At 39.8% G+C, this 144,179-nt stretch overlaps 1 protein-coding gene across 1 annotated transcript; it reads left to right on the forward strand.

Moving 5' to 3' along the window:
* The first annotated feature begins 54,621 nt into the window (after window positions 1-54,621).
* SPTLC3 (serine palmitoyltransferase long chain base subunit 3) lies at window positions 54,622-110,540 on the forward strand. The gene is made up of 11 exons (XM_026064175.1): window positions 54,622-54,807; window positions 56,358-56,512; window positions 57,476-57,624; window positions 68,743-68,867; window positions 69,644-69,737; window positions 81,587-81,692; window positions 89,129-89,348; window positions 91,540-91,666; window positions 106,438-106,573; window positions 107,566-107,695; window positions 110,077-110,540. Exons 1-11 carry the CDS (start codon window positions 54,682-54,684, stop codon window positions 110,188-110,190), a joined length of 1,482 nt encoding a protein of 493 aa, XP_025919960.1. The 5' UTR covers window positions 54,622-54,681; the 3' UTR covers window positions 110,191-110,540.
* Window positions 110,541-144,179: the final 33,639 nt, after the last annotated feature.

The raw sequence follows: 144,179 nt of genomic DNA on the forward strand, positions 1-144,179 counted from the left end.
ATGGGAGTCTTTCTATGGAATTTAGTGGCTTTGGACTAAAGTTTAAGACCAAAAAGTTTTCAAACCAGTGTATATACCTAAAAGGAGGAGTTTGATAGAGGCTAAGAAGTTTGTTTCTTTCTCTTTTAATTTTAGATATTCCTGGTGCTATGTTTTATAAAAGCTCAACTGGCAGGAGGAAGTATGTGCCAAACATCCACATTTAACTCAACATTAAAATGTGATGCTTCCTAGTTTCTACACTGAATTCCATCTATGCCAGATGATTCATTTAGTGGAATTTGTTATAAACAATTACTTGGCTGTAATGCCTTAATACTGAGATCTCTACAAACACTATCATGTGAATGTTCAGAAAAAATATTTTTATAAATATCTATGATTCCTATGAAGATTGCTTCCCTTTTTTAGGGATCAAACAGATTCCTGTGGCACCCAGCATGTGACTGCTTTTTAGATTTTCTAATTTTTTCTGAGAATACAAACTCTGAGCTTTGATTTTATTGAGGGGGAATGGCTCTCATTGTCCATTGCATCTTCAGCTGCTATTTGAAGTCATTCCTGCAGACTAGGTTAGTTTTTGTAGCAAGATTTGGTGAACGCAATTGTTTCAGCTAAATGCAGCTCTTTGTATCATTTTTAATGAAAATGGAAGCAATATGTGGTAGGGAGATTTATTGCCAGAATATTGAATACGAAGCTGAGATGGAGCGCAGAAGTGACAGTGGTCTCGTGTCAGTATTCAAGCCTGTCAGTGCTGGTGATTTTGTGAGTATGATGGCACTGAATGCTCCAAAAAGATGTGTATGTCTTGACAGCACCAGGAACACTTCAGGACAGGAGGTCGGATTAGCTCTCTGTTACACCTTCAGGACCTCTCTGCCTATTCAAGGTAGCTCATGTAGAAATGATTAGAAAGTACAATATGCCAGGCGCTTCTGTTGTAAGACCATCATTGAGCCTCACCCTCTGCAGCTCTAATGGGGGGGCCTGTTGTTTCCTCAGCTCTGCCTCGCTCTCTGATACAGTGAACTAGGAGGGCATAGAGCCCATCAGTCCTCAGCCATTCAAGTTAAGCACAGAGGATAAAGCCTCACTTTTTAAATTATATCTTGTGTCACCCAAGTCAACAAATACAACTCTGCACATGTAGAGGGAGCAGACGGCACTTTCACGCAGCAATTTTTCAGAGAGGAACCACGAGAAATAGGTTGGTGACGAGACAGCAAATCCCAGAATGCTCCGGTCTACGTTAATGCAAATAACTTTTCCTGTCGGTCATTACCATACAGTGCACAGGACTTCTGTAAACTACTTAGTACTCCGGGTACAGCCAAATAGCATGTGGAGAAATTAAATTATACTTGGCAATTCCCTATGTGTTTTTCTCTGCCGCATCTTACTACTGCAAGCTGAGAAAAAAAACACCACTAGCTGATCTTGAAAACTTGGAGGCGCATTGCTGAAAAAGGCACAGAAAATTTTAATGGTATGCCCTGTGTTCCACTTCTCTCATTTAACTATTGTGAGATAGGATTCTTTGGGACTGACTTAAAATAGAAGTGGTTTCTTTTCTGCAATCTTTGATAGTTACTCAAGAGATCTTTGGTTTGCCAGCTTCTTGCTGCAGCATGGGAGGAGCCTAAGGACTTATTTCTTTCATTCTCAAAGCCCCATATCAGTTTTGGTTGTTCATTAGGCTCTCTTCACTAGATCTAGGCATTTTCTTATTAAAGAGTAAGTTTTCCACTTGAGAGGCTCAAAGTTGCTTCTAATAAGAGGCCCAGATAAATCTTTAGAAATTCTTATCATTTGGTGCCTCAGGGACAAACCCTTGGGAGAAAATCTTGCTAGACTTTTTTTTTTTTTTTTTTGGCAGTCACGTTGTACCAATTGTAATATTACCAATAGTAATCAGGTCTTTTAGGTGCTGTATTGTGAACACACTGTATTGTGAACACAGCAGCCATAACAACTCTGACATTGGGGTTTTTTTCATGTTTCAAATATTTTCTATCCTATAATCAGAAAAATATGTTTATTTATAAAAAGAGTAAGGTGGGCATGTGTTTTAATCTTTCTGGTGAAGATTTGGAAACTTTTTGAATAGCTGAAAGATAGAAGCACAGACTTGCCTTTGGAAATAACTTCTTCTGCAAGCACTCGCTCAGCTTGTACACATTTTCACCTGGCCTTCAAAAGAAAATGAAACTGAAAAACAAAAACAGTCCCAAGACCCCTTTATTAATCATTTAGTTTCCATCCTGAAAGAGCAATTTTCTTGTCATGAGAACATTGTTTCAGTTAGAGCACTTGAGCTCCTAAGGAAGCACAGACAGTAGGATTGTGTATTATACACATTCACAGCCATTGGAGGTCAGTACAGAATCACTCATTTGAGCATTTTTTAATGCATTTTATTCCTCCAGTTTTATAACAGTTGTTTGATACAGATGAAACTCAGCCTGCATGTCTGTGACATCTTATTACAAAAGAAGATTCCTGGGTACTGTAAAAAGCTAACAAACAGAAAACAAACAAACACTTGTGCTAATATCTTGATGCTATACAGCATGTCAGAAAAACTTCTACTTCAGGTTTGTTCTAGTTATGGGAGCATGATTCAGCAATTGCTAAAGGCCTGGAAGGGTGAAATACCTGCATCCAAGAGCTTTTCCAGATTTTGGTTAAAAAAGCTGAAGTGAAGAGCCCTCTAAAAAATCTAAATCATCTTTAATTATTTTATAATGCATAAATTAGTTAATATATAATTTATCTAAATACAATTATATATTTGTAATCACTAGTTAAAGAGAATGAGGTTTTGAAGCCTACATTATGTGGATTTGTAACTGATTTTACATTACACCATAATTATTTCAATAAATATGCTCTGTACTATTAAAAGGAATGGAGCATAACAAAACTCTGAGGGCCAGAAGACTCAGGAAGTTCAGGATTTATTTTAATAAAACACTGCTTAATTCTGTATCCTTCTGCATCTGTTTCACTATAAAATTTATCCTTAGAGGAACATGAATATAGTTTTATTTGGCTATAGTGTGGGAGAGTGAATGAAAGACAATGAGCCTAGTGGTTTAAGTCCCCACTGCAGATGAATTGTGAGACTCTGCTGTGAATCTGGCAGAGAAGGAATTTGAACCTCTGTCTCCCACAAGCCTGCACTGTTAAAATGGGCTATCAATTATAGGATCTTCTCTCTCTAGAGCCAAATTAAAAAGAGAATAGGGGGTTGTAGTGTTTGTTTAGAAAAATTTTGGTTTTGACCCAAGATATATACTGAAACGCAGAAAAATTCTCTGAAATATGATTTTAGTTCCCTTGACAGCAGAAATAGTGATGTGAACTGCATCTTATCTACAACAAAAGCTACAAAAAGAAAATTGAAGTGTAAAAGGTCAGTTGAAAATTAAGAATGCAATATATTGACTTGGTCTTATTGGAGAAAATATACTGAAACTCATTTCTAAGAGCACGTGAAATATTGCAAAATGTTGCATATCCAGAATTGCCAAGGCTGCAGATTCAATATGGATCTCACAGTATTGATTATTTATCTTGAAACCTAGTTCTCACAGCCATTTATCATCTGAAAATCTCAGCATTCATTAAGAGAACATGTTGTTGCCTTTGTGCTTTTAGAGGAATGCATGAAAATACAAAAAACTACTGACTCAAGCATTCCTCTGTTGTCAGAAAGCAGGGGAAAAAAAGGCAGAAAGATAAGCCATGAGATTATCAATAAAATTGTGACAGTTGGCAATACTGAGTATGGGAAGAGAATCCTCTCATAATATCTAGCTTAAATGTGAATCCAGTAAATAGAGGATACTTAGGAGTACCAGGTTTCAACTGTCTAGGAAACCTTCACAGTGCTGTGGAATTATTTAGGAAATCCCAGCGTCTGACAAAACAAATTATCCATCAGGGACAAACATTATCATATCTGAACCCTGGAGGTCTGAACAAAGACTAAACAAGGCAGTATCCTGACTTCTGTTGCTACATCAGCAAGTGACAATCCAAAAGGCTTTGTTTTTCACTGGTGTTAACTCCGTAATAATTAGCTATTTCATGCCATTACGAGATAGCAAAACAGCTTTAATTTACTGAAGGCGATGATCAGGGAGAGAGGCACACTTTTAGGTTATAGGAAGGTCATGACAAAGCTGGAAAGAAGACTTATTAGAATGCAACCTACAGCTTGATTTAGTAACCATGATTTGAAGTAGGAGAAGATGTAGAGAAATGCTACAAGAACAATCAGAAAATTGGATGTGACTGGTGAAACTCCTACAGGATTGGTCTCAGGTCAAGTCATGTTAAAATATTTCATAATGCAGTTAGTACCTGAAATATTAGGAGTGTTCTGATAACATCCTCTGACAGACAAGGTTAGGATTTATGATCAATATCCAAAGTGTTTTAGGTGCCTCACAAGTCTTCCCTTTTACCCAGAAAGAGTTGAAGAAATAAATAAGGGTAAGGTGAAAGTCAGCAGTACAAAGTGAAGGCCTTGCATTTGAGATTAAGGAAATAAAATAAAATTCAATCTGCTGTGACAAAGGAGTTCATCAGTTAGAAGCTAATGAGCAGGAGAAGCATATAGTAGCTGATCATAAGATGAACAGGAGTCACAAGTATGGTACAGTACTAAACAAAAGCAAATGCAGACCCAGAATACAATCTAAAAACTATTTTGATCAGAATTTGTGTCTTTGTACAAGGCTTTGGCCTTCATCTGGGATACCATGATACATTTCAAATACTTATATAAAAGGAAGATGAATTGTACCTCAAACAAGTGCTGAAAAAAGCAATAAGGCTAATCTAGGGACCAAGCTTCTGTCTAATTAGGAGAGACTGGCTCTCAAAAATAATGAATTAGAAGGCTTATGATTACTGCCTGTAAGTACATCAATAAGGAAAACTAAAGTGTGTGAAAAAAATAATTTAAACCAAGATCGAAGTTAGCTCAAGAAACAATGGGCTTAAGCAGTCCCTGAATACAAAGAGGCTGAAAATTAGACAAAAGTTTTTGACCATTGGAAAAGTCCAGTCTGGAACGATCTTATAGCACTCAACGTACAAGCGAAAAAAAAGAGTTATATCTTTAAGATGGGACTTAAACTTTACAAAGGGGATATTTTTAGCTTTAAATCCACATAACGGGTCTATTTGTTTGCTTGACCTACTTCATCTGTGGGGTTAGAGAGAGTCGCTATTTTATTCTCTTTAGGTGCCTGAGACTCAAATAGGTCCATTTCATCCAACACACTTCCCCACAGCACATAAGTACCTACTATGTTACGTTATCCATTCCCGTTCACCAGATCTGCCTGTATATGTGTTCATTACAACTATTTCAGATAGGTTATGTTTGTACTAGTATATAAAACAAGGCAAGATCTCACAAATATTTCTTCCCTAGCACTGACCCAGGAGCCGAGCAAAGTGGCAAGGGAAGGGCGAGTAACTTCTCTTTCTGTTATCCATCTCTTTCTACCTTCTGTACTCTTCTCTCTCCATTGCAGCCCAGCAAATTCGTCATCACATGTGCTACTACATTGATATCAGTCGAACTGGTCATGTCTATAAAGCTACACAGAGTTGGAAAAGCTTGCCACATCTTGCAAACAGCTATTCTCAGCCTTACCGTTATGCTGTGAGCAGTTCTATCAATTTGAATAGAAATACTCAAAGAAAGAAAGCTAGGTATATAGGTAACTGCAGGATGGCTGGGGTGTTGGAATAAGAGCTTTGTCTGGTATTCTGGGAGTGACTATCATTTGATAAAATGACTTAATGCAAAAGCTAGTTTGCATTATCAAAAGGTCATGATAGTGAATAATAGTTGAATTCTTGTAGAGTCCCTTGACAATTCTAATTGAGTGTATATATATCAGAGGAAATATGTGGGTGATTTGCTTGCTGTTTTATACTATATGAAATCTGGGATTTATCTCTGAAGTTAAAATATTGCCCTAAGCACCATGCAGAGGGCAGGGTTGCTGTGAAACTTTTCACGCTTGAAGTCAGAGTGAACGTTCAACTTTCTTGTCAAGTTTCAGTAACATAGTGAATTAAGCTAGTGAAAGTACAAGCAACCTTACACAAGACCCAGTTAGATGCTGGTCCGAGTCTTTAAAAGTGTAAATCTGAGTTTGGACAGAATGTCTAGAGTCAACGGGGCTCTGTGGAGGCATATGCATCAACCTAGGATGGGGCCATAACTCACTGCATCATTATCACAGGACTTTTTTTTTTTCCTCTCTAGGTTTTGTTTTTACATGGAACTACTGATTTGTACTTGAGTGTGTCATTGTCTTAAACATCAGAATATGAACTTGTGTAATCTTGAACTAATTGCTAAGTATTACATTTTCCATTGTCAAAGTATCCTAGTTAAGTCTGAGAGCTTTTCAGAGATCCTTTAGTCAAACCCCAAAAAACACTGAGAGCACCAGGTTGTGCACTAGGAGAGCATCAAGCTGAGTAAAATTATATTAATTTTGAACCTAATGATTCAAGGTTAGTATCTCTCCTGGCCTCAGAAATCTATTAATAAAGGATGTAATCTTTGCTCTGATTTAAAATGGTTAAGAACAGTATTAGTATTCTGAAATTCTTACATGATGTGTAATAGCACATACTCTACTAACACCATTGATGTAAATGGGTCAGTTCATAGGGTGATAGAAAGTGGCCTCCAGAAGCATGTGTTTCTGCCAAATCTAGTTAAGGACTGCCTTAAAGCACATGTGAAAGAGGCAATTGTCTAGGGTAGCAGGCAGCTAAGGCAGCAAAATGGCTGTGGCTCAGCTGTCTCCCTTACCGGGGCTAACAATCTTGGAAGCCAAATTGGCTGCTAGACATGACAAGGGAAAAGTTGGGGTTTGGAGCATGGCAGTTTCTGTGTGAATCAAAGAAGGGGTAAGGCTTACTTTGCTGTTTCACAGAACTGGGATAGTAAACCTCTTTCCCCAGAACTTCTCCCACCGGTTCTCCATCCCTGTTCTACCCCTTTCCTCTTTCAAACTTCTTTCAACAAAAGTCTATCCTTCCCCACCCTCAGCCCTCTCTTTCTCTGCTGAGTGTTCAGTTTTGCCTATCCCAGTGAGAAGTCTTGAGTCATCTCTATTTTTAGCATGTGTTTCTCTAGCAAAGGAAAGGAAGAGAAGGGAATGATATGCAAAGAAACTGCATTAATGCTGCATTAAGTCTACGACATCAGCTGCTCTTTGCCAGCATAGTGAACAGCAGGTAAGGAAAAGAACCGTTTAAGCTAAAAGACTCTTTTAGATGTCTGTTAGCTTTAGTAAAAACACTGGGACTGAAGGATGTACACCAGTCACAGAGCAAGTTGTGGCTGATCACTCAATAGCTTGAAATTTTAGCAGCCCTGAAAAACCATCACAAGGTCCCCTACTCTGGGTTACAATCTCATGTATAGAAAAGGATGCTTGAAAATCCATTCCAAGTGGGAAGCTACTAAAGATAGCTGGAACGGCTACCTCCCAGGCTAAGGGACGAATGGCTGTAGCTGGAGAGTGGAATGAGGCCTGGTTAAAAGTACACTGAGGCCCATTTAGTCTAGCCTTTCTCCAGTGATGTAAAACATGCTGTCGCAGCACATCACAGTGTAAACCCCAAGCTGCTTTCTTTGACACAGGGATTTGTTTCAAAAGGGAACGATGAACAGGAGAACCACAGAGGCTGGAAAAAGCAATCTTTGAGTTCAGTTCTTTTCTGAGATCTGTCAATATACCTTGCAATATAGTACAATCAGAGGTTACATGGAATATAAGACTGAATGAACCCCACAGGAAAGCAGCTTTCATTTTTCAGTGTCTTTGTATGACAGATGAAAGAATCCGACCAAGCTGGCATCCTGTAAGAATATGAGTGGATGTGATGAACAATCTCGTGACTGAAACTAATGTCATGACTGAAACTTGCTGCTTTAGGAATCCTTCACATGATTTTATTCTCTCTAATTTATGTACCAGCTGTGAGATGATTCTCAGAGTCCTGTTTTCTGAAACATGGCAGTGCTTCTGTAATACTGGAGGGTGTTAAGCTTCCTAGGAACTTCTGTAACAAATGCAGAAAGTTTCAGACTTGTACACTAAATCTTAAATACAAATAACCGCAAGTGCAGAACAAAACCATTTTCTTTTATTGACACAATGATATAACGCAATTATATATAAGGCTTAAACAAACTTCTGAAACCATGTATCTCAGAACTGCGGATTTTAAAAATCCTTCTGTTAATATTGCAGTGTTGGCCTAGCTGCATTTGGAACCAATTTCTAGGAAAAATTTTTAAATTCTCACTCAGCCTCTCAGCCTCCAGTCTGACCACCTGTATCTGTTCAGAGTTCAGTTGACTTCAGAGGGGCATGACATGAAGAAAGAATTACAACTAAGTCTGATTAAAATAGCAAAGCCATAGATGAGTAAAACTCAAAAATATCAAAATAAATTTTGCCTAAATGAAAAGAGAAAAATTTGGACCTGGAAAACCTTTTGAAAATTTACAGGAACTAGGTGAAGTGAACAATAATTTGGTTTCTTCCACCTGTTTGACAGTTTAACTGTTTGACGGTTCCAAATAAAAATAGCTAATGTCAACAGTAGTAAAGTATCATGAGGCTGCTGAATGAAAAATTCTTAGTTCACATGAAGCATCTCTTTACCATGATAAATGTTAATAAACACAGATTTTTGTCTTTCCTAACCTGTATTTCCCTGAGAGATGGGATGGACAGAATTGAAATAAGGAATAGAAAAACTATAGGCAATGGCAGCAGGAAATGAGACTAAAGTTAACCCATGTAAGGAGTCACCTTTAACACAATAATCTAATCCTGTGTCACTTCTTGCAATGATTTGTTCACTGGCAATGGGGAAAGCAAATAATCTACTGTATCGTGTCACTAAGTTTAGTAACACTAATAAAAAGGTATTGGAGCATAACTACTACTTGAGTGAGTGGTTTCATTGACTTCACTGGGTCTACTCACATGAAGCGTTTCATTGAGTGAGTAAGAATTGCAACATGTAGCCATTTGTTGTTAGACTAAAAAATATATTTCAGGTATTTCACAATGCTTTTCTTTTTTCTTAACTAGGTACCATTACTAGTCCTCCTCTGAGCCAGTATAAAACTCATACTTTGAGAAGCATTGAACAATTACATTACATGAACAGTGAAAAATAACCTTTAAGCTTTGTGTGAAATCACTTCCTAATTTCCTGTACAGAGATTGAAATTTCATCATTAAACATAGGTTAAACCTGTGTCTTTTGCTTCAGGTTTTTAACTAATTTTGAGGAGATTCGTCTTTCCAGTCAGGTGTCAGCCATTTTAATGTTCTAGATGTATGTAGCTAGGTATGACTTGTCTTAACTGATGTGTTGATGACAGAGAAGGAACAGATGGCACAGAGCTGTGCCTGCTCCATTCATCTTGTCAAAGACTGGAAACAGTGACAGTTACCATATTGGCTCATTCTAAATTATGGGGACCAGCAAACAAACTAGCCTGACTGGTGGGAGGTGTCAGAAAGGGAGACTAGAATCTGCCTTGGAGAACTATAGAGGTTATGCACTCTGGATCCTATCACTGGTTAAAGAAGTCAGTAGAGAAAGGGCCCAGGTCAGAGGTATTGCCTCCATACTGTGCTTGCAAAGTTCTTTCATCCATTTGACTGATACTTTAGGGTCAAATATTATGTAAGAATATCTTACTGGCATAGTATTTGTAAGTGAAAGAAGCTAGAAATGAAGGGTATACTAGGTCTCCTTGTGCTTAATACTGTATTTTCTGCAGCAGGTTCTTGGTTGCTGTACTATTATTCTTTTTGTTTAGGTCTGTTTTTCTGTATTACTGTTGGTTTTGTCTGAGAAGAAATGAGATTCTAGTCAGATATTCTTTTCTTTCTGTACCATGAGATAGAGACAGAACTGTATCAGCCACACAATTTATAAAGAATCTTAATCCTTGCAAGGAGATTAAAGTGTCAGGTGCCACAAAAAGGCTTGGGGTTGGGTATAGATTCCTAACCAAATGGTGTACAATAAGTCAAAAATCACAACAGATTCCAAACATTATGAGCAAGCACTCACAGCCAATTGTCATCTGGATATACCCAGAGGACAAATCATGGTAAAAGAACTTAAGGAAACCAAGGTAGCAGTATATATATATATGTAAAATGGTTAGGAGCATATATACATATGCTTATGGCTCCTAACCATTTTCGTGCCTTATTGTTGTACATCATGCAAGAACAAGTAGGTGCATGATTTCTAATTAAAGAAAAGCAGATTTTATTCTAAATGAAAGGAAACTATCATCAGGACCTTTTCTACCTGGGGCTGTGGTACAGCTTGTTATAGACCACCAAATACAAGCTTTCAGTATGAGTTAGTCTTTATGAATTTTCTTCTGTGTCTTGGCAAACAGGTTGTTTTTCACAATGATGTACTGGAAAATTAAAAAAAAACAGTAAAATCACTTGCTTCATAAATAAAAAGTGAATAAAATTAACTATTTGTTTTTCCAGGTTGGAAAGTGAGACGTGGATAAACTCTAGATTGCCCACATTACAAGTGGATAAACTGTTTACCTGTTTTATGCTTCACTACATTATTAGTGTTGAGGTCATCTGCCAGAAGACTCCTTGCATAGTGAATGAAAGAAAGTAAACTTTTAATTCTTGTGCTTCTGAGGACTCTGCCTCTTGTCATTGCCTTTACAGGGATACTAGGCTCATAACTTAAGCACCACTTAATATGCCTGCAGTTAAGTACATGAATAGTCCCCAAAATAGGAAAGGTCAACCTTTTACCCAGCAATGTCATTTCTGGTACTTTTTCCCCACATGTAGAGTAGCTTGTTTTGTATTTCCTTTTATTACCTGAGTCAACTTCCATAAGTGCCTCTGAAAGGATCTTAGAAAAATGTTTATACCAATTGCTTTCTGCACTCAAGGGTTAGCAGAATTCTTTGACACTAAAAAGTCAGAAGAATTCCCTCTCACCTGCAAATGCTACAATAATATTTTAAGACTATTGCAGCAGCCCCTGTATTTCTAACTGTGGTGATTTGGGATTGTTAGAACTTAACTTTCCGTAAATAAGAGATGTTAGGAGAATCCCAGCTTTCAGTAACAACAAAAGATTTAGCTTTCATGGTTTTGGATTACTACAATATGACCCAAATGCATCTGAAAATTTCAGAAAGGAAAAGATCAAAAAATCATTATTATTTTCAACTTGTTTTATGATATTTCAATACCTTATGTAGGCATTATCCAATAAATCCTGAAAACCAATGATAAAACACTTTTGTAATCTGCATGAATACCAACAATGGTAAAATTATGCAGGTATATTTCAGAGAAAGCTCAACTGTGACTGAATTTCCAGTAGATCATGCTATGATAATGTCAGACTATTGATACAGAGTACAGGTGCTTTTTAGACTGAAGTCTTATGGTAAAATTTTCAAAAAGGGAAGAAATAAGGATTTAGAGGCCTAATTTCTCAAGAGAAATATCCAAAATCAGTGGCTGCATCTGAACTTTTTAGAGTATATTAAAGATATTATATTTTAATTTTCAGTTTATGGTCACTAAAAAACAAAAGGGATTATGGAAATTATGGTAGTGGTGGGAAGACCTTTCCCTAAAAGGACCTTTCCCTAAGTTTTCTTAGATACAAATTATCCAAACAGACACAGTCCTACAAGATCAGTTCACCTTCAAAAATATCCGTAAACATCAATTCCAAGACAACACCCCAACCTATTAATGCTAACCAAGTTATCCTGAAATACAATGCCTTTCCTTCATAACATAATACACCTGTAAGCATTCTGTGTAACTAGAAGGAGGTTGGATATCTGGAGGCCTCCTGTCATTTTTTTTCTACTCGAACCTTAATCTCCTTTATTTATATATTTGATCTAGTGCAGACTTAGGATATTTAAGGTGTATACTTCTGATTAGAAACATAAAAACAAGGAGTTACTTATTAATTTCGTCTAAACCCCAGGCTGAATAGTATATTTCATCATTAATGACTCTAGAATATAAATCGAAAATTTGAAATGTGAGGTTTCCTTACTATTTCAAGAATGACATTCAAAATGATGTGCACGTGCCAATCCATGAGGCTTAGGCCTGGTTATAGCATGTCATTCCATCATCTTTTACTAGCCTATAATAAATGATCTATGGATTTAATAATCTAAAATGGTTTTCAAAAGTCCAATAAAACTTAGATTACTTGCTGACGCATTCTTGACAAAAGTTATAATTAAAAAAAATTAGAAATTGGAGATGTCTGCCACCACTAGCAATTTATTTACACTGCTGTTACTTCACTGACATGTATTGACTTACAGAAATAATGTATTATTATAGTGCAAGAGTAGAACGAGACTTTAACCCTAATCTAGGAAGGAATTACATCTGAAAATACAAGATGCTGAATTTCTCTTTTTAACAGCGCAGCTACACATTAAAATTTAAAAAGCAAAAATGACAGAAACAAGATGCCAAAGCAAAGATCTTGCCATCCAATAATCTGATGACCTGGCATTCTGACATATAACAGTGTCTTCATAACTCAAGGTACTAAAACAGCTGGACTTCTTTAGTTCATGCATCTCTTTGTAACCACTGCTCTTACTCTTCCCTTACTTAAGGAAGGGAAAAGAAAAACAATACACTGTGATGATAAAGCAATACGGATGAAACTCAGATAAACACTGTAAATGATCAAGTCTCTGCCTGCTTCATGCTGTTTCCCAAGAGCTTTCCTTGGGACATCCATCAAAGAGAGCTGGAGAGAATTAAGGAGCCATGTCAAATATCAAAGGTGACAAGTGTTCTGGACTGCCCAGAGCTGGGTTTTGGGGGGATAACAGATCTTTTTTTTTTCTTTTTAGAGAGAGGGGATCAGATGAGGGAGGGAAGAGAAAGAAAATGCTGACTACTCAAAGAAATGCAGAATCTTCAATTTTCTCTGTGGAAGTGCTCTCTCCATGCACCTGCGTGCAAGTTACTTCCCACAGAATTATCATATTATGCCACTCCTTGATGGATGAGCCTGAAAGCAGGTTAGTAATATCCCACCTCTTTGAAAATAAGCAAATCCTTCTGGACTGTTGCTGTATTAAATAACAGCCAGTATGCAAGACCCATCTGGGAAAAAAAATCATTTATACTCTTTTCCTTCTCAGGCTGGTCTTCTGGAACTGAATATGACAGTTGTATTGAGCACTGCAGCTTTCCGCAGTGAACTGAATTAAATTCTCAGTCTTTTGTAGACCCCTCAAATGTGTGGATCCCTGCATAATGTCTGTAAGCAGCTCTCAGTAGGCTTGCTTTACTTGTATCTTTATCCATGATCTTTAAGAAGTTTTTACACCCCAGGTGAATTTGCTAAAAATGTCTTTTAGGGAAAACCAATACAGTTCAGAAGCCCAGAATCCCATTTTCAGCTGTAAAGCATTAGCAACACCTCTCCTCTATCTATCAACCTCTAGAGGGGCCTCCATCCCCCTTACAGGCAGGTATTGAGCACGAGCATTCAGATTTAGCTGCAGTCTGAGGAGCGGAGGAAGGACCTCTGCCAGCAGAATGACAACCTTTTTGTCCCTTAGAACAGGAGCAACACTGAGGGAGTTGTCTAGACTTGTTTTTACACTTGTAGGAAAAAGGTCAAATAAAAAAGTGCACATCAGTAGGAAAGAAAGAAGTTGCATCCTACTGCAAAGTAGTCATTTGTACATGCTGACAGGAAAAAAATGCATACACACTCTAAACTGTTATTCTTGCTTCCCCCAGAGAGGTTTATTATCACGAACTAATGAGTGACTGTACATGTCAAAGCTGTGTCTGCTAGACAGTTGTGTCTGACAAAAGACTGCACTGTGGCAGCCGTGTGTCTGGCCCTGACAGGCCCTTTCTGCCTGGCTGCACTGCAGCTGGCACCCATGCCCAACTCAGACAAGTCCCCACAAAGTGCCAAGGTTTGCACCACCCCCTCATCCTGGGGAAGGGGCTAAATCAGCAGCGGCTGCAACCCTGAGTTCTTGCCTTTCCCTTGCCTGCCCACCTAACCCTTGGTTTCTGGTTGTGGGGCCCAGACCCTCTGTGTATTAATTCCCCAGGTGTCCTTCTGCACTACAGGCTCCCTGGTTTCTTGCACTACAGGCTCCTTTTGCCTTAGTCTCTAACAAAATTCTTGGTTAGCACTCTGCCAAGCCTTTGCTTCTTGGGTTTCACAGCCCCTAGTCACACTTCCACCAGGCTTTTGGACAAGTCTGGAGAAGCCTTCATCTCCTCACATTCCTGAGGAGATGATGTCCAGAAGTCCTTTCCAATCTCAACTATTCTGTGATCCTGAGCTTGGTTCAGCTTGACTTCAGTTCCTGACTCCAAGCCAGTGCTAGCCCAGCTTTCACAGCTGGATGTGACTTCCTGCACCCCTGTCCACACCTCTGGCTGTGCTCTTCCTGCCAGTGTGTAAACATTTTGCAGTGAATTCATGGAAGATATCTTTTAAGTGATAAAGGACCACTATGTTTGCAGGATCTTCCTGCTCTGCTGATCTCACAGCCATACTTCTGGATTTTCATACAATCCAGCAAGGCTGTAAGGCCCCCAAATTTTCCCTCTGATTGACCTTCCCAGCCACCAGTGTCCGATATAACTTATATCTGTAGGATGCTGTCATTCTACCTCACCCCTGGGAAGCCTGTGTGTGCCCTTCCATCCCCCCCCCCCCCAGCTCCTAGACTGTGGAGATGAGAAAAGGCAGCAGTGCCAGCCTCATAGCTCTGAAAATGAGAGCACGATGCAAGTGAGTATGGCAGGCTGCCTTGAACCAGAAGATGGGAGAAAACAGGGCATAAAAGAGAGCTGGCCAAGTTGTAGGGGGCAAAATAGGGGGATTGCTTCCTTCCATCTCCCTACTCACCCACTTGAGCAGCCTTCTGCTCAGCTGCTCCATTTGACTCCAACCCACCCTTGCCCCCTGCCTCATTTTTCCAGCTGCCATTTGCTCTTCCCTCAAAACTGCATGGAGATAACATGTTCCTGCCCTCTCAAAGACATTTTGGGAGAGCATCCCTTGAAGACTGGTGGGGCTGCATCAACTCTGCAGGGCTCTGGAAGAGGGCAGCGCTGCAGCTGATTCAACACAGCCTGCAGGCACTCAGCATCCAGGTTAGGCAAGGCCAGGTGGGAGTGTTGCAATAGCAGAGCCCTGCCTATTGTAGTTGCAGTCTGTTGCAGTGCTGGCTGGGTGCATCCAACTATACCATGGGTCTTTGTTCTGAGATGCTCTAGGCAGAATTGGCATTTTCTGGCCAATAACAAACCATTTTGTATATCCATCAGGGGCCAGTGGTGCAAGGCACTGGAGGATCCATCAACACTTGCATGCAGTCTTTTTTGCCCAGGTGTTCTAGCCTCAGGTAAGCTAGGGTCACATCCTTACCTGTCCTCACAGATGCATTGGCTAGACAGGATTTAAAGCAGCAAACATGAATTCAAGGTTCTTCCATTCAAACATTTAGGAATTGTAGCTTACAGCTAACAGGCAGCTGAGATGAATGGTAGAGTGCTGATAGCCTCTGCTGAATCTGGAAAGATGCCCAAGAAGATGACTGGCCACCTGATACCTGCTAGTTGCTATTGTTTATGTTGCTTTATTGGTATGGTGTCTCCCTATTTGTTCATTTATTTCATTTCAGCCCCACTGGTTGCTTTGTGATGAATCACTAAAATATCTGAGGCAGGAATTGTCTCTGATATCCATATATCCACAGGTAACATACTGGGATCCTAATCAGAGAATAAGCTGCTCACTAATACATAGAACTAATAACATGGGCTTCTGTTGCAAGAGAAGTTATCGGGGAGGGAGACGAAGGTTTCTTAGCTATGTTTTTCACCACTGGGGCAGGTTCTGCAGCTAATTTAAATATTGTTAAAATTGTGTCATTTAAGTAACAATGACAATTAAGCAACCATTTGAGCTTTATTCCCCAGTTCTTTCAGCCCTTATTTGACATTGGTATCTGTTCAGTGAAAATAAGTATAAAGCTAATGGGTGGCCCCATGTAGTTCTATATTGTTTCTTGTGGCATGTAAATTTGCATCTGTCATGAACTCAAGTTATCAAGACCTTACAAGTAGATTGTAAGACCATTTCACAACTATACTGTCACTAACTGTTCTCTGGGATAAGCAGGAATCCTGTGGAAATCTTTCTGGATTATGACACTTAAGAATTCTGGGGATCAGTTCTTGCACTTTCTTGCAACATGTACCTTTTTCTTTGTAGGTGATCCAGTAGCGCTATTACAAATGGGAACCCTTGGGCCACTCTCATGAGAGGCAATGGTCTGACTGAGACAAAAGTCTAACAGAAGGTTGAATGTTTTCACCTCTCTTTCTTGGCTTCCGTCAGCAGTGGGTCAGCCTTTTTCCACATCCTCTGTAATAGTGGTAGTGCATGGCAGAAAAGTTATTTAAAAACTAAGAGACTGCTTAGACAAAGCCCTACTCCTCCTTTTTCTGTTTGCTTTGTTGTTCAGCCTCTGCTAATTAACTATATCTGTTTTACTTCATTTTTGTATCACACTCCTCAGCAATTTATCTCAGAGCACTTTACAACAGGATAGAAATACTTTTATTCTCATTTTAAGAGGTGGATCAGTCAGGACCCAATGGCATAACATGATAATGAAAAAGCAAGGAATACAGACTAGACCCTGGAAATTCATTGGTGGCTTTCCTACAGATTTGTAATAATTGTAGCCACATCTTACAAACTTTACTAACATCCATACAGAGCACAGCGTGTGGTCTGCTAACAGTCTTGGAAATTCACCATCTTCTTGCCAATATGCGAAGATAGACTTTGTTAACTTCTGACCAATATCTGAGTTACTAAAGTGAACGATGTGTATATCTTTGCAGAACTGGGTTCCCCCATTGTATTGTTGTATATTTTAGTTAAATACACACAGTTCTTGCGCAGTCAGCATAGTGAGCTTTTCCTCCCTTTTTCTAGAGTAGGAAGAAAAGAAAGGGCATTGCTGTTAGTGGTTTTGGTGTTCCATAGGGAATAATTATTGGGTCGTCCCTCCAGTGTCCAGGCAGCCTAGATTCTCACATTTTTGAGCAATTAATTGATTTGGATGCAGCTTATAGTAGCTCATAATAGATATGGATATAGAAGCCTGAGTGACAGATGTTTTTGAGTAAGATGAAGTTTTAAAGGGCATAATTCAACATTTTCTTCTCTGGGAGAAATACCACATTCTGTTTACAGATCATCTGTGTTTATTTGGCCACTCTTCACTTCTACAAATCACTTGCTCTGAATGGAATCAAGGCAGGAATTTGACTCAGCCCCTAGTGAGCTCTGGATTTTAGGGCACGGTTAAAAGAAATCCAAAAGGAAAGCCTTTCTCTGAACTTTTTAAAACTGCCCCTTTAAATTTTTGAATGAACAGGGGTTTTATTGATGCTGTTTGTTTGTGATCTTACATATGTTAAAAACACTAAAAACTAAAATTTCTATAGCACATTTACTTCACACTTTTACTCATTTAAAGCCACTGATATTTTAGGAGGCTTAAAATGGATAACAAATATGACTTACAGCCCAGGACTAGAGAGAGAATTTGCATCATCTAATCAGAGATTCTCCTCCCCTATCAGCGTGAATGAGAAAAAGAATAAGTCACGCATGAGAGATGTAAATTATATCACTTTGTGCCCTGGAAGGTGCTCAGTCTGTTGGGAGGTGTACCTGGCAGAGGTGTTAGCTGAGTCACTGGAAGCTGCTAAGGGGAAGAAAGCTACTCTGGTAAGTTTTCTTAACTTCATCAAGACAGGGCCAAGATGATCAGTAACTGGCAGAGCACAAATCATGTTTTGCAGGCATTTTATTTGCTGTGAAAATCTAGGAAATAATTCCAAAGTGAAGAATGCTGCAAATGAGTCTTCCTGAGAGCAGGCTGCCTGGTGCAGGGAGAGGGAGGTCTCTCCTACATCACTTTGTTCTGTTTCTCAGGGCATAGTATGTGCAGGGTGATGTATGTGCAGGAAAGTATTACTGCAAATTCATTCCACCTGCTTCTATGTTGTCCTCACCTCTGTCTTTTCCTCGCAAATATGAACTCCTAGCCCCTTCTCATGACCAATAATTGATCTTATCAGTACATATTCACAATTATTCTATAACTAATTATTCTTATGTGTGCCTTAATGAAGTCTACAAAAGTCTGTGTTTTTTTAAAAAATGAGAAATTCTTGCCTAAGAGACAAAACTTAGGAAAGCTGAGTTCTGATTCTGAAGCTGGTGTAATTATGAAGCAAAATAATTGGAATTTTACTGTTTCTGTGTCATTTTTAGTGAGCTATGGAGATGTTTTCTTGACCAAAGGTACTACTGCCTTACTAATTTAAAGATGTAACTAAAAGGTTTCTTTCCAAAGATATCAAAATCAAACAGCTAGAAATGGGCTTCTTTTTTTTTTCAGTTGTGCTAATCTATAGTTTATCAAAGACCTGGGAATTTTTTTTACAAAGCTTGACTCCTAATGGAAGTCTCTGCAGACCATTAGAGTAGGAAATGAAGAAGTGATACATAGAAGGAAGAATATACAGATATTTCTTTTAAACCCAGTTTAGGTCTCACTTAAGCAGGGAACAGAAGTTTTCCAACAGACTGGAGATACCCCACTTTGCAACTCACTTCAAAGGAGGAAATACACTTTAGCAATTCATTACATGGCTAAGACAAGCTTTCAAAACCAATGAAATGTGTTTCCTTGTACATTTTCACAGTGGCTCATTTAACATTTATTCTCCTGTATTCCTCATACTGCAGCAGTAAGCTACATTTTCTGTATATCACTACATTTCATTGCCAAGATGAGAATTATTTTTTCTAATTAAAACACTTCGAATTTTTTTATTCACACAGCCTTTCATCCTTACTCTTTTCTAAAATGGGTATTATAATGCAGCTTTCCTTTAACCTGTCTCCACACTAATTTTAATTATTTGGGGAGGAAGGGATTCAATTGCATGTGGCCAGAGAGAAAACAGCATACACTTTTATAGTTTGCCACTAAAGTCTAAAACACAAGAACTTGTTCCAGCAAAGACAATAGATGTATTTCTGCAGTCAAGGAACTCTTGTCTTACAAGCAAGTATGTACATAGCCCTGCTTAGTAGTTTCATATTTCATTAAGAGCTTATATCTTTAACCAACTTTATAAAAATCCATTTCTCATTAATTATAATAGCACACTCTTCATCCTATTACTAGCTAAACTGAGTTTAAAGGGACAGTTCACTGTAGTAAACACCTCTGCATGAATCTGAAGGATAGAGTCAAATAAATTGTTTCTAGTTCTAGATAAAGAATTCATTTCAATACTAAAATGCTTTTCCATTTCCTTGCACAATTAATTTTGTATCTGTCATGCTACCTATATAAGAAGAGATAAAGAAAAAAACCCCAAATGTTCTGTTCTACTCAGACACCAAAATACCATTTTTCTTAAGCCTCTATATTCTTAGCAAGATGAATCAGGTAATTTTAAAGATTATTCTGTTTAAATTTTAAAAACATTTTATTCTTGCACTGTAAATGGAGTAACATAGCTCTACATTTAGTATAATCACGAAAAAACAGCACTGTTCCTCACTGGGAGATATTTAGTAGGTAATATATCTTTAAGTGTCTCCGCCTCTGAATCCACCCACTTCTTGATAGCTGCAGCAGTCTTGTTGACTCATAAAAGCAGTGTTCGTACAATAGGCAGCAATGAACAGTATTTTTCAGAGGTTTTAAGTGTACACCCCCTGCTATGTATTTAATATTCTAGCTTGCTGGGGCTGAAGGTGTATGAAAGAAACAGTTTTAAGTTTCCAAGATATTGCAAAAGATAGTTCCTCATCTCATCCTGGAAAATCCTGACAGACCAGTTGGATACCTTTCAGGCCTTAACTCAGAACTTTATCTGCTCGTCCCACTCTCTTTTTTACAGTAGAAAGACCTGAGACACCCTTAAGAACTGAGAATCTGACTAATTTAAACAGATGGCTAATCCCAGCGCTGTCTGCAATGGACATCTACATTATCAGAAACAGAATAACCTCTTAAAAAGTGGAATCTCTAAGAAAAATGGAATTACGAAAGGAATTAAGGTAAGGTTTAATTGTTTACCCTAATTGCCTCAATACTGAAATCAATTAGACAGTTACAACATTACTTACTAAACTAGCTTTATGGAGGTCTTAGTCTTCATTGAACTGGTGGTACAGCATTGGCTTATGTGTTAAGTTTTATCATCTTGGGACCTGATCCTGCACTTCTTCTATCATCCTGAACTCCAGTGAGAGATGTGGGTGCTCGGATAATGTATTGGTGGTCCTGTGGACTAACTAGCCTCTAGTTCATATCAAACACAACAAGCACATGCACTCTGCAAGGTAGCAGTTTCCTTTTAAAGTCTAACCAACAGTGGAGTTGACTCTGCAATGTATGAATCACTAGTGGAAAGCTGTTTTATCAACTTAAAGTGTGTGTTGAGTGGTTTTCAAAGTATGACTTACTGCTGTACGAGTATGACCAAAAAAATGCAAGCAGGAGAAGCTGTCTTTTCCTAATGTTTATATTACTGAAAGGTTGGCTTAATACCTACTTTACTGATGCCTGCTCACCAGCCTTAGCAACTTATCCTCTACGCTGCCAGCATCTGTAGTGCTTAAAATCCAAGTCAGTTTACTTACTGTTTTTTCAAGCTCTTCTCTTTGAAACTAACGCTTCTCATTTATGTGAATGTTTTGTGGAATAGCTGGCATGTAGCACCCCAAAAATGAACCACAAAACCAAAGGTATTCTTTTGACAAAAGAGCTCAAATTTTAAATGTAGACTGCCTGAAATACCTGTTCTGGTTGGGAACACATTATCCACCTTAAAGTGTTCTAATTATGAATTCTGGTATGGCCATTAGTGGAAAGTCTGACTGTGACTAGCAAAAGGCTGGCTTTAAAGCCCAGTGTGAAGGTGAGGAGAATGGAGAGCTTGCTTGTTGAGCCTGAATGCTCACCTGACACCTTAACATCTCTGTCCTGTCCCTGTCGAAAGCTTTAGACAATGAGTGTGGCTAGGCTCCCTGGTTTTACAAACAAACTGCTATCTTTTTCAAATGGGGATCTCATGCACCTAGCACTCTAATGAAGGCACGCCCAGTGTGAAGTTTAATGACTGTCTGGCTTTAGGTGTCTCCCTTGGTTTGGGTGTTTCCTGGTCATTGGCTTGTGTAGGATGAGGAAAGCAAGAAAGCTTGTGCAATGATGGAAAAGGCCTTTCTTGGGATTTGCTCCCAGAAACCTAATCTAACATCTTTTTATTTATTACGTATATCTCCCCATAATTTTATATATTATAGTCATGGCCACTATGATGTCTGAAACATATGCTTTCAGTATGAGCAGCAAATTTCAAGGAGTAAGCCTTGCCATTCAGATATTGTTAACCTGTTGCAAATACGATATTTTGAAAGCAGCAAACTCCAAGAATGGATTAATTTCCTGCTTAATAGAAAAGACATGGCCAGAAAAGAAAAGAATAATATTTCTGAGGGTGAGGAACAAGGAAGTAAAGCCTGGGCTAAAAGTGGGGGGAAGACATGAAAGAAATGTTAGTACATACCCCTGCTAGATTAGCAAATTGCTATGAGTACCATATGGTTGGAGGAGAAGGGGTCTTGCCCTGCCATGTGCCATGGGAGGGAAGCAGTGAATGACTGGTAAATATCACTCCCAGCTGAAGAAGTGGTGAGGAAATGAAGCTTCAGAAATGTTCAGTAGGTTTATCAAAGGCAGATTTGGCAAATCTGTGTTAGTGCTCTGTTCAGAATCACATACCATTTCCCCTCTCTTCCTGCTTCAAATGCAGATTGGGAAAGAAGAAAACAATAACAGACAAGAGTCCTGTATGAAACAGGAATCTCATTCCCGGTAGGAATCTACCCATTCCTGTCTGGTCTGTTTCCCCACCCCATCTGCCTCGCCCTGTTTGGTACTTACGCTTTATCCTATTTTACAGGAATAGATAGTGTTCCTTCATACTTGATCTGTTTACATGGCTTATTGCTGTATGAGTGGAACATCACACAGTCTTTCCATGGGCTTATTATATTCACAGCACCTCGCTGAGGTGCTCTCCCCATTTTACAGCTGGGATCTGAGGCACAGGGAAAATGGCAGCTGGGTGCACAAGGAAGCCTGTGCAGAAACCAGACCCAGGTTTGTCATGATTCCAGTCATCCTCCCTTTCTCCTCTTCTGTTCTTTCTCAGCCTTCCCCCAGTTTTCCCTTACACCCAGCCACACACACACGCACGTGCATACGCACACTTCACTGCCTATTAAGTAAATTAACTCATCATTAAACACCTTACATAGTACAGGAAACATCATGCCGGGATGCTAAGGGGACATGGCTGATGATACTGGCTCTAGCGCTTGAGACCTGTGGCAGTTCTGAAAGTCTTGGGCTTAATTACAACTCTGTTACTTGGCAGGGAAGGTTGGAGAAGGAGGTGTCCTGGTGTGAGAGAGGCAACTGGTGGTGCAGAGGCTGCAGTGAGGGCATGGCACAGTGAAGGTTTCTAAGCCAGGAATATGTAGCAATAGTTACTACACACAACTGACTGGAACATCAGGCTTTGCAGAAATCAGCTCCATAAACCTCTTTTCTAGGGAGCCTGCAGGAAGCACTGGCTTCAGAAATGCTGGCTTTGGAAACTGACTTTGAAAACACTGGCTCAGGAACAACATATTTTGCATCCTAATTATATAAGAACATTTGTACCTGTATGTGCATGGCAGAAAGAGAGAAAACATTCTGATATGGCAAAACCCCAGAACAAAGGATTTTGTTTAATGGATTGAGGAGTGTAATTAGGGATGATCAAATGCAGGGGAGAAGGGACGCTCTCCTTGCTTCTAGCAATCTGTGGCATACTGCTTACAGGAGAGGAGGGCAGGAGAGGAGGTAGCTGGGTGATAAAGAAGCAGAAAGGCATGCTGTCAGAAGAGATGCTGTTGCTTTTTGGGAATAGATATACAGCTTTGGTGGAGTGGGACTGCTGTTTGAATAGCTTCTGTGATTTTAAGTCTGACTCACTGAGTTGTAGTTGGTAATACAGACTCCCATGTAGTAGTGGACACCAGGCCTGAGCACATCCCCATCCTTGCATTCTTTGGAAGTTGGAGCATAGTGAGACGTAAACTTTGGAAGGTGGATCGTGGACCGTCATTTCCATTTCGTGTGTGTTTGTAACATAGACAGATGCTTTATGTTCTTCCAGAGCTGTAGCCTGACATTGTCCTTATCCAAAGCACAGTTCAGTAGTTAACCTATTTAATTATCTAACTGAAGTAGCCAGCAGATTGTGACTTTTTTTCCTGTTTTTTTTTTTTTTTTACTATTTTTGTTTATTGGGTGCCAATTGCAGGAGAAATTATATATCAAAACAATAGGCCTGTTTGTCCAAAGGGAACTTTTTTCCTACAATACCTACACAGCAGTTTTATTTCTTTGATAAATAATTTCCTTGGGTGCCTTACAGAGCCTAAATCTTTTCATCTTCAAAAAAGACAGTATAAAACTAATCCTAAATGCATTTTTTTCTGTACTACACTAATGGCAGTAGCCTGGAAGAAGCTTGCAGAGAATAGACTAAAGAGTTTTCCAGGGCTTTTGAGCTCCTTTTTGAAAGCAGAAAAGATGTAAATTGGAGCCACACAGAGCCCAGCAACATAATATCAAGTCCAGTAACCTCTGCCCCCCCCTTACTTCGGTACCCAGAAGATGTTGTCAGAGCCTTCTGACATTTGGGGCTCTAAAACTCAGAAGCTGATTATATTTACACCCTGTCCTGTGATGTCTGGTCCTCCAAACTGTTCTACTCTGCTATTGATTCAGTCCTGCCAGCAGCCAGTCTCAGGCCTTTCCATGCTTATGGCTCCCCTTCTTCTTTCCTTTCTGCACTACAGTGTCACTTACTCCCCAAAGGAAGATTTTAATGAAATTATTATTTGGAATTTTTTAAAATAAGAGTCATGAGAGGAAAATGCCATTTAACTGTTCTCACAGGAATAATTTTCCTGTATGTTGTAAATGCACCCTGTGATTGCTCTGTGTTCTGTCCTCTCACATATATAGTGCTTACTTCGTGTGCTTTTGCAGTAGTTAGTGTAACTGGGGCATTTTGGATGTAAACTCAATAAAATACTAATGAGTCCTGTGTGGAAAAGTAAGCTAAAATCTGTAATTCGAAGAATAGTGTAAGGCATATTGATAAGAGAAGAGAAAGGAGGGAGGTTTTAAGGCTGATAGGCCACAGCTTTTCCAAATGTTTGCAGCCTCAACCCTGCAACAGTAATGATCTACTAACAGAATCATTTCTTCTGAAATTGCTTCATTTCTATATGTTGCTTTGGGTAAAAACAAAGTGAAAGAGGACTTTATTGGCCCCAGCCTGGCTCATTTGCAGCACCTAAGCCTTTTGGACCTATTCCATTGTGCATGTGTTAGTGGAAAGCGCAATCCCCGTGGTCCCTATGGGTTTCATAGCTGTAGTGATAAATGAAGGATATTGAGAGTTGGCTTCCAGTCTGAGTTCTCTACCAATTACCACAACTTTCACCTCAGCTGCACCATAAACATGACCTCCTTGTACTCATTTCCAGCTTTCTCTTTGGTTTCAAGACCCAGAAATTCGTTGCTGTGCACCAGCATTCTCAGCTATTAATCACAGGCTTCAGATCCACACCCTTCTTTCTGTCATCTACCCTGCTGTGTGATGAGCTCAATGCATTGGAAGCAGGAAATATCAAAGACTTCTTTCAGCAAACTGAGATGCAGCAGATGTTGTAGGCTCACCAAACAGTCAAGGACTCTTGTAGCAATGCTTTAAGTGTGTTGCATGAGACTTTACATACAAGGCTAGAGATCTTTCATATAGCATAATAAGAAAGTTTCTAGCAGGACTGGAGTCACTGGTAACACCTAAATTCAGGTAATTATTTTTTGGAAGCTTTGGCCCTCACAAAGATAGCATGTTTTGATTTGTCTTGGCTTGGGAGGCCTAAGTAACAAGAGGAAAGCAAATGATAGTCAATGGGGCAAAGGAGCTCAATAAGGATGTCTGGTCTGTAAGGACAACCTCATTTAAGCACAAACGTACCCCATCCCCCTACTCATTAAAACAAATAAACATATCAGGAGACTGGCTTAGCTAACCAGGGAACTCCTGATTGACCTCCAGTGCACAAAGGCAGTATACAAGAGGTGGAGACAGGAATTTGGAAACGTTGCATGGGCATGTAGGGTTAGTGTTAGGAAAACCAACTACATTAGTAGTAAATGAATAAACAAAGAAAATGTGACCCATTACTGAACAGGCTGGGTGACAGTGGACATAAATAAGGCTGAGGTACTTGATGCCTTCTTTGCCCTAGTTTTCACCCACAAGATCTCCCAGGTGGGTTCATAACCGCCACCAGATTCAAGGAGCAGAAAAGCTTCCAGTAGTGGAAGAAGACTGAGTTAGGGATCTCTTGAGAAATCTCAACCCATGCAAGTGTCAGGACCAGAAGGAATACATCCAAGGGTGCTGAGAGAGCTGGCTGATGTCATAATGATGTCATTCTCTGTCATCTCTGGCAGGATATCAAGGAAAGTCCCTGATGACTGAAGAAAGGCAAATGTTACACCTGTCTTCAAAAGGTGGATCATTTCTAGCACAGATTGTTTTGGTGATGGGAATAGCAAGCATGGATTTACCAAAGGTAAATCATGTTTGACTGACTGATTGTCTTTTATGAGGAAGTGACTAGATCTGTGAATGGGGGATGTCATCCACCTTCACTTCAGCAATATAAACCTTGTATGCTAGTTGTGACATTACAGTCTAGATGGATGGACTACTATATTGGTTAATAATTGCCTGAATCATCAGGCTCAGAGGGTAATGGTTAATGGTTCATACTTTGCCTGGAGGCTGGTTACAAGTTGAGTTACTTAGGGGTCTGTCCTGGGACATGTCCTGCTTAATATCTATCAATAACCCAGAGAAAGAAACAGAATGCACCTTCACCAAGTGTGCAGACAACACCAAACTGGGGGGGACCAGTCAATATGCTTGAGGACAAGCCCACCATTCAGGAGTGTTCTAGACAGTCTGGGGGAATGGATCAACAGGATCATCATGCAATTCAACAAGTACAAATGCAAAGTCATGCATCTGGAACAGACTAACCCCTGCATTGGTGCAGCCTGGGGACTGACTGACTGGGGAGCAGCCTTACTGAAAAGGCCCTGGGGATCCCGGAGGACAGTTGGCTTAAATTGAACCAGCAGTGCTGAAAGCTAACAGCATCCCGGGCAGTATTAGCAGGAGCATAGCCAGTATAGCGATCCCTCTTTACTTGGCACTTCTTAGATGACAGCTTGAATACAGTATATGGTTTTGGGCCCCTAATACAAGAAAGATGTCAATAAACAAGTGAATCCAGTGGAGAGCCACTGGGATGGTCAGTGGGCTGGAGCACTTGCCCTGTGAGCAGAGGCTGCAGGATCTGGGCTTGTTCTGTTGGAGAAGAGACAATTTTGGAGGGACCTAACAGCAGCCACCCAATATGTTCAGTAAGCAAGGCTCTTTACTGAAGTGCATAGCCAGAGAGTGAGAGACAGTGATCGTAAATCAAGAAAGGTGAGGTTTCATATATGGAAAAAATTTTTTTGAAGATGCGGATAACTAAGCACTGAGACAGGTTACCCAGAGAGACTGTGGGACCTCCATTCTTGGAGGTTTTCAGTAACCAGCTGGGCAAAACCCTGACCACCCTGCTGTAAATTCAATGTTGACCTGTCTTTGAGCAGGGAGTTGGACTAGAGACATTTAAAAGGTCCTTCCAGCCTAAGATAGTCTGTGATTCTATAATGTAAAGAGGCAGCATTTCTCTGGTAAGAATTAGTTGCAATGACTTTAAAAATGGACAGAAGTGATACAGAACTACAGTGGGGCCTCTGTGGGTAATTACCTGGTAAGATAGTTATGCATGTAAGCTATATACGCCATTCAGATTTCTGATGCTGTGTGGGCATAGCATGGAAAATCATCGTTCAGTGCCCGATATCAGAGGAGCTGCCAGCACAAAAATCAGTGAGGAAATCACATTTAGTTTGTCCAGCCCCATCCACAATGCCAGTGGACTTTCATTTTCCATCTTTTAGCAAGTTTCTATCAAATGGAGATTTTTCAGAGGCTGAAGTCTTGGCCAGCTTTGATATTGCTTTCAAAAGAACAGTAGAAGAGTCACCCTTTCTGCAGAATTGCAAGCCATTCCTCCAAAGAATGAATGCATTGAACTTGCTCAGGAAAAACACTATGTGTATTTTTTTAGCCTGGATAAAACAAAAATGTGGTTTTTTTCCCATCCTCATTAATTTAACTAAACTTAAAAAATATCAGCCTGAGGCAGATACTTGGTCTGGATTATGTCAATCAGAAGGGTTAAATCTGTGAAAGCATTTGCAACCTTTACTATGTCTGTGTCTAAAGTGAAGGGTCAGCGAGTGCTTCCAAGCTTCTGGGTTATGTTTTGATACTATTATTAGTAGAAACAGGAGAACAGCATGCAGCATGTGCTTCTCTGGACAGTGACTATGTGCCTTGTTACCTTCATACTGTATAAAATAAAATATTAGTGCTATCTTCCAGATGGTTAGGACACCCAAAAAAACCCACTCCTGTAGAGCCTTTTAGGGGTGTTCTTAGGTTTTGTCTGCAGCTTGGTATATTCTCCCAGAGCTCTTTTCACAGCCCATATGTATTGAATTCCTAGATCAGGACTGTATTTACTCCTTGAGTAAAAGACAACGTTTTTCACAGCCACTTATTTTTGTGCAGTAGAAATAATTAGTAAAAGAGGCCATGAAGTGGCTAGTCTCATTGCCTGCGTGCTTATCCAATGTATAACGTATCTCCAACACGAGAACTAATCAGCCTTTGAAAGTTGTAGGTGGCAGTTTAGCCTTCAGAAGCATGGTAACATGTTTTTTTTTTTTTTTTTAACCTGCTGTGACAACCAGGGATATAGCTGGCTGCATCTCACTGCAGAAGCAAGTTCATGACTGTAATGGACAAAATTATAAGATAATGGTTGTTTAGGGACTGTCTACATCTCTATAAACTGGACTTTAGCCAGAATAATGGTTAACGTCACGCTGCCTCTCACACCCTGCTGTTTGCAAGTGTGCAGCGGTGATTCAAATCCTGTTTTATAGGATATTAGAAAACCATAGCCTTTAGTTTATCATGGTGTGAAGGTGTATTTCTGCTGTCGACAGAAGTAAGAACTCTCTCATGGATTATTAATTTTTAATTTATTTTCAAAGAAAATTAACTTATTTTACTGTAGCTGAGGTTGTGGCATCAAGCAGCAAAAGATGAAATTAAATTTAGCTACAATGACCAATGGCTCAGTCAGAGAATTTCTGATATTCCTGGCAGTTAATTTTTCTGCAGAAAACAATTTTAGAAGTTCTTGTGAGGCCATTCTGTGAGAGAGTTGTCATTGTGGGACAGATATTGAGTTGGGAGGACAAATATTGTCATTTAAAGAGCAGAGTAGAGAATAAAAACCACAAGTGTGGTATGCCAGACCCAAGAGAAGCAGGAGGGTTTTATACTTTAAGATATATTAATTCTGCCAGGTAGCTAGAGTGTTCAGCAAGATGTCTTTAGTACTGAACTGTGAGGTGAAGAGCTGAATTCCCAGGGCAGATGCCATCTGTGTGCACCCATGTCTTCAGCACAAGGTATTGCTTTATGTGTTCTGGCCAGGTGATTCTCTCCCTCCCTTGCTCATACAAAGAGCTCATTTGTCTGTGTTTAACAATGCCAGTTTGAAAGTGGCCGATATCCATGTTAGGTGCAGTATGGGACTGAAGTTACTCCTGCTGGAACTAATCTCTGAGACTCAAAGCATTTTGAATTCTTGGGAGAGCATCCAGTGTAGATGTAAGACAGCAGTGTTCTTCTGATCATCTCAAAATTATTCAGCCATACACTTTCCTTTATTCATGCTTGAGCATGCTTGAGCAGAGGGGTTGGACTAGATGATCTCCAGAGGTCCCTTCCAAACTCAGCGATTCTGTGATTCTGTGATTTGGCCTGGCACAGGCTTTGGCATGTGCTCCATTATTCACCCTCTTCCACGAAACCTATTTTTCCTCTCAGCCTGCCAAGAAGTGAAGGCTTATTCACTCAGTAATATAGAAAGACAAATTTGTGGTGAGGAACTGAAACTCGTAGCCATTTCAGCTGACATCATGCTGCACTCTGCTTCCTCCAGGAACTTCCATTTGAGTTTCTGCTTTCCTGCCTCTCCTGATGATTCATGTGGTCTGAAGAGCTGCCATACATCCTTCTTTGTGACTCACATGTAGCTATCTGAAACTTCAGCCTGGCTGATTTTCTTGCAGTTGCAAAATTGTTAGCCTACAGATGGAAGTGTAGCAGCCATTTGTGTGTTCTTGAGCTTCATGAGGCTATTCTGCAAGAGAGTGCCTTGCTCTGTCCCTGTATTCAATTTCTGGTCTGTTCCTTGTGCTTGCACAAAACAGCATTTGTCTTCTGAAACGAACATTTCTCTCTCTGCGGCCCCCATACATTACACTTTTTGAAAGTCACTGGAGTCAGGAAATCAAACGCAATGTTGTTGGGGGTGTCTGTAGAGTTTGCTCAGCCCACTGCTTAGAAGGGACAGAATACAGATATTTCCATCATCTGCCTGTACAGATCATGGCATGGACTGCAGAGTCCTCTGCAGCATACTGCCACGTGTCAATAACTGTAGTGATTTAGTCAGGGACCTTGGAGGCCAGGAAATATAACTCTAAGAGATAATTGAAAGTAAGTCAGTGTTTGTCAGATTGTACCTTGTCAGCTGCTCCCTGAAAGAATACCAACCCTGTGATTTGATCAGGCACATCTTCTGCTTGGACCACCAGTTGGTCAGTCTCACTGTTAAAACTTCAGGTACTACACGGATATCGTCACTAAACTAGAAAACAATTCACAGGTTCAATTCAAAGCTTTGCTTAAGGGATTTTTGTTACAGTTAAGCTAAACTGAGCCTTACTCAGCATTTCATGGTCCAAGAAAGAATTTAAAAATCAGTGAACTTTCTCAACTTTTTAAGATGGTATGCAAATAAGTTAATCTAATTTCAGCTTTTGAACTTTCAGCAGTCTTTTGACATTAGGCATGCTCAAAGGGAAACTTTTTTTTTTGTATCTGGCACAAAACTGTATGTCTGCATGTCTGTCTATTCTTTATATAAAGCATTGCTCTCCTGTGTTATCACTAAATTTTGTCCTTGCATAACTGTTATAAAAGCAGCATTTCTGCTTGCATGTGTGGGTGGTAAAATTGTTTGGGAGGTTCTGGCAAGTATTAGGGAGTGTTAGTCCCCAAGGGGCAAACTTTGTTGTTTGGTTTGGGGGGGGGGGTTGGGGGGGGGCGGGGGAATATTTTAATCACAAAGGAAACTAGTCTCTTCAAACTGTGTTTTGATCCATCTTCCACCCCTTTTCCTCTCCTTTAATCATAACCACCCCTCACCTATTGGCAGTCATTCTCAGTTTTTTTTCACTTGCTCACAATTATATAAGAACTAACAAACAGTTATATTTTTATAAGCCTTTACATATTGCATTGGTGCATCTCAGTGAATATGTAATGGGTGGTACAAAGTAGATTCTGCTTTGTGTGTACAGTCAGGTTGAGAAATCTAAATGTGCAGGTTGAGAAATGTAAAATTACTTTATAAAATTAACATAGGAAGAATGCCACATGGGTGGAACTTAGGTCTATTAGTCATTTTTGGTTTTAAATAAGTTTCTTAACAGTGTCTCTTCAAGTTGAACTCAGACCTTTGTTTCTAAAATATAATTCATATTCATAATCAAACAGGAATAAGTAAAGATTTCAAAACAAAAATGAGTGTTTGCCAAAGCCTACACCTTTTAAAGATAGAGGTTATCCTTTTTGCTCCTCTGTTTTATTCTGTGACAACTGTGCTGTTTGTTCTTAGAATCTACGCATGTTTTCCTGGGATAGAAAGTTTATCAATTCTGTAACCTCTCTTTACTTTCAGAGAAGAATAAAGTATGTATTAATGCAACTGATAAGTTCATGTACAATAGTATGAAATGTTGGTTAGGCTGTGTGCATTAGTAAGAGTTTGCAAAGCAATTATGAGCTAGCTCATGTCTTGAGACAGGAGCCCTATATTTCAGAAACTCACGAGTAGCTTTGATAAAATTCAGTTTCATCTTAGGTTAAACCTTTTGTACCAGAAGAGGTGTAATTTAAAGCATCCTTGAAAAGGATGCAGCTTACTTCTCAGCATTTCCACCTCTAGATAGACTTTGTAAGAGTGAGGGATGGGACAACAGGAGCCATAAATTGTCTTGTAACTTACAGTGGGAAGCAACAACAGCTCTGCTGTATGCAGAAGAACCAAATCCAAAATCTATCAAATCCAAGCTGGAGTCCCTCAGCTACTCTGATAGCCTCTGGAGCCTGATTTTTTTTTTCAAAGTGAGTTAATTGAATTCACTGGGAGCTGCAGGTATGTGGCTTCTCTGAAAACTGGGCCCTGACAGAGCAGCACTAACCAGTAGGTAGGAATTCATTGGCCTCCTCACGTCTTGTTCACCAGTGACAGAGAAATAAAATTCTGCAAATGATGACTCTGTTTAACCTGAGATATACAGGATCAAGAAGGGCTGCAAGTATTATGTACTTTTCTTGTCTGTCTAATTGTAAGGAAGGGATAGGTGAGCAGGCAGGCTCCAAATTCCTGGCCTTTGGGCAACACTGCTCAGTATAGAAACCTAGCAGAGGCCTTCTTGTTACAGCAGCAGTTTTCAGTGTAAGGTGATGCTTACAAGTTCCTTCCATCTCCCTCCTTGTACAACGTCTTCCCAAGCACGCAGGTTCAGCTGCCCATTTCCAGTAAGCTTCCCTTTGCACTTCATCATTGTCTCAACTCTCCATAGTTTTCTGTTCTGACAAAAGTCTCTTCTCTTTACCTTATTTTGTATAAAAGAAGTCCTGACATCACCTCTTTGAGCTGGGGAGGGAATCAGTGTGACTTTTGCATCAGAGATCCATCTGTCTGGAGGTGATGCAAGCGTGAGTGTCACCAAGACACTTTTGTTGTTAGTAACTAATAAAACAATCAAAGCATTACCAAGCATGACAGATCAAAAATGGAGCTCTGTCAGTTTAATTCTCCTCCCTACCCCCAAAATAATTGATACTTTTGAAAAGGTAGGTATGAACTTCTCTATGCTTTCAACACAGCATGATTAAATCAAACAAAATCATAAGGTATAATACAGCTTTACTAATAAATACTTGTAAAATATTTTAAAACTTTCAGACAAAAGGTACCATTAGTAGTTTTGTATACCTGTTATTTGGTATAACTGGAGACCTTTTTGAAACTTGTTTTGCGATGGGCTGAGAATTAGGTGCTTTTATGCAAGCATATGCTTTAGTTTGATTTTGTCATTATTATTATCACCAGAGATTGCCTTTTTTGTATGTACTTGATGAGAAAAAGAGTGTTGTAATCCTGTGATTTTTGGTATAGGATTCTTAATATTTACAGGAAACAAAATTCAACTCAATGACAAGTTATTCGGATTCTTAAAACATCGGGTTGGCATGCTCATTTTTGTTCCCTGCTGATCATTTTATAGTTGTCAAAAACATGTATTTTATGAAAAAGAAAACTACCTAGTTTCTTATAATGCTATCTTGTGTATGTGCATATTCATGCAACTGTGCTGAAAGTTAATAGTCTCTATTATTTATGGCCTAGTTTCCTATAGAAACAAGACACATTTAGTGATACTATCTGTCTGTCTACTCCTTAACAACTTGTGAACCTGTCAGCCAATTTCAGTCAGACTTGATAAAGGCATATGAAACGCTTTCCTTAAAGTAGGCAGCTGAGCACAGGAGACAGTCCCAGCACATTCCCTGTTGAAAGAGAAGCTGCAGTGTGAACTCATTCCTCATGTACACTGGAGAATCTGTAATAGAAAGGAGGTTTTCTCAAGAAGAAAGTTGCAGTCAGTGTGTCACTGATATCAAAGTCAGTCAACATTAGACACACATAGAAACCCAGAATTTATTATTTCCAGAGTTCATAGAGCTCTGTTTACTTCCACTCTAACACATCTTTCCCTCACATATATTTTATCACTCGTTTCTGTGGAATTTATTTAGGCTGTAAGCTTCCTGAGGTGAAGAGTTCATTTTATGTTCTCTTCTTGTAAAATACTTGGCACCCATGAGAGTAGTATCTAATAAGTCTAAGTTTCTAATAAGTCTTCATTCATAGGGGTTTTCATCAAAGTTTTTCCAGTTTTTGCAAATGTCAGTGGTTTGTTATCAGTAGAGTATAATGCAGTTGACCCGTCCCTTGACCTAATTGCCGCTGATAAGCCAGGATAGAAAAGTATATCTTGTGCTTTTGGTCTCATTTCTCATGGGTTCTCATGGGACATTTCTCCTCTACAGGTGAAACTTGAGTTTAAGTTAAATGTTCTAAAACCATAATTATTGGTTAACATTTTGCGGTAGTTCAATTCTAATTCAGTACATCAGTTCTTCATCTCTAGAGGACTCTGGTCCAAAGGTGAGCTAAATCAAGGTCATCATTGTCATTTGGCTTGTGTTTACCCATTTCACAAAGGCTGCATGATTTCAGTTCACCTCCCGTTGATCAAGCATCCCACTTATGCAGTAATGGCATTCCAGAGGGAGCTATAGTTAGGAGTATCAGCATAAGGACAGAAATGGAATGGGTGCATGCCCTTTACCTTGTGACAGGTAATTTCTGTAGGCTTGGGTTGAAGAATAATGGTTAGGCATCCTAGAGAACTTTGACTACTTCTTCCCTGAGATTTAAGGGATCATGACTAGAAGATTTTTGTTTCAGGAATACGATAAAATAACCTAAGTAGTGTTGAAAGCCTGTTAAAGTGCTTTGCACAAATATACAGTCAAGGCCTCTGCCCTCAAAAGCATAGTCTAAAAGACTAGAAGAAGGGGGGTTGAGGATTCTTTGGGTGTTTTGTTATTGGGGAGGGGAGTTGTCAGGGAAGCTAATAAAAATATCTCAACACCCTGACACTTGTCAGTAAGTAACCCCAATCGGTGACTGACAATGATTTGTCTGCACACTTCACTGTTTACTACTACTACTTCTTTTCCTTTCTTCCAGCTCATACAGCTTTGTGGCTTATGGTTAACATTTCAAGCCTATTTTAGTCAGTTTTGTAGAGTGTGTTGCATTCTTGACAATGCTACATGCCTGATTACCTGTGTGGCCAAATAAAACCAGCCATTTACCACAAGACTCACACAGGATTTGCAATGCAGTTTTTCAGCAGATATATGAGATGGGCATCGATCATGCGTAGATAATCATATCTTCTTGGAATTGGAAGCATATTTACCTATCAGATCATTATGACAGCCAGAGTTACAAAGTCTGATGATAAATCTTCCAGAACAATTTCTGAAAACTTGTAGTAGAAGCAAATGAACTAATATTACTTTCTATGCTATTGGACAAAGAATTTTTTTTCCTGTAATTTCTGCTAGATTCTTGCTTCTTTATTAGCCTCATTTAATCCATGGTTAAAACAAGCAGTCACAAAAGTCACAAGCTTTATCCACTCACATGTTCTGGTAGATCATTGCAAAACTGAAGTTCTTCAAACAAGAGTTTGTGGGGTTTTATCATTCACTGTGTAAGATTTAACAGAGCTCATAAGTAACACTTTTAACAATAGAGTAGGTAAGAACATTGCCAGGGCTTTGAAATATTCTGTTTTGAAAATACAATTAAATCAAAAAAAAAAAAAAAATCAAAAACCCACACATGTGCAAGCCATTGGAAGGAAAGTATTTCCCTAGAGCTGCCAGAAATAGGTCCTCACAGATGAACATGGAGCACTTTTGGAAAAGGAAAATTAATTCTGAAGCTGCATAATATCTAACTTCTCTACCATTGGTTAGTTAGACAGTATATTCAAATTACTCATCAGCTAGATACAAAGCCATATATGTCATAAACCAGGCAGGTTACATTTATAAGTAAATAGTTCAGTTTAGGTACCATTTTCACATCTGTTATGAGACAAGAATACTTCTGAAGAAAGGCGTATCTGCTTGGTACAATTTCTAATTATTCAAGTGGCGATATCATGTGCAAGGAATCAGATGAGGATACACATGAACTTCTGTAGCTCCTTCTCCCTTCACGTCAAGGTGAGCAAAATCTGTATCAGTCAATGGAAGCGACAAAAAGCTCTCTCACAGGTGACAATTGGCCAGTCAGGGTGGAAATATAGGGAGTGAGATAAAGCAGTGGTTGAACTGGAGAGTCTGGATTGCTCGGTTGTCCTGAGGAGTGAGCAGCCCTCAGCAGAGAGGCAGCACTGGGGTGGAGTGAAGTGGAGCTGCCTGAGGGAGCAAAATGCACTGTGAGAACTAGGTCAGGGGAGTGCTGGGCTTGCTGGGGGTGCTGAGGTAGCTGGAGGCTAGAGAGGGAAAGCTGCAAGAGGAGGTGAAAGGTGGATGGGTTGAGACTGTGGCAGGTGATGTCAGCCAGGAGGAAGGCAAGGAACCAAGGGGGAAGGAATGGCACAAGGAGGGGAAGATGTAGGGTGATGAGCAGCTACAATCTCAAAGGGAGGAGGCAACTTTTTCCTTTCTGCCTTTGTAAATACTGAAAAAATAGTACTACTGAACAGGACTGGCTAGGGAATGGCCACAGAAACATGAATCATTTGTAAGCCAGCATGCGTATTGACTAACATGTAATACTCTGAAATGAAATACTTTAGTGTTGACTGAACATTTCCATCAGAACATGAGTAAAAAGAAAAGCAGCCATGCTTGCCATGGCTGCCACTGCTAGCTTTTTACCATGCTTCTGTTGGGAGAATTCTAGGATAACCTATTGATAACTGGTTGCAACACCTTCATTCTGTTCTGTTCATCTAGAGTACTATAATCCATCTTTGCATACAGTCTTCACGAATATACTTTAACTTTACAGTTTGCTTTCCTTTCCAAATCCAAAACTGGCCTGTAGTATTTCTGGGGAAATGTGGTTGCATGTCCAGCATCTCTCTTAAAATACCAGAAGCAGATTTGATGGACACACAGAGCAGTGAGGTTGGAGGGAACATGGATGGATTTTAGGGAATGATGATAGAGCTGCAGTTTTTCATCTAGCAACACAATCCTTCGTATTGTTCCACTGAGATTTGGTGTGGGCTTTAATGTTTATAACACGGGAAAAGATTGCTAAAACCCACCTCTCCTTCACTACAGAGACTGAGGGACATAGATGGCATTTTCAAAATAATTCAGTTCTGCTTTGCAAACTAAGTGACCAGATTTTTGGAATGACTCCCACTTAAAATGAAAATTTCTGAAATTCTGTGGCCTGTGATCCTTTCTCCTGGCAGCTCAGGAATGCCCATGACAAATATATTCCATTCATGGCATGAATTTACCTCCCAGAGGTTACATTCTGTTTTAATGCCAATGATCCACGCAGTGTGAGGCACCTTAGTGAGGATGCTTTAAATATTTGACATTTCCATTCCAATCCAGATATATGTGAAAATTTGAACCTTAAACATAATTACACTTTTATTTTCTTTACCTTTCTGTATATCTTCATTTACCACTGCACTGTTTGACCGTTGTGTTTTCAGTTCTTCAGGTATGGTGTAGGACCCAATCATATTAGTTGGCTGACATGACAAGCAACTTTGGTATACATTGGTAGAGCTTAGCCTACCTTTAGGGCAATGTGTCTATAGTAGCATCCCAGTTTGGAAACTCTTTCACTCTTTGGGATTTTTTTTCTTTCCAAAAAAGCTACTGATCTGTTCAGAGGATAGTGTATTTCACCCACATCATTGGGTTATTGTGATTCTGTGCAAGTGAAGCAGCCATGTTTTTGTTAAAGCAAACCCATAAATAAATTACCTGAACACAGAATTTATATAAGTACTTTGTTCTAGTGTATTTGACATGAAGCCATATAAACTCCCTGCATGCTTTTCTCCATTGCTTATAAAATAGGCATAACTTTTTGTCTGTACCATTCGGAGTCCCTCAGGAAAGCCAATGCCTTTCACTGTACATTTCTATAGCATATCCCACAATGCAGCCCCGGTGGACATGGCTGTACTGAACACTTAGCTTATACTTGGATTCTCTGAACTGTCTTACCTCCTTCCATCCAAATGGAAAAACTGCAGTGTCTCATTTATTTCTCTTTTAGCTTGACTTCAAGCTAGGACCCCTAATGCACTTGGAGGATTAGCCCACAGCCCTGGATAGGGGATAAGAACTACCATCTCTTTCTGTGTGGATGTAGGCAAGACCCAAGTCAGAGCCAGACCATTGCTCTTACTGAGCTGAGGCTGGCTACAGAGCCACCGCCTCTCACAGAGGCAAGTTTACTGCTGAGGTGTCTTGCTTTCACGAAGCTCAGTAGCATGGAGGAGTTGGCAGGCCTGCCAGCTCCTGTACAAACTGTGAGCCAGGAACCCCTGCATGTCAGAAAGGCAAGATCTTGCCTTTAAGCACTGCAGAAATCACCTGCCATCTGGACTGACTTGATGCAAGATAAGGGGTGTATGTTTTCAGCAGAAGAGGCATGTGTGATCTCCTGCCAATCTAGAGTGGAAGCACTGCTGTTTAAAGCTATGAGTGCAGAGATGTAGTTGGAAATGTCAAGATCTCCTATAATGCAAACATTTAAAATAACTAGCTCAAGCTAGTTACATAGTTAAGTCTCTGCAATTGGCAATTACATCTTTCAGGAAACTTTCTTTTTTTAAAAGTTTCTCTTGTGCTGGTGCCCACTGTTGTGCTTCCTGAGTACTGAGCTGTGCTTTCTCTGGAGTTTGCAATGCCTTGACCATATTCCCCCACTGTTAGACACTGGATTCTGCCTTATAGGTCCCTGCTGTTGGGGCAGCTCTAGCTGTTTGTTTCTTCAAGATGTTCCACCTCCCTTCTCATGAACAGACTGTTGCAAAAATAAATGAAGACATAGGGATTGCAAATAGTCTTTTACCATATTTGCAATCTTCCAGCAGCTGCTCTACTGTGTGAGGTTAGCTTTAATCCATGTAGTTATGAAGTATATCTACTTAATGAAAAAAAAAAAGCAAATAACTGTAATATCTGGTATGAATCTGGTCCCAAAAAGGGAGATGAGTTATATATACTCTTGAGTTATGGTGCTTATTCTGCACGTCCCTCTCATCATTCCAGATTTTGTATCAACAGATCTTTTACACACACTGGAGTCATTCCATTAGTCCATAAGGGAGACATCTGGATGAGCACATAAAAATGTTAATTCCGTTTAGGATAATTAAGATTCTAAATGAGAATGAGGGAAGGCAGATCTTTCCCTGTGGAACAGGAAAGAATGTAAAACACAAAAGGATTGTCAGAGTTCCCCAGTATCATTTCAGAATTAACTATAAAGTCTGATATATCTGAATATTTACCTACATGAGTGGCTCCTTACACAGATTGTGTGAGGGAGTAGTTGCGTGAGACACGTGGCAATTATTTTTCCCACTGTAACTGAGGTTGATTCTGTGTCAATTGATTTGTACCATAGGACGCAAAAGTAAGATAATGTTACTTTGCACATGTGGACTTTCCTTAGTAGTAATGATGTTTTTGGATGCTAGATGGTACAACGTGAGTGGATAGTTCACCCTCTCACAGCAATTACTGGATGAACTAAAGTTCTCAGAACAAATTTGAGATCCTTTCCATTGCAGTTCAGAGAGATACTTGCATCTTTCATTGCTAGTTATTTGCCTCGTTGCACAAAAAGGTTCGTAGCGGCAACTATAGAAGAGCATGACCTTGATTATATGTTCGTGTTTCTAACTTCTTCCTTTTTTTGCAGATATGGAAGGGTAGATGTGAAACATGAGGTGTCCTGGAAATGTACATTTTATGGGATTTATTACTAATTTATGCAGAATCATGACAGCTTTCTTATAAACTGATTTATTTGCTTATATAATGCAGTCAGGAGGAAAGGAGTTATTTGTTACAAAGCTGACTTCATCTGCTCATGAGCCACAGTGATAGCAGTAATTTCTTAGAAGTGGACATTTTTAGAAATCTAAGCTTTTAACCCAAGGAAAAAAATCACTGTGTTGAAATACAGGAAGAAAGAATTATTTTTGGAATGCTGCATCAAAACACAATAGCTTTCCTAATTTAAAAGCTTGGATTTCTGCAAATAGTGTTCATCTTCTATCCTTTCCCAAATCACCTTCAAGGAAAGGTTTTTCATCTTCTGTATGAAGTTTTACTTATCATCATGTACACAATTTAAACAACAACTACTTTCTTCCAGAAATATGAGATTATTTGTTTTTCTGGTACTTTAAAATTTTTGTATTTTAACGCAATTGGAAACTGCATTTCTCTCCGAGACAGCAAGCTTCATTCTGGGTTTTGTTGCCAGCACTCATATTTGAGAAATAAGATTGGTGCATAGATACATTCTGTCATTCCTAATTTGAACAAAATGTGTCAGGTAGCTCAGGAATGTGTATGCTGGATCAGAACTTCAGCACATCCCTTCTTTGTGGTCCTGCCTAGTCTTTGCTCTGTATAACTGTATGAAGTGAGGGAGAAGGAAAATTATTATCATCTATCTCAGTGCTTCCCAAATTTAGGAGCACAGGCACAGATGTGTAAACAGAGGTGCCACCCTTTTGTTAGCCAGAATTTTGTTCAATGATTTGTAAAGAGTACCCAACAGATTAAGTCGTCTGAATGTGGACAGTTGACAAGAGTTAGTCATGTCAATTTTAGTTTAGCTTTAAGCAGAAACTCTATATGCCCACTTCCTTCTTCTAGAATCCATAAATCGGAAGAAATCTGTATCTGCTTGCATTTCTATCTATGGTAAATGTGTATCAGCTATTTTCAGCACCTTGTGTCTTTTCTCTTCCACATTTCATGTCATGATGAGGTTTTTGAACTTAAGGTAAAAAGGAAAAATAAGTAACAAGGCTTAAAGTTATTTTGAGATGTCATCTAGTCCATTTCCATAAAACATGACAGCCTTGGTTTTATTCAGGGCTGATTTTACACTAGAATGTCTTGAAGGCTATTCTGGAGCCTGTTACACCATCAGCTGGGCCACTCTGTTTTAGGATTTTGTTATGAAACTGACAGCACTGCTTTCTGGTATCTCCCCCTAGACAATATTAGTCCTGACTATACATGGTATGTTCCTGTGAGATGTTCGTTTATGTTCTACTTAAACACTCCATTGATCTAGCTTAATGTTTAACCACTCTTATCCATAGAAAGTTCTTTCTCATTTCTGGTTTAGATCTCCTTTGCTGTGACTTAAGCGTGTTGCTTCCTGTCAGAGCGCTGTTTATTCCCTTCCTTTTGCAGTTACCTTTTACATTTTTGAAGACACTTTTCCTGTCACTCCTTGGGATTTTCTCTTCTCTTTAGACTAAAAGATTCAAATTCTTTTATTGTTTCCTCATAACTTCCTTGACCAGTCTTTATGGTTCTTTTCCCAGCTGTCTCCAGTTGGTTCATGTCTTCCTTCTCAAAAAGCATTGCTCAAAGCTGGATGGAGTACTTCAGCTGAGACCCGCACTCTGCTTAGTTTAGTAGCACTGGAGTGGTTTGACCTTTGGCCTTTGACATTGTTTTCTTAAAAGATGGCTGTTTTTCTAATTCCATTTTATGTTAATATTGCTTTCTAAAGAGTTCCCTGCCTTCAGAAGGTACCCTTCTGAATACAACTGCGCTCTCCTGAAATCTGTTTTCCTGCTGTTCCATTTCCTGCCTTTCCTAAGTCTCTTAATTTCTAGCATTTTATGATCAGTATAATGAAAACTTTGAGTTAAGATACCCTAATGTCTACTTAAACTAATTCCAAGATGCAGTAATGTTTTGAGTATTGTTTTTAAATTTGTCCCACAGCAACAGGGGAAGAAATAATATTGAAAGTAAGACAGAAAATGGCTTGGGAAATGTCCATAACCATTTGTTTTCGTGAGCAAGGGGAGTAATAAAGCCCAATTTCATCTTATTTTGTGCCTGGCATCTTCTACCACCCCAATACATTGCAGCTTCCGTACCACCTCTCTTTCTGTCTCTAGCCCATATAGAAAGTGTGTATTGTGCCTTGTTCAGAGCTGTGTAGGCGCTGACTGGTGAGTCATTGTATGTGTGCTTCTGTGTTTTACTCCTGGAATGGATAAAGAGCTAGGTTCCTGCTCTCTCTCCTTCAGGGTATGCATGGGTTTGGATCCCTTTCTACTATTGAGGTCAGATTTTCATGGGGCTTTCTGGAAGTTCACATCTTGAAGAATTCTGTTCTTCCAGCAGATTTGATTGAAACTGGTCGATGAGTTCAAAAGTTATTAGAGAGGCACTTGCAAACAGAAGGGTAACATGAGGGCATAAACCATTGTTTTCTTAGGAAACAGGTTAAAATTACTCAAATTCAAAAGCAAATTCAGATGACTTTTTGCTTATTGCTGTGTTTTTGAAAAGGTGTCTTGGCTGAGCCAAACAAAACATGCTTCATTCACCTATTTTCCTCACTATGCTTGCACCTGGTTTCTGCCTCTTGAATTTCTGATGGGCTTCGTTTTCCTAATTTCTGTCTTTTCAACCCAGAACCACAGTTCCCAGATATTTTGGCTCTAAGTAGGTGTGGATGTATGGATGAAAATTAGTGCCACGTGTTGGGATGAGGATTGCCTAAACCCAGACTACTATAAAACATGAGGAAAGCACTTATTTAAGGGTAATTTCTTCAACTGTAATAGTCACGGGAGGTTTAAATGACAGAATGCCAACCGTTCTGATATTCAGTGTCATGACTTACATAATTACTGGAAAAGCTTATTAAGAGCATTTTAATGTGTGATGTACCAAAAATAATCATGTAACAATTTTTTTATTAATTTTTAAGCAATTGAGGTAGAAGGAGAATGCAATTGTTTTGTTTTGAGCTCTAAGATTGAATTAACCAATTTAATAATGGTTAGTGAACATCATTACAACTAAATATACATTAAAAAGTCATCAAGGCCTAGATTGTCTTCTCTGACAGAAATTGAAATGAGTGGAAAGAGGAGTGCCTCTTGTGGAACTATTGTACCACCCTTGGTATCCTGGAGGAGTCCCTCTGCGAGTTCCTCATAGGTGTAGAGGTAGACATTACTTAGTCATAACAGATTTATACCACCTTTTCTTGCTATTTTCCAAACAGACAGACAAACAAAAATGGAAAAAGATGTTACTCCATGGAGCTTTAGAAAAAAAAATCTAAAGAAGCTGATTGATTGTCAGCTGTTAAAATATACAGTTTTCTCCATTAGGGCACAAGCTTAAAAGAAATACTAGACTGCTTTTGTGCCTTAAATTGATGTAAAGATTCTGTAGAGTCCTGAGTCAAGTTTCTGTCTTTGAGTTTTTGTGGTATTATGGTGAGCTTGTATCATTTTTCTGTTATTGTTCAAATGTTTCTATTAAGATATTTTATCTTCTGAAAATATTTAGCTGCCTCACTCTACTTTTCAATAACTTAAAAAAACATATTTTTACCTTAAGAGAAGCTCTAAGTCCAGAATTTGCTGTGGTATGTGTCTTCTCACTATTCTTGTTGTGCTATGGGCTGATGGATTTAAATATAGCCAGTGCTAAAGTAAACAAACAGTTCTTTCCCTTGTGTTTTTTTATGTGAAAATTCACCTCCCATTAGAAGGTTGGCATCTCTGGTTAGTACACATTTATTCTAATTATACAGAAATGTGTGTTACTTCCATTTTTGTAGTACATGATTTGTTATTCTGTATCACACTCAAATTTTAGCTAGTAAATAATCCTATTTCTGATGGGATTTCTTACTGTAGTCTTCAGAGCAACATATGAAGAAATCATGTGAGCTTAACTCTCCCATACTGATAGCATTTTTCTTTATATTGCCTATGGTTTCAATTCAATTCTTTATGCAATAGTACTGAAGCATTTGATTACTTTCTGGATCATTGTTATACTTTCACTCAAGTTTTACTCCAAGCTATTTACAACAATGCTTGATGTTTTCCTTGCAACCTCTTAAAAAAAAAAAAATCAATTAAGTTGGGAGCCAGTATTATATACTGTGTTGTTCAGATTTTTTTTTCCAAAGTGTACCATCTTGAGTTTGTTAGCAGTGAATTTCAATGGTAATTCACCTCTTATAATATCGATAAAATTTCATTGGAGTTCTTCACAGCTTACTTAAGTCTTGTCTAACCAAAATTAGTCTGTATCCTCTACACATTGCATATGGGCAGCCCTGGTCAGGAAAAAAAACACAATGTCAGAGTGCCTAATAGAGAACAGTTTGTCTTTGTTTAACTCAGCACTATAACCTGGCCTGAAGCGTTGTAATTAATTCTAGTCACAACTTTATATCAAAGACTTATCTGGATCTATATATCTAAGAGCTATCTATAGCTGTATCTATATTTAGTCACTCTGTATCAAAAACGGCAGAGTACAAGTCAAGAGGCAATGACAGGATATGCAGAAGGAAATTCTGTAATGATGAGCATTTGAAAAGTTTGGAACCACTTAACTTAGGGGTTATGTTAAAAGTATACAAACAGGTAAATAGGCTATAGCTTGAAAGTATACGAAGAGGTGAATAGGCTACAGCTTGAGGAGTAAAACTGTGGAACCCATTCCCACAAAACTTCGTTGCAGATGAAACATCTACACAGAATTCAACAAGTTCAGAAGTTGTTACAGCATATATTATTTTAAAAAGCAAAAGAAAACAGGAGTTTCAAAAGGAATAAAATGCCAAACCTTCAGCAAAATATTACTAGTCTGTGAATCTGGGTTATTTTGTATACTTTTTCAGGGGGTCTCACTATGTCATCTGAGGCTAGATTGGTTGCAGTCTGTGTCATGTTGCTGAGTTAAATGGTGCACCAGTTCGACCACATATGCCAGTTCTGGTGCTGGCTTTGGCATGATCCATCCCAGTTTAATTATGCCATGGGCACCATTGCCAAGTTGCCTAACCATTGTTTAAATGAATTAGTCTTGTTGCTTAAGAAGGCTTCTCTTGTATTTTAAGGTGTCAAGCTATTCATTGTCTCAACTTTATTCCTGTTGTGATGTGCTATGAGACTAGTTTATACTGAAGAGCCAGATTTATAAGATGGTTGTCACTTTTGTCTTCCTCCAATCATCTGTCCTAAAAAACATAACATGATTCTCATAAACTACTTCATTCTGAACCTTTTTTCCCCTGGAATCTTTTTTGATGCTGTAAGTCCTATCCCAGAAGGATAGTCCCAGAAGGACCTTGTCTACCCAGCTGGTCATCTTCCTACTGGGTTTTTAATTCCCCCACCTGTGAAACTAGTAACACAAACCCTACATAAATCACTTTGATTACCTCTTTCCCAGCTGTTCTTGAGAAATTCTGCTTTCCCCCATCATGAAATACCATGATCAGAAAGTTACCAATTTCGCATCTCTCTTTCCTCTCCATTCATGGTATGCCATAAGATCTGTATCATTTAAAAGTTGCTAATTACCTTGGAAGAGATGGGATAAATGCTAAAATTTGGTCAGCTACGACTCCGATTATGTTAACAAAATTGGCAATGATTTTCTCTGTTGGCACCTTTCTGAAATATGACAGGAAGCTCCTTGCAATAACAGAAATATCTTGGAGAGCATGTTGTTTTGCTTAACCTGTGCATAACTCTCAGAATAAGTAGAATAATATGCAAATTATTGCAATGCTGTGCAACTTCGAGATAGGAAGTGTGTCTGCTGTAAATTATGTTTGTGATCCTTTGACAAAGGACTGGTGTATTATGCATTTCAGAAGTCTTCATCAAAACTGGTGCTGTCATCTCTTGGGAAATAATGATGGACTGAGACTGTTCCTAAAGTTTTAACATGTTAAGATTGAAGTTTGAGATGTATTTGGCATGATCTAGGGAAGTCCAGAGACGCATCCATTCTGATAGGAAATATGTCTCTCATTATTTAACTGGTTCCGTTTGCCATCTGTGCTGAATGCTGGCCCTGTTTCAAGTCATTGTACTCTACAGTGGGCAAAACACTGGGGTCCAATGATGTTTCAACCGTGCAAGTCTTGTGCATAAGGTCTATCTGTTCACCTGCATGGGGAGAAGAATTTGATGCTTGTTAAAGGATTTGCTGGTGTTCCTTGCAAAGTCTGTATGTGGGAAACTGAATTGGTGGATTGCATCACATAGATTTTAGCTCAGAGTCCCCACTGGCCCAAATCACTAATGCTGTGGTTAGGTAATCACAAGTGTCTTTCCATTCAGCTACAGCCTTCATCCTGACAAATGTCAATTTCTCATATAATATATATATGTATCTATCTATGTAGCTATATATACATACTTACATACATATATATAAAAGATCCATAGAATGCATTCTTAAATACTAATTCACTTCTGGCAGAAATTTTCTCTCTTAGTAGATGCACAGAAACTGAAAACCTTTAAAGTGATACAGCTTCATCTTTCTTTTTTTATTCTTAAAGCCAAAGCCATGGGTATGAACAATCAGGAGAGATTCCAATGTGGCCAGGCACTCGCAGGTCACTATGAGCTTTGGATATAATAGCAAACACTTGCTGCAATTCGACGCTGTGATCTGTGCCAGGATTGCTGTAACCTAAGCGTCTTATTTCACTTATTTCACTCTTTTGTCTGATTCAACACACCAGGCTTTCTACTCTGTAATTGCTGTAAGGTTAGGAAATACTCTCTGGTGTTTATAAGTATCTCTCTAGGTAGTGAACTTATTTGTCTCTGAAAGTTATTAAGTTCTGTCTGTACCCCCATGCTTCCCAGTTATGTTGAGCTGAGTCCACTTTGAATTCCCTGGGAGTCACAGCAAACACAGTAATAGCTGTGTCTGTCCTTGTATATATTGGCCTTTCTTTTTATTGTCTCTTGCTATTGCTTGTGATGTACAGATGTAAAGCCATTAGAAGAGTTTACCATATATTTCTTTTTCCCTGTGTAGTGTTTGGTATAAATGTTTTAGTTGGCATTGGATAGTATTTGTTGTAGGTTTCAGAAATTGCCATATAAACAATAACTCAAAGTAGCGTTTCCTCAGATTTGTGTCCTGTTCCTCTCCTGATCATCACATTGTGTTTTTAGGGTTTGCTACTGACATAAAAGCTCTCCAAGGAGAACCCTTCTCATTTGTCCCAAGTTTGTGTGCACCCATCTAAGCTTCTGTGGTGTAAAGAGATGCATGTGGTTTTACTTTGGAAAAACATTGTAATGTGACCATTCTGCAATGTGCAGTTCTACTTACTGGACAAAATTCATATCAGAATAAAGTATGTACAGATTTGTATATTTTGGGAAAATTGCATGTAGTAGACAGTTTTCTTATTGATTGCAAATAATCATTCATTGATGCTGAATCACACGTTGGTTGCAGTGTGTGCAGGGCTAGAAATTCATATCCTGACATACCAGAATGAGAGGTGTCTTGAATTGATATCTTTATCAGCTTAAAAACATGCAAAATTAAGACAATGATAGGTCCACCCTGCAAGTTCATCTCTGTTTTAGGTGAAGCCTTTTTCCAATGTTGTCTCTCGACTCTTACCAACTTCCTTCTGTGTCCTTCCAACCTCCAGTGCTGCACTCAGAAATATCATTTTGGTGTTTATTATTCACTGTCTTGTGGAATGGAGCTATTTCTGACATGCTGCTGTATAGCATCCAGCACTAAGAGTAATTCTTATCTAATCTGATAGTAGTATTTTAAGGATGGTCACTAGTGGCATTGATAGTAAAATTCCAATTTATTTTGTTGAGAAAGGGGTCAACTCAGAAATTTAATATTAATATACTCTGAAATTTTCTTCAGATGTTAAATAACCTGTATTCTTCACGTAGGTTACTGTTCAAATTACTATATGCTGTAAATCTGAGAGACAGGGAATTGTAAAACCATCTGTGTTGCATTTGGAACAAGTACTCTTCACAGTAAAGTATTTACTCTGAAAAAAATTATAGTTAGGGTGTTTTTTCCTAATTATGTAACAGCGTTTTATATTTGACAGGATATTTTTAATGTGATTGTCATTCACATCTGAATTTTCATAGTATTAGTGTCATAGCTGGTATTGCAGGACTTGATTATTTGGTGCTAAAAGAATTTATTATGAGATGAATATGTTGGCCTATCACTTGTGCTTGACTGAAAAAGTGGTGGGAAGTGTGGAAAGTGAAAATTCATGCCTTTGCCAGTATTTGCCTGTGGTAAGGTGTCGTGAAGTGGTACAGAGAGGCTGAAAGTTTTGTTGTAATTAGATAACAGTTGATTAACAACAGCCATTTCCTGATGACTGTGAAAAGTACAGTGAAAAGACACAATCTTCCTACAAACATAAAGTAACAGTGAAGAAACAAGCAGCAGTTAATACTATTTACAGGGGCAAACTTTCCAGAGTTCCTGAGTTGTTAGACTCTGTAACTCCGGTAAGTCAATAGTACGTGGATTCCTAAGTACCTAAAGTATTTTGAAGATGTCATATATGTTCCTAAATCTTCTGGACAGTCTTGGAACTTATATTCTTTGTCTTTACAGATTGCTTCATTATCATGTGTATATTTTTGCTAAAACTTCAGCAGGAGTCAATAATCAGTTAATGATTCTGCAGACACACAGTAACAAGAAATAAAGCTTTTTGGGTTGGCTGATCTTTACTGTTTGCGTAGTGTGTGAATTATACTTTCCTGTGGCTTGGTCACAGTGCAAGGGGCTGTACCCTTAATTTTAGCATCTTCTAGATGCATCAGTTTCATGACTATTTTTAATTTAAGGCTTGTCTGTATAGTTCAGTAAGCTATGAATTCTCCCTGTAGTCATCCTTGGTTTCTCTCTTAGAGATCTGAGCTTCTAATGTGTCATAACAGAGAAGACACCAGGTACTTACAGTAAAGGATATTATTGCTTGTAACTGAGGAGGTTTGTGAGGTAATCTCATTATGTGTCAATGGTATATTCATTGTAGGAAAATTCTGATTTTCATTATTTTGGTTTTCTTTTCTTTTACCTGGGGGACAGTGTCCAATCATTTAAGATTCACAGTCTCTATTGATGCCTAGGAATGGAGTTTGAGGAGAAAGCATTAATTATGGCAGTCAGCATGGCAAGTTTGTGTAGAACCTGAGAGTTTTACTCTTTGAGATTCAGCCTTCTGATGGTGATGTCCCACAGGTGACGGAGTTGCACACCAGCCACTTCAGATTCTGACTATCCGCTGGCAAGCTGTGTCTGGGATTCAGCCTGAGCATACCCTTCTCATGTCTAAAATGGGACCTGGGAGTACCTGTCTTCAGCCTTCGCTCCAGAAGGGCCCAGATATCTATAGGTCCTGTGTCCTACCTGCCATCCAGATGTGGCTGTCTCATACATCCTGGGATACCTAAAATTACCTACATTTAGGATTTCTCGCCAGTAGTTTTTCTTCCAGTGTTGGGGAGGAAATGTCTGTTTAGAACCAAGACATTGTGTGTCTCACTTAGCAAGCCATCTGCAAGCAATCAGATAGAATTGGTTGCGTCGGTGATTAGCAGTCTGTGCTCCCATCAGTTTTTGGCAGTAGCAATGCACTGCGCTAATCTGCTCTCAAGATTTCAATGGCCTTCTGAAATCTCACAGATATTGAGCAAACATGGCTATCATTTGGTTCACAGTTTTCAACACCTACCTCTTCATGTCTGTCTTGGTAGCTGTATGTGGATCAGTCAGCTTGCATTACTTTTTTATAGGTTTTATGCAACAACATGATAAAATCTGATCCAGAGACAGATGAAACATTCTTCTTAAATGGAAGGAGAGTAAAAGAAAGTTTCATCTGTTTCTGGATCAGATTTTATTCCTTGTGGAGAAGGTGCATTTAAAAACAAAGACTGTATTTTTCTCCCAGTAGTTTTACTTCACAGTTATAGCTGTCTGCACCTAGCTGTCTGCACCTACTGCTGCTGTATTGGAAGTGGCCATAATAGTTCCCAAAATGTTTAATTAAAGAGAGATTTCAAAAAGAAGATTAGGATTTCTGGATTTCTTTAGAGTGTACGTTGTCTCTGCAGAACAGACTTGTGTGAAAACTTAAGTTCTCAGATCTCAGTTTCACAGGCACAATTCTGCTGATGTGGTTTACTCCTAATTTATGCCAGCATAAGCAGTTACTTTGACATTAGTAAACTAATCAGGGCCAAGACACAGACTTAGTAATGTCATATCATCTCCATGCTGTTTAATTGATAGCTCTCCTCTTGCTGCATTTTTGACTCATGTCAACTAGCGCTATTCCAGAGGCTGTAGGACCTTAATTCAATGAAAACTGCTCTCCTCAGTTTAAGCGCAGTGTGAACAAATATGTGAACAGAGAGATTTCAGAGAATAGCAAAGTGAATGAGAAACAAGTGACAACAATTTTAATGCCTTTCTTAATGTCATTTAGTTTAATATTATTTAAGTATTATTCATATTATTGTATAGCTATATGTTATTTTTCTTTGCTAATGAAAATGTGTTTTGTAGCTTCCTCCTTTTAAAGCTGCTGCCAGGAATATGCTTAACAGACTTTGAGATCAGTTTATTTCATTTTTGGAGGGAGCTATTTTGATTAAAGTTGTTGTGTGTCCATTATGTTCAATATTTATACTGATGCCCATTTTAATACTCCTATTAGATTTATTGTTATTGTTACTTTTTAAATTTTAAAAACTCAACAGGTTAGAATGAGGTTCTTCATTACGGAAAAAATATAACTTGTTTCCAAATCCTTTAGTAATGATTAAATATGGGGCTATAAGCGGTATTGGATTTAAAGCTGGCTGTACTGTCTGCGTTGACATCACTCCTGCTGACTTCATTGGCATCAAAATTTTGCTCACAAATTCTATTGCTGTGACTGTCTTTCTAGAGACCAATTTGCAGCTGCCAGTGTGGCCTTCAGTCACAAGGGAGTGTAAGACAACACAATCTAGTAAGCTAACACAAGGAAATCGCATATTAAAATCCTGACTGCTCTTGGTTTCTGTGAAGTCAATGAAAACCTAGATTTGTTGAACTCAGTGGTAAAACTTCCATTCATTTCAAATTTCAGCTATAGACTCTCTGCCTTGGGTGTCCTTATTCTCTTCTTTGCTTTGGTGTTCCTCATATTGATGCTTGGAAAGAGTCCCTACTCTGTGGCTGACTAGTGAGAAACTACTTTGAATTGGAATGCCAGTAGAAGAAGTTTTAAAACAAGCCAATAAAATGTGGATTAGCATTTCACAAAGACCAAAGGATATTTACTCAAGATTTTTAAAGGAATGCAAACATAAAGTTGCTGAGTAACTCAGATGGGCCACAGCTTAAGTTTGCTATTCACCAGAGAAATGGAAGGTTAAAAATAAGATACAGTTTTTGAAAAGGTGACTGGGGAGATACAGGGAATGGAGTCTTCCAGGGATGTCTGATTGGACCTGTGCTCTTTAACATATTTATTAAAGCTCTAGAAAAAAGGAGTGAGGAGAAATAGGTGATAATATGAGTTGACAGTGCAGAATTCTTTGTGGTAGGGAAAATTAACTCTGGTTGCCAAGACCTGCAAAAAGGTTCTCATGGTACTGTGTGATACTCATAAAATGGTAGGCAAAATTGCATGCCAGCAAATAAAGAGTAAAGGACATTTTGGAAGGGGAAAATGATCTCAAGAGCACACATAGTGGTGTGCTCTAAATTAACTATTTATTGCCACCAGGGAAGGGATATATTGTAATTATTACAATAATTAATTATTAAAATAAATTACATTAATAAATGTAATTAGGGATATTTCTGAAACTGCGAACCTCATGGCAAAAAGGCAGGTAGAATGTTTGCAATCTTTACAAAAGCAACAGAAAACAAAACAAAATTTCATTTGCAGATGTATAAATCCACACAATGCCCTCAAGTATTATGTGCAGTTTTAATTCCCCTACCCTGCAGCTCAGAAAGGTATAATTGAACTAGACAAAGTGAAGAGAAAGGTGAGCATTAAAACCTAGATTTTTTTCCTGTCTAAAACTATTAGAGTGGACTAAAACTAAATACATTAAGACTTCAGCATGGGAAGAGGTGAGTATAGGGCAAAGTCATTCAAGTACAAAAAATTATGAGTAGCATAACTGGTTGAACAGAAAAGCTGAACAAGGAACAATGGTCATAAATTGTCAAATTAAATTATCACACAGTCTTACAATAAATCAATCATAACAATTCACAATTCATTTCCACAATATTCAGGTGTTCGAAAACACCCAAATTAAAAATTAGTTATCAGTTTGTAACTATTAAATGTGAAATGCCTCATGAAGTCTCTAAGCCACAAGTTGCTGGAAGCTGGGAGACTATACTGAGGAAAGTATCATTCTGTATATCTGCTTTTATAATCTTTGCCTGAGCATCTGCTACTGAGAATTGTCATAGTAGCGGTATGGGTCTAGAAAAAATACTGTGCACTACAGGTGTTCTTACAGATAATAATATAGTTGTGAGTGTAAAATTCAGAAGAGTGCCTGGTGTGATCTTTGAATCAAAGATATTTGTAAGAGATCTGCTGCATTTTGTTTTGGTGCTAGCATGAACAGCTTGATTACATCCATCTTCACTGTCTAGGTGCTTTAAATGCATAGTCTTCAATTCCAGCTCTTTCTTTTCAAATAAAACTTTGTGATAGTATGTAAAAATCCATCAGCAGCTTAATATAAAATGGCAATTCACCATCCTTCCACTGATGATTTTGACTGGCTGACATTGTTGAAATTCATCACAATGTTCAGTAACTCTTAGTTTGATGCTTGGATCTGAAGTTTTGTGCAAGAGCATCCACATTACCACTCTCCAGAAGTGGTAAGACCACTTGCTTTGGTTATTCCAGTCCTGAGACTCTTTCTCTACATTTTTGTGATTGTAAGGTTAGATTAAAAGCCCTTTGTTTTCCTCACTTTGGTTTTTAGAGAAGATATCACTTGGGGGGGAGAGGGGTGGAAGATTTGTTCACCCTCCTTTGTTCTAATTGACACTTGGATTTCACCATTCATAGACCATCGCGATTTTAGAAAATGCCGCCTTTGATGTCAGCAAGTGACAATCTGTGCTCTTATGGAGCTGTTGTAGAATTTATCAATGAGATATGTGGATCAGAGTCTGACTGTGTATTCTTAGTACTTTTGCTATTATTGATGCCGCTTTCTACTACCCATTTGTATTAAGAACAGTAGGTAACAGTGCTTACATGGTTCAGTCCATATATCATTACTGACTGCATAAAACAGCAGCAGCTGAACCCAGAACAAAGCCCAAACAAAAGGGGTTCCACTTCTGCCACAGATGAGTCTGATATAAGCCAAAGCTTCCCTGCTCCTTGACAAATAAAATATATAACAGCAAAGTGTTTCTTAATAAAATGATAAACAGAGTCATCCTGCTAATTCTCTGGGCTCAGATTCATTACCACATCATCATGGCTTGACAAACTAATGTGTCAACTGAATTGCTATAGCTGACCATAAATATGCTCTTAGCCCATGGCAAATGTAAGGTAATGTGACTTAGCTTAATCCCTGATGAAATACTTAAATTACCTTGTCATGTACACAAAGCTGTTGCGGCTCACCTGAAATATGACTTGACTATGTGTTTAACCCATTCTCATAAAATGTTTTTCATGATAAATTGTTTGAACTAAAAGGACAATTAACTTTTAGGTAGGAGTGCATGAGTAAAATTGCTTCAAACGTCCATCCTCACACAGTGAGAACCAGCTGTGCATACCTTCTTCCTTGCAGGTCTCCGTTTCTTTCCAGAGTCTAAATGTATTTCTATTCACCTCCTAATTTTTTTCCTTTTTGAGTTTCCTTCAAAATCCTTAAATTCTTTCTTGGGTCCAGCACTTTTTTTTTTCTCAAGAGAACATTGTGAATCTAGAATTAGACAGCAGGTTAAAATTGAAATCAAACTCTTCCCAGGATAAAGGCAACTTAATGCAATACAAAGATCAATAATATTATATGTAGGTCTGACAAGTGCAGGGAATTTACAGTTGTTCTTAATATGATCATTCTATTTCAGCTTGCTACATTGCATAAATAGATAAATAGTCTTTTTAGCTCATGCATCCTACAGGCAGCAATGTATTAATGGTGTTTCTTCATAAATGGGTAGACATACCTTATAACATGCTCAAAAATTATGTCTTGTTTTGTGGGGGGTTTTTTGAAGAGGACTATTTTCTGGATTAGAGTTTTTGATCTTTGAATTAGGTTGGACATTACTGGAAAGTAACAATAAATGCTATCGTATTTCGCAGAAATAAGGGAGTTCCCTCCTCAAAATAATATCCTGATAAGCCTACGGAGTATGCATTGGTCTGAGAAGCTTGCAATTGAAAGACTTTGTTTCTTTAATTTGAAAACTGGTGAAGTGTTAGAATATTTTCAAGATAAAATATTTGTCCACACACAGTTGTAAATTTTTAAGAGCGATTTACAAGAGGGTGACTAATCTCAGCAAACAAGGGGGGGGAGGGTCTTTCTCTCCACTTCTTTTTTTTTTAAGTACTCTTAGAAGTATGGAAGAAGTTATTGAAAATATAATCAAAAGTGTTTGTGAAATTGCAACAGAAATAGAAGGCTGGGATCACAGCTGTTTTGGATACTTCCTCGGATCTAAAGAACATCATGGTAAAGGTGCCCTATTTTAGACAAGGTTTGCTGTGTATAGGCTAGCTGCTGCAGTGGATTACACAAGACTCTTAGAAGCAGAGTCAGGCCCCATGTAGGTGAGTTTTCAGTGACACCCTTCCCTTTTTATAGCTCTGTCTTGCAAGAATGGAATATTGTGGTTTCCATCCAATCACCTGTGAAATAATTGTCCAATTACACAATAATATGTTGCCAGTCTTTCATAAGTATCAAATGTTTCAAAATAGATTAGGGAGTGGTGGTGAAGACACCTGCAATTGAGGACATTGGTGCAGAGAGGAGAGAAAATGAAGACATTTGTAGCGGTCAGTAGCCTCTGCAGTTTTAGAGGTCTTCCTTTTCAAGGATAGGTTGCATCAGCTGATACACTGTGAGGTCTAAATGCCTCTCCTAATCTGTGGCATATTAGAGGAAAATATTTGCCTCAAGGTCTAAGGTTTCAGTATGAGCTTTGATCAGATGAAATGTATTAACCACAAGTTTCTGTTCTGTATTTTCAGAAGAATGGAGTATCAAATGGGAGTCCCTACAAAAAACCATTTATTGAGCACTTTGAACGGACGCCAATGTATGTCGCTGTTCTTACTTTCTTGGGTTTTGGAGTGGGAACGATATTTGGCTACCTGCGAGATTTTATGAGAGCCTGGGGACTAGAAAAACGTAATGTTGCTGCAGAGAGAGAACAACAAAAAGTATGTATGAAAAAGATGTTATGTATCTACAGCTGAGTTTTCCCCTGCTTGCAAACTACATACAATAATTTAGCAAAGGCAGACAGCTCTCATCTTAGAAAAGAATATTTCACAGGGTTGAAAGGAATCACACACTGCAGTATAGTTTAAATACACAAACATACATATATATATATATAAAATCATAATTTTCACAGACAGCATGCCTGGGAGATGTCATTCATTAGTGTCAAAATGCTCTCAGCAGAATTGAATCTGTGTCTTATGTCATTCCACAGAGAAAGAAAGCTCTGAAACTCCTTAGTGTTAAATATAGCATCCCTCCAAAGCTCTTAAACCCTGAACTTTCTCTGTCCCAACTGGCCATCTTACTTTGTCCTTTGTAGCCATAGGCAGAGCTAATGTTTTTATAATTGTTGACTTGCGTTTGTTGATCTACTGGTCACAGAGCACTCAGGAATCATTGTCTATGCACAAACCTAATGTAGCCTGAATTCTTGTGAGTCCAGACCTAGAAATTTTAGCATCCCGCATAGTCCTAACAGAAACTTGCACCTCAGCAAGTTTAATCACATTCCAACTTTGTTTAGATTTTTTGTTGCTCCTCCTTCTTCTCTACAATTTGAGCTATCATTTACAACAAAACCTGGCATAATGGAGGAAAAGTGTGAATAGTATTACTGTTCCTCTTACAATTAAAATTACTGAAACAGTATTTTCTGCTTTGGCTTTTCAAAGATGTGTGCACTGCCTGATGAAGTATCACGGTGCAAAGGCATAATTCACATTCTCATGGAATAACCTTTTTAGTTCACTTCATGATTTGGCAATTTGTGAACTACTGTAATTCCAGACATGCAAGTTAAATCTTTTTACAGCCCCACACGCATTACATGCTCAGTTAATTTTCCTTTCTCCCACATATTTAACTGCATGCTATGTTGTTTTATCAGCTTATTGTATCCAATGACTAATATGTATATATTGCTGTATTATATAAAACTTTGTTTTGGTTCTATTCTTTTCATTTAATTTCCAAGTAAAATCCATAGATTCAAACTAATTGTCAACCAAACTCTTTGCCATCAAAAGGCATTTATGTGTTAACTAGCTGTTTGCACATCTGGTCAAGGGCAAAAATGCCCAGACCAATTATGCTGGATTAGCTTGAATCTAATGAATCCAGTGTTTAATGAATTATAATGAGTTGTTTATCCCAGTTTTGCAGTCTGCTCTGCACGTAGCAAAGCATTCTATTTGAAACATGCAGTTTCTCCAAATGAAAGCATCATGGCTCCTTCCATTTCCAGCTTTCCAAATATTGGATTGGAAAATTAGGCCAACTTGTTGACCATAAAAAATATGAACAGTATTTCGAGGGAATTAAACTAAGACATTTGCTGATCAGAGTTGTACATGACATAGGAACATGTGGCTGTTATAACCCTCTATTTACTAATGAATAAGTTTTTCCTTTTTAATGGCAACAACATAGGTACATAAATAGACATTTTCCTAGCAATATAACCCTGTGCATGTTTTTAAAACAGGATTTTGTGCCACTTTATCAAGATTTTGAGAACTTTTACACCAGAAACCTCTACATGAGAATACGTGATAACTGGAATCGTCCAATTTGCAGTGTCCCAGGGCCTCAGTTTGACCTTATGGAACGTGTTACAGATGATTACAACTGGACGTTTAGGTGAGTCTGCTTACTATCTGCAGGTGTCAGCTTCATAAAAATAACTTCTGGTACATCTGCAATGCACAGAAAGCTGCATTTAGCCCCTGTTATAGAGCCCCTCAGCTCTGTAACATCATAAATCAGCATATTTTTGCTGAAATCAGTATAGTGCTGACAATCTGTTTCCATTCTTCTGAATATTGGTTGACAATGCAGTACGGAAGGGACCAAACGCTATCACAGATGGGCTTTAATTGGCTGTGTCAGCACAAGAGTATTTGTACTTCATTATAATAACAGACCTTTAGTCAGAATATTACAACTAACTTTGTTGTACCCCTGTGTTAGGATTTAAGTCATAATTTCTTCCATTGTGTAAACACGGTTTCTGGTTTACACAGTGAGCCTTTGAGCTGAGTTTTGAGCAGTTTACAACCTGAAGATTTGAGTGCATTCCAACTGTTACTGAGCTAAATAGATAAGGAAATTCACCACAAACAAAGTGGGTTGGCTATGTTAACAATGGGTTTTGGCTCACTGAGAATGTATCATAATGTTTCCCACCCCATTTTCCTAATGTTTAATTTTTTTTTTCTGTGACAGCTCTGGCATATTAATTACTTTGTGGAAGTTGTTGACAAGTCACTTGAATAAATAGTGTTTGTAAATTCCTTATAAAAAGTCCAAGGTGTTTTTTTTAAAAAATCCATAAAGGCACCATTTTACCCAGTACCAGTATACTGCCATCTACAGCCTAGAATATGGAAAACATTCTGAGCAGGATGCAGTATCTAGCCAGGAAAACAGAAAGCCACTGGAAAAAACTTTTAGGATATTGAAGTATGAGGATTGTAAATTCCCAAATAGGAATCAAAAAGTGGAACAAAATTCATGGGCAAATTTTAATTTGTGTTTTCTTTTGGTTTTGTTTGGGATGGGAGGGAGGGTTGAACGATTCCTTAAAATTTGCTTTAATTATAGGCTTACAGGAAGGACTATCAAGAATGTAATCAATATGGGTTCTTATAACTACCTCGGCTTTGCAGAAACGGATGCTAATGCATTGAAAACTGTGACCAAAGAGTTACAAAAATATGGCACAGGAATCTGCAGTACCAGACAAGAAATGGGTAAGTAGAGTAAACAGCTAGATGGTCACCAAAGTTTCTGTAACTAAATGCTTTTTCATACAGATGTCTTGAAGGAACTGGATGCTTAGAGAATTGTAATCACAGCAACAATTACTTGACTAACTACTAAAAGTGATGCTTAATTTTATTACTTATCACATAGGATTTTTTAAAAAGGAGAAAATGTTACTGAGCTTTGGAAAAGCAAAAAACAAATGTATCATGTAGCAGCCTTGGATATTTAATGAAGAAAGTAACAGGGCTATTTTTTAAAGAGGTAAACCAAACATTGAGACTTCAAGAGGAATTGTTCTAGGGCAAATTTAACTGCATCACAGATTTATATTAAGTTACCACATACAGAGTACTGATTAGTAAAATGAGGTTTTACATACTTTCTTCTTTTTATCCCATGTTCTAAGATTATATTGTAATGTTTTATGAGACATGCACAGGCACAGCACAGAATTTTCCAACACACCTGTAAAGAAGAGAGTACAAGAAGGCTCTGGGTGACTTTTTGGTTAATATATCCTCTATGAATTGATTACTTTTTAGGTGTGTAGGCTGCATATAGTATTATCTTCAGTCCTATGTTTTTATATAAAGCATTTTACTGAACTAATATTAAATGTGAATATAACGATGCATTCCTAATAGTAAAGTCATTTTGCATTTTGGTGAAAACAACTTCCAGCCATAGAAATGCAGGGGTTTTTTTCCTTCAGCTTTTATTTTCTTGGGAACTGTTATGACTTTTTTTTTTTTTAACAGAAGCCTATAACTTTTCTGGTTAATTATTTTTCATCTGTTTTGTCAGTGGCATATTCACTTTCAACAGCTGTGCTCCAACATCCAAATAGAAGGCTATTTTTCTTTACTAAAAAGTATCAATGGATACTCAGAAACAAACCCTTCAACTTATGATTTGTGCACTTTACTGCCAAAATAGCTATGTTTTCCCTGCAACTATCATAAGGATTTTGGAAAAAGAAAATCCTTTTAGCAATAGCTTAAGCAAAATGGAAAATTTAGTCACTATTCCATTTCTTTTCTTTAAAATTTTTCTGGCTATTTATATGTAGTCTATACTGGAGATTTACAGACTCAAACAGATTTTACAGATGTAACTAACTGGATGATATTGAATATGTCTTGAAGTATTGGCTCTTTCTTAAATACCGCATTCATTCCTACCGCATTCCTAATCCTTCAAGATGAGCAGTGGGAGATTCAAAGGTCTTTCTTCCCACAGGGCTTGGGTTTGTTGGGTTTTCTAGCAGTCTGAAGTACCTTTTAATTTGCTGCTCTTTTTGATGATCAGGCTCTTTTGATTATTTGGGATATATCAGCAACTCAAGCACATTGCTATCCTAAAGCATTCTCCTTCCCGAACTGGCAGGGGAGGGGTAATCTTCAGGAATTTTTATTATGATGAACCTGAATAACATGAAACTCAAATGAAGAGATGCTATTTGTGTCCAGTTCTGCCTTTTATTAGTGATGATGACGAAGACAGCTTGGGGGTTTTCAAGCACTAGTTTTGACTCAGCATTACCGTTCAGCTTTGAGTACCACAACTTGTAAGGCTCCAGAATTGTTCTTGGGTAACTGCTGTCTGTTGTCTTCTGTGAGTTATTGTCATTGGCCACATCATTCTGTAAATCTGATGGATCCTTCATGAAATCTGACCAGCAGGGAGTGTTAGAGCAAAAATTAAATAGCTTCTGACTGATTGATCTATATGCCTTAAGAGCCTATTAAAAATTATCCATCTGATAGAAAATCTCTTTCACAAAATTTGCATTGTCTGTAGAAAAGTATCAGTTCTTAAAAACAAAAAGTAAAGAAAAATGTTCTTTCTTTGCTTATTTTCCATTTGGAACAATTAAAAGAATGCTCTATAGCCTGCTGATCAAGAAGGCTCTGGATAATTTTGTTTCCTCTCTGATGGGGGAAAAACTTGGAAGCCTTTTATCCAGCAAGATGAAAACTTACATTTTGTTTCTCTCAAACCAAACTTTTTCATCCAGGGATCTTACGGAAAAAATAACATATTTTAATGGGGATGGTTATTTCAAGTGTCATGTCCAGACACAAAAAGTAATGCAAACCCCTCAGAGAGGGTTTGTAGATTGATCCTACTTTCCTTTGGTAGGTGACCCATCTGGTGATTGCAATATGTTGTTTCACCTGAACTGCATGCTTGAAATTGGTTGCCATTACTAGTGATCTAAGTTATTCAAGGAGTATTTCTCTTCTCTGGGTCTTTTTCTCTTAAATTCTGTTTTGTCTGAGAATGTTTTGAGTTGTTTCCAGTACTTCAGAAAATTTGCCGTGTTCCTCATTCTTTATCTTTGGTTTGTGCAATTTTTGTTTTGAAGACTTTTATGACTCTGGCCTATTATCAAGAAAACCCTATGAAAAGATTGATTCTGTTCCTCAAGTATTAGAAAATCTAATTAGTTGCCTCCATCTAGTCTGTTACATGAGCCACATTGCAGAGATTTCTAGGACTTTCTCTTATCTGAGCTCCTGTGCAGTACTCCTGAAGGTATCTTGACTGATAGTTTAGGACACATTGTGCAAACATTTATGTTTGTACTTAACTGCATTCACAACAAAGAGTCCCTTTAACTTCATTCAGACTATTCACAATGCAAGAATGCACTATGAATAAAGAAGGATAGTGTATAAGTCCTTGCAGGATCAGCACCTAAATTATTAAAATGTCGCTTCTTTTTATACAAGGGGTGTATTGCAGTTGACTTCCGTGTATCTGAAATAAATGAGACTGCTTAGATTTTTTAACTTAAACATTAGCACTTTACCATCAGTCTTACAATATCGTGTTTGTTTGCTTGCACTTTTTGGAAATACAGGTACATGGCAGAAAGAGGTGCTCCTTATTACAGATTCCAGCTATTTTTTACAAAGAAGGTTGCTTTTTTGATACAACTTCATCATGCATATTTTACTGTACAATGTACAGCTTTCTAGGGAGCAGATTTCAGTGAGCCTACAGGAGATCAGAATCTATGAAAATAGGGAAGCCAGGTGGTAAGAGCTGGCTTAGATCATGTAGAGGAGCAGTCAAACCACTTTGTTAAGCAGCTAAGAGAGAGCCTGAGCTGAGGGCTTCACCCTGCGTGGTCAGGGGGGAAGAAAAGTCGTTCCAGAGAGCAATTCTGAGCAATGATTTAGGCCTTAGCTCTGTATGAGCCTCTTTCCCTCCAAGAACTGTATAAGCAACCCAAAGAAAATAGCTTCCCATTAGTAGTATGGATACTCTCTTTTCTTTTTCTTTTTTCTTTCCTCACTTGTGCTGCTTCAGCTCTATTTTGGTTAGCACTCAAGCAGATTTGCAAAATTCTAACTATGCATGTATCTGAGTTAAAATATATATACATATACTTTTAAGACAGAGGTAGGGAAGGGTCTGTCGTATGAAAGGTCGCTTTTTTTAATTATCATTTGCCATCCTAATCATAGAAAAAATGAACAGAAAGCTTTTGTTCCTGGACAGATAACATTTCAAAATTTTTGTTGTTATTGTGTGTCTGAGCTAAAGTGGTTTGAAATATAAATACACTGAATAATAGTAGCCAAGGCTATAAATTGCCTGTGGGGTCCTAATCCAAGAAAGCACTTGAATATATTTATAGTTTTCAGCTAATTGACTTCAAAAGTATTGTTCTGCCTAAGTGCCTGGCATGTTCAGGGCTTTGCTTACCAAGATCTCTCTCAAAGCAGCGATAGGTCTTTCTTTAAGAGAAAGATCATTGCACTCCTTTGAGAAGATTTCAGGGAGAGGGGAAAACAAAGAAGAAACAAATAAATTGAACAGCACTGATGCTTGAAAGAATATATGATAGTAAACTGTCCTCTGCTGTCTTCTGCCTGAACTGTTCCTTTTACTACTGTGCAGACTATGGAGTGGGTATAGACTGCTCTCAGATCAGAATGTTGTTGCAGGTGGTTTGCTCTCAGAATACGTTAATATGAAAGTTTTAACATGGTTGTTTAAAAATTTACAAACCTATATTTTATTAAGTAAATTCATTGAGGCTAAACTTCGCTAAATGTAAAGTTCTATGTTCCCAGAAAATATGTGTGTTAACATAGTTCAGAAACTAATGGCAATGTGAACTGTAAAGCCCTACTCCTGCTTTCTCTAAAATAATAATGCACGCGTCACTTTAACAGACATTCCTGTTTAAGTACAGAGGCATAAGAACCTGACAAAAATAGTGAATGGTCTTTCTAGACTTATCCTCCATGACAAGATTTTAGACATTTCTCTCCTTTTTTAATTCTATGCTCTTTTTAAATTATAATAATAATAAAACATTTTCTTAACATAATAGTGTCATTTAAGACACATTCCTGAGGCTTTTGTGGAACTTTCAATCTGAAGGAAAAATATTTTCCTTTTTTAAGGCCAAGCAAACCATTACCCCTCACGAGGATTGTAAGCAGTAGTTCCTTGAAAGCATTAGCTCATTGCTCAGTGGGAGAAAGCAAATCAAATATTAGAGATTTTTAGGAAGCGAACAGAAAGCCAACCATAGAACATCAGTATGCTACTGTATAAAGCTATGGTTTGCTCTCGAGTTCTCTGTGCAGTTCTGGTCAAAAACACTTCGTAGAACTGGAAAACACCAGAGAAGGGCAACAAGGATCATCAATGGTCTGGAGCAGCTTCTTTGTGAAGAACTACTGAGATAGCTGTCTTCGACTGTTCAAAATGCCTGTCTTCAGGCTGGAAAAGAGCCTCAAGGGAAAAGTATAGAAATCTTCAAAATGCTGTGGAGCATGGAAGAGTGGCCAGGGGTTAGCTGTTCATTGCCTCTTGCAGTACAAGATCTACAGGGCATTGCAGGAGGTTGGTAGGAGGTTTCCATATAAACAGCAGGAGGCAGCTCTTCACACAGGAGGCTTGCAGACCTGAGGAACTCATTGCAAAGAATATTGCAGATGCTAAAACTTGGTTTCCTTTTATTCAGGGGGACATTGGCCACATACAGAGGAGAGATCACTGATAGACACTAAAAATACCAAAGCTTTTCTAAGGAAAGTGATTTGAGAATATTGATGGAGAATTGTGCACAATGATTATTTAAAACTGATTCTTGTTTGCTGACTGCAGATCATAATAAAATCAGTAATTTTAAACTTTTTGAAATAAAGCAGATTATCATGCCCTACACACTCCTAGGCTTAGTGCCAGGACAGGGATGTGGGTGTAACGTGAGCAGCTGGTAATTCCAATGCTCTATTTATCTAATTCACCAGTATTCCTTATGGAGATGATATACCTGAGTAGCAGGAGCAAATGTATCATTAGTGAAATTTAAGCAGCCAAGCAGGATTCCTGCCTTTTTGAAAACCTTCTCCTCTGATTATGCCTTGGACCAAAAGAGAAGGTGGAGCCTGCACAGAACACTTGCAAGGTGATTCATTTTGGAGGGCATGGTTAGGAGTTTACATTTTAATGCCTACCTTGTACTCAGCTGCATGGCTTTTTTGTTTGATGGGGATTTTGATATTTGGTTATCTGATTTCCAAAAAGCAAATCTGAAAACCTGTGCCAACATTTAAATTACAGAAGCAGTTCCATCCCCTTTGCTTCCTTGCATTAAGTTTTAAGGCCTAATATGAATTTCTTTCAGCAGATTCTGGAAGGTAGAAATAGTTGTTTGCCTGGTTTTACACCACTTGAAAGCTTTAATGAGGACCAGAGCCCAATTTGTACACAGTATTGTACAAACACAGAAATAAATGGTTCATTCCTCACTTATCAGGCAGTGACAAGGAACTAAAGTTCCCATAATTTAAAGTTTCCAAGTATAAGCTTAGAGAACAATACAGCTGCATAAGTGAGAATTAGTACCTATGTGTTTTATAATCTTGGCTAGTTTCTTATAGGGTAGAGTGTAAATTAGAAAACAGTTAACTAGAGGAATTTTCCTTCTTTGTCATCTCCCACTAACATCATTTTCCTTTTTTGCCTACCCTTTCATGAATAACTGATCCAGTTCATGATCAAAGGATCAGGTTTGTCTCTGGTATTTCAGCATTGCAAAAGTATGCTCTGCAAAGCATGATTAAGCTCTGGACAGTCCAACTCCCGGCAGATGGAACTGAAGGCATTTGGAGTAACTAAGGGTTCTGTGATCTGTTTAAAACCTAAAATATCTACAGTATACACAGTTATCTATGTACCTGCAGATCCTTAGAAACTTAAAGACACTGCCATCCAGTCTGTGACACTGAAGAGGCTGGACTTCAACCGTAAATTTTAGCTGCGTATTTTTATAAAGGAAAAAAAGCAAACAAAACTGGAAGAAGGAAACTTCAAAACTTCAGTTTTGTTAAAATGAATCTACTCTTTTCTGAGATTCAGTTAATGATACAAGTACATTATTGTATCTATGACTCCTGCAGTACCTTTGTGGTATGAAAACCCTATCATCTGACATCAATATTAAGAAAATGTCAACATTTTCTTCTTTCAAATGCTTCTTCAGAACCCACTTCTCTTGGGGCTGTCTTATACACATGCAGGGTAAAATGAGGCAACTGCATAGTGTTACCTTGTGCTTCTCTCCCACTCTCTCATCAGCATGTATCATTCTACAAGTTTAGGATTCACTCCTGTACTGGTCTCTGCGGGACAGTGATACTGTCCGGATCATTCACTCTTGTGCAAATAAATAATACACTTTCTACATGTTCTACTTCTTTCTGCTTCTAATAACCCATTTAATCTTGCATTTATAAAAGTGTGTATGTGCTTCAGTAATGTTATTTTTTCATCTCTGACAAATATCTTACCAGATGGAGGCCTCAGTTTATGACCTTGTTTCAAATGTGGCAGGGAAGCTTAGGATCATGTTGTTTTGTTCACTACTCAGCTCGAGATACCTCTGAAAAGTTGCCATTTTCATAGAGTAATGGTTCTTTTTCACACTGATCCATAAGATTCACAGCTGCTCTTCATGTGTGGAAATGACTTTTATGGGAATCCTTTAAGTGAGTCCTTTTTCACTCAAAGGCTTGTTGCTTGCATCGGTTTACTAATCCAGCTTTTGTTTAGCTTGAAGTAAACAGGTATTTTCCTGCCTGCCTGGGTTTTAAAATTACAAATAAAAAAGATATTAAAAGATACTGCTTCACATTTGTTATCACATATTGTTAGCACATAAAAACCTGGAACACTATCCTGGGCAGACTATATTGGGCAGACTAACCAGTGGTATAAACCATCTTGTCTGAGCTGAAAGAAGTGTCAAGGCTAAATAATAAACTGTTTGGTTCATGGGAAGTGAATTTCCAAGCTTTGCATCTAGTAGACTGACAGTGATTTCTAACTCCAGAGCACAGAGTAAGCCTATAAAAGCCTGCCATAGCAAAAGGTACTTCATGTTCCCTGTCCCCAGAGTGCAGAGACAAGCTTAGAGAGGGAACTGGGTCACCAGATTCTGAAAGGAGGGGATTTACTTTTCAAAGGGTGGGAAACTGTGGAGGAGGCTAACATTGTGAAAGTCCCCACTTTTGATAAAGATCTTTGATTTTACTTTCCATGACACCTATATAATCTTGAAACAAAATAACAACAGCTGCTACACCTGCTGTCTTCTTTTGCATGCAACTGTTCCACAAGGAGGGAATGACTTTTGAAAGAAACTGTTTCTATTTGGTCTCTTACAGGTGCAGATGGCTTTCTCTCAAATCTTTCGTAGTAAGGTGGCATACATTATTTAGCTGTATTTTAGTTGTATACCAACTTCTCAGGTCAGACCAACCTGGAGTAAACATAAGAATTAGATAGACTATGGGGAAAAATCTAATGTCTATATTTATGCATACAGTATGTCTGTGTATACAGTATATCTATTTATTAATAATAATATACTTAGCATATCGCTTTTGCATTTACCAGATCATGATGCTGGTCTGAATCCATCAAAACACAGAATATTTTCAGGGTCAGAATAAAATGAGTTAACACTGCTGAGTGTATGTTTAATGAAGACCAGTGTAATTAGTCTTTCTTATGTGGCTTGAGATGTAGCGGCTTGTGCCTGTGGAAGTTTCTTTGGATCAGATTCACATCAGTCTGGTAGTGCTCTTTTGGCTTGTTGGGGTGGTCCCTGCAACCACCTGGAAATCCTAGTGGATGAACCTCATTCCTCCAGATCATATCCTTCTCCTTGTTTCCCCCAGTGAAGGGTCATATAATTGGTACAGCTTGTATGGTGGCTAAGGAATCTCCCAGGCTGGAAAAATATTCTAATATGGTTAAATAATTGCATAACTTATTAACTAAATACCCCTTTTACTTTAAACCTGGGGAAATGAAAGCTTGTATGCTTCATCAGCTCTACTTTTCCTAATGCATGTGGCTGTCACTAGCCTCCCGCTGATCACTAGCCTAATAACTGATGTGTATCGTATTACTCCTGCAACACCTCACCTACCACCTACAATGCTACCATTATAATTAGAGTAATTCAAAGCTAATGCTGATTTTGCAAATCCTTGTCATTCGGGTTTTGGTTTTGCAAACCCAAACCCCAATTGATTCTTATCTTTAGTCCAGGGTTTGTAGGCAATAGTGATATACCATAATATCTAAATTCACTGTTAGGATTAGTAGATAATAAATAGGAATAAGTCACTTTCATAATGTTTAATCCTTCACCATCACAAAATCAATAAAACGAGGTCAAAAGTGTGCTATTCCTTTCTGGTTCATCTAAGATAATAGGTGCTTGAATAGAATAATCTGTAGCAAGTCAAGGTCTGCTGATTTTTAAAACTAGAAAATATATGATGCAACCCCAAAAAGCTCCACCCCAGTAGTGTCAGAGTTACCCCTGGAAGAGTCAGGGACAATTTTCTCATGCTTTAAAATGCCTGCCTTTCAAAGCACACCCTGCTTGTCTCTCATTTTTTCCCATGCCCAGCCTACTCCTAATTCATGCTCTAACCATAGTGTGGCTGGCTTCAAGTTTCCATTTCAGATTTCATCTTCTGTTTGTGTGTCCATAGTACTAAAGTGACAAAACACACCTGTAAGGAACACTAGGGCAGCTGACCATGCTGGAATCCACAGTTACCCATGAGTGCTGTAACCAGGTGGAAGACTAACCAGGCCAAAAATGCAAAAATACAGAGATAATCATAAGGATAGCTTGAGACTGACTGGGCTCACAAGCTAAGACATAGAGCTTCATACATTTATGTCTGTGACCTCTCCAGTGAGCAGCTCAACTCTGAAACATCATATGTTTCTGTATTTCATGGAGCTTAGCTACTAAGAGCTGAGGATCTGAGCTGGCTGTGTGTCTTTGGAGCTGCAAGTGCAAGGAGTAGCCATCCTTAAAGAGCTTCATACAGAGTCAGCTCACATCCTACTGCAGGTTCTGCAGAGACACTCACATTTTTCTAAATCATGTCACCTAACACGTCAGGAGGTCTTCTTAGCAGGAGCATAGTACCAGAGACAACCCAACTCAATGTGCTTGTTGTATCATCTAATGTGACATGCAGAGTTGCAGAATTCAGGATATATGTAGGCAGTGCAGAGACACTCATGAAACTCTGCAGGAGTCAGCTCAGGTCTAGCAGAGCCTCTGGGCAAAATCACTGCATCACTGTTCTCCAGTGTCCATGTAATCCAGGTTTTTCCAGTAGCCAGGTGATCCTTGCTCCTTATCTCCCTGGCTGTTGGACAGTTGCCTGCCTGGGTGGTATTTTTCAGTTCTATTTCCAAGTGAATGCTATTCTTACAAACCACTTTGTATATTTAATGAGAAAAAGTAATGAAAATGCTACCTCACTGCAACCAGCTGAATTAGTGTTGTTGTTCAAATCATACTGCTGCCATTTTTATTTGGATTTGCTTTTAATGAGCCTCCCTCTGTGAGGAAGATAAGATCACCTTCCTGACTCATTGCTCTTGTCAAGACAGCATAGCCAAGCTTCTGTTTTCCCTCCATTCTTCTGCCCTTTGTCCACCACAACAAACAGATTTCTCATTCCCATCAATATAATGCCCTTCACTAATTCACTTCGCTTATTTTATTGTGACATCAATTCCTGCCTCACAAGCGAGATGAGATGTTTGCTATATGAATTCTTCTTCTGTTTCCTGCTCGCGGCCTTGTTCCCAGGGGAAATGCTCTATCAGAATCCACAGGCCACTCTCTTTCCTGCAGATCATCCTGTAAGAATTCCTTCTGCCTTGGTACCTCCAGTACACAGCCAGGCCACCAAAGGCTAGACAGCTGGCAAGCTGAGATGATTCATTACCGTTCAAAGTTATTTGTTATCTCATCCTCTTAACACCACTCTTTTCTTTTTCCCTTTTGTGTTTTGGTCGTATTCAGTTGTAAGCTGCTGGAGAAAGACACTATTGTTTTTGGACAACTGGAGCACATTATTGGTTTGGAGCCTGCAGGACTTAGTATTAGATAAGTGAGATGCAATAAGAAAGCCTCTCTAATGCTGTCTTGGCATTTATGTTTGATTACTAAGAGGGAGGAAAGAGAGTTATCATCACTTATTAGAGCAGCATAGCTTTTGACTTCTGAAGTAGAAACTTTCATTTGTCTATACATATAAAACCATAATTAAGGATTTTGTACGCATATGCACAGAAGCACCCAGGGAAAAATGGGAGATATTTTTTTTGTTGTTTTTTGCTTTCTCTCTCATCCAGAGAGAACTCAAGAATGTCTAAGGTGTTTGTCCTAAATTTCCTATAAAAAGGAGGTATATTTTCCATGTTAGCAAAAACAAACAAATAAAAATGAATCTTCAGGATAAACTAGATCAAAAACTGTTATCGTGTGAAAAGGAAACTGTCACAGAAACTGCTTTGCTACCTTAAGAGCAGCAGTATTTGTTATCATAGATTATAGCTGGTTTGCATTCTTCCATTTTCCAGTTTATGCCACATATACAAGAGCAAAACCTTCATCAGATCTAAAAGTTCCATCTAATTTAATGGCACGCTTCTGGCTTGTTCTTTTGTATGCTTTGTATTCTTAGAATTAATAACTTTTACAGTCTAATGAGTTTTAAGATTGCCTGTGCTTACTTCTGCAGGCACTCTGGACAAGCACATAGAACTGGAGAAACTAGTGGCCAGGTTCCTTGGTGTGGAAGATGCCATGGTGTTTGGCATGGGCTTTGCAACTAACTCTATGAATATTCCAGCCCTTGTTGGGAAGGTGAGTACTTCCTTAAGGAACACCTAAAACGATTTTAAAAAATCAATTGTTCTAACAACTGTTGCAGTAGTCTGTCCACACATTAAATGGAAAGGCTTGATCTAGGCATAAAACTCAGGAACCCCTGAGTCATAAGGCTGATGACCTCATGGCCCTGGCTATGCTCTTTCATCATTCTCTATCTCTGGGTATTGCTATGACACATATCTGGCATCTATTTAAGGATCAGTGATATGGTTATATGGCTTCTCTTAACCAAGTCACTTTCCCCTAAAGAGTGAACAAATGTTGCCTCCTATGTCACAGGTGTTGTGGGATGAAGTATTTTGGGCTGATTCTTTCCCTATTTGCACAGAGATTGAGCAGGAATAATTGCCCAGATGCTTGTGATGAAAGAGGATGATTAGGATATTTTTATAACACTTTCAGAAAAGAGGAAACACAATCGTATTATTCCTGATAAATGGACCTTTGGCTAGCCTTGAAAGCTGGCTGGTCTTGCAAATGGAAGACCAAAGTTAAGGCCATGTGACAGAAATTTCCTAGTTGTAGGAAATATTTGGTCCCCTCACACCTCCCAGGAATTTCTGGGAATCCAATACCACAGTTTGTCTGCCCTCGCCGTAGAGTTCTGGCATCCCCAGAGAGGTGGCAGAAATTCTAATTCACCTTTAAAACTTACAGCTTAATTGGTACAATGTCTGTGCACACGCACATGCAGACTTGTGGACAGCCTCACAACTCATGCAGATCCTTACTGTACTCCTTCTCCACAGGGCTGCCTCATTTTAAGTGATGAGTTGAACCACGCTTCTCTCGTTCTTGGTGCAAGGCTTTCAGGTGCTACTATTAGAATCTTCAAGCATAATAGTAAGTATTGAAGTTGGAAATATTTAGTGACAGAGATGTTTGTACCTCCAAGGCAAGAGTGCTTCTCTGCAATGCATGCTTTGCTGTCAGTTCCCAGATAATGCTTTTATCCAGGCAGAAGGATTTAACTGTTCATATTACAAGTGATTTCTAAGGGGAAACAATTAGCTATGTAAGATAATTACTCTTGTGCATGATCTGGGTCATCAGGTTGGACCTTAATTTTCAAAACCTGGGGTCTACACCTTGTTGCTGTCTTTTTGACATGCTGAATGATTGTGTGCTGCTGAAAAGGTTTTGGTTTTTTTGTCACTTTAACCAAAATACATACAAACATACTTAGAATAACATACACAAACTGTGATTTATCAGAAATGCTCCACACTTCCTGCCTCTGTTTCTAGCAGGTTCAATGCTACCACAGTTACACACATGTGGCATCCCTTTGAAATTGCTACCCTGAACTCCTAGGGGTTTTACCAAATATGCAGATGGTAATAATAACAGCATCATCGCAAATACTCTTCAAAGTATCATTTTAGTGTAGAAATCATGTTAATACCACACATTAACTTTGTAAACCACGTAATTATCCCTTAAATGCTCATGCTTTTTAACTTTTATTTAGTTAATGTTGCTGTGGTCACAGTCAGAGACATTATGACTGGCTTTGATGATTAGAGCTTGTTTGCCCTTTTTCTTGCCTTTATTCCCCATTGCACTTGCCATTTTCATCCCCACTACTGCCACCAGGCAGTGATTGCAGGAGGGATAGGCAGTGAATGCAGCAGAGGTTAAGAAGCTGGATAAGTGGTAAGGAATGAGAGAAGAGGTCTGATCACCTTTGCTAATAGCTAATACAATCCCTGCTTTCTAAGTGTTGTGCTCAGCCCTGAGGTGAGCAAAAATGAATTAGGTATGTGTTATAAAAGGCCTAAGGATCCCTTGGAATGAAAGGTATACTATAAATGTAATTAATAGAAAACATTATTATAATTCATATCTATTCATAACTGGACAAGAAGCAATTTCTGAAGATCACTCAAGAATTAAGGATCATGTGAACCAGAACATTTTTACAAAAGTAATTGTTCATAGATTGGCCCATAACATATGCAAACTTGGTCCATTTTCACAATCTAGATAGGCTGGGCATGGCTTCTATACCAGTGTTCTCTCAACAATTCCTTAGATTGTTCAGTGCCTTATCCCACTTAAACTTAGGTTTGCATTACACCTTGCAGGATGGCCTCTCACTACCCAAATCCAAATGTTCTCAGTCTCTCCACCCATTTAGCACTGTGTGCAGCCCAGCTGGCTTGCACTGTTTCCCACAGTGTTTCAAAGACCATTCCACTTTGAGGAATGTATTACTCTCAACTCCTAGGGAAGCAGAGAAGACATTGCTTTGGGCTGTGATACTCACTTTAAGGAATGCAAACTCTAACCATCTGCCAATATTTCATTCCATTCCCAAGAAGCTGATACCTAATCAGTCTCTGCTTGGGCTTATGCTAAATAAAAACTGATGGTCTGTGTAAATATTGCATGAACCTAAAAATAATAGTGACCTAATCCAGCAAGCACCAATCTAGCATTGGAAAACTTAGGCAATCCTTTTAAGTACCTCAGCAAACATTAGTGGAAGCCCATTAAGGTTACTATAGAAAAACTCAGTTTTCTAGATTAGAGATCTGATTTGCCAAAGTCAGTCTTCTCTGCCATTTCTGAGACACTACTTTAACTAATTTTCACAATGAAACTGTGGAAACATATGGAAATATTGTATGGAATTTGAGTGTTAGCTTTTGTCATCACAAATTTGTAGGCGTTGAATTATGTGTATGTGTATATATATGTAAAAAATATACACACACACACACAATTATATACATAAATATATATATACATATATACACATATACACATAATGTATACATAATATATATATATACTCTGATACTTCTATATTTATCTTTATATATATATATATATATATATATATATATATGAGTTGCACTTACAGAGCACTTCATACAAAGAAGCTTCACACATTTATGCTCTTTTTCTCAGCCCACTGTGAGCTTCTCTGTATGGTAGTTCCATGGCTAGGAAGTTCCTGTAAGTATTTCTTTAATCACACCCATGAGTTACATATCACCACAATTTCCTTGTCTAATGACAAGTAGTAGAACTAGGAAGTGCTTAGTGAAGCCTGTAGAAGGTCATTTTAAGCAGATTTTAAAAATGTATTTCTTCATACAGCAGGTAGGGAACTTCTGAAAGCTGCTGCTACAGAAGGTTGTGGAGTCAGACAAGTAGGTTCAAAAGAGATCAGATAAATTCAGGGGCAGACAAGTTCATAAGTGGATATTGAAAGAAATAATCAAGGATGTGCCTTCTAACATCTCTAGAATGACAGTTGAGGATAATTGTGAAGTTTGAGAGGAACAGACCATAGGAAGTGGCTAGGCAAAATAGCATGCTAAATAGATCTCCTATTGCCACCATCAGAGGCAGAATACTGGGCCTCATGGACCTTGGTCTGACCAGTAAGATTTTTTGTATGTTCTTCATTGACCATTCACAGTTAATGGACCATCTTTCATCCAAGGCACTTCACTGCTAATGACCCCCTGAAGTGTAGCATGACTGGCACTACAGAGCATGACCTTGGCTCACTTGAAGCAGACCTCAGAGGGTGCCACACTGTAGCACTTGTGGAAGACAACCAGAAAGTCCTTCAGATAGGCCTAGTCCAAATCTGCAAGCACAGCCAAGTTATGTAATCCATTTCAGGTACAGTTGTCACCTGCCATCAGCAAAGAGAAATTGTTGTTTTGAAGCTCTCAAAATCACATGTATGGAAATACATTTATGTGCTGTTTGCTTTGGAGAAAATAGGTTGTATGTTGGGAAAGGATAGCAGTGGTTATGGTTATCCAGCATCACTGCCTTTGTAGGATGCACACTGTTTCACCCAAAACCAAGCAGACAGCATTCTTCTCTAAGGATCTGAGAATAGTGTAATACAAGACTATATAGCAAAAAATTAAGGACACATGACCTAAACTACCAACTTGTGTTAAGAGGATTCTTCTCTTTCCAATTAGGCAGGTGCTTGTTTGCTTTGCTAGTTTGGAGCTATGTTGCTACCAGATTATCCTCCTTGCTAATGTGTGGAGATATAGCACATATACAGGCACACACACGTGCCCAAAATGTCAGATTCTGTTAGTGCTGGTCATGCTTACGAACAGGGGAAGTAAGTTATTATCTATGTTATACTGCTTGATGCAAAGGGAAGGTTCCTTATGTTGTATTGTCCCTGTGGAGGTACAGAAAACTTCGCACCTGGAGTTGCCACTGCAAAATCTTTAATAAGCACTAATTTCAGCATCAGGTAGTAATGTGTACTGTCTTACTTTCTGAAACCCTCTTCTGCATTCTGGCAATACCACCTCACTTCCAAGAAGAGGGAATCAACGCGTGTCATTTCATAAAATTAAATCAATGATCCTTTACAGAGCATGGCCCCTACCTCCAGTCAGAGCATTACTGTGTCAAAGGCTTGGTTAGGGCATTTTGATGAGTGGTTGGAACAATTCTCCAGAAAGGTGCAAAGAAAGGAAACAATGAGTAAAACCAAGTCCTGTTCCCAGACGGATTAGGGCTTAATATGCAATTTATTCTTACATATAAATATGGAGCCAAGCTGTCTGCTGGCATGAGTTGGCTCATCTCCTTGGGAGCTGTGCCAAGTTACACACATACTCTTTGACCCAGTATTGCCCTATACAAAACACTGTAGAAGAGATGCCAGGCGTTACTGCCACTCGTGACTCAGACATGCTGTCTGGGTAGTATACTCAAAAAATAAATTCAAATTGGCCAGCAGATTTTGGAGTTAACTTTTTTGCTATCAGAATGCAGTTTGAGAAACCAGGTTCGTTCCATGCTCCTTGTTGCTTACATCATCCTCTTTTGAAATGCAGTGTAATACCCTTGATAAAACTGCCTAGAATGTTTGGCTGTGACTTCCTTGGTTACTTATGTATAGAAGGTGCACTGAGAGAAGGGTGAGGTGTGAATAATGTTTGTTGAAGTTACTATAAATGGTTATCAAAATGAGGAAGAATAATTATGTAATGATTTAGTGAAGCAATGAGATATTTTCTGAACCAACTGCTTCCTGAATATTCAAAAAAATGCACAGGGTGTTCTAGACCTCTTAGGAAAGGAGGCCTAGCCTCTTTCCTAACAAGTTTGACATTGTAAATCTCTCTCACCTCCCTTTTTTTTCCCTCAAATGGAAAAATTATTTTCAGAAAAAATTATAGGGAAACTTTTCTGTGAAAATTTTATCATAGAACAAGAGAGGAAAATTTGCCATTTTAAAACTATTACTGCTGCCTATCCATCCTTCAAAGTGTTTTCTGTAACTAATTCTGTAAGAATGTAAAATTATTTTATTTTATTTCAAAGCATATAATCTGTAATATTGGATCTATTTGTCATAATGGAAAAGTAAATAATTATACTTATTTCATTAGTAAATAATCCCTATTATGAATCACCTTAGTGATGTATAATATTCTTATTCTTACAAAAGTTAAGGGAATTTATTTTTAATAAATGGGTGGCTGTCCTAGTTATTACACTTTTCACAGAAAAATCTGAATAGTTTTCCTAAAATTGACAAAATTGTTAGACATCTATGCTTCTCCCAAGTAAAATAACAGGTATTTAGATGTTTCTTCTTTCTGAGAAACACAATTAAGTTGCATGAGAAGGTTTTCAAGCCTTAAGGTGAATGATAGAGCAAAAAGGAGCTGAGGACCTGTGAGTCCATTTTATTCAGATATAGGAATGTACCTGACTGCTGGTGAACAAACCTTTTCTCGTAAACAGGAGACTGGAATTTACAGGCTGGGGTTGAGAGAAGCACACAGACACACCCACAGGTCACCCATGTGAGAGAAATTTAGGAAAATCCTCCAGTTCAGTCCTATAACCAAAAACTACTGAATGGAGCATTCCCTTCCTGTGGGTTCTCCTTAGTAGTGTTGCTAGTCTTCACCCTGCCAGGGTAGCCCCAGTAGGCCACAGGGTGTTAAACCTCTAAGGGACATTTTCTGTTCCAGTGACCCCCACTCTGCTGTGTGGGTGTAGTCTTGAGCACCCACTTAAATGCAGTTAAGGCAATATTTTCTTTTTTGAAAGGGATCACAATTAAAATCTGTAGGTTGCCTGCTTGTAGAGTCAGTCCTGATTTGCACCATGATCTTTCATTGTAGGTGAAGTGAAATGTACCTCTCCAAGAATACACATGGTCTATAGCTGAAGCACATGTAAACATACCTGGCCTAGTTTCAGCTAACAGCTGGTGGCACAGCACTCAGAAAAAGCCAAGTAGCCAAGTGAGGCCCGTTTGTGAATCACAGCTTTTCTGTTTCCTGAAGATAGTCATTGTAATGACTGAAATCTGCCCTATACCATCTTCCTGATATTTGCACTGCAAGAAGTGAAACGTGGTCTTCTAAAATCTTTCTCTTGCACATCACCCAGCCTTTTTCAGTCTCACTGAATGTCATTTAGCTTGTTGCCAGTGAAATGAGCTGAGGTACAGAGGAGATCTTGCAGTCACCTGCCATGTGACTAGGAAGCTCATGGCTTAAAAATAAGCATTCTTGCATGCAGTTTCTTTTTCTTTTATTTCTTACCAGCACTGAGCATTCTGCTGCTGGGCCCTTCTGCCTGCTCCTTGGGGGCTCAAGTAATTCTGTCTTTAGAACAGTCTGCAAGATTTCTTAACCCAGTGGTAAGAGCTTTAAATCTGACTAGATTTAAGATGGAATTTGTCAGGTTCATAAATAGGGATTACAGATTGTGGTTCCTGCAGTAGTAGATTGACTCAGGCCTGTTTTCAAAACCCCAAGCATGAGTGTGGACCTAAGTAAAATTGCTTGGTGAAAATATGAATCAGTCCTAAATTTATGCGCTACTATTTTTAGTGGGCTAGAACAGTTCTGACTTGCCCATAAAACGTCTGCCTGTCTTCTCCCCTGCTATGGTGTGGGCACCATTCCAGTTGCCATTTCCTGTGCAGTGATTTTTGAGGGAGTGAGGAAGGATCTGCACTTCTGCACTTGAAATGTGATGGTGATAGCAACATGGCCCAACAGTTGGTGGGGGGTAGCAAGAGGAAGGGAGACTAAAACTTCTCCCCACCACAGTGGCAGTAGTGGCACAGCATTTTGCTAGATTGTGCCAGGTGTCTGGTGTTACCCACCAGGTCTGGACTCCAGAGAGCATCTCCCACCCTCCTCAAGTGACCCACAAGGGGTCTCAGGCCCTTTCAAGTATATTGGGGATACAGTCTCTGCTGCCTTTATTACCTGCAGCAGTGGGAATTTGAACAGTGAATATTGTAGCCCAGGAAGAGACTGACTTATCACCCATCCCATTTTATGTTTAAGACAATCTTTTGCTAATGTCACATACTTTAAAGCACTTTTTCAGAACCTCTGACCTTCTTCTTGGTTAAATATTATCCAAAATCCCTTTAACCTTTTAATAAAACATGAAAAGTAAAACCAAATAGCTATCCATTAATCAGCCTGTGATTTTATCAGGGGTTTTCTCTCACAGCAGTTCTGGGTCTTGTACTGGTGTTGGATGAGAGCCTATCTGTTCATTCAGTGGACAGATGTGCTTCTAACTACATCCAGGTGAATGCTGTTCATTTTAGCCCGTATAAGAGGATGCTGTCAAGGCTTGAGATTTGTTTATTCATCCTAGTTCTACTGCATTTTTCCTATGTAAGCTCAAACAAGTAAATTGCAGTCGCATTTTCAGGTTTAGATTTGTAATTGCATAAGCAGTTTGTGAGAATGTCATGGATATTCACAGAAATCAGGCTGTGTGGTAAAAAAAAAATTCCAGTTCTCTTCATTGCAAGGGCATTTCAACATGCAGAGTACGTGATAGTATGAAGAAGACAGGCAATTGCAAAGCACAACCAAGCACCTCGGTTAGATGAAAATCTGGTCTCTAATCTGGTGCTTGAATCCACATTTAAAAATTGGGGATCAGTGTAATACATACCTAACTCCTCCTTATGCACCTTGTCAGAGCGTTGTGAAAGACAGTAAGGGATTTTGGGGTGTTCTCACAAATCAGCTGATTGATGACAGATCTGTGTCAGGCAGGTGTGAGCTGTTCAGGTTTCCGAACAAAATATATTCTCCTGCATGGACAACAGATGTGAATTTATGTTAATCCAACTCTGGCATTTCTCAATCTGCTCAGCCAAATTATTGCTTTGGAGTTCATATGCGTGTGCCATGAGGACACACATATAGAAAGAGAAAACACAGCTATCTGGAGCTGTTGTAGTTAACACTGAAAGAAATTTTAGGCCAGTAGAAGGTCATCAGATTTCAGTGCAAATATATACTCCAGAAAAAAAAAAAGAAAGAAAGAAAAGAAAAGTGGAAAACTGCATTTGCATGGCTGTAAGCAAGCAAACAGATAAAATGGGGAAAAACAAAAGGAGTAAATGAACAAGTGAAAATTAGCCAAACTTTTCTTTGGTTGCAAATGAGCTTTTGCAGTAACTTAGTACAAGGTTGTTCCTTTTTTTTTTTTTTTTTTTTTTTTTCTTTTTCCCCCCAGAGGTTTAAGTGGCCCTTGAATTTAAGAAGGGAGGGCACTGTACTAGCTATTACAGAGCGCGGTGAAAGGCACATTACCCACTAAGGTTTTTTCTTCTTTGAAGCCTCTGGCCACTATCAGAGACAAGATCACTGCACTAGATAGATGGACCACAGTTTAATCCAGTTTGGCATGTATTTTCCTGTGACGCATACAGACGCTGATGCAGGGAGAAGACTGGTATATCCTGCTCCTAGCATGCTGTGTCTGCATTTGACCTCTCTGATTTGAAAAAGCCGTTTGACTTGCTAAGTGTGAGTAGGAAGTTGTCTTGAATTGAGGGCTCTTCACTTTCACAGGGCTCAGTATTTACTGGGGGGCAGAGAGGGAAGCCTAAGCCTGTTACTGTGGCTGGAGTAAGCACCCCCTGCCCCATTCCAAAGAAAGATAATCAATGCCGTGATTTCAGAGAAACAACTCCAAGTACTCTCTTGCTGTTCAGAGCTGTGCCAACAGTCAGGGACTTTTCAAAGACTAGTTTCTACTAGAATGAAAACTGCTATTTAAAATCCTATAGGTACTGTTTAGTCCAACAAAAAAGCCTTGCGGTGGTTTCTCTTTGCTGTTGCTTTAGAGATCTGCAAGGAAGGATAGCATCGGAGGGAGGCACTCAAGTCACCCCAGCAAGGACAGAGCCTGGGAAAGCTACAGTGAGAGAGGAGGGGCCGGACGCTGCAGAAGATGCACTGCAGCGCAAGGGAGCTCTTTGCATGGGAGGCTGAGAAGGGGCAGGCAACGGGCCCACACGGGAATACAGCATTTCTCCCCTTCCCCTTTGCAATAGCCAAGGCTAATTAGGGAGGTGTTGTGATTATCAGACATTCACTTGCTAGTCTAATGCTAAAAATGACTGTAGTTTCCCAGTTCTTGAAATGGCAGGAAAACATGGGGGAAGGAGGGCAGGATTTTCAAGATGTGTTTAAAAATAGTGGCTCATTCCAGCCACAGACTGTGTGTGAACTTGTACGAGAGCGTGAAGTGGGAGAAACTGAAAGCAAGAGCGGCGAACACAAGGGGAAGGAAAGGAGAACGTGCTAAGGATAGTAGGGGCCTTTTTATTTTAATTACAAAGGATTCGGCTGACATCATGCAGGAGGTTTTCAGCCCACACAGAGGAACGGTGATGACATCTCCAGCACTGTAATATAGGGATGAGTGGATAAGGGGTGGAGACAGTGTGTCCCAGGAGGAGGCGCAGAGCATGCCTGGGAGAGGGCAGGGGCACCCTGCAGGAGCCTGGGCTTCACCTGCCCTGGAGGCAACACAACACACTGCCACCTGCCCAGGTCCAGACTTGCCTCAAGAACCAGTGGCAGGAGTTGTTGTTGTTACTGTTTCTGTTGTAGTAACTCTGAAGGATCCCAAATGAGGATTTTGTATATCCTCGCTGTATTGAATTCTGAAAAACCCAAGCAACCCACAGTTACTGCTTCAGAAACCTTATTGTTCATATGTAGACAATATGCCACAGGTAGCAGGTGGAAACTGAGGCAAGGTTAGATTCGGTTGTGCTTTGGCTAATTAATGAAGTGAAATTCCTACCACCACCTCCTGGGCCCAGTGAACGGCTGTTAGACTCTACCACTGAGGATCCCAGGCTAGTCATGGTCAAACGAGAGAGCACAGTTATTTTCCCCATAACTGGTTATTCAAGATGGACTTGTGCAACCCATCCCTACCACAGTATTTTACAGTCTAACTATATTTAATAGGCAAATAATTTGATATTAGAAGGTTAGCTGGGGAGGTACTGTTTTCTTTATTTCTTGGCATTCAATATAGCCTGCTGTCTGGAAAGTCCAAGCACATGCACATAGAGAGCACTGCATCTTTATTTTGCCTGAGTAACAGGAGAAGTCTTCTTTAAGAAGATTAAAGGTAATAGATTTTCTTCTCCTTCCAATTTCCCCTTTCCAAATGAGACACTACAAGCACAGAGTAAAAGGGGCAGTAAAATTTCTCTGCCCCTTAACAAAGTATGTGTTGGCTGTTACAGGATTAAGAAAGGGACAGATACACACGTTTTTCAGAATGAGATATCGAAAGCAAAGTGAGATAGCCCTGGTTCTGCAAACACACATCCTTAGCCAGGACTCCAGCAGGACTATGTGATGCGTAAAGTTAGGCAAGCTCATGCTGCAGAGAGGTTCTTCCCTGTCTGCAGTCTCTCATTCCACACTAGTTTGGACAGAGGAGCTATTCACATCCATGTATTTTCCAAATTAGCTCTTTAAAACAAAGTTTATACATCTCATCCTCCTCTTTGTCCTCCCCTCTTTCCTTTCCTTTCTTTCCATGTGGATGTATGTTAGAACAATTGAACGTTCAAGCCATGATTTCAGCTCTGAGGTTTGGGCAAACTGGATTTCCCGAAGTCTAGCATCAGTCAGGACTGACGTATAGACAGAGCACTGACTTGAAAGACCCTGTATGCTTCAGAGGAGAGTTTCAAAAGTCCCAACAAGATATAGGTGACCAAGACCCAGTTAAATTCAGTGGAGAAAAGAGAAAGCCTAAATTCCACTTTGCGTGCCTGAAAATCTTCCCCCATTTTTGTAACGCGTGAGCTTTCTGTCATCCTATGGAGTCCTTTAATTCTCAGAACTGTAAATGATTTCTGAGTATTATCTATTGGAAACAAAAGGGAAGGTGAGCAGCTCTCTATTATGAAATATGCAAGTGCTGCAAACTGTCAGCTGATGTATAAATGCCTTTTAAAGCACTGGGGAACTTTTATTTCCTTGACTGCCATCTAGTGGAAACTGTGCTGTGTGCATTGCATTTTTCATACTTCTATCTCGGACCTCATCCAGCTGCACCAATGATTGTGCAGTTGAATTAAGCCGCAAATTATGGTGCATGTGTTGTGCTTTGTAAGTTATAGAGAGGTTTTGCTAGGTCAGGAGATTACACTATAAGGTACAGAATGGCACAGGTGTTTCTGAGAAATTTATCTTTCATTGAGATTAGTAAATGGCAGTATTGAGCAAAGTCAGTCAATTGAGAAAGTCGGGTGGAAACTGAACTGTAGGTCAACATTAATATAGGTAAGATGTATTTTCTTAACTGGAAGAGTTCTATTTTAAAGATTAGCATTGTACTATTTTGGAAGGTTACAATAATTGCATTAAGATATCTTGCTGAAAAGGTGAGGTTATATAATGAAAAAAATGACATTAATTTTTCCCAGCCCACAATTTGATCTGTTCTCTAGTAATACTGGGAGTATTGGAAATCTCTGTAAGACTTTCTTTGAAAACATTTTGAAATGTCTATCCAGATTCCTGAAAAGTACCAGAATTACACTCAGAAACCAATATGCTGGTTAGATTTCAACTCCACAGTGAGAGCCACATTTTGATCTGACCCTTATTTCTATATTTCTCTGGGTTTTTTCCTTCTTTTATGTTTTTCAAAACTTCAGTGGCTTTCCTTAAAGTGTCTGATGGGATTATCCACACTCAGCTCTTGAGAAAGCAGCTACATTTCTAACATTGCTCCAGGCCTTCTTATATTGAAGTCATGCCAGTGCCAGGCATTTTGGCACCGAATTAGGGTATCCATGCCATGTACGTGTACCCACTTGTGTCTCCCTCTCTCATTAGCATTCTATCACTCTCTTTCCTTCTTCAGAAGAACAAGATTTCTCTTGCTGCTATCCAGACGTGCTTCTGCATCCTGATCCAAACCTTTGCTGAAGCAGTCCATTTTATTTATGAGCCTTTGGTGATGCTGGAAAGTGACTAAAAACTCACTGTTCAAAAAGCCTTGAGACATTATGCATATCAGCAACAGCTGACAATTAACCTCTGTAGTTAACAGAAGGAGTTCCATTTTGCCTTTAAATAAAAATGTAAGCCAAGAATTTCTAGAAATTGAATTTTCTTTCCTGGATAAGGTGCATAATTGAAAGCTTTTTTTAACTGTTCTTGTCACTAGATTGCATTCAAGTAAATTAAATCAATTATTGGGTCTTGCCTGCTAACAAAGGAAGTTTATCTTTGTGATACATTTTTTTAATGTTGTCTTTTTCTGTATACAAAAAAATAGCACCCAGAAGAAAATTGAAAGTTCCTTGGAAAAGTCTTTATGTTAATCTTTTGCTTTCTCCTTTTCCTTATTTTTAAATAAAGACATGCAGAGTCTTGAGAGTTTACTGAAGGATGCAATAATATATGGGCAGCCTCGAAGCCGCAGAGCTTGGAGAAAAATTATCATCCTTGTGGAGGGCATTTACAGGTATGTTTTTGTTTTAGAAACGTGAGTATTCTTTATCATTTTTGAGGACAGAATGATATATTGAGTGAAGCTATCAATAACTTAGGAATCAAAAGGAAAACTTAATGACGGTGGAGGTAACAATAGCATCCTCAGTGATCTTATAAATGCATTGATTTTCATTAGGTCAGTCTGAGCACTAGCATAACTTGCTCCAGTTAGATCCTGTTTGTTGTTCTGAATGTTGATTAGCAAATCACTTTCCTTTGGAATGGGGAATGTACTATGAAAGTAAGACAGATCGTCAGTTCATGTATGTCGCCAGAGATGTGATGAAATTCGTGGAGCAAGAAGGATTGAGGAGTTTCGCAAAGTGAGTAAGTAAGTTCAGAAGTTTGTTATGCACTGGCAGATCAAAAGACAGCTATGCTATTCCTAATAGGTAAGCTCTGCATGTCCAGTTCTTACCCAGCTAGTGGAAACTAAAACCTCAAGCTAAACTCAGGCCAAGTGACACCAGCACCTTTCCAATAATTAGTGCTGGATCTAATGGACTCACGGTCTAACAGGTATTTCATGTAGCCCCCATCCCTGGAGGAATGTGAATGACAGAGGCATCTTCAAGGATCTGTCAAATATTATTGGTATTAATAATATCATGTAATTACAAAGTATTCTAGTCATCTGGAACTGGGGCAGGTGGGCAAGGAGTTGGTCCCAGGAGCTCATGGAGCAGGGAATGTTAGCGATCATAAGAGGGAGGCAAGGACTGAAGAAGCAGGGATCTAGAAAGTAGGAGAAACTATTGTACAGACCTAGGCAAGGCTACAGCGGAGTGACAAGAGAGAGGTGGAGTGGGAGAAGGATAAGTTTAGCAGTAGCAACATTTGCACCAGACAGAAGGGTACCACTCATTTACAGAGTGTGAAGTGGTTTATGAAAGCAGCATTTAACACTATACACATGTACAATTTCATGTGTTGCTGAAATACAAACAGTCTGGATGGCAGTATTTTATGCCATTTTCTTGAGGATTGCTAGTGCGGTTGAGCTGATTAGCTTTTTTCATAATGAATCTTTTACAATCCCGTGTTGTCACAACTTCATAGTCATCAGCACTCTCTTTTTACCTAAAGTTTGTCATCTGGTGCAAAGAGGACAAATCAGCCTTATCTAACCACCTGTCACTCAGAGGTGAAACAGTTCAGCAGCAGATCCAAAGAAGTTTGAACTTCTCCTTTCAACCAGAATAAACAGGAAAAAATTTCAAATAAACATAGCTTGGCACAACTAAAAGAAAACTCAGATTTAAGGACTTTGATCATGCAGAAATGAAGTGGACCACCAACATTTTACTGACAAAAACTTCTGTCATGTCACATGGCCTGTAGAAAATTCTGTGGCTGCTGAGCTTTGTTCAGTTTTAAATCCTTTGGTCTGGATATCGACCACTAGAAAGAGAGAAGGTAAACTGGTGACACAGAGGTATAGATCAGGTGAAGTAGTGGGACAAACTTACTGTCAGATAGTTGTGACATTTGCAACTTTATCTCCAGAGGTAGAAATGGCAAGGAGGGTTGTTTTCCTTTTGTTTTGCATTTGGCTTGCAAGCAAGACTTTGTTCTCAAAAGTTACAGAATAATCACAGGTCCTTCCGTTGAAAAGCAAAATTAAAATATGCTAAACCTCAGAGAACCTCACTAAAAAGGATTTTTTATTTCTGGTAGGAATTATTAGTGGTACCTAAAGTTCCATAAGTCAGTGCTTTCCAATGGGATTTGACAATTTAATTAATCATCTTATATTTCCTAAAAAAACCTCAGCCTTAGTATGTCACCTCCTATTGATTACCAGGAAACATCAAAGAGACAGGGAATCAAGTACTGAATTTCTTTGGTTCCACCTCATTCATATCACTCTCACCCAATAAGAGATGAATAATATTAAGACCACTCATGACTTGAGTGTCTGTGCTTGTAAAAAGGCACAAAGTAGAAGAAAAGCAAGGCTCAGTTCTGTAATAATATCTCACTGGAGACCAGCCCTAGCAGTAGGTAAGTTGGTTGGTTTGCTGTTTACTTTCGTAGCCTAAGCAGATCAGAAATTGAAGACTGTGGTTTGGTTGCAAAGCAAGTCTGCTCTGACTTGAGGGAGAATACCACCACACCCCACTAGGTTGCATCTCTGTTGACACTACCAACTTGAGGTGCACAGAATTGATCTGTCCTTACAACCTTAGTCACCACTCCTGGGAACAGATTTGCAGACTGTGTAGTCTAATCCAAAAGTAGCTAATAACATTCCATAGGCAAAAGAAAAGCTGGAGAAGGCATATTAGAAATCCTGTTAGAAGTACTCTTACTTTTTTGTGTGTGTTCTTTCCTCTCGTCCTAATATTTTCCTTTCTTGGCCCATGAATTTTGAAATAGACTAAGACTTTCCAACACCCATATTGGCTAATGTTAGTTCTCTTGAAGATTTGCTGGATGGTAAATTAACATTCATCTAGAAGGTTTAAGAGGAGGTAGACTGCTGTTAATGTATTCTTCTTACAACAGTTTGGGTTTTTTTGTTTTCTTGTTTTTATAAGGACTTAGGGAGAAGTTATGCTTTGGTGTCAGTTAATACAGAATTTAAATAACTTGGTCAAAACCACTCTCCAAGTTAAAATATCTTGATCTGCAAGTTTGGCTTGGCAATTTTTTTCAGAAATGCTTTTTACCAGAGATGCAAAAGAAATGTTAAGCTTGCCTTAAAAAAAAAAAAAAAAAAAAAGTTATATGGGACCATAGTCTTAGCATGGTAAGATTGATGATATGGAAAATATTTTGTCTATTCTTTCCATTAGAGGTATGTTTACACTGCACATAAGTCCAGACTTAACAGCCAGCAAAATTTGAAAAGGGCCACTGTTAGTCAACACAAGTGGTTCAAAAAATCAGACTTGTGTTTTGAAACCTTAAGCCACAGATCTCACTTGGTTATAACTGAAGGCAGAATTGGCCCATTGCCTTGGGAAGGGCCCAGCCTAGCAAGAAGTATATGTTTGTTTGCTTTTTAATGTATCTAACATCTGAAAAAGAAAAAAAAAATCAGAAGTAAATGTAACCACTAGTGAAAGCTGGCTCTCAGTTTGAACTAGCCTAGGAGCAAATAAATTCCATATTCATTCCAAACTAAGAGAGACCATCCAGCCATCAATCTTCAGCACAAAAAGCATGAACAAGTTTTGGCAGTGTCCAGGGCACAAATTAAACTGACTTGTTAAATCATATTTCTGTTATTTAAATTCTAGCTAATGTTTTCTTTGGCTTCTACCATTTTCAGTTCAGAATTAATCAGTTAGTGTGCTCTTACATGGTTACTGGTAGATTTCTGCTTCTTGCACACATTTTTACCAGGAGTCAGGTAGGCCAAGGCCCAGGGCAGGAGTTAAGGGGCAGCAGAAACTGATCAAAACATATGATTTTTTTATCCAGCTTTTCCCTGCTTTTAATTTGATTTAGATATATTTCCTTCCAACTCAGAAAATAGCTCTCTGATCAGTTGGATATTGTCCAGTGCCTTTTTGTGTACAGTAGAAGTTCCTCAGGATTCAATGCCAATATGAAATTTATCGGGGCTATTTTTTATTTCCTGGGGTTAGGTGACTGGACTTCAGAAAAAGAATGGGACAATATTTAATGTCTTTGGCCAGGAGCCAGCATAAAAGATTAACACTTCTATCATTTCAGTGTATGGGGTTGTATTTGAGGCAGGGTTGAAGGATTTATTTTTAACTATTGCTCTAAACCACAAAATAGAGACTATTGTCTGAATGTGCAAGGTTTGCATAAGAAAATAATGCCCAAAGTAAATATTAAAATATAATGCATATATTTTTGTAGTAAGAGGTCAGGAGGGAAGGAGGTATTTTCCTAAGTACAAAATAGCCTGAAAGGAGAACAGATAGGTTTTCAAATGTTGAAAAGATCGTGGTACTCTAGGGCATATTTAGAAGCTGAGTGATGCAATTATGAGGAAGGCAATAGTTTGAATATTGGTAAATTAGTTCTCCTGAGAGAATAAAGACTGAAACTGTGGAAAATAGTATGTGGTATCATAGCAGGTTGTAGAAAACTGCTTTCCTGAGAAGTTTCAGAATAAACTGGGTGAACACTGTCCATCTCCTGTCAAGAGCAAGCCTATATTCAAAGTGAGGTGACCAGCACAAGTATATGCCTTCTGTCTCTCATAGCACCTGGCTCCAGAATTCATGATCTGCATTGGGAAGAATCTCAGTGGTTTTGTAGGAATTGAATCAGGCCTCAAAATTCTGTGATCTCAAAATTCTGAATGTATCTGCCCACATCTGAGAGTGGATTCAAACTGAGTGCAGACTGGTGCAAGCTCTTCTGTCTGCCCTCTGCACAAGGTAGATGAGGGTCAGGTGTGACCTAGAAGCCATACATCCCTACAACCAAGCTAATAACTTCTGCTAAAAGACAGGATGTAATAACATGTACCAAGAATATCTGGCCTGGGCAGAGCCAGCTTAAGTTTATCTGCATCCAGCTCTTTAGACATGCCCTATGTGCTTGAACAGATCTGGAAACAGATCAATAGCTTTATTGTTGTCACTAAAAAGTGACACAACCAGACTGAGGCAGAGAGATTACAGTTCACTTGTAGTTCTCTGGTTTAAACTCAGTCCATATCAATATTTACTGAAGGATTCAGTAAACTTTCCATCTGGGCTACCCAAGGCAATATGTGAAGTGAGCTTTATTTTGGAGTGACTCTAGACAGGGAGGTGTTCATATCACAAACCATCTTCCAGGGTCAGAAGAGAGACTAAGAAGAGACGAGGCATAGAAACAGCACTGATCTCTGCCTCTGGAGGACTGAGGCCTGTTCAAATGGCAGCACAGAAAATGTACACTAAACCAGCAGCACAGTATCCATTTCATGGACACTTCAAGGCCATGTTAGGATCTCTGTCAATGATCATAAGATTTATGTCAAGCAGCATCTTTCAAGAGCACTAAGTCAGCACTGAAACTGAATGCAAGTGCCTTGTTATGCTAAACAGCTTAGAGTTCAAAAAGAAATCTCCTACTCATAGTAGCAAGAAAAAATTTTCATTAAATCCTCTTAATATCTAAACGTCACAATAATCATGTAGCAGCTCTATGTATTCTGGGTTTCAGCAATGACTTAACTTCCATTCCACACACACACAGCAAATCAAGCTCTCTGTTCGCAATTTTTACTCTGTCTTCTTGAAGATAAATACTGTGTCTCCTGCCTGAATCCATGAGCCATTAAACCTAATGATGTCCATGTAAATGTGGAAAAACTATTATTCTCCTTCTCTGCCTGGCTGATCTGCCCTAACATTGCACAGTGGAAGGTGCAAAGTGACATACCTGATCACAGGCAGAGCTACTGTCCTCCGGAGAGGTGCTCCTTGCATGCTCAGCCCCTGCTGGCTGTCCACTCCGTAGCCGACCTGCCAGCCGTCCAGATGTGGCCTAAAGCTGTCCTCCAGCACATGCAGGATCCTGCAGGCCAGAGCGCACCCAGTGGCTTGGTATACTTTTTCACTGACGAATGCTTCGACTCTGGGTTACATGAGGACTGTGGGTTCTGCCTTTGTATTCATCAAGAAAACAGCTGCGCTGATTGCAGTTGCTTCTCCCCAGCTGCTGAGTGCCCCTTGCCTGCTGCAGGGGTTTGTCCCCAGCGGAGGGGGAGCCAGAGGCAGAGCCCAGCCCTCGGGCTCACAGCACAAACCCACCTAGTCGGCAACTTCAGCTAAGGCAGGGGACTTTGCTGTGAGAGGCTGCGGTGCCAGTGTATGCTCCCTTCAACTCCCTCCTCTATGGCTGGCGTAACAGAGGGACAAGACTCACCAGCAGGCACCTGACAGCCAAAAACGTGCCTCTGGGGATGTGCAGTCAGGCTTGCTGAACCTCCCAGTACAAACAACACAGGCCGATCCCTCATGTTGTTGTTTCAAAACTGTGGAGACTTGCCCATTGACAGGTGGCAAACACGTTCCTCAGAATTTCCACTTGTTTCCAAGCTTGCTCAGGAGGCTGAAGGATGAAGAAGGACTAAAATTGTCAGAAATTTCCCAAGTGCCAAAAGCACCACCTACCCCTTTTGTGATACCAAATCTCGGCTGCACAGTGCAGCTACAAAGTGCCGATCGCACAGTCTGTGAAAGCCGCTGGTCCAGAGCCTAAAAGCTGTCAAGAAGTCGTATTGATTGCACTGTTCTTTTGTATATGCCATTTGGGAACAAACTTGACATTTCTGTTTACCTGAAACTCCCACAGCATTTGCAATCAGATACACCTTAGCTGCAGGCCTGAGCCACAAAACATTGGTTTTCCTGGCACAGAGCACAGTCACTTTGTGTTTGATAGGAAGTATTTAGCATTTAAAGACATGTTCACTACAGCTAGTGGAAAATAACATGTTTAACTCATTATGAAATGAATACTGTGTGCATCAGAGCATGTCCAAGTATAGCCTTACTCATTTCACAAAGGTTTTCAAGACATAATAGTCTTCACAGCAATACTATTGATACTTCATCTTTATGGGATTAGAGTGCCTTTCTTATTTGTCTCCAGGGCTTTCATTTTGCTGAACAGGTCCTCTGTGCCACCTAACTTACTGAAATGAAATAATATGAAAGGTTTATCATCTTGTCTTCTTTCTAGGAATCTCAATACACCATTAGTAGAAATTCAGAATATTTCTTTCTCCTGTGTGACTGTAAGATAAAAAGAAAAAAAAATGGAGACTTTTTTACTTTGGAGTGCTAAGTAGCAGGCTGCATTTCCTGAAAAGTGCGTATGGGGAGCAACAAAAAGCAAGAGTATGCCTTTTCATATCACTGATTTTGTCTGCACTGAGAACTGGGGCTACTTTAAGTTATGGCACCTTCTGTGCATTTTATCATGACCCATCTCCTACATGTGTTATACCACAATGCCTCTGCACCAGGGTAGTTTGCTCTAGAGTTGTTACCCCAAATATTGTTGCAGTCACATACACAAGATAAGCAAGGACCAGGCTGTGAATTATAGCAGCTCCTTATAATTCATTGCAATATTTGTTTTATAGTGAATTGTAATATGTTAGTCTGGGTAATCTGGTCACCCCCTCGCTTTGTACCTTCCTTCTCTTTTCTGGGATGTTGAAAATTCACAAATGTTCAAGGACTTTTTAACTCTTTTTGACTGTTCGACTTCTAAGACTACTTGACTGTTTTATATTCACCTGCGAAGGGAGGGGTTTGCAATTTTTCTTTGAACTGCTAGTGCAAATTGAGTTTGCAGCAGGTCTTTCATGGAGTCTGAGTCACTGCGTAGCCCATAATGCCTCAATTTTGTGTCAGTATTTTAAGAAGTAAGGTGGCTGTAGAACTCCTCATTTTTGACCACGGCTCTTCTTGCCCCCAGCATGGAAGGCTCCATCGTGCGCCTGCCTGAGATTGTCTCCTTGAAAAAGAAATACAAAGCCTACCTCTACTTGGATGAAGCTCACAGCATCGGTGCAGTGGGAGCGACAGGCCGGGGAGTTGTGGAGTACTTCGGGATGAATCCTGACGATGTCGATGTATTAATGGGAACGTTCACAAAGAGCTTTGGCGCAGCTGGAGGATACATAGCTGGCAAAAAGGTAAACACAAACATCTTAACATCAAGGGGAGGAAAAGTACCTTCTTATCTTGTGTGGGATATTTTAATCTCTTTTCATATAGACTGCTTCATAGGAGCACTATTCTAAAGATAGTACCATTTTTGTCTGGATCCCAAATGCACATAAAACAGTCAGATTTTCTTATTTTTGTCTCATGTTGTGTTATGTAATTTGCTTGGGTTGGGTATTTCTGTGCCACCCTGATGATTGTTGTTTGTCTTGGAAATGTTTAGCCACTTTGTGGCTGGATAAATATACTTCACTACATTAATTTGCATGCAGACTGCGTGTTACTTTATTTCACATTTGTAAACAGTGAGTGGAGCAATAACAGTGTGTGGAGCAAAAACAGTGTGTAGAGATTAAAGCCACAGTTTCATCCACTGATAATAAAATTCCTAAACAGTGGTGGATTGTCATAGTTGCATTTTTTAGGAAGATGGAGAAAGAGGATTTACTGAGGGCCTTTTGCAACAGCAAAGTCTGTGTCCTCAATTGCTCTGCATGCATTAGGAAAATGACTTCTTGTCAGCAATAGATGTCAACAAAAAGTAGAGCTGAGTTTGTTTTAACTGGAGGTGTAGAAAAAGAGAAAGTATAATCAGCACCATTGTGAAATGTCATAGTTTTTGTGGTTTGACTGAAATATCAAGTGGTTGCTGATAATTTACCATATTCATACAGTACCAAATATATTTCTTTTTTTAAGTAGTTTGTTGGATGAGTAGGAAGCCTGTTTAGACAGCCCATATAGATATTGTCAGGATAACATTAATAAGTTAGCACTTGAGTAGAATAAAAGGGATATAAGAAAGTACAAAGCATATCTTTCTCACTGAGTGACTTTTCACTTTTTCCGCCTGGAGATCTCAAAACAGACTAGCAAAACGCATCAAGAATCAATTTTGTTTCCTTTACTTCCTGAATCTGTATCTGAAGGCTTAACTTTTACCAGAAGACAATGTGGCTAATACAGCTAGAAATTACAGGAAGTCTAGACCTGTAAAAGATGATCTAAAGTAATTCTTCATCTAATCCTTGGAAGTTTTCATAAATGAAAGTGGATCAGCCTTTCTGTACATGCGAATATCACTAAGCTTTCCATCAGGCTTCCTGGCCTTGGTGTCAGCTCACCCAACACACTTAATGAACCTACATTAGTTGATACAAGCAAAAACTCACAGTGGCACCGTGTTTCTTCTGCGTCAGTAAGAGTACAGAAGCCTTCTGGGCTATTTGGTTAAACCCTTCAAATTACAATTGCATCATAGCGGTGCATAGCCTATATAGGGTTTCATAATTCTTTAGCATTAGCATTGGAATTACAGCATAGCTTTATACAGCTTTTTCTTGGCAATAATTTGTGCCAATATCTTTGTTTTTCTTCTGGTGATATTTTTTATCCAGGGCAATTTTCAAGCAGGCCTCATTACCTTAACTTGCACTCAACTTTTCGTGTGGTAGCTTCTACTCTCTGACGTTTTGCACTAGGAGGTATAACCTGTCATAACACTGACAGACTCAATTAAGCTCTAATTTCCTACAGTATCACTGGGTTCAGAAGAGTAACTGGCACTTTGGATATGCCTACAGTACAGCAGTGCTTTTGCTAGGACTACAGATTTTGCTCTTAGTTATACAAGGAAATGCTCAAGCAGCTCTACTAACTCTAACATGACTATCCCCGCTAAACTGATGGGAAGTTACAGTTTTAAGAAACTAATAGTCAGATTTGGTTAATATCCAAAGATAGATATCAATCAGGTTGCTTTTCCTAAAGTTAGGTCCTCTACCAGAGAAACTATACTGTTTTAGTGTATGCTATGTTTCATTCCCACTAAAAGAGGAACTGAGAAGTAATTTAAATGCAGCTGTTCATTGGTCTTCAAATGATTTTGGCTCCTTTGTAATAAGTCTCATCATATAAGTAAATATCTGTTCGAGAACTTTGTTTCAGCTGTAATTGCCCCACTTACTTTGTAAAGTATTTACATCTGCCAGGTGTTTCTTCAAGCCATGTATTAACTAACAGTAGCAGCCAAGAAAGTAAACCAATAAATGGTGAAACATCTTTTTCCTTTTGCATGTTCTCACTCCAGCAGTAGTTAAAAGGGAGATCTGCTTTCTGACCACATCAAAGCTCATTCATACTTTGTTTTGCTTGTGTAAGGACCTTGTGGACTTTTTACGAACTCATTCTCACAGTGCTGTGTACGCCACATCCATGTGTCCACCCGTAGCAGAGCAAATCATCAGGGCAATGAAGTGTCTCATGGGACTAGACGGGACAACGCAAGGTAAGCCACCCTCACTAACTGCACATGCTCTGTTTATAACCAGAGCACCTACCGGGTACAGCCGCACACAAAATGTCATCCAGCCGCAAAGTAGTATAATAATAGTAACAATGCAAAGGAAATCACTCTCACTGTACAGCTGTTCTGAGTGTTATCAACTCTACTTCTTTTTCCACCCTTATCCACCTATTTGCACAGCAATCAGACATTGTTTGCTGAACAAGGATTCTTATAAGTCCTGTGCAGAAAGGGGGCATCACCATGGTCATTTTGCAGATGGGAGAATGCAGGCAAAGTGGTTAAGTGATGTTCCTCAAGACACAGTGTAGCACAGAGATGGAAATATTCTGGAATTCTCACTCCGAGTTACCTGCTGTAGTCACCAGCCCACAGCGCTTCACAGCAAAAAATAGAAAAAGTACAAAAAATTGCCCTTTGAGTAGACTGTCTGACTTTGTTGGATGAGTTCAGGAGAAAATCCCTTATGCCTTCATTAATGGACTGGATGCTGTCAAAAAGTAGCTTCTCAGAGGTATTTGTGCGAGGAATTTCTTCTCAATAAATGCAGTGGCCAGTTTAACTTCTTTATAAGTGTAAGCCTACAATTTGGCAAGCATCTCAAGCACAGCTCAGACTTTCAACACAGCTATTTTATGTTAAATGATGGTATGAAATGATTGTAGTAATTCCCATCTCAGTCATTAATTATGGTGTCCTGAAGCTAGTTTTGAAATACATTTTGTCCCCAAACAATTCAGTATTTGGTGTCTTTTATGAAAAATTAGGTTTATTTATATTCCTTCCCTGAAGTTGCAGATGTAGCTATAGTTCAGTTCTCTGTGTAACATGCTTTGTATGCAGCAAGTGACAAAAACAACTGTGAGGTATCTGCTAGTATTTCTGTGAGATACTGAGATGTATTCAGTGTTTGAAGGATTAAATCCTAACTCAGAGATAAAAGCTGGTGGTTTTGGAACTTCTATAAGTTGTTTTGGGAATGCTTGAGGACAATGTCGTCTGTGTAACAGGTAGTGGAAGATACAGGTTCTGCTTGGATTTGCAATCTCTTTTATGCTGATTCAGCAGCACTGTGCTATACTCTTTTCTCCTGCCTACTGAAGAGCTAATAGAGTCATTCTGTATTAGCCATCCCTGATCTGAGTGGGGGCAAGGCAGGAATGGAAAAGAGAACTGGTATGTGAGAGAGGGTAAGACCTTATCACACTGCACTGCACTGCACTATTCTATTACAGCGGCCCGGGGGGTTCTTTCAAACCTTGACAGACACGAGACTATTGAGACGTATCTCACAGCCCCTCAGTGAGGCCAGGCTTTGCAAGACCCCAGTGTATGAAAGGAGGGATAGAGAATCTAGTCCCAGTGCCAAACTCTGCTCAGTGTAATAATGAAGTGTAGCAAAACTCCAGTACAAATATGCAGACAATGAGAAAATGATGCATTTGTCATTTTGGCAGAGAATTTAAGTTGGAACTGTTGTTGCACTCTGAAATCTGAAAGGTCAAGTTTGCATTTGCTGATGTCTACATCTTGTTTGATATAAGAAACCAGCTCTGACATGTTGCTTCCATCTCAGCAATGTGCACACAGCTTGTCCTGCAATGCTCTTTTCTGAACTAGTCATATGAAATGCTTGCCATCAGAGGGCGATCTTACACCAAGCCTCCCCAAGAGTTACATATTTAAGGGTCTCATAGATGCCGCATGTAAAATATTATACATGCAGAACATTTCCAAACCTTCAAAGCCTCTTACAAATGACCTTCAGCTAGCATAACTCTGCATGCAGTTCAGCGCAGGCTAATAGGAGACTTGGTTCAAGTGGAGTTTTTTAAGATGTGCGTGTTTGACTCTGTTTTCAGGCTAAGAGATTGCAGCATTTTCTCTTTCAGAAACAGTTTGTTTAATGACACAGTGTTTGTATTTCTGCACAAACCAAGCACTTATTAAGTCTCCTGAAAATGCTTTAGGAAGTAAATTACTGTTCTGTAAGGTCTTTAAAATTTTCCTTGTAACATGAAATACAAACAAATAGAAAAACAGATTAATAAATCATATATCACAACTTAGAGTATTGCACAAAGGCTAGCAAACTGGCTATGATGTGTAAAAATGTTTCTGAACCAGACTCATTATTTTAGTCTATTGGTTTTTCTTTCATGTGGGCCTTCCTTTATTAGACTGTCTTGTAGACTACAAGAAAAAAAAAAACAGGAAAAAATGTTATGCTGGACCACGCTACAATGCTGCTTTGGCATCAGAGGGAGGAAGGTGGTGGCTCAGGGAAGAGAGGCCTGTCTCTTCTTAGATGTTTTTGTTTCTGAGGACAACAGCAGCCTTGGCTGAGTTCTTTTGCTCTGTTGTCATTGAAAATGGTGAATTCTGCATGTGAGCTGTCCCTGTGAGGTAGTGACATGTGTGGCAGAGACACCTGGCAGAGAGGTTTCAAGTGAATCGGAATTACCGCAGAGTGATAATGGACCCTCCGTAAAATGCGATCAAATGTTTTTTGGGTTTTGTTTTTTTTCCTGGAAACCTGTTGGATCATTAATGGAGTTTATTTTGCAGTTGGTTCAAATGGCCTTCCCTTCCCACTGAATGACTGGGGGAATCCTTTTCAAGATCTCCATTAATGGACAATGGTTTGTCCTCTAGAGGGCATTCCTGTAGGGAGAGGTCCTTGCAAAAGATACAGGGGATAAAATTCTAGTCTGGTAAAAAGTTCTATACTAACTACAGGGTATTTCTTGAAAAGTGTGAAATAATGCGACAACAAATGTGCTAACCCATCTTGTTCTTACATCTGAATTTCATGACTGACTCCTAGGTGGGTTAATAGAAAGCCAAAGGAAGGTGGATTGATTTGGTCATTTAATTGCCACTCTGAAAACTCTTTATATTTTCTACCACTTCACACAGTCTTCTCTTATATTTCCGCAGCTATCATGTTTTTACATTCCCTTCCATTTGTTGCTAGTTGTTCTTCACTGATCTGTTAAGAGCTGACCTAGAAAAGAGTAGGTTAGGTGAATTATATAGTGGACAATGCAGTAATCAGAGGCCAGAAATGCAGAGATACTGTTTGTGTTTACTCTGACGTGTATCAGAATGGTTGATCTCCAATTTTTTCCTCATTTATCTCCAGTTAGCAAGATTTATGGTTAGAAAAGGAATCAGGGCTTGCATTTCCAAAGGAGGATCAGTTTACTGGATGCATGACTGCAGGATATGAATGGATGCATATGGACACAGGGGTGCAGTGTAATTAGAAGGAAGGAATGGGTAGTGCTGTCTATGCTCAACTTGCTAACACTTTAAAGATGACTCTACCAAACCTAAACTGTTTAGCTGGAAATTATCCGTAACAGGTGTCTGCTTCAGGCTCTATTTTTTTCATATTAACAGAAAAGGTTCGATCTTTCCTTAGACTCATAGATATGCATATGAGATTTTGACAGCCTAGGAAAAAAAGTTCTCTTCCCTGAAAAGCTTCAGTTTCTCCAGGCTTTGGGATGATGATTTGAATTCTGATAGCCAAGGTTATCATTTGTGCCATGTCTATGAAATACCATCTGAGTCCTGTGAGCCTCTAAGAAATCTCTACTTGAAATGAGCAGTGACAAATTTTTAGCACTCTCAGGATGCTACTTGATCTGAGCACGTACCTTCCCATGCTGCCTGTGGCTGGGCTGCGCAAGGCCAGATCCACTAAGTGAAAGAGCTTATTCCAGCTCAGGGCCGGCAGGCCTGAACAGCACAGCCCCGCCGGGGAGAGCACTGGGGCCTGGGACCTGCCTCCCTCCTGTGCTGTCTGGCCCATGGGGAGATGAGCCTGGAAGCATGAAGAGAGAAGAGACGCTGGCAAGTAAAGGAGATACAACAGGGACCAGCTGACAAGCGGGTGGTGGGGATGGACGTTAGGACCAAAATAAGGTGCTGAGAAGACAGGCTGGAGAGGCTGGGGCAAACAGGGCCTGGCACAGGGAAGGAGAGGACACATGGGTGTATAAGCAACTATGGCAGAGACACAGCCCTTCAGACCAGTGCTGTTACCTCAGCAACTTTGGTTTCCTTATTCTTCTCTGGTCAGCAAACAGCTGTGAAAGTGCACTAGCAAAAAGTCTGCTTACCTTCCTTTGCAGCAGGAGACTCCAATTTGGCTGGGGAGGCTCTTATTTAAAAAAAACTTGTGCTGATAAAAGTAAAAAGATAAAGAGAAGACATGGTGTTTCCCAAAGAAAAGTCTATAAATGTATTGGTAGGTCCCATATCAATATTCGTGATAGGCATGAAACTTTATGTCATGATGGAATGATCTATATCTCCTGCAATTTCATTATCTTAAGTTCAGTAAATAGATTGTGATGATATTGCAGAACCCGTAGTCACTTATTACTTCTTTTGCCATGTTTTCTGCTATGACTTGAGAAAATGAATCACAAGAAATGTTGAATGAATACCAGGCATTAGTACCCTCCAAATTAACAGGTACCCTCCAAATTAACAGGTATAGTTATTCCTGTTTGGGAAAGAAAGGTAGACAGAGGGGACTATGATCCTTTGTTTCTAGACTGACTTTTATTCTTGGTAGCATAATTTTATAGATATTATCATAGCTTGTATAATTGAATTGATCACAAGTGTTGAATTTTGGCAGCTGTATTTCTTTTAGTAATGCCATAAGGCACTAAGTTCCATAGTTCAGTTCATTTAGTCTACAAAAGAATAGTTCTATCCATCTTATTATACCTTTGTGGCCTTTTCATCTTAAACGTCTCTCTCTTCATTCATTAGGAGATATGGGAAGCACAAGTTCCCATGGTATTTACTCTTTATAATTCATTATATAGATATTCTTTATACATTCTCCTTGTGGCTTCTCATTACACCACTGGAGATACCTCAGGAAACTCAGCAGCTGCCTTTAGAGGTTTTATCCATACGATGACACTGTAGTTGCCTCAAAGTACTTGGACCCTGTGCAAATTTTCATGTATGCTTACTTACACGGAAAGCACTAACACAGCCCCTCCAGCTGTGACCTTGGACCTTTTCTTTCCCCTTCTCCCTGAGAATACCAAAAGCATATTTTTATACTTAAATTTGATAGGTAAAAAATAGAACCACTGGGCAGGCAGAGTTAAAACTGCTAGAAAATCTAAAGTAATTTTCTTGATGACTAAGAATAAATTATAGTGATGTAAAAATCAAATGAGAGCATTTCCAAAGCCATCATTTTTTCTATTTAATGCATGGCAAACAATAATTCACCAACAGCAATTAGGCATTTTTCATATGCTTTTTATGGGACACTGAGAAATTGAAATATATATTCTGAGGCATCTACTGTCCTCTCTCATCTCAGAATGACAAAAGGTGTTAAAGGTAATTCCTGAGGTTGTTTAGATAGAAAGTGTTTCTGCAAAATATATATGTATTTTGTCATTTGTGCTGATTGGTTTATCATTTTGCAGCTACTGGCTTTCATTTTTCTTTTTAGCAGATTTTGAGTTCTTGCATTTGAGCACATTCAGATTTCAAGAATTTGCAGGATACTATGTTTTCTGTTTTGGCTTGGCTTTAAAAAGATTCTGTTTTTAAAAGGTTCCCTTTTGAAGCATTTCCATCTGCCTTAGATTTTGGTATAACTGTAGGACCAGCTTCTTAAAATGCTCAGTTTCCATTTTCTACTGCTATCAGTGCTCTGCAGAATCTGCAATCTTTTGAAAATGTTACCTTTGGCAGTCAGGGTCCTCTGTAAATTCGAAGACCGTAGTTAAGGATCACTGTTATCTGGCATAAATCAGCACTGCTGCTGAGAAGGGCAGTCTTGCCCTCCTTTTTGCCTTTCTCCCCTGCCTAGCCCCTTCCCTTATTCCTGCCCCCTTTCCTTATGCCAACATTAGTGTTTGAGCAGCCATGCGATGAACTGAAACAGGGAACTGATCTAACTGAAAAATAACCTAACCCCCCAAAAACGGTTAGCTTACGGCCAAACTGGTTCCCTGAGCCAATTTACCATATGGCAGCATGAATCCTGGTGCCAGGACTTGAGCAGCCAGAGCTGAGGGGAACAATCCCTTTTGCAACAAAATAAACCTGTGCCAAACTGAACTAGTCATGAAACTAATACTGAACCTTTAAGCTTTAATACTGCAAGCTACTTAGTGACAGACCCCTTGAACCTGCTCGAAACAGCTTGCAAAGTCAGTCAGTATGTCTTTTTACCATTCCCTCTCAAATTCTCTTCTTGTTGCTTCATTCTGAGATGATTGCTTCTCTCGAGCCCTCATCAAGCAGAATGCTTGAACACTTGCTTAATTTTAAGTAAATTAATATTCCCACTAAATACATACCTACATTTAAAGCACTTAAGTGGATTTATTCCCTGTTTGCATCGCATTGGCTCCATGACTAGGGCTCCAAGTCATTATGACAGTGAAGATGCTGATGATGGTAATATGCTATCATTATCACTATTTGTCAGGGCCTAGCATCACAGATGTTCTCCCAGCAGTTGTTGATGAAACAGAGCTAAATTCTGCCATCCTTACTCAAAATGAGTGAGACATCCTATTCCAGTGGAGCCACCTGCCATGCGATCTGCCTTCTAAAGGAAGCCAAACTGTATACACAGAGGCTCTGTTGATCCTTGCAAGCAGGGGCATTGGAAGAATAGTGTTTTCAGTGAGATTTGCAAGAGCTCTCGGTATTGGCCAAATTCTGCCTTGTTTGAAGTCAGTTTTTCCGTAGTCAAACCAGGGCTGAGTCCCTTAGCAGACCCTACCCATGGATAGGTCTCTCAGTGTTTTCAAATAAGCATTAAGAGCAGGGAGAGGAGGGATGTGACCAGACTGTGAGCCTCTCCACGCATCCTGGCATGCAGTCCGCTCAGTGGGCAGGGGTCTGTCCCCCTGAAAAGAAAGTCACACTTTCCCTAGAGGCAGTAACACACAGCTCCACAGTGCAGTCGTCATCTTTAAAAGGTATCTTTGCTGCCAAGAAAGCAGAGCTCAAGGATCTCTTCTCAGCTCCAGATGCTGCTTGCCACTGCGCAAGGAATCCAGCGCTGTTATCAGCCTGAGGAGCACAAAGGAGAAAACTGCCTTTTCTAACTGCGTTTAGATCACTGGCATTTCAAAAACACCTAATGTGATACAGATGGAGTGCGTTGCATGCTGGCCGGCTTTCAGCGGAGGGACTAGACATGCTTTGTGATTAATCACCTGTGCTGGGAGTAAATAAGGCTCAGCCAAGGCTGGCTGCCATGTCCCTGCATTTGTGCAGGACACTGAATGCAACACTATATATTTGAGTATAGATAAGGGACCGAGTAGGTATATTTGACTTATTCGAGAAATAAAGCAAAAAAGACACTGTCTGTACCATTTCTGTCCTCTCTACTTCAGCTGAAATTGCCACTTTTTCTTCCTGTAGTCAGCTCTGGAAAGTGTTTTGCAGCAGTTCACAGTTAAAATTGCACTGACTAAATAAGTCCTTAAGGGCTTATTTAGCAGCTGAATTAAGTTGACATTACTAGGTTTATAGTTGGCATTAGATTGTAGAAGAAAATGTCTTCACTTCTCCCCAGTTCATAGCAAAGTTATTTTTTATAAAGATTTTTTATCTGAGAACATATTTCCTTTAGGCACCCCAGTTTTATAGCATTCTAGTTGTGATTTAATGCACATGGGGTACATGTGTGTTACTCTTATAATGGAATCAGAGGAAAAAAAGAAAATCTGTCCATCTGCAACAGTTTAGTGGGGAAGAGCTATTGTTTTCCAAATTTTTTTCAGCCTATGAAAGTTTGCTTTTTACTATCTAGTTGTTAGTAGGGGAGGGCAAGGAGTAGAGTTCTGCATCCAAGGAACACAGATTGAAGAGACACACTGACACCGGTATGTAAAAGTTTGATTGTGTAACTAATTATCTAAAAAGACCCAATGAAACAACAGCTGGAGAAGATTAAAGCAGGTGGATTTGTGTCTTGAAGAGTCCACTGTGTGCCAAAGGAAAGTACAATGTGGGATTATCTTCTCTGGAACAGATTCAGGAACAATAGCTCTCCAGCAATTAAAATACACCTGAGATCTTGATATGAAAGGCTACAGGTTGCTTATTCCTGTTTTCAATATACTGAGTCAGAATTTCCAAGGTTAGAAGCCTACAGGAAGAGTTCAAAGGTAAAATGTTTGTGCAAGAATTGAATGCAGCCAGCTTCTCTGCTTATTAAAGCTTTCAGGATTGAAAAGCAGACGTCTCTGGAAGAGGAAGATAAGCTTTCGTTGCAAAGACCTGATAGTTTTACTACTTCTTTGGCTGCCCCGGTAAGGCCCTCAGCTGGCATAAACAGCAGAGCTCTGTTGAAGCGTGTGGAGCTCTGCCAGTTAACGCCCGCTAGAGATCAGCCCTCAGGCTCGTAGTCACGATGTCGTCCTCTGTCAAGCTCCAGAGCAGCTTCCAAAGCCCTCAGCAAAAGCAGGTTTGTAGCCATAGCACTGCGACGGTGCTTTTTCTTTCCCTGACAGCCCTGTCGTGGGTCGAAGTGGGGGTCTCCTCCTCCCACGAAGGGGTACGGTTAGGGTCTCCCCTAACCTGATGGGTCCCAGCAGCTCCTGAGCACGCGGGAGCAGCCTGGCTGCTGCTCTGCTCCTGGGACCACATGGCACTCCTGGCCCTGGTGCATGACAAAGCACCACTGAGTCCGTTAGTCATAGTGACTCTCTCAAGAGCCTGTTGTTTCAAAGAAATTGTGAGAAAAACCATCTATCTGTTATCATTTCTTTCTCTCTTGCCTTCTCTTTGTTTTGTTCTTAAACTAAACCATATTAATTGTGAGCCATAAAGCCTCTTAAAAGCCTGCAAAAGTTAATGAGCTAAAACTGGTAATATGCAATAGTGCGTGTCAAATAAAATATAATCAGCACTTTTCCCAGAATTGCCAGCACTTTAGAACTTTGCAATAAAATAAATATTTTTAAAGCAGTGTAACAAATGTAAACTCAAAATTCTCCAGCAGTAGGTGGACTGCAATAAATATCAGTTTTCATTGGACAATCCAGGTAATTAATCCTCTATTTCAGTGAAATCACAGTAAACTGGTTAGATATCACTATATATTCCAAGCACTGTGAAGATAACTTGTGAAATTTAAGAATGCTTTGTCCTTCAGCTTCCCTTCTTTTCCTTCCCTTTGCATTCAGCTAATAAAAAGATGTAGAGCTCTTCACAAGGACATGTTCAACCTTAGCTGCAAACTCCGAAGCAGTAGTAGGCTTCCTTTTAATTAGCCAGCTAAAGGTCAATTCTCCCAGTCCCTGTTTTCTTTGAACATACGCTGCATTGTTGCTCACATGTTTCATGGAACGTAACTGTCTGGCATAACCTGCACGCTGTGCTATATGCTCTTTGCATAGACAGTGAAGACCGTAAATCCTCAAGAATTTTCCATAGCTAAGAATTTTTGAACAAATATACTTACTATCTAAGGCCCTGATGCTGTAATTAGTGCTGCAGAGGCAGCACTTGTACTCAGAAAGATGCAATTATAACATTTTAGCTCATAGGCCTGAGTCTGCAGATTTTCACTCAAAAGAGAAGGAGGTTAGCAGGACTAAGGGATGCAAGATCACAGCCTCAAGAATTAAAGAAAATTCTTGTTAAATGCAACATCTTTGGTTAAACGTACCCAAGTGAAATTTGGACTAAGATCTGATTCTAAACTGAATTCCATAACTCTTACGCTGATTTAATCTGCAGGGTGGAGGAAGAATTGGGCCAGTTAGACCAAAATAAACATTTTGCTCAGATCTGCCTCCTTATCTGACTTTGGAGGGTCTCATAAATGAAAGAAAAAGAGCGTTGAAACACAGTTACAAACTTTAAGGTTTTTGTTACTCTTATCAGGACAGCATATAAGTTGGCTGTGTATATATGATGCATGTATGTGGTCTTTGACCACAAAGCTTAACATCAGAAAGGAAAGTGTTGACACTTGGTAAAGAAATAGGTTCCTCCCAGGCACCCACCCACAAATACAGTGTGTGTAGCAATTGTCTCCTAATGTGCTTTTTTTCCCTCCAGATGTATGTGAATGCTCTGATCTTTTATTTGCTTCTTTAATGTATCCCTGCAAATGACATTACTATTTTGGGATGTTGCTAAATTAAAGTGGCTCTTTTGCATCAGCATTGGCTTTCTGGAAATGAGTTCCACAGGCGTTCTTGAAAGGGGATCTGTCCCATCACAAAGTCATTGAGGATATAGATTTAGCAAGGGAGGACTGGAAAAGGAAGAGGTGTTCAACTTTGTCGGGGTTGAGAGGTTGCCCAAAACTCCTCTTTGAGCTGCAATGTTTCCTTTGCTGGGTTCCCTGTCTTACTTCAGAGTCTACATTTCTGGCACCTAAAATAAGAAATAGAGACAAAATGATCAACTCTAGGCTCAGCGCATATGGTTTGATAAATACTGAAGGGCTTGGAATTTTGAATGGCTGACAGTTTGTTTCCAGCTTTGTGGTAAACAGCTGAATAGAAAGGAGAGGGCAGCAAGTATTAAACGCCAAGAACATCTGCATTTATGAAAACTTTCCCTAATTGAAAGTCTAGTAGTTTCAAATGCTGTAGACTGAGAGTTTGGAAGCTAGTTCAGGGCTGCTAAGATAGCAAGAAGCAGCAGTGGTTTTGAGCCCCCACTTCAGGTCACTCCCCCACCTTTCTTCCTTCTAATTTGGGCATTCAGAGGTGCAAATAACATTTTTACAAACTCTAGCAGGGGAAAACTTTCTCTCAGATTTCAGACATGTTACTCTGCAGTTCTTCTCTAACCCCCTTTCCTTGCCATCTCCCCTGTCCCCATCTCTCCTCCTCCTCCTCAATATTTCCTCATGGTTCTTTGAGATCTACTACACCAAAAATATTTTTGGAAATACCACAGACTATTGTTTTTATTAGTGACTGGAAGGCTTTGTAGTAGGATGCTTTTGTGTTTCATTTGTTTTCCTTGCTCTGGCACAGCTGTTTTTGTTTTAGCAGTATTAGAGAGATGGTTAAACTATTTGTGGCCTTTTCTAACCCAGCAGATCTCTTCCACTGAATTTTTTTAACTGAATGACTGAAACTGTAGCTAACAGGTTGTCTGCGTGGGCAGTTTTGTGCATAAAGTTACAAATGCACTGGTTTTATGAGATCTTTTAATTTGTTCAGCAAAACACTGATCACTGTGTAGCAAGTCCCAGTTTCCCTATAAATTTCCCAGCCAGAACATTGACAGAACCTTGACTAGAGAAGATACAGAACAGATGAAGCAGCAGATCTTGTTTAAACCTATATATGCTCAGAAATGATTAGTGGAAAAGAGGTTTATGTAGGTGTGGTGATCCCCACCTTAGCCAAGAGGGAACAGGAAGAACAGCAGGTACTGCGGCAAAATGTGGTATGAGGACAGATCTGCCAAAGGTAGTAACAGCTGTAAATGCTGAACTAGCTGTTGTGGTTACAAGGAGGAAGACAGGAAATCAGGGAACAAGCATCTAATCAGTGCATGGTCACAGCAGAAAGTAGTGAATGAACAGGATGAAAAGTAAAATGAAAAAGTAAATTAAGAGTGAAAACAAGATGCATATGTACAAAGGCAACTTTAAAGGAAAAAAGAGGAAATGAGTTGTACTGGGAGACTTCAGTGTTCGTGTCTGGTGACATAATCTAAGTGATGTTGAAAGTATGGGCTGATGAACGGGAGGAAAATGAAAGATAAGTGTGTAGATGAGAGATGTGTCCCACTAAACTCCACTCTTGCCATGTGTGCTCGCCAGCTCTGCTGTGCAGGCACTAGTGTTTGTGCAGCTGTCCAGTGATTAGGTTAATAGAATTGACCTGGCTGATGCTGTTTCGGTGGTTTTCTTTCTGGTCAGGCCACTCTTCAGGCAGATCAAGGAATTGGCTTGATTTGTTGCATGATTGTATGAACATCAGTACTGATGCTGGGGAGGTAGTGGGGGTACGATGGGGGAGGTGGCACCAGCCCTGTCAGCACCTTGCAGTATTGGAGAGTGGTACATATATTGACCAGCTCATGAAATATGACAGTTATGGCTAGGGTAAGGACATAACACTCACCCCCACCTACAGATAGAGATGAAGTAATGAGGAGTGTGGCTCTTTCCTTTTGCATGCTAGCGCAACCATGCTGCTAACAGGTAGGGAAGCAACTGCACTTGTTAGAAACCACCCTCTTAGAGACACTGCAAAAGAAAAGGCTGAGCTGACTTTTCGAGCACATTTTTCTCTGCTGTTTTTTGTCTTTTTTTATTCATTAAAAATAATTGTTTTCAACTCTCCTGTCAGTTTTGCTGGGGGGCACATCAGTGGATTAGTGACTGAATGAGGTCTGGGACAATAGGGACAGTGCAGAGCAGAGAACTTGTATCAAAAATCCAAAATGATTAAATTTTGTCGTCAGGCGATGATACTGAGGTAATAATAACAAAATAAGAAGACAGAGAAACTAAGTAGCTAATTTTTTGATTCTGAGTCCTCTCAAGGACTTACAAGAAAGCTCTTAGAAGAAATATTAAGATATTCTGTATCTCAGCTTTGTGTCTGAGTAAATTCCCCTTGTTCTCCTTGTTTTGCATTCACAGTTTTCCAGCCTACCATTGTGCCAGCTGCTTAAATTAGGAAGGTAAAGCTTGGTGCTCTGTTTAAAAATGCATAAATAAACAAGTGTAGAAACATACCCTAGAAACCAAAAATCTTTCAGATGCTTTTCTAATGCATAAGTTATGCAAATAAGGACCAAAAGACAATGTTTCTTTTTCAAGTCATCTTTATAATACTCTTTTCCACTCTTTCCTATCTTTTTTCTAACAATATAATTTCACTCAGGGACTGCAGAATAATGCTGTCTGCTGTTCCTTACGAACTGAGGTTCATGCAAAAGGGACTACACTGGTTACCTTTTAAGAAATAGTAGTCTTAGAAGAAAAGAAAGAGTTAGATGCAGTCTGAAGGGGGAGAAGTAGGAAATGAAAATCTGCAGAATCCAAATCAGGGCTGCTAAAGAATAATCTGATTATAGCAACAAAGCCTGCATTCCTCAAATCATGAACAATCAAAGATTGGTGGATGGACAGGACAGTTAGATTAATTGAACAATAAGGGCTGAGAATAAAGGGGATTTGAGTGTCATATGCCCCTTCCGGACATGGGGAATGAATGGGGACCGCATAAGTAATCATCATTCAGTAGGTGGTTACTGAGACAGACAGCAAGGTGTTCCTGGTGACTTTCATACAAGGAAAGGTAAGATTGTGACAAGGAGGAAGTTTGGGTTGGAGCACGCCCCTGGAAGCACACCACAAGGAAGGAGCACGCTCCCTCTGCCTGCCCAGCCACTGCAGATCACCCCACTGCTGTGCACTTGGGATAATCGCATCACAGCAGTGGTTCAGATCCTCAGGAATGAGGGCAAGTCTGTGCCATATCAACAGCAGAACCTGTGGTCCATGCTACAGGACATTACTGGTGTAAATACAGTGGTTCAGTGAGATACCAAAGATTAGGCAATACAAAAGTTAAAACAGCTTCTCTTGGATCAACCAGAATTCCTTTAAAAATCAGGCTTCTTGCCCCAGAGCCAAAGCTTCTCATCAGCTGGGGACTTTCCTTGCTGTAACAACATGTACAGTAATGATTGTACATAATTCCACAATTTACCTGCTCTGTCAATGATTGCATGTAGCTGAAGGGAGTCCTATGAATGTGAGTGCATGGGTTATCTGATGTAAATGGCAAAATGTGCAGAACGGATGCTCGACGTGGGTGGATTCTTCCACAGCATCTAGAGAAAAGGGGAAGCATACCATGGGATTGTCACATGCTCCCTTTGAGCATGCCTGGTTTACGTCGTGAAAGAAGATGAGGAGGGAACGGACCTTGACCTTACCATAGAAAGTCATTCAGAACAAAAACTTAGGGAAATTCAAGAAGGGATTAGATATGTAGATGCATATTAGAATATCTGGAGATACGCTGATTATTGGCAACAAAATATAGATGATCGGACTTGGTGTATAAGCAAAGTCTACTATATGCTTTTTCTTTGTCTGAAAAATTGCAACAAAAGCATCTGTTTGGGCTGACCCAAAATGCAGCATTTTCTACTTTAAACTTCATTACAGCCACAGAAAAAATAACCCATGTATGCACACAGAACTAGCTAAAATGTGAGAAGAGCACTGTAGAGCATTGTTAATCAGAAGAAAAACAACCAAATGGATATAATGACATTTGTATCAAGATCTCTTTCTGTGGACATAAATTGTTTCCCTTTATAGTGCATTATGTTGGAAAAGAAATTACTCTATTGAATGTCGTGTATCCACAGAGACCCACAACTTCTTCTCTGTGGGTACCAGTCATTCGGTAGACTCTATTCCATGAATACAGTAAAGGAAACCATTCACCAGTCTATATCCACAGAAGACATATTATTTCTGCCTGTGGGAATGCATCTTGTGAGTACAGGAATATCAGTCATCTGTGCCACCATTACGAATCAGATAAAATGCCATAGTAATCAACATAGTTGCATTTACCTCATTCCATGTTTTTTCTTCTGAATCAAATAGCAACATATACCTCTCATCCAAACTTTTCAGAAATGTTACCAACAGTCCTGCTTCTAGTCCCTTTTACTGAACTCCTGCTATGATCTTTGCACTGACTGTTCTCCCAACTGACTCATTCCAGGGCTCCAACGAGTACACCAGCTAGGGAAAAACACAAGATACTTCAGGCGAAGACTGCACGAAATGGGCTTCATCATTTATGGCAATGATGATTCTCCTGTTGTCCCCTTGCTCCTTTTCATGCCTGGTAAGATAGGGTAAGTACTGAAAAAACTCATAGGCAAAACAAACACCATTCAAATAACATGGGTTATTTGGTATAAACTGTGAAAAATGTAATTATGTTTGGTAAATGCTTCACAAGAGAAACTTACTCTGTTAGGTGACTGCATCATTTAAATATGCTCTATTTTAAATTTAGTCCTGGACTTAGTTTTGAGCTGTTCGGTATTCAGAATTTTAAGAATTTTCCAGATGTGCATAACATTTTTAACTTGTTCTGGAATAACACTCTTGATAGCATTTTGGACTTGCTTTTATTTTATTTTTTAATGGTTAAAACAGATGTATTGCCCTTGATGTATGAATGGTTTGGGATGGACATTCTTTCCCCCCATCCAATATTTGAACTGTCTTTGCATAGATAAATTGTTTTACCATTTAGTTCCTATCAAGCAGCACTTGTGTATTGAACTGAACATGCAGATCAGAAGTCAGTAGTAGCATAACAAAAGGGTCAAACTGTAGGGAGCCTTTGCATGTAACTCAGGCTGGATAGCTGCTCTAGGTTCCTAAACTGACAGAGCAGTTGTGGGAACAAGAAGCCCATCACACAGACTGTTTTGTTCTTGTTGATGTGAAGGAACGCAGCTCTCATACCTTCCAGAGGCCCAACTTTATTAGTTTTTAGGGACCGTGAACACCCTCACACTTTGATTTGCACCCAAGCCCTTTGATTGACATAAATGAATCAAATGAATCAATCCAATTTTATGATGATGCTGCCTCTCTCTGCCATCACACTGCTAGTATTTGACACCCTCTTTGCTTCAGGAGCTGTTAAACAGCAAAGAATCTCAGTCCTACTGGTAAAATTCTGACTCTTATTGAAGTCAGTGGGAATATTACCATCCACTTCAACTGAAGACAGGATTTTACCCATTGTTTTATTGTACTTGAATATTTTCTCTTTGTGGTCAGGTTATTGGAGATAATTTACTTTTTTTTTTTCTTCTTCTTCTCCCCCTAGGGCTTTTGCAAGACGCATGTTAGAAAAAAATATCGGGGTGGTTGTGGTTGGGTTTCCAGCTACTCCTATCACAGAATCCAGGGCTCGGTTTTGTGTGTCAGCTGCACATACACGGGAGATGTTAGACACGGTAAGTACAGCAGACGTCCTGCTGAAATTAGCTTCAGATGCAAAGGGGGTTGGGAGAAGCAGTGTGTCTGTTACTTTGAATCTCAGTAATTCATTTTTACATTTGTTTTTCTGGTCTTGTCACTTGTTCTTTAAAGGCATTTTAGCCTTATATATTTTATTTTAAAAAATAAATTATGGGACACTTAACCTGCTATGTTCTTCCCTTTCTAATAGTGACCAAATCTGTCATAACTAATAAAGACCTACATGAAGAGCACAGCAGGGCAAAAGTTAACTACTAGGTCAAAACTATCAGAGTAGGAAACAAGAAGCATTATGGAAATACTTGCAAATCAGGTTTTCCATACCCTTATTTTCATTACATATTTCCACGTGTTGGTTAAATTGCAGAAGTAGTATATGGGACAGCCTTGAGGGTACAGGTGGAAACTGCAAACAGTATTTGGAACCTAATGAGGGTTAATTGGTGCTGTCTGGCCTGTCTCAGTTCTGTATCTTTCCCTGATACCAGAAACACTATTAAGAGTTTGTTGAGATTTCCATCATAAACCTCCATTTCAACATAATCATAAATGTGTTTAAAAGAAACTATTTGAAATTTTCCATCTCCCTCTCTTGCCGAAGGTGTTTTTGGCTTGGTTTAATATAGGCTCATTCATTCTCAAACTATGCCAACTTACAGGCAGGCAACACTGAGACTTAACAGTAAAATTAAGGCTTTCTTTTTCTTCTCTTTGCACAAGTATGATGCTCAGAGCAGAAAACTTGTGAACACATAACATATTTGAATAGAAGACACCACTCCTTTGTGTAGGCAAGCACCTGTGCTTGCAGAGAGTTCCTGGCTCTCCATTTGAATCCTGATATTCATATGTAATCAGAGGCCAGAGCCCTGCCTGGCTGACCAGCTCCCATGCCAATCTACACCACTCTCAAGCAACATTGAAAAATCTGCCTTGCATATGTGCAGTATAAAATTCCTGCTGCTCTTAAAGGCACAGTAGTTATTAGCAGGGTGTAATATCCTAAAGATAAAATGGCATAGAGCAGTGCATAGCTATGTGTCATTGTTGTCTTTTGCTGTTTGATTATATGAACTTTGGATTATGTAACTAGTAAGAGGCAATGAAGTTAATCTGAAGATTAATCGCTTAAGGTTGCTACCTTGCTTTGCTCCCCCTTCTCCCCCCAAAATGTAACATCATACCCATTACATTTTTGAGCCATCACTACAATTTCACTTCCTGGTGCCTGCACATTGCTGCTTCCTGGTACCAGTGAAGGTCTGATACACTCCCTGGCCATCATTCTTGAACACTCTTTATTTTTGCTTTGAAATTGGGATCATTGCCACAGTGTTTGTAGCATTCTTTTTAAATGTCCTTCACTATGGGGGAGTGGAAATGCCCCAATTTTAATTACATGCAGATGGAAAGATTTTTAGGGCAAACACTTTGTGAATATGCCTAAATCCAGTGTAACAACAGGTAACAAGTACCATGAAAAATTTTCCCTTCAGCAAAATTCATTTTGAATCCTGACCTGGAACTAAGAGAAAGAAAGATCCGTGGGATGGGCAAACTCCCAAAAATAATTTCCTTAATGACCTTGAAGCTATCTCTCTGCATAAACTATTACCAAAATACTGTATTTTTTTGTTCTTAATCTTATTTCAGTGGCTAAACAGAAACAGGCTCAAAATCAAAATCGCTGCACTATTCTTTGGTACCAAAAGGGTGGCTTCTCTTGAATGTGGCTCAGATGCTGCCAGACATTGAGCTGCTTCTGTATAGTACAGAGTTCCCTGGCTACTTTTTGAACCTACCAAGAGCTAAGGACACAGTTTGGCAAACTGCATTACAATGTTAATACAACATTAATTATGTCTGTGATATTAATACAAGCAGAGAATGGAATGAAGTAAAAAATAACTAAACCTATTCTGGGTATTTATGATAACTCTGATCAACACTGTGGGCTGAGTCCCATCTAAGAAAATGCAGTGACAACTCCAGTCTTTGGGATCTGCAGGGAAATGCTGAAATATTGCCTTGCATATGCCTTTTTCACAAACAAAGATAACACTTTATCTGGAATGTTGTCTTCCTGTGCTTCTTGGAAAATATCTGTTTTTCTCATCTGTGTTCAATTAATGAACTGACTAATAAACCATAATGTACTGAAGGGGTAAATTCTGTTCTCGTGCGTGCTGTTGTACATCTGTGACTGCACTGACATTCTCACTACAGGAGAATGAAAGCAAAACTTGCACTTCAAACTTTCCTTAATTGATATTTTTATGATCTTGTTGTTCTGCTATAAAGTAGAAGAACCTCAAGTCTTTTCCAAGAGAATTGATACAGTATAATGGTCTTACAGGTTTTGAAAGCTCTGGATGAATTGGGTGATTTTCTACAGCTGAAGTATTCCCGGTATTCCAAGTCAGCTCATCCTGAACTGTATGAAGAAACTAGGTTTGAACTTGAAGATTAAGTTTTCCACCCATGAAGAGAACATTACGATGCTATGAAAGGGGAAAAACCCCAAAACTAAAAAATATGAATGCATTTCTTCCCTTCTAAGGACAATTTTTGGTTCACAGTTAATTGAGAGGAGGGGAAGCTTGGTTGTTGCATTTTATTGTATCAAATTTCTGTGTTCAACAGACTGAAATATTGATACAGATTTGCCTCCCCAGGAGATCGATCCTTCTTGTGGTATTTTTAATGGAGAAAGAAAGCATCCCATTGGTGGAGTTGCTAACGTACAGCTTATGTTATGGCCCCTTTTTATGAAGAGGCTTCAGATAGTCTTAATTGTGACTGAAATAAAAAAGTTTAAAAGCTGAATGGATTCCAGTGTAGTATGCTAGTATAACTGAGCTTTGTCAGTTAAATTGACCTTTGTCTGTTGAAGAGCATAAACCAAGACATTGGTTTAGATTGCTACAGAGGAAAGAGCAGAAAGTGACCTCTTTAATTTCCCTATCATGCATTTCTCCAAGGACAGAAAAAGTTAGAAGGCAGCTAATGCTGAGAACAAGAAAAGTAGTAGCCTCCTCAGATCAAATATCTCTGACAGCAGATTATGGGAAAGGGAAAATGTTTCCTCCCTTCCACAGACCCTTTCTCGGCCGCTTAAATACACAATAATCTTCGTAATGCACACAAGTTTGGGCTTAGAAATAAATGGAAATGCTTTTCTGCTAACACATTTGACCTACAGCCTTCCACATCTTATCACAACACAAGTTCTTCAGCAGGCTTGCTCCCTTTTCATGTAGCAGTAGTAAATAATTTTAATAACCATTTAACTTTCCTGTAAAAACCTTGATCAAAACAGTCAGATACTTGCAGTTCACAAACTGCAGATGACATTTATGGGCCCATTCCTAAGTTTCTTGAACTACTTATGGGCTTAATAAATTCACTAACAAGTACATAATGCTGAAGCTGTTAGGTATACAGAATGTAAAGTTCAAGATATCATAAGCAGTTCTGCCACCTGTTAAACTGAAAACTCTGCCATCTCTAAACTAAGGCTATCCATTTCATAACATTTCTTGAAATATTCTTGCCTGCTTTGTGCATGTCAGGGGTTCTTTTACTTGTCTCGTTGCAGACTTCTTAAAGTGGTTTGTTTTTCATATAATTGACTGTGTCATCTGAGGGGGAAGATGTCCTTGTCCCCTTTTTCATTGCTCAAATGACAAAAGCACAAAGACGCTTGAAGGAGATGTTGTAGCCTGCAACTTCCCTGCAATGCCTGAAGTGGCATTATCATCAGGCTTATGTGGGCTGAGTTGTTAGGAGGAGACTGGAGGGTTTTTCCCTTTTTTGCAGTGTTTAAAAGTAGTTCTGTAGCTTTAAGAATGAACTTCAAACCATTCCACGCTATCAAATGTCATTGTAAACACATCAGATGAGAGATGTTTAGCTTTCTGTTGCACAGATGTACCACACTTTCATGTTCTCTTGAAAGCTCTGGTGTAAACTTAACCCACAGCTGCAATATTAGATTTAAGAACAGAACAATTAAATTGTGGCGTACCAATTACACTGTATTACTCCCTGCTTGTTAAAGCAGCTTTCAGGATATAACAAGGCTGATTGGTTATGAGGGCCTATTTTTTTGCTGGATTTTTGTTGTTGTTGTTGTTGTGCAAGTTAATAAAAATCCAGTGGTGCTATAACTTTAAGCATTGATTACAACACATTCCATAATATCAGATGTCAGCTTTAGAAAGCATTTATCAAGAGCTGGGGGGCTGGGGGGAGGACTAAATGGTGTCGTATGATTCTTCACTTTGGTAGATGGACTTGAAAAACTTTGCAGAGGTTCAAGGGAGCTGTGTTGGTGCATAAGAGCAAACTCACTATATAAATATTAAAACACTATTCTCAGGCACAAGAAGGGGAGAAATTAGGAAATGTGAACTGTGTCTTTGAGTTACCTGGCAATTTGTGATGTACAGCTTTGTTACATGCAGGGTGAGCGCACTTACTGCCGAGGAGATGGACTGAGAAATTTCTACAACCTGTTCCTCAAGGAAAAGTACTGAATTTGATGTGTTGCGTTTTGATCTCTATTGCCAAACATCTGTGGCCAAATCCTCAGTTGACTTCTGACCTTCCATCTCAGGGTATATGGCCATAGTTTGTATTTCAGCAAACATTATTACACGTGCTGTTGCAGGCAACATGCTATTTCCCTCAAAGAGAGGCCTGAGATTGATTAAGCTTCACAACGATCACTTTTTGTCCCCCTATAGGGGAATGTTTTCTGTCTGTCTAAAGCCAAATTCCTCTTGCCCTCAGAACATTACTCTCTCTCGTATTAAGGAGACAGGACAGCTATTTTTCAGAGACTGTCAGTTGATTTATTATATGCTCTCTTCTGATTTCTTCCATCCCTTACACATTAGAGAGAATATAGGCTGACTATCTATGGGCTTGGGGAACATTTGGGGAGAAATCCCTGCTCCAGTAATGTAATAGTAAAACTCCCAGGAACTACAGACTCCTAGATTTTCCCCATGGAATTTAGTTATGGTCTGGCACTGGCTTTTCCTCCAGTGTAATTTCAGTGGAGTTCTTCCAGCTTTATTTCAGTGTAAATACATTTAGAGTTGGCTGTCTCTTGGAGGCTTCGTTTTAGTAGGCTTAGGAAAAAACTTATGGAGTACCTATTAGGGAATTAGCACATTTAACCTAAGGGTCGCATATTTCATATAATATACTCCATCCTCAGGCATTCATATTCTTTGGAGATGTAGTTCTCTGTAATTGTTTTAGATGTTTTTGAAGAGGAACTGCCTTCCATAAATAAAAATTGCTCGAGATGTTATGTTTGTAATGCAGTGGAAATGTAAGTACGGGTACACTAACTTTTTGTTGGTAAGCTGTAATTCCAACACCCTGCTATCTTACCAGAATCTTGATTGACCTTCATGCCCTGGGAAGACTCCAGAGGTCTGTTTGACAGAATAACTGAATTGTTTGTCCTTTCCTGTGCCTTTATCCCACCTCATCTTTTAGAGAGCCTTCATTTCCTGTGCTTATCTTACTTGTCAAGGTGTTTCCTTGCATCTGCTTCTCCTGCCTTTTTACATCATTCCTTCTGTTCTGTTAGTTTCTGTCCTCTGGGTCTACAGGAAAGTGCACTAGCTGCTGCAGACTTTGAGGACCTGAACTGTGAATAATGTTTGGCTTTCCAGGCAGTGACTTGCCATGCCTGCTTTTCCTGGTATCCTCATCAGCTTCTGCAGACTTTAATCTTTCCTTTTCAAATAAAAGTTTCTTACTGATGGTGCTAAGTTTCTAAGCTGAACCACGTCTGAGCTGTCCAAACTGTTGAACCAAGAGCGGGTTTTATTCATCACTCATACAAGTGTAGATCAAGTTAAATCTTGCTTTGAAGTCAATACCATTGGTTTAAAATTGGTGCAACTATGAGAAGAACCTGTCAGAGTGTGAGGTGAGCTGCCTGCATCTTTTTCAGAGGACTTTGAACACTGATGTCTCTGGACTATTTCACAGCTGCTGCTCTTCACAGGAGGACTGAGATACAGGAGTGGATTTAAAGATTAAGGTAGGATTTGAATTTTCTGCCAAACCACTGCTCCCACCACCAAAATGTGTTTGGTGGAAGGTGTCATATATTTCACAGTCCTGCTGAAACAAGAGAAAAACCGTCTACAGTCTACACTTTGTTGATTTATTGACGTAATTTTGCACTTTCTAGCCTGCTTAGAAATCCAATAGAGATTCTCTAGTATTTGATCTGCTTTTTATTTGTGCATGAAGTTTAATTGTTCTTCAAATTAAAATACAGATTATGGCCAAATTTTAAAGAAACCACAACACCAGCTCAAAAATGGTAGATGTCATTCCAATACTGGCATCTGAACTTTTGAGCCTCCAGATGCCTTTTAAGGAGCACAAACCACTTTTACATTTGCAAAAAAAGGTATGTAGGTGTTTCCCTAATTTATTCACACATCCAGTGCAGTTCATGCTTGCTGCAGACCAGTCACAGGATAATGAGAATCCTACTCTGTCCATTAGTGGACTGCCACCTTGTCGTCTTACCCACCTTCTGCCCCGTAAGTTCACACTTCCAGCAAGTACAGAGACCTTCAGACCCATTAGAATGGTCTCACAGCGACCACTCCAATGACCACACAAAATAATTATTCATCACCATGAGAACAGGAATCTGGTGTGTGAATCAGACTGGCTTGCTCAGCGGTCACCTGAGGGATGAGCATGTTGTTCTCCACATATATGGTATGTTATTGACATAACAGAGCAGTGATAAAGCCATTTATATCACATGCTAATCGGATGAAGAGAATAGTGGAGAGCCACAGGATCTAGAGAGATGTGGTAGACTAGATCCAGGTGAGTGCAAACAACTTTTTATGCAAGTGTTGCAAGCGTTATTAGAGCTTGTGTACCAGCTAGGTGAAAAACTTGCTCTTTAATATCAAGATGGTAACTGTGAATGAGGTAAAGAGAGACACTGCACTCTGCATGTGATTCCAATTTGTTTATGAAGAGTAGACAAGGTAGATGGGATGGCAGGTGTCCCTGACATTTAGTACTCTATTAAGATTTGCTCTTATAGATCCTTTTTGAAGGGTCACTTCTGCCAGGTGCTGTGCTAAGGCCAACAGACATTAATCATTATCACAGAATCACAGAATCACAGAATCACTGAGGTTGGAAGGGACCTCTGGAGATCATCTAGTCCAACCCCCCTGCTCAAGCAGGGTCACCTAGAGCACATTGCACAGGATTGCATCCAGGCGCATTTTGAATATCTCCAGAGAAGGAGACTCCACCACCTCTCTGGGCAACCTGTTCCAGTGCTCTGTCACCCTCACAGTGAAAAAGTTTTTCCTCATGTTAAGATGGAAGTGTCTGTGTTTCAGTTTGTGCCCATTGCCTCGCGTCCTGTCGCTCGGCACCACTGAAAAGAGTCTGGCCCCATCCTCTCGACACCCTCCCTTCAGATACTTGTACACATTGATAAGATCTCCTCTCAGCCTTCTCTTCTCCAAGCTAAACAGGCCAAGCTCTCTCAGCCTTTCCTCATAAGAGAGATGCTCCAGTCCCCTAATCATCTTTGTGGCCCTTCGCTGGACTTGCTCCAGAAGTGCCACATCCCTCTTGTACTGGGGAGCCCAGAACTGGACGCAGTACTCCAGATGTGGCCTCACCAGGGCTGAGTAGAGGGGGAGAATCACCTCCCTCGACCTGCTGGCAACACTCTTTCTGATGCAGCCCGGGATACCATTGGCCTTCTAATCGATATACCTGAGTCCAAAAGCTTGTGCCGCAGGGGTAACCAGGTTTGTTGTAATGTTTGAGCCACCATCTACAGTGAGCAGTGCTGATGCTGAAAAAAAACTTCAGAGATCGGTCCCATGATAATGGTGCACAGCATCAAGAATGGCTGTGATGCCCACATCAGCAGGTAAAGATGGTTTGAATCCAGGGGTGCCTGTGGTGTGACAAGAACTGCCCATGCTGCTCTGCAAGGCGCAGCTGCAATGTGGATCCAGCACAGGCAGGACAGCCTGCCCTCTTCTTTGCAGATGTAGAAGGGCATTGCCTGTAGGAGGCTCCAGCAGAAGAGTTTCTTTCTGGCGAACCAATTCAACCAGAAGATGTAGCTGTGAAAGCACAACATTACAGGAAGTCTAGGAAATCAATTCTCACAAGTCAGTTACATGCAGTAACAGGCAAAGGAAATTAAATGTGTGTAACAGTGAGAAATGGTGATCTGATGGGTGAAGACTGCTTTTCTGTCACCTACCTTGAAATTATGTCTCAGATAAGTTTGTGTGAACTTGAGCTAACTCTAGTGTCTTGTGGCAGGCCAAGGTATGTGCTCTCCAGTCCTTCACAGAGCTCAGAACTGATATCTTGTGCCGTGGCAAAGGATTAAGTGTCATCACATCTGTGGCCCTTATCTGCTCTAATTCCATTTCGCCTCCTAGCACAGCAAGCAGCAGGCCTATCTTTCCAGTTCAGAGCCCATCTTAATGTTGACAGCTAAGCCTATCGGGGTCCAGTGTGGACCCTGTGGTCCATGGCACTGCAGCGAGTAAATGTTTCCTCATGGAAACGGGCATTCGCTGTGCTGCAGGTAGCCTCTTGTCTGGAGAGGGTTCTTTTTCTGTTGACCTCTCCAGCAGCTGTTCTGAAATAGCACAGAAGTGATGAAATCAATGGGGACATTTCAAAAGCAGAGCTTCCCCAGTGTGCTTTCTGGAGCTAGCTCTGACACAAGTATCGTGTGTGTCCCTTGTTACCACACAAACCTCGTGATGATTTGGCTCTCTGTGCTGTGCAGAAACTGTTTTGCACATTGCTGGGGATCATACTTTCATGCGGGAGCTGCTTTTCAAAAATCCCTAACACTGAGGATGCAGCTACTCCCAGCCAGAGCAGTCAGAACAGGCATGATATTCCTCATAGTTCCTGGACCACCCATTTACCCTTTTGGCATTTCCCAGTGTGCAGAACATCCTGATCTGAACTCTGTTTCCTGCTGCCCACTCCAATAGCCATATCTGAAAAATTCCTCTTCTCAGCAGCCCAGTGTAACCTATGGACCAGGGCTCTGCACTGGATGCAAGAGGCCCAATTCCCTTCTGTCTCTGCCCTCCAAAATAATTGTAGATGAGACACATTGGCACCTTGGGCCTCATTCTTTCCCTTCTGTAAAAACTGTGATGGTGATCATGATTAATTTGTAAAACACTAAGCTGAACTGATGAGAAGATCCATAGAAGGGCTAAGAGTTATCGCTGAGTGATCTTTTCATTTCTACATCTCAGAATTTCTCCATTAATCCTGTAAAAATTTTGAGTACCCTGTTTACTAGACTTAATGTACTAGACAGTACAATGATGAGGACTAATTATAATTTATAGAAAACTTTCTGGAAAATAGATTCTTTTAACATTTTCATTCTGTGCAGGCTTTGTCAGTGTCTTACTACAGTGATGCCAGTTGGATTAGGAAGCTTTTCAAAATGTGAATTTATCTTTTCAAAGATTTGTAGCCAAGCTTTTCCAGTTTGTTAAAATGTAATTAGTCTCTGCTTGTTAATATGATGTTCATTGATTTTTAAAATACACAGACTTCAAAGCTAAAAATAAATAAATAAGAAGAGAGATAATTCGAACCAGAGTGGAACAACTCGGACAGTTTTACTCTTTTGCCAGGATCCCAAAGCTGTTGTGTTCAAACAGTGCCACAGTTTGAGTGGAAATGTGAAGATTAAATCCAAACCCTGCATGTCAGCTTTTTTGCAAATGACTATCCAGGATTTCAATAAAGTGTCCTACCACAACAGATGATGTTTGCAGGGATATTTATTGCTTAACAGCTTGTGATGGTCTCCTGTTTCTCTAATATGTATTAGAAATCTATGCACCTAGCACCCAGTAAATGTCAGTGGAATTCTGGTACCTAGACTCTTTTGAAGAAGCATTTAAAATGGCCTAAAGAGCAAAGGGTTCACCACAGATGCTGGCGGTTGCAGAAGCTCCCAGTTGCACATTAGTCAGTATGACACATGATGGAAGCTACATATGTATGAAAAGTAATTTGATCGCAGTCGTGGAGGAAGCAATGCATGCGCTAAAGAGGTAGATGGAGGTAACCTGAAATTTAGACAGGAATTTGAAGACATAATTGAGGAGTGTCCTGAGGAGACTTAAGAAACAGCTCTAGAGCACACCACCTTCTGAAAAATATGGCCTGGAGGACACAGAGATGAGAAGGATTATCCATGGAAGAACACTACCCAAGTGCAAGAGGTAGGATGAAGTTTGCTAGTGCAGGAAAGATGAAGCTGAGCAACAGATTCATTTCCCTGGAGAAGAAAAACAATTCAGTGGCAAAGAAGAAAGGAAGGGAAACTATCCCCCAAAAGACAAAAGGACAAGACAGTGGAGACAGCCAGGATGGGGCTCTACAGGAGTGAAGGAGGGGAAAAAAAAGAGAGACTGATTTTGAGCCAAGCAGAAGAGACCATGAAATCCCACCACACCAGTACAACACAGGTCTCTGTGACCGGGGATAGGACCCTTGATCATTTAGAACAAGGGAGGAACAATGTGGAGGCAAAAAGCGGAGAGGTGCGTTGTATTCCGTAACTAGGCACGTTAGATGTGAACCAGTGGCAAAGAAAATAAAGTCGACGGTAACAAGGATCGTCTTTCATTCAGAATAAATGATACTGTGGAAACAGGTCAAGGACAACTCCAACAGAGAAAGGAAAATGCTTTAAGATATGGATGCTCAGGTAGCTTTTCCAGTGAGTTCTTCCAGTCCCAACAGAAAATGATAAAGTCATGAAAAGCAATAGATTTCCTTGGAACTAGCTCTGTGAAGATCTGGACATTTCTGACCACTAGGAGACAAACAGGATCAAAATTGGTATGGGTGAGTTAAGTGAGCTTTCAAGTGTAAAACAGAGAAAAATGGGCACAAGGGCATTGCCTGATTTTCATGCTGGGTTTTAACAGATGGGAAAAGAAAATTCTGGATTAGTGAATGTAGTAAGGGACAATGGACCTCCAAAGAATAAGGATACAGTGAAAGTGTTGACTCTGTTCTGGCCCCAATATAATAAGATGTTTTGTTCTAAAGGGTCTGAATTTGCCACTCACTTTGTAATTGCAGGTTTACTGTGTGGCCCCTGAGCATGTCTGTGGGTTGCCACAGCTGACTGGGAGACAAACTCTGGTGCCCAGCTGTGACAGAACTTGCTGGGACCAGTGTTACCGTGCCGGCCACAAGAAGAGGCCAAGCCACAGACAGCAGAGGGCTGCAAACTGGTAAGGGGAGAGGTCCTAGGGTTTTCCTATTTCCATTCCCCCCGGCCCAAGTAGCAGAGATGGGCTGCTGCTGGACTCTGCAGTGCAGTGGAGAGTGAACTGAGCCCTACAGGGAGGGCTGGAAAACAACGGGATTTGGCATGGTTGTGGGAGGAGGTGGAACGTTTTAGCCTAAGCACAAAAGGTGGTTGGATGTGGGGCTGTTGAGCAGAATGTGATGCTGTCTGTGGTGAACACAGCAGGAGGTCAGCTGTGGGCTAACATCTAGGGTTTGATTTTATGTATTGTACAAAAGGCAAATGTTTTGGTCTCTTTCAGTTCTTGAAAATCGGGGAGCCATCTAAGATTCAAAAATGCTGATTCAAAAACTGAAAACACTTTACCAAGAGGTAAAGAAGGAAGTGGAAAGGGATGGAGAGAAATCACTGGGTTCTGGATCACCCAGTTGCTTCAGAAACTGTTGCAGCTTCCTCACCACACACCTGCTATTTGTAATAGTCTTCCCATCTGAGTCTTGTCAAGGGATCACATGAGGCTGTGGACATGGGTTGATTTAAGTAGTTTCCGTAGTAAGTCTTCACTACCTTGGTTCGCTTTGGCTGAACCAAAGCATCTCTGAATAAAAGCATCTCTGTGGATAGCTAGTAGCTCAAAGGCAGAAGCAGAGCTAAGGTGCTGGTAACTTTCAGAACAGGGCTGATGCAGACAACCACATGGGAGCAGCAACTGCTTTCTTTGATACTTCTGAAGCTTCTTTGATACTTCTGAAGCATATTTGTCCATGGATTTGTCCATAATTGCAGCACTCTGAGTGCATTACAGTCATCTACATTGGTTTGAATCATGACTAGCCTAAATAATGAAGAGTGAGAGCTCAGAAGCTGCAGACTTGGAGTCAGTTCGGATCTTCTCTAAGTCAAATTTTGATTTTAAAAAGCCTCTTTGGGATTTGCATCTCAGTGGTATAGCTGGTGAGAGTCCTGAGGAGGAGGAATCAGTAGGGAAATTGTTCCTGACCTAACTGACTAAGTAGTCCTCTCAACAAGGATATATGAAGCAAGCACAGAGCCTGAAGCAAACACAGAGCCTATAGGATCAGCAAAGAAAGCAAAGCTGTAGTGGTCAGAAAGCAGAGGGATAAAGTGAGAATTGCCAAATGTCAACCTGAGAGAAATGGTGCAAAGGTAATGAAAGGAAATAGTAACAGTCTGTTAGCCATGAAAAGGGAAGCAAGGAACTGAGTCATGACCTAGTGAGGTTGGAGAATTTACTGTGTATGGCAGCAGCCAAAAAAGGTCCAGGAGTAGGTAACGGTACATGCCCTGAGAAGCCATAGCTGGTGGCGGAGGGGAGACGCAGCGTTGGCTGGGCCACCCTTGAAATACGACATGCAGCACTGAGAAGTACAGAGCAAATGACAGAGGAAGCAAGAACAGCAGAAGGCAATGTTTGGAAGTCTTAAAATAGTTAAGGGAAGAGGAGATAGCATGGATCCAAACACTCTAAAAAAGATGCTGTAGGAGAACTGAAGATCTGTAAAGGTGATCACAAGCTTGCAAAGGCAACACACAATGAAAAACTCACCAGTGGAAGAGAAGTTTTAAGGTGGGTCGCAATCAGTCAGCAGAGGATTAGATAACACACCCCAGGGAACAACGCAGGGATAAACTGATGCTAGGTGTAGGGGATTGGATTTGAGGATCCATGAGGCCCTGTCCAGCTTAATCATCTACGATTCCATGGAGACAGCAATGAAAGACTTGTATTGTGTCCCTGAGAATGAATTTCATTAGGTATGGGCTTAGGTCACATACTGCAAATAGGTCTCTCTTATGTAGGATTCTAGTTTGGAGTTTGCAGTGATTGATGGATTCATTAAAACGTCGTCGCTAAAACACACAAGAATTTTCTGTTTAAAAATAAATAAATGACGACAGAAACAGCAGAGAAGCCTTCTACTTTTCTTCTTGATTCTCCCTGCAGCTTAATATGGTTCAGGAGACTGCTTGGTGGGAGAGAGGAGACAGGATAAGTGAGGATTAGCAAGGGATATCACCGTTTCATTTAGGTCTTTGGCTACCTGGTTCCTTTTAAATTCTACCTCCCAGTATCTTTCTCTTTGTTTGTCTAAATGTCACATAAGCATCATACTGGTGCTGAATAACATTTACACTGTGATCTCCTATTTGGTCTGGAAAAGGCACTTGGCCAGATTTTCCGGTAGTTATAAATGAGCTTTATAGTAGAGATGTAAGCAGAGTTTCACTTGCAGATCCAGCCCACTGAATTACTGCTTGTACAGCTGTGCTGTCTGTTTAAAGCCAAATTAGTCGGTATAGAAAGATTTTCTCCACAGAATTTGGCTGTCATCCTTGTGACAGTGTGTTATATCTTCAAGTAGATCCCATGGGCCAAATTAATTCTAGTATTTTACTGATGTCAGTGATGTTACCCCAAGTGTGAATTTGGCCCCATTGTTCTAAGGCTAATAGAGATTTTTTTTAATGAAAGTGGATCATAAAATATTCTCAGATTTTCATCTGGTTTTGCTTATAGTAATTATCCTTTCCTAGAGCTGAGTAGTAAAGAAAATATTCATATTCTCCAGTGTCTGGTATAAATTGCAGTGCTTGTTTGCTGCAGCACAAGACACAAGCTATGGGCAGAAACTGATGTATTTGCCCATGTGCATATGTACAGAGTTAGCCACTTTCTTCACATGAGAAGAAGCACAGCAAAGGCTTTTAAAGTTCTTAAGTATCTGTGCTATATCAGTTAAGCATGTTAACTTTCAATGGCTTTTTATACTTTAGAAGGAAACTCTTCTGGCAATCAATACCTCATGATAACATTTAATTCAGTCTTGTGTTATTAATGGAGGCAAGAAATGTTCTTTTTAACAGGCTTCCAGTTTTTGAAATAATTTCTGTGAAGCCTATAAAACTGATACTGAAAGAGGGAGCCTGGATATTTCTGTTGACAGCTTGCATCCAGCTAGGTCACAGAAGACTGGGATGGGGTTACAATAAAAGTAGTTGCACTGGAAAGTTATTACAGATAGTTCTTACTCCTGATCTGACATCTGAGGGAAAGTGCAGTTGGGACTCTACTGCTTTCATATTGAGGAGAGAAGCTGGCTATCCCAGCCTGGCCACTGATAGATTTCACTTTTTTGTCACTGTTAGGCACAATCTTTCCATCACAGATTTGAGGAATATCAATGAAAAACCTTAAGTTGGATATAGGATGTGTCCTGAATGCCATGTAAGGAGTAGAATTAACTTTACAGGGCATAAATTCATTCATAACAAACCTTGAGGCTCAGGCTCTGGAGCTGGAGCTCTCCAGCGCTCCCTAAACCTCTCATATGCTTTTGTTGAGCAGTCCTCTTGGTCAATTTTATTGACCATATTGACTGAACAGGGGCACTCTTGATTTTAAAAAAGGCATTAAATAGTTTAGGACTTTTACCTCATGAATAAACTTAAAGAAATAGACGTAAAACTGAAAGACATGGAGCTGGTGCTGCCTGTTAAACTTAGGAAGTATGTCTGCTGTAGATGCATTTGGGACTTCATTTGGTGCAACCAGCCTTTTCAGTCGACAAGAACTGAAAGCAATCAAGGTGCAGATTGACTTTGCTTTATCTGAGCTCGGTGACAGCTACCCTAATGGCAGGGGATCTGGCCCTCTGTGTGCTTAATGAAGAATGAAGATCAGTCCTACCTCTGTGCTGTTGAGACTGGGAGTTATTCTTGAAAGAGAAATGCTGATGTTGGATCAACCCTAAAAGTAGTGATGAAAGTTATTCTGTTATGTAATTTTATTCTCTTTCTGCTGGGAGCAGGGGTGGAACAAAACGCACAGAGATTAACCCTATGCCCATGTAAATAGTGTATCTGTGAAAAACATACTTCTTGGGAGAGAATAATGTCCTAAGTAAACAAGATAAGATGTACCCTAAAAAGATGAGGGGGATCTCTAAGTCTTTGTTCACAAGGATGAGGGGAAGCAGCTGAATCCACTGCATGTTTTGTGGAAGTCTATGGGGAGTCTTAAAAAAGGCCATTAATCAATGAGCTCTTCTCCTGTTGGATTTTTCCTAATACAATCTCTGTGTGTAAGTTCCCTTTTTCCTTTAGAGTTAAAGATTCAGACTGACTGATTTCAGATGGCCTTAGTTTCAAAGACACGCTGAAGTTTCAGTACAATATATTTCTCTCCAATGCTCATGGGAAGTGATGTCAATTGGACATAGCTGGGCATACTTCTGGGCATGCTTCATGCTGGCCCTCAGAGCTGTATCTACTGCCTATTGCTCCTTCCTCGGTGTTGAGCAACGCCCTTTCTTTGCCATCTGTTAACCTGCTAGGCCTTCAGACCACTCTATGACTTCCATGCAAATCTATTGCCCCATAAAAATGACTCCATTCATTAATATGAATTACTTCCATCAAGAAGTAATAATAAAAATATCCACTAGATAAGCAGGTCCTTACACCACCCCTTCTGGATTCAGGGTCATAGGCACAAAGTTGAACCTAGAGGTGTGATTCTTGCACTTGAGATCCACTCCTGCACAGAAGAAGGATGGGCCATAAAGGCATTGCAAAGTTCAGTAGCTCCCCAGCTCTGTGGGTCAGCTTGTGCTGTGAGTTAGAGCACCCTGAAATCACCTTCAGATTTATCCCACTGTGTGACCCTGAACAGATCCTGGCTGGGAGCACTAAGAGTTGTGGGAGCTGATTGCTTTGCCCCATTCGCAGATAGGCTTGACAGAGGGTGGATGTTTCTCCCCTGCCAGTCTCGGGCATAGGTTCTTCCCTACCAGCAGACACAGCAAGGGAGCTGCATGTAGAGAGCAGCTCTTCATGATATATCCCTGCACCCCATAGCAGACTTCTCTCCTGCTGTATAGTAAGTGGACTGGGAGAAGGAGGAGGTGCAAATACTCCTTCACCAGTCAGAAATGGTACAAATAGGCTCCTCTGGACTCAGTGAAAATTGCTAGTGGACTGGCGAGATGTCTGATAACCCAGCATCTCTCCAGGTCTGGTACTGAATAGGCATAGACCATGCTGAACAGTGATTCAGAGAAGAGGTATGCACAACCTTGAAACACGGAAGTGTGTACAGGGAGATAAATCATTTAGTATTGGTGGAGAAAAACAAAGACTGACTCTCTCTGAGTTTTTAAAATCAGATAAAGCAAAACATTAGAAAAACATGTCTTCTGTCAAAGACAGTTTTCCAGTGAAGTCTCCATGCAGTTGATGTTCTCCTGAAGGATGAACAGTTGTCTTCATTTTTAACAGGTGATGCCCTGATACCCATAAAAATGGTTGAAGCTGGAGCAAAGCTTTCCTAATGAAACTCGAAACCAGGTGAAACTGCCTGCTTCAAGAAGTCTCATAAAAACCTGCAATTCAGGCCAGTTGTGCTGATATTTGCAAGCTGGGGCCAAGTTTAATGCAAATGCAGGAAACTTACAGTAACAGGTGGAAACCAGGCAGTGCTTGGTAATGCCACGTCATGCTGCTGCTGCAGAACTCAGTAACTTGACATTGGAAATGTAAATTGCAGAAATTTAATGTAGTTCTGAGGGAGCTGGATACATCTGAATCAAAACCAGGACAGATTACTAATCCACAGAAACAAATACTATCCATTTCCATACTGATCTGGTTGAAACCAAGAGTTACAAAGTTTTTTCCAAGCCTCAAGGCCAGTATTTTTTTCTCTTGCTTAGAGCAGCCTGTACTTTATATTAACAACTCTTGTGGACATCCTTCATAAAATATTACAGAAATTCCAGAGAGCTACAAATGAACAAATGTTTCATTATTTTCAAAGTTTGAAGGAGGTGACCCACTTTTCCCAGCCTTCCCAGGTAAATATAGGCCAGTCAACCTGACATCAGTTCTGAGACAATTGCAAGAAAATCTTATGTGCAAGGTAGTCAATGTCTAGGTAAAGAGAGGGTGACATAAATGACACCAGTCAGCACAGATTTACGTAAAATAGATTTTGTCATTCTTGTCCTGAAATGCTTACAAATTTAAAAAAAGGTCAATTGCTCTGGCTTATGAGTGTTCACTGGCACATTTGGTAGTAAGAAATATCTGTATAAAATAGTTTCAAAATGGCACTATACAAAATGAATGTAGCACATATTAAATGTGTAAACAGATATATCAGAACGGAAGGGTATCATGAGGGTATTTTTATCAAGGTTCTGCAATGATTTGTTCTTGCCCCCAAGCTATTCATTATTGTTATCAAGAATTTGAAAGAAAAAAAAAATAAAATAGCTGCTGGAAAAGTTGTAGATACTGCTGTAGTGGTAAATAAACAAGATGGGTCAAGTCTGCAAGGCAAACTGCAACATTTGGTAAACTAGACTCCTCTAAACATGTGTTTTAAAACAGCAAGATGCAAGGTCATACATTTGAGAACAAAGACCACAGATGACAGTTTACATCCTGGAAGCAGGGACTGTGACAGCCTTGGCCCTGACACAGGCTGTGTGCTCTGTCAGTACATACATGCAGACAGATTAAAGCCAATCCCAACCATTTTAAAAATCTGTTTGTGTTGAATCTATGTAATCAGTCAGGTCCAGCTAGCCAGGCTTTTCGGTTCTCAGCCACTATGTAGACTTCAGTGCAAGTTCACCTGCTTGGGGCAATTTGTCTCCATTTTTCCAGTAGCTGGAAAAAGGTAGAAAGTACCAGATTACGAACTCGAAACTTAGTTGGTGGTAATCCCTCTGCAGTACCTTATCATCTCCAGTGACAATGCTGCAGTTGTGGACATTACCAGTTACCATATCAAGCCCCTGGCCAGGAGCACAGTTTTTGGGCAGCTCAGCCAATCGTAACTGAAGAAACAAGGCACCATGGAAATCAAAGAGCAGTTCAAAACATTGCTAAAGGTCTGCTGGTCAAATGGTTTTGTTGGACTGGAAAGGTCATTCTTCGTTCCTGGAGCTAAGACACCCTTCAAGACTGAACAGCTGAGATGATTGTTCTTGCTTTTACACATGAAAGAATTTCAGTCAAGTATTCAGATGGTAAGAAATGCCAGGATTAAGGTTATCTGCGCAATTTAAAGTTATTTCCCTAGTGAGTGGGGATTGCTACTGCCTTTTCCACAGGTCCTCTACCTTACAGTTTTGCCATTTGCATTATATTCAATACAGGGTCCTAAATTCTACCTAACTTTTGAAAATGCAACGTGAGCTGTAAATCACTGGGGTGCTCTTGGGAAACATCATCCCATTTAATCATCACAGAGCAGGGGAGTAAGCTGCCAAAAAGAGTATCAGCCAGGCCCATGGGTGGGGATATACTACAGGCAGGGAGCCAGAAGGGATTTCCTTACCCTCATTTGACTTCCCACCCTCCTCTGTCATACCAGGGAGGTATTTCAAAGCCTGAGCGGGCTGGATGGGGATTAGTGGTGTTGAGCAGAGCTTTTTGGCTGTGCCACAGGGCAGGTAGAGGCCAAGCTATGATGCCGGGTGCCTGGAGTTTTGATCTTCAGCCGGGACACAGAGGGCTCAGCAGAAGTAGCCCAGCCGCTCACAGTGCCGTTTGGTGACCGGTGACACACACACATGCTTACCAGTGTTCATCTGACTGGGAGTGCTCCAGGCTCCTGCAATCTGGGCATATGTTTTGGTCCATGGTGAACGGGGCATGCACCCCCACCCGGAGTGAGGCTGCAGCCTTTGCCTGATTCACTGCAAACAGCACTTTCTCCTCTCTTGAAAAGGCCTGCAGCTGATGATTTGCACTCTTTGCCAGGTCACCCTAGCCAAAGATTCACGTCTTGGCAATACTGGTGAATAGCATCCCTCCTCTGCACTTTGTGCTGGAGCTGGGTTCCCGCTGCAGCCCTGCTGCCCCACGAACCTGCTGTCCCTGCCTCACTTTCCATGAGCGATAGCCTACCTTTCCTCCCTTCTCCTGCACAAAACTCGCAGCTGGCAGAGAGATCTTCTGGCTGGTGTGCAGCCGTGGGCCTGGTTATCACTGGTTAGCTCACACCTAAATAACTGCACAGCGTTTTTACCAAAATGACCTCAAAGATTATTTGGACTGTTCATAGCTCCCATGTATGGCAGTAAAATAAAAACTGAGGTACAAAGCTGGTGGAGCCATGTCAGTTAAAAAACTCAGCAGCAGAGCACAGTGCTTATATTCTGCAGTGGTGCTGCATCCTTTGTTTTGGTTCAATTTGGACTTTTTTTGCCAAGCTATAATGTTAGATGCTCTCTCAGAAGGCAGCATGTCTCTATAGGTTAATTGTTCTTCCCTTCTCTTTAAATTGCAATTGCCTAGCAGAACTGTGCTATCCTTTCCTACCCACTGCCCTAGCACAAGAAATGGCTTTTTTTTTTAATCAAAATGTCTCAAGGTGCTAGTTCGCTCAAGCAAGTGGATTTGGCTTTCTAATCAAGTATGGTTGTGAGAGCCATCCCTGTACAGATTTTTTTTCTTTTACTGTCTTCCAGGCTCCTTTACCCTACAACAACTCTTGTATTGCAAAGGCAGGAAGGCTCCTGGATTTCCTGTCTTTACCCAACGAACATCACTTAGCATCCAGCCAGGAGCCTTGATCAGGATGAAAACAATATTGAATTTTGCAGGTCTCATTTATTTAAAAGAGTAAAATGTCTTTCTTTTCAAAGTGCTTCTCTTCAGCTTTCATTTCCTGTGCACAGAGTAGCTTTGTCTTGAGTACAATAATTAAATTGTTGACCTTCCTTAGAGGTCAAACATAGCTTCCCTTTAGAGAAGGATAAAAACAAGCAATAATAGGTACTTTGACTGGTCTAAGATACTTGTTTTGTGTATCTGTGATGTTGCTGTTATTTCTGCTGGATACTTTTCCCAAGCTTATTCAGGACAAGTTGCCATTGAGTCATTTATTTTGTAGGCACACAGTATTTATTCAAGTTATCTTTTCCCTGTTTTTTATAAAAAGAAAAAAATGTTCCATTGTACTACAGTAAGAGTGTGATCTGGGATGCATATGCTCTAATAAGAATGTTTTGTGTGATTTTTAACACAACATTTTAATGGTTTTAATGATTTATTTTTGGTTTTCTCTAATATTTTGCTGCAGACTTTCTTTTCAAGATCAAAGATGATAATGGAGAAGTCCAGACAGGTCCGCATTTGTTATGCAAGCCAAATTACCATTCTTTTACAGCGTTATGTCTTTTTTGCATGTAAACATATTTAAATTATTTTCATTTTAAAATTATCTGGTTTTTATTTTTGATTGTTTGATACTTGTTTACTTGTTTTTAAATGGGACTGCTAATTAATATTAATGTTCCTAATATTACCATGCTATGCTCCACACAGTATGATACTGTGTCAGCCTTTCAATTTCCAGTAGCTGTGCTTGTATGAGTAAGCAAGGCACTTGGATTATTTGATTAGTCTCAATAAGTTTTACCAGTGAGTTTGACTTCTTTTATATATAAGTTTGAGGTCTTGCCATTGGGAAGGAAGTTGAGGGAGGAAAAACACATTATCCTTTGCAAAGTGGGCAGGAAATAGAAATCCACAGGTGGACAAAATCCATTAATTTCAGTGATTCAGCTTTATTGCTGTTAAGAGCAAATGGCTATAGATGCTGGGCTTCTACAGCCTGAGGGATGAGGGAAAAGCCCTCTTAGGTCAGCAAATACAAGTACTCTGCTCCAGCACTGGAATAGCCTAGGCCGAGCTTATAATTGTGATTTATTAAACCTTCTGTTCTAAACCCTTGTATTCCCTATGCCCATCTCATTCTTTCCGGAAACCTCCTCCAGGCCTTTCCAGTTCTTTTTTCTGATGCAGACAGTGAAATTAACTCTGGAAGTGCAAGTATGGCCAATAAAAAAGACGAAATGTACATGTCTTGGAAGCAAGAGAACTAAGTTACTAACTAGCAACTACATCACAGCTAAGACCAAGCATTCACTCCATTGCTTACAAAGATAAAGCTCTGGTGCAGCACTTCATCGCTTTTAATGTGGAAGCAACCCCCGCCTCATTCACCAAAGCCCTTAAATTCATGCTACTGTCCCGTCATGGTGAATTAAAGTTAAACATGCCTTAATGAAGGGGTGGGGTAAGTGGGAAAAAAAATCTGGACTAGGCAAAGCATCTTCTCTGTTGAGAAGCAAAAGAGCAATACTGGTATCTAATTTTGGATTCCTGGGAAATGCTTAGATAGCGAGGTGGTCAGCACCGCGCAAAAGCTTAGCGCAGGACTGGCGTTCTCCACTGACTACAGTCGCTCAGGCTCATGTGGGCACCCTTCAAAACCTCTAAGTAGAAGCTATGATTGCAGTCCTTTCAGCCATTTTAGGACTCTGTAGGTAAATGTGGTCCAGCAGCAGCAAAAGGCAGTTCTGTTTTTAATAAAGATTAAAAAATATTTTCAAATGACCCTCCTTGTTCCTTACTATTATACGGTATTAAAATATAAGAGCGCAGCCAAGGAGAATAGAAAACAAAGAGAAAAGCCTTTAAAAAAATTCCACAATTTTATATCCTTTCCCTACTAACCCACCACAGAATTCAAGGGTGGGGGATTCGAAGGCTGAAAGAATCTTCACATGGTGCCAAAAATTCCCCACAGATCTCTCTGGTCCCTCTGAGTTTGGCTATTTAAAGCAAACACATTGTGTTTTAGATGCTAGTTTAGATCCATTTTCCATATGAGGAGGTGGGATGTATTTAATTAGCTGTTCTTTTGATTTCTAAGTATCATATGTACGCTTCACAAGGGCATGTACTTTTGACAAAGGCTGGAAAAAGGGAATAAAATATAAGCTGTGCTACTTCAATTTTCTGGGTGCAAATGATGAATCAGTAGGGGATTACTGTGTATTTTATGGCTACCAATGCTGATTGAATCACATGGTTGTTAATACAAACCCAGAAAAAAAAATCTGGATGAAATCACAGAAAGAGAATTTAAAATGTTTATTTTAGTCATAATTGCACTGTTCTTACATAACATCTTTGATCTGTAGGTGGAAAAGAGACAAATCCAGTAGTCCATGGTAGACATAACTGAAAATAAACTTCTGTGTAGAATTTAAGAAAAAAAAAAATCAAATCTATAGTTAGAGATATGGGCATGGACATATACAGCAGGGAGGCGAAAGCCAGTCTCCAGCATGCCAAAAAATACAGCTCGTTGCCATTTCAGTCAGTGAAGTCTTTTTCCTGGATTTCAATAGTTACTACATTTATTTTCTAATCTTTACGTGGATCATCTATTAGAGGAAATGCAATTTAATGAAGCAATCATATAAAACTAGGGAAAAGCCTTTACACCTCACGTCCTGCCCAACAAAAATAAGCAATAAAGCCCCCAAACTGGAAGGCACAGTTACCAGGGCCGGGGCCCAGCCTGCCCACACGCGCCAGAGATTCCAGGGCAGGGATGCAGCAGCCACAGCCAGTCCTGGAGACCCCTTGGTGGGGCTCTGCCAGATCAGGAGCCAAATTCACGGTCACAGCTGCCATTTGGTGCCTATAATGACTTAACAAAACAACCGTCCCCCTCCCCCGCAAATCTCTCTTGCAGAAGCAACAAACTGGCTGGAGTCTGTTTTCGTGCTAGGAGTGAACCAGCTCATCAGCCTGCCGGGAGCTGCAGCAGTCCCTGCTCCTGCATGGCTCGTCCTGCAACCTTTTGGGTCAGGGAAGGGACCAGAATAAACAAACCCCATTTATCTCTCTCTTTTTGTTTTCTTTTTTTTCCTCTCTAAAGCTAAGGAGCACCTTCTAACCGAAATGTCTGCAGCCCGATGACATAACGATATTGTCTAATTGCACGCATCCTCTTTCATCTTTATCTCTACCCACAGGAGAGGGAAGTAAGTACCACCTTTTTGTAAGATCTGCTGATGTAGCTGGGAAAACAGGCTAATTTTCTGTCACGCGAATGCTTTTTTAGGCCCCTCTTCCATGGGAAGGCCTAACACATCTATTGCATTCAGTGGCTCGCTCCCCTTGGATTTGATGGACAGGACTGCTGTCTTTCCTCTGCTTTTTCTTATGAACAGTTTTCCAAAATTTTTCCCGGAGGGGGAGATTTGCACAGGCTGACTCTTCCGAAGGCCTCTCTGAACTAGGAGAGAAAAAGCCCGGATACTTTGAGGGACAGTTCAGAGGCAGAGTCCCCCATCGCTGCTCTGAAACGCTCCCCCACAGCTCGAGAGGGGACCTGTGCGGGGCCGACAGGAAGCATCCTGTCGGGCTACTGTCCCCTGCACTGACTGTAGACGTATGCACATTATTGCAAAAGTCAGTCTCATTTAAAAGACAAATGTTTAAAGAACAGAGCTATAAAATTCTTAACTCAGTTATTAACTTAAAATGAATTGTTTAGGTTCAGAGGGGGTTTTTTTTCCCCTGTTAACTTGTTCTTGAGGGGAATGTATTTATGGAACCATGTGCTTCTCACATGGTTGAAGCTAAAAATAACTTTAGAAACTCATTCCAGCTTAAACTTAATTTAAAAGCCAGTTTAACACAGACCATAACTGGTTTCTCAGACTGTTTTCTGTATTTGTAATGATAGCCTTGATCAGTCTTTGGAGTGCTGATTATTTCTGGATTTCCTGTACTCTATTTCCATTTAATAATAATTAAAAAAATAATACATTCCTGAGCCTAAGAACCCCCAAATTATACACAAAATATATTTTCTCTGTACAGCCTGCACTTCTGCTTGGGTAATATGCAAACTTTCTTTCTCTTATGCATGCACATATATGTTGTGGAGACATGCAGAATGAGCCCAACCTCCTTGGTCTTTTTATAGAGAGGCTTATCAGGCATTTAATGTATAATACCTAAATACTGAACTATTTTTCCCAGGATCTTCTTGTCAGTGATCACCAGCATCAGATGCTTCAAAAGGCCTGAATCCTCATGGGTCAAATCCTTCTTCTATTTAATTCAATATGAGTTTTGTCACTTATTTTAAAGAAGCCAAGGCCATAATGGACAATTATGCAATCCCTGGATGAAATGGATGTTTTCTCTTTGCCCTAGATAATTAAGTCCAATCAAGAATTTTTCCATACCCATCAGTAGCTGGGTTTTTTTATTTATTTATTTTTATTGGTCCTGAGATGACTGTGTCCTGAGCTCCAAGGGCTGAAATCCTTTTCAAAGGAGATTTTCAACCTATAACCTATCAGTCTTTGGGGATCTGCAACACGCAGTTAAGAAAAGCAAATATATCATCAGAAGCCTCAGGAACTGCACAGCAATGCATATGTCTACTGAAAAAAATGAAGCAGTCCGCATTAAAAAAAAACCAAAAGATTGAAAACCATTGATTTAGCTAACGCTACCCTATCTCCATAAGAGATTTTGGTCTCATAAAAATACTTAAATTTGTGGAGAAGTTCTTTGTTCTACCAGTTCTACTGGTTTCAAAATTTTGTGTCTGAATCCCACAGCCCATCTCTACAGTGCAAGGCTTTATTTATTAAAAAGACACTCCTCTTTACTTTCAAATGTCATGTCTTTTAATGATGCTGCATTGTCTTTTTCCAATAGTATAGGAAGAAATCATTTCCCTTTGTGTAATACAGTTGCTATTTTTACTAGACATTATTCTGTCCACAAGCATGTCTGCTCTCTTCCCTCCTCGTCCTTCTGGGTCCTTTCTCACACGAAAAAGTGTCCTTGAGTCTGGTTGTCATGAGGAATTTTTCTTTTTCTGGTTTCTGGTTCGATATAGAGTTATCATTTAAAACACAAGCTGAAAGCATAGCAAAATAAAATTTCCAGCATCATTTTCTCACCATTTTCACAACTTCTTCTTCTGAGTAGCATCTCTGCCCGAGCAGCTCTCAGTCATCCACACTGGTACCCAGGTAGGTAGAGCTTGTTTAGCATCAAGCAATGCATGGGAGTATTTTTTGTAACATTATTTCCACCACATTTTTCTATCCTGGATTTCTTCATTGTTGGATTGTCTATTTGAACTGGCGTTTATTCATGGTTTCCTTCAGCTTTGGTTACTTTTAGCAGTTTTGTGTTATCTGCCAATTTTAGTACATCACATCTCAGTTTCTTCCGCACATCATTAATAGGTGTGTCACATAACTCCAGTGGAAATCCAGACCCTTCACTGCTAACCTTACTCCAAACTGAAGACTAATATACATATATATATATATATATATATAAAATGTATATATATGTGTGTGTATGTGTGTGTGTGTGTGTGTATATATACACACACACACACACACTATTTTTATATATATGCACACTTGCTTTTCTGCTTTTTAAATAATTTTTAGTCAGTGATAGAATTTTTTTCCTTTCAACCATGACTTTTTTAGTTCATGTAATAATCTCTAGCAAGAGTTTTTATGCAAGGCAAAGTAGGTTTTGTCTTTGTTATTTTGCTGAAACAGTCAAAGAATGTTAGTGGATTGAGAGGTATCATTTCTCTTTTCATGTTATGCTTGCAAGTCCTCTATTTCCTTAACAATCATATCAACTATTTTACTTGGTACTGATGTCTAAAATAAGTAAATACTACTATAGATATAAGCACAGCACTACATGAACCAGAACTGTTTGTACTCTAACTACTTCAAAGAGGACTGCCATGAGTTTTCTAGAGACAGAATTAAAGCTGCCATACTTAACTCAGTTGAAAAAATGTTGTAGCCTTGATGAGCACAGAACAATTTAAACATTTATACATTCATTTTTCCCAGAGATGCTGAACATTCTCTGGTTTAAATTAGTTTATCAGGCAATCATATAACATGAGTTAGTGTGTTTGCCATTCCTGGGGGATTCAGGCTCTGCACCTTTGGCCAGTGTGAACATCTTTGTCACATACCACACCGGCAATCAGCGGCTTTTATTTCCACACACATCCAATTGGTCTCTTCACATCTAACATCTCAAATTACATTTGTATTATTAGTCAGGGATGACCATGCCTTCCAGCCCTTTTATGTCTTATACCTGTATTACACATGGATTTTGTATCTATTTCAGTTAGTGGTACGGGTTTTTTCTATTGAAGCAATTAAATTAGTGAAAGTCCTAATGAAAGTGGAGTTACCAGCAAAAGATGCCTTATACTGGTATAGCTTACTCCTGCAAAGCTAAAGGAACGTGCTTTATCTTCACATCATCTTTACCTGCTGAGAGGGGGCAGTAGCATCACAGTATTTTAAGTATACCAGCTTCATATTAGAAGAGTTAACATGATACCAAAATGTATGTCGTTTAGCTCATTGGGAGTTAAAAGGGCAGAAATCAGATTTAAACATTATCAGTAAATGCTTGCTAAAAGCTAGCATTTAAAACAAGATTATTTGTTAATGGAATTTTAACATTGCTGGGGGTGGGGGGAGGTTGGGGAGGGCACTACAAAAGGCAGGAAACTCAGAGTTAGCATTCCCCCATGCAGCAGCACCTTCTCTGCATGTGTGTGTTTTAATTGGTGCTTCATTACATATAATATATTGGATTTCTTGGCCACAGGTGGGTGTCTACACGATCCAGTTTCTGCAGTGTCAGCAGAGAGCACTGGCCTCAAGTCTCTGGGTGCTCTGCAGCTGCAAACACCTCGCAGTGCCGATGTACTTCAGACAGGAGTCCCACTCTCTGGGCTTCAGCCCCTTCAACACAGGCTTGCCAGCACTGCCAGCTTCAGGGCTCAGAGCTAAGGAGTCAGGAGTGAACATCTGCGGATACTGGAGTTAGTCTTCTGCTTCAAGCCTTTTTGAATTCATTTCATAATTTTCTCTGTATCTACCAGGATTAGAAATACAAGTTTAAAGAAAGCCCACTAATTTAATATATCACATAATAATTTAATATATCACATAACTTGAAGAGAAAAGGCTTAAGAAAAAAAAGAAGAAGAGCTGTGATTGTGAGATTAATCATAGGAGCAGAACAGCTGATGACAGCTCAGAGTGGTCGAATACATAGGCAAAAGCCTGTGCATGGACCAAACTCAGCACAGCTCTATGGGATTAGAGGCAGGTATCTGAAGACAAAATTTGGCTTGTTATTTGGCAGGGACAGGGATTTGGGAACCCCAGCCACCAGGACATCCATGAAAGATCAAAGGACAGTAAGTGACAGATAAAGTTCTGTTCTCTTTGAAACCAAGAGCTGCCAAAACGTTCATGTCAGGGTTTTTTTTTTTTTCCCCTTTGGGCGGGCAGAAGGGAGCCCCAGGCATGTTCCTCACAGCCTCCCCCTCACCCTGCGAACACCACTGCTGGGCCCAAATTAGAAAGTGCAGGAGTTTCTTAGGAGTGCACATGTTTGGGGGAGCCCTATAACATTGTTTGTGTGTGAGCTGCAGGGGTTTTTAACATGTTGATGATTTTGAGTGTTTGCTTCAGCATCTCGTTATGTCCTTTAATGAAACTATTAGCAATGAGGCAGTCTTTTTTTTTTCTTTTGGTTTGAATTTCTAAAAAGCATAATTTCAGCAATTTTTGTCTGTTCTTCCCCACACACACAGAAATTGCTTTAGACAGGAAGAATTTTCTAAATTGAGTTAGACTCGAATCAAATAAATGAAAACCTATTTTTAAAAAGCACTGTGGTACTTTGCATTCTCAGAAAAATTCTTGTATTCCCAATTGTTTTTCAGTAAACTTTAATCGGTCTGTTTAAAGTTCCGCAAGTGTGAATATTCATATTTCAAACATCTGGCTTGCAAATCAAGCATTTCAGAAGTACTAGATCCTTGCTTACTACGGTATTGTCAGTAAAACTTCACCAACAACCAACTCTTCCTTGGCAAGGGCCCATTCTGCATTATTCACGCAAATAAGCGTTTGTTTTTTTTTTCCATTGACTGGAATGGGAGCAGAATCCATCCTTAAATAGTGGCCCCCTGGTTCAATCCATGACAAGAGACAAACACATAGACTCTTTGAAATGAATTTCATCTTTTGTGTCCCATTTGTTGTCTGAAGCAGGTGTCAATTGGACCTTTTCCTGTCTGCCCTGGTTGAAAAGCAGTATGTTGTAGTTAAACCCACTTGTAAATGAAGCTTAACCAATTGTAGTATTTTACAGATCAACACCGCCCTCCCCCTCCCCCCCCCCGGGATCTACTGGAAAAAAAAATGCTACTTGAGGTTAAATGCCAAAAGTAAAAAAAGGATTAATTTTCTTCTCTCTCTCTCTCTCCTCCCCCTCCAATTCCCATTCTGTTTCAAGTTGTTTCTTGTTTTAAAAACATTTCTTTAGTGTTTCCAAATACAGTAAAAGGCAGATACATACACAAGGGTCTTGCCTGTACTGAAGTTCATTTATTTGTAAATCATTGAAAAGAATTTCCTTTTATAGTGGGCCCAGCTACAAACTATTTTCTTGAGCCAATACTCTTATCAACCACCTGTTTTGTGGATTTAGCGCTGAAAACATCCTTACAGTTTTTAACACTGTGAAGAGGCAACTCTGGAACTAAGTAGCAAGAGGCTGGTCCAACAGACTGGTTGACTACCAGAAAAAAAAAAAAAACCAAACAAACAAAACAAAAAACCCCAGCAGCTTCAATAGCAACAATAAGCCCACACATCCCACATTTTAAGAGAATGACATTATGCATAAGAAAATGCACCAGAAACATAAGTGTCACTATTAAGTGACATAACTGCATAAAATGAATGAGGGTTATAGCCAGAGTGATAGAAGGATAAATTTTATGCTTGATCAGTTAGGGCCACATTGTTATTCAGTGACTGTTTGCCCCTTTTTTCTAACAATATTTCTAAAGTCTCCCCTGAGGATTCGCACAGGGTTGCACTACCTCCTGAAGTCAATTCTGACTGCGCTAAGATGTTATCAGTTTAAAGAAAAGAAAAATCTCAGGTGTTGATTAACAGCCAATAGCTATCTCAGACAGCAAGGTGGAGCCCCAGGTATTGCTTTTTTCCAGGCCATTTTGTTTCACACTTGCAGTTGTCTTCAGGGTGCATGAGGAACGAAAATCTCCTACAGACCACATCCTTTGATCTTCTGTGATTTCCTCCGGTCGCATGTACCACAGTGTAGTTCTTGACTTTGCACCAGCCATTCTCCTTCTCTCACTATCATAAACCCACCACAGCAATGCAAAAGGGAGCATCCAGCCAACCCAGCACTGTGTCTCCAGCCGACCAGAGCAATGCTCCAAAACTTCTGCTCTGGCAGGGTCAGGAGCACCACGCATGTGATTTCCTCTGCGCGCTGAAGGGTCACCCTGCTCTCTTCCTGCTCATGCGTCTTTTCATGGGCATGCACCAGGCGTCAATACTGCTTCAGAGGCTCGCTGGGCACGTTTCTCCAGTTAGCCCTGTGCTCTGATGGTTTCATCCACATCTGCTGAGACTTTCACCACCCCACCATGGACAGGAGGTGAAGCTGTTGCTATTCAAACTGCATTTGAAAACACCAGTGATGTACACATTCGTTTCCCAGATATCATGCTTAAATTCACGTAGGAGAGAACATTCTTCTAAGAATCAAACGCTTTAGATGAGAGTCCCCACATTTTCTGTTTTGTTTATCCCTTGCTTTATTTGATATAATATTGTACTCATTTAAAGACACATTTTGAATGAATCCTGCTCTCTAGTGTCTGGGATGCTCCCCGGGGAGTCTATTACTATTTGCTGTCATGACGATCTTTGCTGGTACCAGGGTACCACAAACATGGGCACCACTATGTTAGAAGCTATACTAACAGAAGATACAAAAAACAGCTGGCCCGTTAACAGGGATGGAAGGAATATCCCATAAATTGCCCATCTTTTGTCCAGTGAAAATGAATTTAAGACACAAAATATAAAGAGAAGGCACGCATATGTTAGTCTAAATGATTTCTTCACCTGCAGTAAATAATTATCAGCCTAGTCCCACTGTTTCCTTACAGCATGCCAAATGTCTGTGTAACAGACATGCATTCACTGAACATACTGTCACAATTGCTACAAAAGATGGATTTACTTCACATGATAGCTTTTTGCCTGCATCTCAACAAACGTATATGTTTTAAAAGCCTGTTACTAATGTAGTGGATCATTCAAAGATCTCTGTAGGGAATGCAGCATCTGTCACTGGGCTCAGGTTTAGAGGTACCTATGGGCTCAGTACCAAAGCCTCAGAGAAATATGTAAATAGCAGGAAAAAAAAAACTTGCCCTCACACTCCAGGTTTCTGCCACCTTTGTTAAACAAAGTCTCTCAATAACAACAGGACTATTGCATTTTTCCACTTAAATCAGTACATGATGTGAAGTATTTCCTTAGAAAGTTTCACTGGGGATTTCATTACAGAAAAGAAGAGGATATCCATCACTAATATTATTTAGCTCCTAAAGCACTGGCTCTAACCTGAGATGGGAAACCTCAGTGTAAATTCCACGCTCTAATATTACAGGAATTATAATGTGCAGGTTTCAGAAATGATCTTTTTTTTTTTTTTTTTTTTTTGATGTGGTGTAACTTTGATTTGACAGAACACTATGCAAAGATATTAAGAAATTCTGAGTATCAGCTATCAAGCAGAGGCACTGGTTTAGTAAGAACAACAAAATTAAAGCTGTGAAGAGCCATATAAGGCAGTATCCAGAGTGTGTGATCAGGCTGGGGACATCCTCAGCTGGGCCAGAGCAGCAAAGCAATAGCAGGCATCTGAGCTGCTCTGCACAGAGCGCGTACCAGGTGATGCTGCCATCGCCAGGATGGCTCAGCAGTTCCTGAAGGATGCCAGGTGACTCTCATCACCTGAAGCCATCAAGAAATGAGCTATATTTTTGCTATTTTCTCTGTGTGAATGAAAGATTCACTGCAGTGGAGACAGATAAACTCTTCTTTAGGAGGAAGTCAGCACCTTATTCCACCCACCTTTGCAGAATTTGCTGTGAAATCCTGCTCCTGCTGTAGGCCTGTGCTTCAGTCTCTCAGCTGGCTTTCTGATTTGGTTTTTCTTAATTAAGTTCCTGACCTTCACAGTCACAAAAATAGCCTTGAAAAAAAGCCAGCTGCAGTGCAGTGATGGGATGCTTTCCCTGAGGAAGTAAAGAGGTGGAAACTATAGGTCTGGAAGGTGTGAATTGCTTTATTTAGCACTATTGTTTAAAAATAATAATATATTAGAAAAAAAGAAGAAGAAAAACTGCTAATCTGCTACATTAGCTGAACACTTTAAGCAGAAACATCATCTAACCAAAGGGCAAAACTTCCAGAAGTGGCCAGCCAACTCAGGCCTCAGCCACACACTTCCTTACAGGGATTTATGCCATTTCCACCCATCAGCTAGGCCTGAGCCAATGCAACGCCAAAATGCCCAGGCCTGCTGCTTGCTCCCCACTCCTGGCCATGCCTTGGTCTGGCTCTTGCACATGGCTGGCAGCCCTGCAAAGCGTGCTGGAGGGGGCTAAACAACCAGCAGAGCACCACCGCAGCTACGCACTAAACCAAGGCGACTCCATCAAGCGTCTGAGCCTTTATTCCACTTGCAGAACTGAACCAACCCGGCCACTTCTGCAGCAATATATAACTGTGTTCACAGGAAAGGGGCTTGCTGGTTTCACTATTTTTCTCTAAAGAGGCAAAAAAAATGCCCTGTGGCAAGCTCTTATGAAAGTCAGATGAATTTAGGTTCTTTGGGCACATTTGAAAAATTTTGCCCAGTGTGCTTATTCCCGCACTTCCATACTGCCGCATCTTGGCAAATGCAACAGTGCAGTTGCACATCATCAGTACAAAAATGTGCAGCATATTGAAAAGGGAAAATGTGGGGGAGTGTAAAATAAACAAAATTCAGTATTAAAATAAATAAATAACAGGAGGGAAACTGGACTGTTTTCTCCATTTCCATATTCCATAATTCAGGTTATTCATTATACATTTTCACTTTTGCTTCAAGTTTTAATAAAGTGGCCGCCGAATTTCCAGTCTGTCACACAAGGCCCTGCAGAATTCAGAAATCTTGACCCAGCTATTAGGCCCAGCTGGTGGCAAAATATGCAGACGGGAAGGAAAGCACTGGTATAGGAGAAGCAGGGAAATGGAGACCTCTAAGCTAATCAGTTTTTTTAAAAAGACTGTGGTTACTATTCAAGTTGTAATTTATTGAGATAAAGGAACCATGCATCACAGAAAGACTTAGGTTGCCTGCAGGGGAAGGTTATTCTTTTTTCTTTTTTCTTTTTTCTTTTTTTTTTTTTTTTTAAGAAGACCCTTGTGTGTGCATTTGCAGCTTATAGTAAGAGGTTCCAGCTAGGAGCTAATCAGCCATTCTGTCTCCTATCTGCTGATCTGCTGGCTTTGGGGGATGGGGAATGTAGGCAAACAGGCATTAAATTCCATCAGCAGGAGTCAGGAAGGTATTCCTTGATAAGCAGCATCCAAGATGATGAGCCGTAAAGCAAAGTGTCTGTGAGGAAGCAGTGGAAGAGGCAGGGAAAGCTTTAGCCATCTGTCTCAACCCAGTCTTGCTCAATGATCACCAGAGCAGAGGTCACCACCAACAATAATAACCCTCAAGAAGCCAGACGTATGCTTTCCATTCACCAATAATCTACAAAGCGTCTTAGGGTGAAATCCTGGCTCCTCTGAAGTCAACGGGAGCTTTGCCAATGACTTCAGTGGAGCCAGGTTTTCATCCCAGATAATTTTAAAACAACCCCCAGGCTTAAAGATAAAACAATAGCATCCTGGGAGCAGGCGCAGGGGAGGAGCGCATTGAGGAGGGCAGACGGTGCTCTACCAGCTATGCTCAGCTGAAAAACTATCATCAGTCTTACAGACAGAATGTCATGGGCCTGGAGGAACATCAAGATTGAGAATAAAGGGAAAACTGGACAAACAGGTAAACACCATCATCCTTTGATCGCTGGAACAACTGGGACCCAGTTGAGCCATGGCACTCTGACAGACAAGGCAGTGCTCCCACCCAGACAATCTATTGCTCCCACCTCCTACTGCTCTACCTCCTCCTCACTTCTGAGATAAAGCATATGAGCAGCACCTTACATCGTATTATATTATGTTGTATTTCTTTTCATCCTCTCCAGCAGTTTCCACACTGACCTTGAAGGGTGTCACTGGGCGGCACACTTCCAAAATAAGGATTTTTCACACTTGAGCAGATAACAATCCACTAACTATTAATTTCAGTCAATAGGACCACCCAAACTCTGAGCAGTACTTGGTTTCAGTTAGATAATGCTTTGTATTTTAGGAATGGCATTCATAACCCCAAGTCTAGGTGGCTATACGGTGATGTGGTGCGTTCAGTCCTGTGAAGTGAGATTGGCAATGTGTAGTGTAGACAGCTGGGATAGCTGAGGCGTAAATACTAGACAGCAGGAAATGCCAGCAGGGACATCGCAAATCTTGTCTCTCCCTCTCTCTCATTCAGAGTTCTCTCCTGCACAGCCAAGACCCAGCACCAGAAACAGCTTCTTGGGCTTGGGCTCTGAAGGTATCCCTGCAGACATGGACAACTGTTTCATGGTTTTCTCTGACATCCTGGTATAAGAGAAGATCGTGGTACCTTTCACCAACAGCTCTGTGACTGGAGCTCTCACTCAGGGCCCTGCTGAAGTGCCCCCATTAGGTGGAGTCCAAACCACCCCAGGAGAAAGACCTGAAAGCATTTTCGAGGCTGCAACAGGGACGGCCGTTTCCCCTTTTGAAGCTGTGCAAGATCCACGAGGCTTGAGAGAGAGGCAGGACATCAGATGCTGAGCTACTGCAGCTTAATAAATTATTGCACATCAGCTGAGCTACACTATGTGACCACATATATGCACTTGTCCTACAGCAAAAGATGCAGAAAAATGTGTTAAGTTAAACCTTTTCTAATGAGGCTTGGGCTCAGTGTGTTTTACCTTACACCAGTGAAGGGCTAGGAGTGCACGAGAGGCTTGTCCAGACCCCAGCAGACATGTTGCAACCCACTGAGCACTATCCATGTCTACTTTTATCCCTGGAGGAAAGAGAAATGGAAGGTAAGAGCTGTTTCTTTCCACCCTCCAAGCTGGGGGGGTGGAAGGAAGAGGTGTAAGCTGTAAACCTTAACAGAGAAGGTGCTATCAAAGAAACACCTCACTTACCCCACCAGCAACAGTGTGACTGACTTGCTGATTTACCTCCCTGCTAGATGCCCTTAACCACATCCTGGGAGCAGCATCCCTTTCAGGCTATGGATGAATCTCCTCCCCCAAGCAACCCCCTGTTGCGTTATCTAGTGACTAGATGGTCACTGGATGGTCACAGATGACTGGAGCAAGTATTCACCCAGCCAGGAAAACAGAGCTTTTCACTTTGCTTTTAAGTACATCTCCCCTACAGGCTGTGATTCAGTTGTCTGGCATAATCATATGCTAATTTAACAGTGTTTGTGAACTTAAATTTCCATCTATGGCACACACATACACACACACACTCGCTCTTCTTCAGTAGTCCAGTTCCCTCCAACTGAGCCATACAGGCAGCATCAGCATACACAAAGAGTTGCTTTTATGCTTATTTTTTTCATGTGAGATGACGCTTCAGTTTCTTGCTGCCAGCCACTTACCAGTAATAGTAGCATTCTTCTGTCCCTAACCATCTTCGCACAACAGCTTAATGCATAAAACTTAATGTCCCATGAGGAAATGCACACCAGTACAGACCCATCTCATCTGGATTAAAGATGTCTTTTGGTTCACAGTCTTTCATAAGACAAGGGAGAACTTACATTACCCAGAGCTCAGCAGCAGATCCATGTGTGTGTTTTTCACCATGCTGTCACTCGGACTGTTTTGCATTATAAGCCCTCAATCTCTCTCATTGATTTGTAGTATTAAGCTCTAAAATACAGAACTCACATGCCAAGTTTCCAGTTTTCAACAGCCAGGATCCACTGACAGGCACTAGATTGGTTCAGATTTTGGTAAACCTGGAGGACAACTTTCTGCCATTTCATTATCCATCGCCCACAGCCTAGGTTCTTAACTACTCCCTACTTCTTGGGAATATGCCTTAATCACCAGCATTGTTCTTGTTGTTACAACTCAACCGAATTTTGCTCAGTCACAGCACCGAGCACCATAGGCACGCCTTATGTAAGCGTGGTCAGTCCCCCTGCTCGGCTGAGGGGGTGCAGGTCCCCTGGGCTAGGGGCTGGTGCATCCCGGCTCCCAGCGGGGCCCCACATGCCCCGACAGGCCTGGTCCCCTGGGGCTGACCTCAGGTGCCGGCAGCAGGGAGCCTCCCAGGGGCAGCTGAACCCAGCCACGCACGTGGACCACAGGGAGAGCATAGGGGTCCCTGCAGGCCAGGGCTCCAGGGGGGCCAACAGTGACAAGGGCACTTCATATCCCCCTGTGACTTAGCGCATGTGTGGTGAAGGCAGTTTTGAGAGGGGGGAATATCAGATATAAATTAACAAGCAATTTCTTTAGACTGAGTGGTCACAGTTAACTATGAAAGCCTCAAGGCAGTCGAGCAAGAGTCCTTATCCTGCCTGATCGTCTGTGCAGATTGTGTCTAATGCACCGCTAATACAGAATATGTTTGTGGATTAAAAATCATTAAATCTGAAGGTTTGGGGCAGGGGGGACTTTTGGTCACATCTTTAGCAATATTCTAGTGTAATTATTTTAAGTGTATTCCTATCTGATGTTTAATAGTTTACAATGGTTATCATTGAAAACAAAAAACTCTCTCTCTGGAAGGATACAAGATGGTGCTCTCATTCATTCTTGACTGTGCCCATGACATACACCAAGACTTATATGAAAGCTTCTGCAAGCTCCGACTGTTCTCACGCACTGAATTTGTTTTAGCATAAGATGCTCTGGGCCAGTTTCACTGGTCCAGGGGAGAAATGGTTGCAGCATTACGGCAGAGAGAGGGAAAGCGCACCAAACTGTTAACAGAGCTGCCTGACAGACTGAAAATCTGGCACACTGACTTCAGTGGCATCACTCCCACATTACACTTGTATGAGAGTACCACCACATCTGCACTGTGACTCTGCCCTGTACTGGCACAGTGCATCTTGCTTTCTCTGCTGAAATGAATGTAAGTACAGAAAGCAAGATTTGACCCTTA

This window comes from Apteryx rowi, unplaced genomic scaffold (genome assembly GCF_003343035.1).
Source record: "Apteryx rowi isolate R43461 unplaced genomic scaffold, aptRow1 scaffold_21, whole genome shotgun sequence".
Lineage (NCBI taxonomy): Eukaryota > Metazoa > Chordata > Aves > Apterygiformes > Apterygidae > Apteryx > Apteryx rowi.

Coding starts and splice junctions, on each gene's coding strand:
- SPTLC3 (XM_026064175.1), top strand. CDS start 54,682: ATGTATGTCGCTGTTCTTACTTTCTTGGGTTTTGGAGTGGGAACGATA. Junction 54,808..56,357: donor CAGAGAGAGAACAACAAAAA/GTATGTATGAAA, acceptor TTTTTAAAACAG/GATTTTGTGCCACTTTATCA. Junction 69,738..81,586: donor TAGAATCTTCAAGCATAATA/GTAAGTATTGAA, acceptor TTTTAAATAAAG/ACATGCAGAGTCTTGAGAGT.